Below are 144179 nucleotides of genomic sequence, written 5' to 3' on the forward strand. Positions count from 1 at the left end.
GAAACCCAGCCACTAGTTGCCCAGTGACACGTGCCAAACAAATGAGCTAAAGGCCTTCTATGCTCGATTCGAGGCAAGCAACACTGAACCATGCGTGAGAGGACAACTGTGTGATCACGCTCTCCGTAGCGATGTGAGTAAGACCCTTAAGCAGGTTAATGTTCACAAGGCCAGATGGTAGCCAGATGCAAGTGTCTTCACTGACATTTTCAACCTCTCCCTGACCCAGGCTGTAATACCTACATGTTTCAAACAGACCACCATAGTCCCTGTGCCCAAGAACGCCAATGTAACCTGTCTAAATTAATACCGCCCGTAGTACTCACATCTGTAGCCATGAAATGCTTGGAAGGCTGGCCATGGCTCACATCAACACCACCATCACCCACTCCAATTTGCATACCGCCCCAACAGATCCACAGATGACGGAATCTCTATTGACTCCACACTAGCCTTTCCCACTTGGACAAAAGGAACACCTACGTGAAGATGCTGTTCATTGACTACAGCTCAGCGTTCAACGCCATAGTGCCCTTGAAGCTCCTTACTAAGCTAAGGACCCTGGGACTAAACACCTCCCTCTGTAACTGGATCCAGGACTTCTTGACGGGCTGCCCCCAGGTGGTGAGGGTAGGCAAAAACACATCCGCCATGCTGACCCTCAACACGGGGGCCCCTCAGAGATGCGTGCTTAGTCCAATCCTGTTCTCCTTGTTCACCCATGGCTGAGTGGCCGCGCACAACTCCAACACCATCATTAAGTTTGCCAGTGACGTGACAGTGGTAGGCCTGACGACGATGAGACAACCTATAGGAAGGAGGTCAGAGACTGGGCAGTGTGGTGCCAGGACAACAATCTCTCCCTCAACATCGGTAAGACAAAGGAGCAGATCGTAGACTCCAGGAAACAGAATGCAGAGCATGCCCCCATTCACATCAACAGGGCTGTAGTGGAGTGGGTCGAGAGCTTCAAGTTCCTCATTGTTCACATCACTAAGGAGCTATCATGGTCCAAACATCACAAGGCAGTCGTGAAGAGGGGGGAGAGGCTGAAAAGATTTGGTATGGTCCCTCAGATCCTCAAAAAGTTCTACAGCTACACGATCTACTGCATCACAGCTTGGTATGGCAACTGCTTGGCATCTGACCACAAGGTGCTACAGAGGGTAGTGCGTACACTCCAGTACATCACAGGGCCGGACTCCCAGCCATCCAGGACCTCTATACCAAGCCCCAAAAATTGTCAAAGACGCCATCCACCCAAGCCACAGACTGCTCTCTCTGCTATTGCACGGCAAGCGGTACCAATGCACCAAGTCTGGAAGCAACAAGAACCTGAACAGCTTCTACCCTCACAGCCATAAGACTTCTAAACAAATGGCTACCCGGACTACCTGCATTGACTCTTTTTTGCACTAACTCTCTTGCACTGACTATGCACACACACTGGACTCTACCCACACACTCACACATACTTACACTGACACACACAAACACACACACACACAAGCTGCTGCTACTGTCTATTATCTATCCTGTTACCTAGTCACTTTACCCCTACCTATATGTACAGTACATAATTACCTCAATTACCTCGTACCCCTGCACATTGACTCAGTACTGGTACTCCCTGTATATAGCCACGTTATTTTCTACTCCCTAAATATAGCCATGATATTTTTACTCTTTATTTGTATTCGTAATTCACCCTGTATTTATTCCTCAGGTCACTATTTGGACCTGTAAGTAAGCATTTCACTGTCAGTCTACACCTGTTGTCTACGAAGCATGTGACAAATGAAATGGTGTTTTATTTACTTCTGGCAGTAACTCAAAACCCCACATGACCACAGAACATGACAGCAGCGACTCCCCCTTAAGTCAGTCCTAAGATAAATTATAAGTCGACCTACAAGAGGGACTTCTCATAACTGGTTTTCCTTGACTTCCTTGTTCCTTTGAGTGCGTCTGTAAAATAAGTGGTTTTATTCAGCGTTGTCATGAATGGTTGTTCTGTGAGTGTCACTTTGTCACTCCAGAGACGACAAGGGGGTCTACACACACAAACACACACACAAGAGATGTGAATAACACACACAAACACACATATGCCTGCACATCCACTTATGTGCGCATACACAAACACAAATGTGCACACACACACAGCCACCAACTACTTTGCTAAGTTGTGGTGGTGACAGTGAGGTATGTACTGACTCGTACTGTACGCTCCAAGACAATTGAGCCCCTATCATCACTAACCTTCGGCCCCCATTCAACAACAGGCTGGTGCCGACAACACACCTCCACTGAGACAAAAATACACCCCCCCCACCTCACGCTCCCCCTAGACACTAGGTGTAATTGAAAATCCAGCTGCTTGCCTTCGAACCTCCAGCACCTTCTCTGTGTGTGTGTGTCAGTTACAGCTCTCTGGCCACTCAGAAAACTCCAGGATACGTGGAAGATGTGTTCTATCCTCCCTGAGTGTTTATGTCCGTCTGTTCTTCATATCACTCATTTAACTGTCCATGACGAGTCCACAGTAGTCATGAGAAAATTCTAATTCCCAGTGTCCCACAGGTGATGAGTCCTAGACCAACCTTCCCATAGAACAGTTAAGACGCTCTTTAAAGCCCAACAAGATGTGTGTGCGATGAGTAATGCAGCAGCTCATGTGTGTGTTATTAAATAAATATATATAAATATATATATATATCTACTTAACAGAAAACATGGTGGCGTGCGTGTGTGTTGCTGTGTGAACCCGAGAGAATGAGGATTTACTGGAAGTCAGTGAGTTAATTTCTACACATTCCCGTGTGGTCTATAAATTACTGTTCTCTCACTGAACACACCACAACTAATTTCTTTACCACCTCCCCATGTCCCCCACACTCCATCTCTATCACCTCTGTACGTCCTCTCCTCCACTCCATCACCACCGTCTGTCCTCTTCTTCTCCTCCACTCCTTCTCTTTCACCTCCGTCTGTCCTCTCCTCAACTCCTCTTCTCCTTGCAGCTAAAGCAGTGTTTATCCTCTCCCGTGTGTCATATGGTTAGAAAGGAGGGCAGTGTTCACAGTGGTGCTTTAGAATGGTGGCTGGTGACAGATAAGGAGGATGTGAGACTTGATCAGGGGGGATCATCTTAATTGCATTTCCTAAATTCCTTGCATCCTCTCTCCTTGTCTCCTTCTCAAAACCCATTGGAGGTCAGAGGTTGCGAGGAATCAAGGCAATGCAATTGAGATTCTCCCAGAGAGGTTCCAGCTCTCACTCAGACCCTGCCCAGGGATTACAATAATTTATGAATTCACTAATTTCTTCATTCATTCATTCCAGCCAAGATTCCTGCAATCACCTTTTATAAAAAAGGAAATAACTATTTATACAAACCTATAAAAGACTATTAGGATTTATATAAAACTCTATAAACCTAAAAGTGACTGGACCCTGAATAACCCATGTCAGGCCTATTATACAATAACACACAACTATAACAACATCTGAGGTAGAGAGTGAAGAAGGGAGAGTGTGAGAGAGGGAATGAGGAAGGGACTTAGTGAAGGAGTGAGTGTTGGAGTGAGGTATGGAGTCCTGACAGTGGGAGAGGGAGACATTGCTGCAGGGCTTTCCCCAGTTTCAGGTTTTAAGAAGTGTGTGTGTGTGTGTGGAAACAACGTTGATTCAACCAGTGTGTACTCAGTGGGGTTTCCATGCAGTCACAAAGGCCCATGTGAGACATACTTATTTATCATGTAGTAAACCTGGAGAGAGAATTTACTCTGTACAAGAAAAGGGCTCCATGTAGTCACAGTTAAGGTTCTCTCTCGTTCTTTCTTTTCCGTGTTCTGTCAGTTAGCCCTGTAGGTAGACCTCTCTCCTTTCTCTCTTTTCCATGTTCTGTCAGTTTGTAAATAGTCCTTGTCATATACAATACCTGTGACCTACCAAATGAAGAAAATCTGTTTCTAATCCCGATGCTGTTTCTTACCACGATGTGAAACAAATAAGTATTTGAGAACAGCTTTTATATGACAGTCAGAGGTAATACATAGTGTTCAGACCAAGGTTGCACTGTACTGGTAGTGTATGTTACAGTGAGGTATATTATCATGCTACTGAAACTGCAGCTACAATAGTGATGTTACTGTACAATGATGAGAAATGCTTTCAGAAATACAATATGTTTTTGTGCATTTGACTGCCATTACATTTCAAACGCCTAAGCACTTGTTCAGTGGTTGTAGACAGACTGCAAAATGAAGACAGTTTCACCACTAATTCACATACAGTGAAACCAAGCTGTGGGACAACACAATATGAACAAAAAACTGTGAAAGTATCAGACAGAGATTCCTTACAGAATCACACAGAGCACGTGTTCTCAGGGTCCTGTTCAATCAAATCTGGTTTTCAGGTTTCCGAAGGTGAAACAAAGTCTTTCCAAGGCACTTGATTCTATTCACTTCTGGTTTCAGTCATGGACAAAACTCATACAAGATTTACATGCACTTATTTCACAATATTTAAACACAATATTTCATTAACTCTACATATTAGCTACATATTTAAAGATATTCTAATATACATTTTGGTATAATACACCTCACCCTGTGCATTGCAATGAGCAGTGACATTGTTGATTAGTGATGTGCTGTGGTGCTAGTAAATGTATTTAGGTTATAATTGATTATAGGCAAAATATACACATTAACTTTAAAATAAAATGTGAAATGATTAAATAGAACAATTTAAATAGTAACACCCTTTAAAAGTCACACAACCAAAACACTCCTAACTTAACACAGAAGACAAAGTCACTAAACCCCTAAATGCTGTCAAATAATTGATCTAACTCAAACCAATACTGTAGTCACAGTATCTCTCATTTCAATTAAGTTTTTAATCAGTCACTGCCATCTCAAAAAAAAAACACAAAAGAATCAACAGTAAAAATGTCTACCTCCATCAATAAATTGAGAACCCAAATATCAAAACCGTGCAGAAACATACTGTAGCCTGGTCGTCCCATCTATATGTGCTTTAGCCAGCTCTGAATAGTCATGTTTCGGCATGACATCAAACGAACAGAGGAATTGGCTAAAACACATACATATACAGTGTTCATAACAAAATCAACTAACGGGCGGGGGCAAGTAACTGGTCAAACAAATTGATTATCTTCATGGGGGCTCTCAGGTTGCCATCGGTTACTGTGTGTGCGAGGGCTCGTATTAAGTTTGCGGGGGCTCTCTGGTTGCCATTGTTTACCATGCAGCTGCAGGATGCGATGTAGAACCTCCAACCATACCTTGTAGCAGAACAGGTACTGTTCCTATAACCAGAGACAAAACAGATGTTACTACACACACACACAAACACTCATGCACTGTCACACACACACACACACACAGTGCAGTAAAGAGCTGACTGTAGTCAGATAATTATAGGATGTTATAATGATTTATGATGTGGTACATTAGTGGTTAGGGGGAAACAGCTTCTGGGTGGCAGCCTCTCTCTCTCTCTACCTCTCTGGGGGTCCACTAACTCTATTAACTCCAACTCTCTGGGTGGCAGCTAACATACTTTCTTTCGACCATCCAGACTCGTGCCACTCCAACCGCAAAGTGCTTTATTTTACAAATGATATATGATTCATGCATAGATGATTGACCGTCAAGCATAGATTTTTATAATTGTTACTCTTTCAGGGCTCGGTGGCTGGGTGGCTGAGCGTCAAGATTTTAGCTATGAAGGCTTTGGGTAACCCACCCCAGGACCAAAGAACCACCACTCAAACTGGGTTTGTGGAATATTTCATTTAATATTTGATTATGTAGGAAGCAATAGTGGATAGGATTATGGAAGCCATAGACAAAGAATCAATGGTAGCCTGATTGATGGTAGCCTGTTCAATCAAAAGTTTGACCTGTGACTCCTGACACTAACCTCATACAGGTAGGCCTACTGTACTGACCTTAGTCTGAATCATGCCATATCGCTGCAGTCTCATCTCCCTCACAATGTTACTGACGTTGATCTGAGGACAGAGAAGGACAAGGAGTTAGGTTCATGGAGGTTAGTACAGGTATCGCTCTGATATATATAAGGACTTTTAAGAACACCAAGTGAAGAGCATTGTTTGTATCCTTATTTGAGGTAAGGAGTGTGTGCAAGTGTGTACATGCATGTGTTTGTGGCTGGGTGTGCAACAATTATGTATATAAACACTAGAAAGCCATTGTAAAAAAAGTGTATTAACCTCTACGGGATCGGTGTCCCCCCTGCAGGACTGTTGAGCTAACGTGTGCTAATGTGATTAGCATGACGTTGCAAGTAACAAGAACTTTTCCCAGGACATAGCAGTGTCTTATATGGGCAGAAAGCTTAAATTCTTGTTAATCTAACTGCACTGTCCAATTTACAGTAGCTATTACAGTGAAAAACTACCATGCTTTTGTCTGAGGAGAGTGAAATACAACAAAAAACGTTTATCACGGCAACTGATTTGATACATTCACCTCTGAAGGTAAATATTATTCTTACATTCAGTAATCTTGCTCTGATTTGTTATCCTGAGGGTCCCAGAAATAAAACGTAGCATAGTTTTGTTTGATAAAATTAATTTTGATATTAAAATGTAGGGACTGGGTTCAATAGTTTGAACCCCTGCTGTGCCCCCCCCCCATCTAGATGTGTGAAGGTTAGTAACTTTTCTGCAAGGGAAGCTAATTATCCATAATTTATAACATTCCTGGAAGTGTGTAAACTTACAAAAATGATATGGTAATAAAAAATGTATGTTCTCCATAGTTATGTACTTCAAAATGTATCAATTGACCAATTCGGCACATTTGGGCAGACTTGATACAACATTTTGAACAGTAATGCAATGGTTCATTGGATCAGTCTAAAACTGTGCAGATACACTGCTGCCATCTAGTGGCCAAAAGACAAATTGCACCTAGACTCCTAAGCGACATAATGGCCTTTCTATTGTGTTTCAAAGATGATGATTTTTGGGGCGAAAACGCATGTTTTTTTGTTTGTATTATCTTTTACCAGATCTAATGTGTTATATTCTCCTACATTAATTTCACATTTCCACAAACTTCAAAGTGTTTCCTTTCAAATGGTATCACGAATATGCATATCCTTGCTCCAGGTCCTGAGTTACAGGCAGTTAGATGTGGGTATGCCATTTTAGGAGAAAATTTTAAAAAAAAGGGTCCGATCCTGTGACTACATAAATGTTTGCTAATATATTATATTCTATTATATCTTAATGCATACTTTTAACGTCTCCACTACAACAAAGAAATACTTAAATACATTCAATTAAATTGAAACATTAAATTGAAATACTGTAGAATTCTATTAATTCCTATGGAGGACTGGCTCCTTCTGAGGAGTACCAATATGGTGGCTTCAAAGTCTCTCATTGGCCAATACATAGTATCAGCAATCTAGTGTTTATACATCATTGGTGTGCACCTGTGTGTTCGAACTCACCGGGAGATCGTTCTCTATGAGACTCAGGATGACATCGGTGCAGATCAGTACTCCTGTTCGTCCTATCCCAGCACTACAGTGTACAGTGACAGGTCCTTTATGGTGGACTGCTCGGAGGTAGCGGATAAATCTGACCAGCTGCTCTGAACAGCGCGGCACACCGTGGTCAGGCCAACGGATAAACTTCAGGTGACGGACAAAGTGGGTCTCACCAGACTGGAACAGGAGGAGGGAACATATATCAATCAACTGATCAACCAATCAAATTCCAAATTGTAAAATTTTCCAAATGGGTTTTGTCATAAAGGAGACCAGTGCCTAAATCCGCTAAGAGAGAGCAGAGATGGCTGATGAAAAATGTAATTGATATGAGAGATAGTGTGTCCTTCAAAATGACTTTCGCTGGATTTAGTAGACACAAAAAATAGACACATTGTACTCATGCTAATTCATGCTTTACATTTTTTCCCTTCTTTTTAGTATCCTCTCCGTCACATCTATTTGAGCTGTCTCCTCTTTCTATCGTTCCTCCTTCCCCCTCACCTCTTTCTCCACCATGCGGATGATCTTGATGTGGAAGTATTCCTTGATCTGCTGGTTCTCCAGGCTGAGCTGGAAGCGTCCCGTGTCTAGGGGACAGCTCACCCTCTCTGGCCAGTAGCAGTGACACTTCACCCTGCCTCTCTCCACCTCCTGGGTCATCATGGCTATCACATCAGACCTGGGGAGTGGGGAACGAGGGTTGTTAACAATGTTGTACTATTCATGCCTTAAGACTTTAGTTACAGGTCAGCACTGACACACCAGGGTTGTGTTCATTAGGCACCAAACAGAAGAAAACGGACTGAAACAGGGAGGGACTACATGGGACAATAAGAATTTCTCATTTTCCCCTGCAAAACGTCTTCTGTCGAAACGATGCCTGGCGGAAACGATTGTGTATACACTAATGTCATGCACTGTATGTGAACTTCACAACACAGACCTGTTCTCCCAGACCATCTGCCAGAAGTCGGGCACAGTGGAGGGCAGAGGACCCTGGCAGGAGATATAGATGAACTCCTCACTGCCAACCTCCATACGGATATAACTGGCATTAATATAGTCCTGGTTATCACCCACTGGAACACGCGTCTTATCATCTAGAGAGCAGGAGTAGAGAGAATCAAATCAAATCTTATTGGTCACATATACATGGTTAGCAGATGTTATTGCAAGTGTAGCGAAACGCTTGTGCTTCTGGTTCCGACAGTACAGCAATATCTAACAATTCCACAACAACTACCTAATACACACAAATCTAAGAAATGGAATAAGAATATATACATATAAATATATGGATGAGCAATGACAGAGAGGCAGTTTCCTTCCTGTCCTTCAGCTCAGTTCAGAAGGACGACTGTATCATTGATGTGTTTGGGTGGTTTAATACATCATCCACAGCATAATTATTAACTTGACCATGCTTAAACAGATATTCAATGTCTGATTTGTTATTGTTACCCATCTACCAATCGCTGCCCTTCTTTATACGGTTTTCAAAAATGTTCCTGGTCTTTATAGTTGAATGAATCTGTGCTTGAAATGCAATACTTGACTGCAGGACCTTACATATGTTGTATGTATGGGGGATAGAGGACGGTGTAGTCCTTCAAAAATCATTTCAACCCCTATTATTTCACACAGAGTGTATCCACGTAACTTACTATATGATTTGTTAAAGAACCAGTGCAGTCAAGAATGTGATTTTCTTGTGTTTTATATACAGGACACACTTTTTACCACTTTAAAAGAGTGTTTTCTGTAGATCATTGACCAAAAAAGTACAATGAAATCCATTTTAATCCCACTTTGTAACACAACAATTTTTTGAAGAAATCCAATGAATATTTATGATACCCACTGTATACACTGGATGTATTTGCATCCATTTATAAATAAATATAAAGGGGTGGAGCAGGGCTGCAACCTCCAAAACCTCCTGTCATGGCCTATCTGCACTCACCTGCGCTGTCTAGAGTGCCTAATGAATTACTGTTGTTGAATTATGCAAGAGAACGTGACAACAACTATGTCAAGAGAAGGATGCCCAGATTTAAAATCCAAACACTTGGCTGTAGATTACACGTGTCTATACATACTTTACATTGTTTGTGAGCTCAGACATAATATCACTAGAATCCGAGTGTGGATGCTTTCATTTCCGCACATCTAATTTGTAAACATTTCAACTGTATTAAATGGTTACTTTTTTCAATTGCACAAAAGAATCCACACCCACTAAAATAAAAGTTAACTTTCTTCTCTTTCTTGTGATGCAAGTGTCGAGACACTGAGTTAAATCCACAACGGAGTGTCCTATCTAAGTTTAGCTTTCTCATTGAAACAGAAAATAAAGTTCTTTCTGGTTGTTTATCATATTTAAAGGAAAATTCCACCCCAAAACAATATTTTGGTATTTGTTTCATTAGTCCATTGTTGTTATAGTCCTGAAATGTTTTGCATGTCAGCAATAAAGTTTTCAAGATATAACTTAAAAATACAGAAATACTGGCTAACTCATTGAATCTGCTTTGTAGTATACCCTTTAGGTTGTATACTGGTTGTATAAGGACGTGTTGCTGACGTCTTTCAGCCACCATAAAAATATGTCTATATCTTTATTAACTATTATATGACCAGATAACAAACAAAATATGACATTTAAATTTTTTTAAATTAATATTATATATTTTAATATTATTATTATTTTTTTGTCATTTAGCAGACGCTCTTATCCAGAGCGACTTACAGTAGTGAATGCATACATTTCATACAATTTCATACCTATATATATATTTTTTTTCTGTGCTGGCCCCCCGTGGGAATCAAACCCACAACCCTGGCGTTGCAAACACCATACTATACCAACTGAGCTACAGGGAAGTCTGACATCTTGATATCGTCATGAAAAAGCCATCATTATCTGGTTGCAACAGGGACCATTAGGTTGTAATCTTACAACCAGAAAATGACGTAATTAACACGTCTTGTGTCAATTTTTCCCGCAGCTGTCCTCTCCAGCCCAGATTAGATGGTTCCAGTGCAGACTACACGGAAGCATGAAAGGGACTGTAGTTCAACCGGTTTAACAGGGACTTACAGGGCAGGATGTCACGGTAGCGGTTCTTCTCCCGGTTCTCCGGAGCTTTCCCCACTAGACAGTTATCAGACGGCTTTAGATGCTCCAAGGCCTGAAACAAACAGAAAATGTTTCCTGCTGCTATTGAAAAAGGCAGACCAAGTTACATGACATGGTTAACATACTTCATAAGTGTGTGTGTTTGCATGCATGCGTGTGTGTGTGTGCGCATGTGTATGAATGAGGAACACACAGTGTATGCCCACCATGAACTCTCGGACCAGCTCTTGCTGGTCTAGTTGATGTTGTAGTATATGTATGAGGGCTTTCACTCTGGACCCAGCGTATTGACTGGTCTTAGCTGGACTGATCATGGCTAGGCTGGCCAACTCTTCTTCTGATACTATAGGTGGACCTGGAAAGAGGAGAGGGAATAAGTTCTTCATGATTATAAATATGGGACCTATGCACTGTAGTTAGGTTTTCAAAAATCAACAATTTATCAGTGCTATAAAAATAATAGCCCATGGTGCAGAGCTCTGGAGCAGTTAGGGGTAAGTGCCTTGCTCAAAGGCACAACGGCAACACATTTTCCTGTCAGACTTAGGATTTGAACCGGCCACCCTCCCATGACAACTGTACCTGAGAAAGATGACATGGTCTCCTGACCTTGAGCTTCAAATGTCTCATCATCCTCATCCTCGCTGCTCCAGCCGTCTGATTGGCTGTTCTTGCTGCCCATCATGGTTTCGTCCAATGGCATCACAGGGATTTGGTTCCTGGGAGGGATCAGGGGGTAGGGATGAGACCATTTCTACTTTTCTGTAGGGAGGCAGACCAGACCATTTATAGTGTTTCGTAGGGAGTTGAAATCATGCTATTTTCCGTGCTTTTCTATATTGTATCTGATTTTATCAATAATTATGTTATGATATATCATTACTGATATACTAACTATCAAGTCAACCTCTATTCAACCAGGAGATCCCATTGTGATATGGTTATACAGTATCATCATAGGCAGCACAAGTTTGTGTTTCATCAGTGACTCTTTGCTGCCTCATTGTGGTCAGTCTACACTCCAAAAACATTGAGTAACAGTCTGTAGTTTGACACTAGAGATGTACACAGTGTACTCCGAGGACAACTGAGACACGACTTCAATATGAACACACAGTGCTTGGCATCCGACCGCAAGTCGCTACAGAGGGTAGTGTGCATGGCCCAGTACATCACTGGGTCTGAGCTCCCTGACATCCAGAACCTCTATACCAGGAGGTGTCAGAGGAATGCCCTAAACATTGTCAAAGCCACCCGTGTCATGGACTATTCTCTGTGCTACTACACAGCAAGCCGTACCGATGCACTAAGTCTGGAACATTTTACATTACATTTTAGTCATTTAGCAGACGCACCTATCCAGAGAGATTTACAAGAACAATTAGGATTAAGTGCTTTGCTCAAGGTCACAGACAGATTTTTCACCTAGTCGGCTCAGGGATTTGAATCAGCAACCTTTTGGTTACTGGCCTAACACTCTTAAATGCTAGGCTACCTGCTGCCCCACAGGACCCTGAACATATTCTACCCCAAGCCGTAAGACTGCTAAGTGCACTGAACAAAAAATATAAACACAACATGCAACAATTTCTAGGATTTCACTAAGTTGCAGCTCTTATAAGGAAATCAGTCAATTGAAATATACAGTATTCATTAGGCCCTAATCTATGGATTTCACATGACTGAGAATACTGTTGGTCACAGATACTGTACATTTAGAAAAAAAGTATGGGTGTGCATCAGAAAACCAGTCAGTATCTGGTGTGACCACCGTTTTCCTCGTACAGCGCAACACATTTCAGGCTGTTGATCAGGCTGTTGATTGTGGCGTGTGGAATGTTTCCGACATGTCTTTCGATGGCTGTGCGAAGCTGCTGGATATTGCTGGGAACTGGAAAACACTGTCGCATTCCAAACATGCTCAATGGGTGAGTATGCAGGCCTTGGAAGAGCTGGGACATTTTCAGCTTCCTGGAATTGTGTACAGATCATTGCGAAATGGGGACGTGTATTATTATGCTTTAACATGAGGTGGTAATGGCGAATGAATGGCACGACAATGGGCCTCAGGATCTCGTCACGGTATCTCAAATTGCCATCGATAAAATGCAATTGTGATCATTGTCCATAGCTCATGCGCCCATACCATAACCCCACCGCTACCACGGGGCACTCTGTTCACAACGTTGACATCAGCAAACTGCTCGTCCAAACTACGCCATATACGCTGTCTGCCCGGTACATTTGAAACCGGGATTCATCCGTGAAGAGCATACTTCTCCAGCGTGCCAGTGGCCATCGAAGGTGAGCATTTGCCCACTGAAGTCGGTTACGATGCCGAACTGCAGTCAGCTCAAGACCCTGGTGAGGATGACAAGGACGCAGATGAGCTTCCTTGAGACAGTTTCTGACAGTTTGTGCAAACCCACAGTTTCATCAGCCGTATGGGTGACTGGTTTCAGACAATCCTGCAGGTGAAGAAGCCGGATGTGGAGGTCCTGGGCTGGAGGGGTTAAACGCAGTCTGCAACTGTGAGGCTGTTTGGACGTACTGCCAAATTCTCTAAAACAACGTTGGAGGCGGCTTATGGTAGAGCAATTAACATTCAATTCCCTGGCAACAGCTGAGGTGGGCATTCCTGTAAACAGCATGCCAATTGCACGCTACCTCAAAACTTGAGACATCTGTGGCATTGTGCTGTGTGACAAAACTGCTGATTTTAGAGTGGCCTTTTATTGTCCCCGTCACAAGTTGCACCTGTGTAATGACCATGCACCTGTGTAATGACCATGATTGTTCCAAGATGGCGCCGAGCTGTATTTACTAGCTCATTTTCTGAGAATCGCATCCCCTTTTATCGCTAAGTGTGATTACCCAGTAAAGTTATTTTTAAATCTGGTATGACAGGTGCTTTCAAGAGATATTCATCTATAAATCTTAGAATGACAATATTACATTTTAAAAATGTTTTCGAATAGTAATTCAGTAAATTGTAGCACTGTTTCCCTGGGTGCATTTGACGGGAAAATAGTTAGTCAACGTCAGACGCCGATGTAAAATGCTGTTTTCATATATAAATATGAACTTTATTGAACAAAAGAATGCATGCATTGTGTAACATGATGTCCTAGGTGTGTCATCTGATGAAGTTTGTAAAAGGTTAGTGCTGCATTTAGCTGTTTTTTGGTTATTTGTGATGCATGTGGTTGGTCGGAAAATGGCTATGTTGCTGCTTTTACGATGGACTCCTCTAACATAATCTAATGATTTGCTTTTCCTGTAAAACCTTTTTGAAATCGGACGACGTGGGTTGATTCAGGAGAGGTGTATCTATAAAACGATATGAGACAGTCCTATATTTGAAAAAATATATATATTAAATTTCGTTATGCTAATGTCGCTAGGAGTTTTCCCTGGATTTTGATCCCGCAGACGGGACGGGACGCTGGAGAGGCTAACAGGGATGTAAACACATTTGTGCACAAAATGTGTGAGAAATAAGTTTTGTGAGCATGGAACATTTCTGTGATCTTTTATTTCATCTCATGAAACATGAGACAACACTTTACATGTTGCATTTATATACAGTATTTTATCAATATAGTTAGTCTGTGTAGCTAGCTATTGGTTAAAATCATGGGCATCAATACGGAGTTGGTCCCCTCTTTGCTACTATAACAGCCTCCACTCCTCAGGTACATTTTTCCAATAGATGTAGGAACATGGCTGCGGGGACTTGCTTCCATTCAGCCACAAGAGCATTAGTTAGGTTGGGCACTGATATTTGGCGATTAGGCCTGGCTCGCAGTCGGCGTTCCAATTCATCCCAAAAGTGTTTGATGGGTTTGAGGTCAGGGCTCTGTGCAGGCCAGTCAATTTCTTCCACACCGATCTCAACAAACCATTTCTGTATGGACCTCGCTTTGTGGAGGGGGGCATTGTCATGCTGAAACAGGAAAGGGCCTTCCCCAAAATGTTGCCACAAAGTTGGAGGCACAAAATCGTCTAGAATGTCATTGTATGCTGTACAATGACATTCTGTGTTAACACATTCTGTGTTAAGATTTCCCTTCACTAGGGAGCCTAAACCATGAAAAGCAGCCCCAGACAATTATTCCTCCTCCACCAAACTTTACAATTGTCACGATGCATTTGGGCAGGTAGCGTTCTCCTGGCATCCGCCAAACCCAGTTTCGTTCGTCGGACTGCCACATGGTAAAGTGTGATTCATCACTCCAGAGGGTTGTTTCAACTGCTCCAGAGTCCAAAGGCGCCGAGCTTTACACCACTCCAGCTGATGCTTGGCATTGCGCTTGGTGATCTTAGGCTTGTGTGTGGCTGCTCGGCCATGGAAACCCATTTCATGAAGCTCCCGACGAACAGTTTTTATGCTGACGCTGCTTCCAGATACAGTTTGAACTCGATAGTGAGTGTTGCAACCGAGAACAGATGATTTATAAGCGCTACGTGCTTCAGCAGTTAGCGGTCCCATTCTGTGAGCTTGTGTGGCCTACCTCTTCGCAGCTGAGCTGTTGTTTCCACTTCACAATAACAGCACTTACAGTGGACCGGGGCAGCTATAGCAGGACAGAAATTTGATGAACTGACTATTTGGAAAGGTGTCATCCTATGAGAGTGCACTCGATTTTATACACCTGTCAGCAACGGGTGTGGCTGAAACCTTTTGAGGATCTGAGTACCCATGCCAAATCTTTTCAGTCTCCTGAGGGGGAATAGGCTTTGTTGTGCCCTTTTCACAACTGTCTTAGAGTGTTTGGACCGTGATAGTTTGTTGGTGATGTAGACACCAAGGAATTTGAAGCTCTAAACCTGCTCCACTGTAGCCACGTCGATGAGAATGGGCGCGTGCTCGGTCCTCCTTTTCCTGTAGTCCATATCATCTACTTTGTCTTATTACTCATGTTGAGAGAGAGGTTGTTGTCCTGGCACCAAACAACCAGATCTCTGACCTCCTACCTATAGGTTGTCTCATCGTTGTCGGTGATCAGGCCACCACTATTGTGTCATCGGCAAACTTGATGATGGTGTTGGAGTCGTGCCTGGCCGTGCACTCATGAGTGAACAGGGAGTACAGGAGGGGACTGAGAACGCACCCTGAGGGGCCCCTGTTTTGAGGATCAGCGTGGCAGATGTATTGTTCCCAACCCTTACCACCTGGGAGCAGCCCATCAGGAAGTCCAGGATCCAGTTGCAGAGGGAGGTGTTTAGTCCCAGGGTCCTTAGCTTAGTGATGAGCTTTGAGGGCACTTTGGTGTTAAACGCTGAGCTGTAGTCAATGAATAGCATTCTCACATAGGTGTTCCTTTTGTCCAAGTGAGAAAGGGCAGTGTTGAGTGCAATAGAGATTGCATCATCTGTGGATCTGTTGGGGCGGTATGCAAACTGGAGTGGGTCTAGGGTTTCTGGGGTAATGGTGTTGATGTGAGCCATGACCAGCCTTTCAAAGCACTTCATGGCTATAGACGTTTGGACTGTGATAGTTTGTTGGTGATGTAGACACCAAGGAATTTGAAGCTCTAAACCTGCTCCACTGTAGCCGAGTCGATGAGACCTTTAGGCAGGTTACCTTAGTGTTCTTGGGCACAGGGACTATGGTGGTCTGCTTGAAACATGTTGGTATTACAGACTCAGTCAGGGACAGGTTGAAAATGTCAGTGAAGACACTTGCCAGTTGATCACGTCTTGGTAATCCGTCTGGCCCTGCGGCCTTGTGAATGTTGACCTTATTAAAAGTCACATCGGCTACGTAGACTGTGATTACACAGTCGTCTGGAACAGCTGGTGCTCTCATGCATGTTTCAATGTAATTTCCTCGAAGAGAGCATAGAAGTAATTTAGTTTGGTAGTAGCCGACCAAACTTGCTAACTGCCTGGTACTCAGCACTTTATTGTCCTTCTAATCACTCGGACATCAATGCAAATGTAAAGAAACATTTTATCAAACACTCCATGAGAGACCATGAGCTCATGTTGCGCAACATTTCTATAGGCTATGCAATTGCGTGAGAAAACAGAGTGATGGCCTCTAATAAAAATAGGAGAATCCCATCAGCTTTCTTTAGGCTTACTATATTTATTTCTTAACTTCACTTTCCTAATATTAAGCACATTGCTTCTCTTTACAACAGGAGTATAGTCTACCTGGCTGGCATGAATATGAACCACAGGAAAAGCATCCTACATTCGCTAACCTATTTTTGTTTTGTCATTACGGGGTATTGAGTGTAGATTGATGATGGGAAAAAACAATTTAATCTGTTTAAGAATAAGGCTGTAACGTAACAAAATGTGGAAAAAGTCAAGGCTTCTGAATACTTTCCGAAGGCACTGTATATATATATTTTTATTTTACCTCCACTTACCCCACTCTCCCCTACTGGCAACAATGTGTGATTGTTATTGAGAGACAAATGGAGAGGAGGAAAAGAGGAGAGGAGGATAAGATCAGTCTTACCTGTCCGAGGCTTCATGGAGCAAGTTAGTCATACTCTTGCTGGACAGGCAGCAAGCCGGATGAGAGGGTTTACTGTTACAGCTCTCCTACACACGCACACAAACCAGAGAGAGAATGGGAGAGAAAGAGAGAGAGAGGTGACAGGTGAGTGTGGTGGCTCCTATTTTCATGATAGACTGCAATGCTACAGTGTTGTGTGTATGTGTGTTACCTGTCCAGCCATGTCCTCTTCTGTGAGGGCCCGCAGGCGAAGTGAGGGGTGATAGGAGGGGTCGGGGGGTAAACGGGGGGTAATGTCCTCCTCTACATCAGGTACTGGATCAGAAGTCCCCTCTGTAGTCAAATACACAGGCAAAATTACATACAGTATGACTCAATTATTTAGAAGGCCCAGTGCAGTCAAAAATGTTATTTTCCTGGGTTTTATACATATATTTCCACAGTATGAGGTTGGAATAATACTGTGAAATTGTGCAAATGTAATGCCATTCCTTCTTTTTTTTTTACATGAAAATTCATTTTGTGAAGCCAGCATACAAATACAAAATATAATACACTATAATACATTCAATATGGAAAACACTGGAAAGATAATTATTCCATCTCTGCAGTCTACTGCCCGACCATGTATTGTGCCTACATTTGTCCTATGTCCCAGTGTTCAGCATCCTACATCTGTTCTATGTTCCACTGTTCAGCAGCCTGATGGCCATCGGAATAAAATGTACCCTGCTCCTATTCTTTATTTATTTCAAAAAATGTTATTAACCCATCCACCACCACCCCTCTTCGGAGGACACATATCTTTTTAGTTTTTTAATGCCCTTTTAGTGTAAGAGCCGTTTGAAAAGACCGCCTGTTTTGGTGGGATAGAGTTTTGGCCTGCCTGGTGACATCAGCAGACGGTAAATTTGTTAATATATTAGAGGCTGTTGCCCTATATACATAGACTTGAAATCAATGGCCACTTTAATAATTTGTAACACTAGTCACTTTAATAATGTTTACATATTTTGCACTACTCATACTGTATTTTAGTCTCTGCCGCTCCGACATTGCTCGACCAAATATTTGTATTTTCTTAATTCCATTCCTTTACTTTACATTTTTGTGTATTGTTGTGAAATCGTTAGATATTACTTGTTAGATATTACTGAACTGTTGGAGCTAGAAACACAAGCATTTCGCTACACTTGCAATAATATCTGCTAAACATGTGTATGTGACCAATAAAATTTGATAAGAAAGAGTTACAAACCTATCTGCCAATAACAACTAGTTTCCAGTTTTCCCCTCCCCACTCAGACCACTCCCTGAAAGTCAGAGAAATTTTAGCTTGAGCTATTTAGCTTGAGCTATTTTTGTTTGTTTTTAATTAAAATGGTCAAAAAGAATCATAGTAAGGTACTTAATTGTTACCCAGAAATGATTTGATATTGAGATAAAAATGGCTGCATTGGGCCTTTAAGTACATTTTGTTTAGGATTTAGGCCTGCAGATTGAAATATTTACTTCGCTAAAAATAGCTAAAAGTAACACTTTTTAAGTATGAAACCCCACAACAAATATTACTTTTGGATTAACTATCCCTTAGATCTCACCAGGGGCAAGGTCCTGCTGGACATCAGGTGAGGAGCATGCAGAAGGGTTGTAGTATGGTTCGGCTTTGTTCGACATACGGGCTTCGATGAAGACTGACACATTTGATCCAGTGCAGGATGCCATGTTGGATCCATTGCTGGTAGCCATGTTGACTTCAGGGCAGGAGGCCATATTTGATCCAGGACAAGATGCCATATTTGATGCAGGACAAGAGGCCATATTTGATCCAGGACAGGAAGCCATATTGGATGCTGATCCAGGACAGGAGGCCATATTGGATCCAGGACAGACGGCCATGTTGTCTCCAGGGAAGCCCATAGAGAAGAATGCATCAGTGCAGGGTGCTGTGTTAGCCCGTGGTATGTCTCTACAGATTGTGAGTTGGATGTTTCCCTCAGCCTGACGGAGGATATCCACCACCTTACAGTGGCTCAGACCTGATACTATTATACCATTCACCTAGAACACATTTGAATACAACAATGACACATATTTAGTACAAATATACAGTTGAAGTCGGAAGTTTACATACACTTAGTTTGGAGTCATTAAAACTTGTTTTTCAACCACTCCACAAATGTCTTGTTAAAACAAACTATAGTTTTGGCAAGTCGGTTAGGACATCTACTTTGTGCATGACACAAGTCATTTTACCAATACTGTTTACAGACAGATTATTTCACTTATAATTCACTGTATCACAATTCCAGTGGGTCAGAATCTTGCATACACTAAGTTGACTGTGCCTTTAAACAGCTTGTAAAATTCCAGAAAATGATGTCATGGCTTTAGAAGCTTCTGATAGGCTAATTGACATCATTTGAGTCAATTGGAGGTGTACCTGTGGATGTATTTCAAGGCCTACCTTCAAACTCAGTGCCTCTTTGCTTAACATCATGGGAAAATCAAAAGATATCAGCCAAGACCTCAGAAAAAAATTGTAGACCTCCACAAGTCTGGTTCATCCTTGGGAGCAATTTCCAAACGCCTGAAGGTACCATGTTCATCTGTACAAACAATAGCACGCATGTATAAACACCATGGGACTACACAGCCGTCATACCGCTCAGGAAGGAGACGTGTTCTGTCTCCTAGAGATGAACGTACTTTGGTGCGAAAAGTGCAAATCATTCCCAGAACAACAGTAAAGGACCTTGTGAAGATGCTGGAGGAAACGGGTACAAAAGTATCTATATCCACAGTAAAACGAGTCCTATATCAACATAACCTGAAAGGCCGCTCAGCAAGGAAGAAGCCACTGCTCCAAAACTGCCATAAAAAAGCCAGACTATGGTTTGCAACTGCACATGGGGACAAAGTTCGTACTTTTTGGAGAAATATTCTCTGGTCTGATGAACAAAAATAGAACTGATTGGCCATAATGACCATCGTTATGTTTGGAGGAAAAAGGGGGAGGTTTGCAAGCCGAAGAACACCATCCCAACTGTGAAGCACGGGGGTGGTAGCATCATGGTGTGGGGGTAGACAACGACCCCAAGCATACTTCCAAAATTGTGGCAAAATGGCTTAAGGACAACAAAGTCAAGGTATTGGAGTGGCCATCACAAAGCCCTGACCTCAATCCTATAGAAAATTTGTGGGCAGAACTGAAAAAGCGTGTGCGAGCAAGGCAGCCTACAAACCTGACTCAGTTACACCAGCTCTGTCAGGAGGAATGGGCCAAAATTCACCCAACTTATTGTGGGAAGCTTGTGGAAAACTACCCGGAACATTTGACCCAAGTTAAACAATTTAAAGGCAATGCTACCAAATACTAATTGAGTGTATGTAAACGTCTGACCCACTGGGAGTGTGATGAAAGAAATAAAAGCTGAAATAAATCATTCTCTCTACTATTATTCTGACATTTCACATTCTTAAAATTAAGTGGTGATCCTAACTGACCTAAAACAGGGAATTGTACTAGGATTAAATGTCAGGAATTGTGAAAAACTGAATTTAAATGTATTTGGCTAAAGTGTATGTAAAACTTTCGACTTCAACTGTATTAAAAGTCATGTTTGGACGCATCATCAGTCATCGATGGATCAGTCCTTGATAAGTCACATGTGTGCGTTAGAGCTCTGCTACCCGACCCGAGCCCGACGGGCCCCAACATTATACATCAGGATAGGGTCAGGTAGGGCCTGTTTTCCCATGAATAACTAGGGTACAGGCAGGACTCGTGTATCACTAATATTTTGAAGCTGAACCTTTTGTTTGTGCTCTGCTGCACAGTCATATCTGACTAAGATCATAACGAAGTACTTCAACCTCGTCAAATAAAAGACAGGAGAGATTATTTCACAGAAAATGTTTAGTGACAAAAAATTCCTAACAGCTAAATGCTCTCTTATATCTCTTCATTGAGCAGAGCAGCCCAGGTGGAGCTGCTGCTATGGATACACAGACTCAAAGCAGCCATGAGTAGAGCGCATGCAGAGCGAGCTGTGCGCAGGGAGCGAGTGACAGACAGAGAGGAGCAACTAATGGATTTACTGTTCTAACGGAGGAAGTTATTTCTGATTCCGAGTTTCTGAATGTCGCAGGCATGGGTAGGCCTTGTGCTTAAAATGCATGCCTGTGCAGGGCTTTAGCGTGTGCGTACCTCAAGCAGTATGTCTCCCACTCTGAGCAGTCCATCCTGCTGCGCCACGCCTCCAGCGCAGATCTCCTTCACTCTGAGCGCGCTTCCGTTGCATCCTCCAATCAGAGCAAAGCCCAGACCCCCTCTCTCTGGCTTACACACATATATTTGCAAGATACAGCTCTGAGAGAGGGAGAGGTAGAAGTTACAAATCCAGTCATAGGGGTGAATGCTAACTTCCACTTAAGTCAAATTACTGGGAAAATTCTAGTTAGGAAGCCCTTATCCCGCGATACTTGCAATTACAATTTATCCATTAAGTGGGCACTTTTATCCAGACTGCTATAAGAGCATTCCCAATTCTCTGCCACAGGCTGAGGTAAGCAGTGTTTGAGCAGTAAAATATTAATGCATGAATCAGGTGAGAATGCCCACACAGGCCCCAAGCCGAGAGAACAGATGACTCTAGTTTCAACCTGTGTCATCAGAGAGAGAGAGAGAGAAATAGATAGAGAAAGAAAAGTTGGAGAAAGAGACAGAGACAGAAAAGTTGGAGAAAGATGAGAGATGGAGAAAGAAAAGTTGGAGAAAGAGACAGAGAGGAAAGATAGAGAAAGAGAGTGATAGGTAGATAAAGAGACGGAGAGAGTGAGAGCTAACACTTACGTCTTGATCGGAGGTGACAGAGAGAAGTGGTCTGAATTTCCCAGTGGTCTCGGGCACGGCTTTAGCTACAGAACAAACAGAGAGACAGAACAAAATATTTCATTTCAATGGACCAAAAAAGTTTGCTATATTATGTAAGTCCTATGGTCAACCCAAAGGCCAGTGTGGCAGGTAAGGTAAATGATAGCTCCTGCTCAATGTTCCTGAATCCTGCTCAATGTAACTTAATCTACTGAGAGATAAAAACAACTTGCAAGTATTAGAAACATACATCATCAATAATTCATAAGCAAAGTTACCACAACCAATACAGACGTATGATCAAACAAGATCAATCTAACACATTAATTCCTGTTTGACCTTGGAAAATGTTCTATCCCTCCAGTCACAAAACAAAGCCTCTGCAAAAGCTGTCCACGTCAAACAAAAGTAAAACATTCCCCTGGTGATGATATATTCAGAACAGGACAGAAACTCACGTTGACCTCCCTCCTCTGTGGCCATTTTGGTGCATAGGTGTCCTCTCGACCAGGTAGACAACACTGGCCTTTCAGACTGTCCCTCTCTTGTCCCTCAACAAACAACTAGTGTGTGTGTGTGTGTGTGGTCTAATACCCCAGTGGAGGTTTAGATGCTCTGTAATAATTAATCCTGCAGTGGCAGCACAGGCCCTGTCTGTCAACAAACACACACACACTGTCTGTCAGCACCGGGCTACGGCTACAAACACAGACAAAGTGATGAGAGGAGAGAGACCAATAAAAAAATTTAGCGAGAGAGGGGTCCCACTGAAATACTCCCTTTCCTTCTCCATCTTCCACTCTCTCAGGTCAATGAGACCTGGACACAGACAGACAGGACACAGAATCACACACCGTAATGTTGAAAGACCAAACCATGAAGCTTCTGTCTCAGGTAATATGGTTATCTACCCTGGTAATGATTGATCTGAGAATAGCATCTACTTTGTCAATGAGGCATCAACCTGCCTGGTTACAAACTTCTCATTACATCAACTTAACCCATTGCAACACTTAGCCAACATTCCAGTGTTTCAGTTCGTGTCTGTTTCTATGTGAACCAGCGGTCATATACACCGAGATGAGTCTTGAACTGAACATGGTGGTCACCGGGAGGTTAAAGCATCTCGCTACATGATCTTATACGCACCATTACTCTTGGCTTTGGGAGTCACAGGCTGGTCATCTCTACAACAAGAAAGAAAGGAAACAGACGGATCATTTAACAAAAGAAACGCATGCATGCCTACAAAACACACACACACACTCAGGCAACCCCACACACCTGGTGGCCTTGAGTTTCACTTTGCGTGGAGCGTTCTCGCAGGCCTTGACAGCGTCCTCCAGAGTCATTCCCATGGTGCATCGGCCACAGATGTACAGGATCCTGTCGTTTGGTTGGACGCTGCCTTCCTCACAGGCAGGTGAACCAGGAACCACCTCCAGACAGTAGATCCCCTGCCATTTGCTGCCTATACCACCCGTCAGCTTTATACCTGAGAGATGTGTTCATTAGGAGCAAAACAGAAGAAAAAAGAGTGACACGAGGATATACGATCTAAACAATTGAATGTTTTCCATTGCAAAGTTTTTGCTATGGTGTGCCCTAATGAACACCATCCAGATATTAGAAATATATACAGACAGAATGGTTGAAATTGTAACAGAGCACGTTTTTCCTGCATCTGTTACGCACAGCAGGTGTCTTCTTAAGTACGTGCCTCCTTAATGAGATTGTACAGCACTGACGAAGGCATAGAAGCCGAAACGTATGCTCCTTTTTTTGTTTAGCACTTTTTAGCACTCTGCACGAGGACCTTTTAATATCCCTTTGAGCATGGATTAAATTAAGTATATTTTTGCATCTCAACCTCCTTGGTTTTTCATTTTCATGGTTTGAGTACCTACGTAGTTCTACAAATATTTTTTCTCCCACGCACCGGCCACCATACATTGCAGCCTGAGCGCAGACCCTCACACTGGCTTTCTATAATATAGTTCCCCTATCTGATAAATACTAATAGTCATGCTCCCATTCAGTGTTTTACCAAGCTGTCCAGTCGGTGTCTTGTACAGTATGATGTCTTGCAGGCTGTCTGGAAAAGGTGGAGCTATCAGGTTGGTCACCGCCCTCCCCAGGATCAAACTCAGTCTCCTAGGAGACGACCTCAGGATCGACATGGCAACCTCATCTGTCACATTCGTCATATCCTGGCTGTTGACCTGGGAGTGGGGAATATGGGAGAGACAGGTAAAGACAATGTGTGCCTATGTGTATGTGTGCATTCCCGTGTGTGTGTGCATACCGTGACTAGTCTGTCCCCTGGTCTGAGCCGTCCGTCAGTCTTAGCAGGGTTGTCCAGTATGTCCTGAATGTAGTAGCAGGCATCCAGTTTGCTGCGTGTGATGGTGAACCCAAAACTACCGCTCCACGACTTGGTCAGAACCACACACATCTCAAATTCCTTCATCATGCCCTGGATGGAAAACACAAAGACAGATAAATAGAACAAAGGCCTGGACACTATCTCTGCTGTTTTCTTTAGGGTTTAGGCTTGGGTTTTTGTGAACGAAGTTGTGAAAAGTGCTATAAAACATTTTTTTTGTAATTGTTTTTATAATTTTTTAATTAAAATTAAACTTTATTTAACCAGGCAAGTGAGCTAAGAAAAAATATATTGGCCCAGTGTCGCCTACACCGGCGACACTGGGCCAATTGTGATTCCCTATGGGACTCCCAATCACAACCAGATGTGATACAACCTGGATTAGAACCAGGGGCTGTAGTGACGTCTCTACAGTCCCTGGTTCAAGATTCAGTGCCTTAGACCGCTGAGCCACTCGGGATCCCTATGAATAAAGTTCAATCAAATGTCATTAGAACAAAAAATGTATCTGCACACTGGTATATCCTCCCAAAGTGTTGTTTAATCGGACAACATTTCAACCCCAAACTATGGCTGCGTCAGGAAAATAATACTGACAGATGTATTTTTTGTTCTACATTATCCTCTTTAATCCAGCACCTAGGAAAGTGATTTTATGGATGTAATAAAAATAAATAAAAAATACGTAATGTCATTGACATTAAGTCTCACTTTTCTGGGATCCTCCTCATTCTCATCCTCATCTTCGTCCTCCCCTTCTGTCTCCTGTCTCCAGGTAGGGTGTGTGTGTGGGAGAGGTGCAGCCTGAATTGGGGGAGAGAGTGAGGACAAGGGAGGCTGGGGAGAGGGGTGGAGTGCGGGGGGTTGCGAGGGGGGCAATGTGTCAGGGGGTTGGGGATGGTATTGGATGACTGAACGAGTGATGTTGGAGGCATTGGTAGTCTTGAATGTGATGCTGTGTTTACGATCGGAGGTGATGCTGTGTTTACGATCGGAGGTCCTGGAATTGGGGTTGGAGGTATGGGAGGAGAGGCTGAGAAGAGGAGGTGTAGCATGCTGGGGCTGGAGAGGATGCACCGAGTGGCTGATGTTGAGGTCAGACATCCTAGAGGAAAGGCTGGATGTAGGCTTAGAGGAGGGCTGAGATGGTGTCTGCTGGACAGAGGTGGTTTGCGATGACAAATTGGGGTTTGTTGAGCTTGTGGTTTGCGAGGACAAGCTGTGGGGGATGGAAGTACTTTTGGGGGTGGTGGATCGGACCCTAGTAGGGAGGGTGGATCTGTTCCTGGGGGTATGAGAGGTAGTGTGTGGAGCCACACTGGGGGTACATGAGGTGTTTGAGGTGAGGCTAGAGGGACTCTCCGAAGTCGAACTGATGGTCAAGTACTCTTTATCAGCCAGAATGGTTATTCCATCACCCATAAGGCAGTATGTTAAACTGCCGTCCGCTTCTTCTCTGATGCCACTGGAAGTACATACAGGGTTCATTCACAGTTGTGTGTGTGTGTGTTTGTCTGTGTATTTATTTTCATTTAGTTTATCCTTTAATTACACAGGTAAATCCCATTGAAAATAAACATTTATTTTATAAGAGCGACCTGTTTCTAAAAGGCAGCAATCAGTAATTTGTTCTGTACTTAAAATGTTACATCAACGTTACCTGGTGTACACGGGACTAGTACTAGTCTTGGCCCCGACAGATGCCGAGCTAATTTCTTCGGAAACTTCCTCGTCCACAACCGACAACTCTTCACTGTCTCCTGCATCACTTCTGCTGGCGAGGGAGATGGGGGAAGGGGGTGAGGAAGGGGTGGGAGATGGTGAGGAGGGCTGGTTCTCGGCTGCATCCATCTCACTGTCTTGACTATCCTGACTCTGTTGAGTCTTCGGACCTCCAGAGGGCTCAGGGGATTTGTCTGTTTGGCTGGCCTGCCTGGAGGCTTGGTCCTGGGCTTGTAATGTCTGCATTGGCTCCTTCTGGGCCTGGTTATCCTGGTTGTACTGATGGTTCTGGTATGCCTGTAGCTTGAGCAGCTGGCTATAATCTTCCTCTAGCCTGATGTCTAGAGACTTGGACCTCACCCCACGGGTTGGAGACAAGAAAGGAACCTATTTAAAGAGAGAGATACAACTCAGTGCTCAATTCTCAGTGCTCAGTGTGTGTAGGTGTGTGTGTGTCTATTTATCTGTGTGCCTGTTTTTCTCTGTGTGTGTCAGTGTGTGTGTGTGTGTGTACTCACCAGTGTGTCAGCATCCAGTTGAGACAGTACTCCAAGAGCAGGTCTGCAGAGAGTCAGGTGGACCTCAGACGGAGGCCCACGGAGCAGGAACAACACCCTCTGTGGATGAGAGGTCAAGGGTCAGTACAAGGAATTTTTTGATATGTGTGTGGGTCAGTCTGCTGGGGAGGGCAGGGGCATATTGGTCAGGGGTTCTCTGTATCTGCTGCATTTATTTGTCACTGTACTTTGTCCACTAATGTATGGTTATTTTGGTGGGCCACAGATACATGCAGTACCCCTTTGCCACCAAGCATTCCATGACAACAACTAATTTGCATGTTAACTACATTGCCGTCTCAGTCCGACCGCTGTGTAATCCATAGTTCAGAGCCATAGGTGAGACATACAGAGTTAATTTCTATTAGATCAGATTAGGGGATTAACTGTGATGTGGCACAGAGAGCAAAGGAGGTAGAGAGAGAGTGCTTAATAAAGCACAGAGCTAACATACAGAGAGATGCACTGCATTCTAACACTAAATTAAACCTCTTTTCAGAAACTAGAACCAAATATTGCATGCACTAGGTAGATGACACTAACAGAGCTACCCAAACTTTATGGTTAAAATCTTTGCCTCCTCTTAAGCACCACCTCCATAAAATCATCACTCGTCAAAATAATCTGTGATCTGTGAATCATAATTTGTTAAAAGAACATACAAAAAGACAAAGAACGTCATTAGTGATGCTCTTGCGCCTCATCGGTAGACCACCCCCCTTCCCCCTCTCAGATTCAGCAAGGTACGCCAACATATGAAAATATTTAACACCGAACCCTAACATACACAACCTAATCTTAATACAACGCTAACTCTAACCACCTCATTCACACTGACCAACAGGACACAATTTTTCATATCTGGCTTGAAGGACCATGATAAAGAGATTTGTACAAGAAAGACATCGTGTACCTGGTAGCTGAGGCCTTTAACCCATTGTCCATTAACAGCCAATATGACGTCTCCTTCTCTGATCTGTCCTGACTCCTGGGCTGGTTGACCCTGGAAAAGGGTTTTGATCCGCACCACACTGCTGCCCTGGTCACAACCACTGTTCAACTCACTGATGTAGAAGCTGAAGCCCAAACCACACAGGCTCTTCTTCAACAGCACCTTCAGAGTGTTGTCTGAGAAGAGCGCAAAGAGTCATCATTATTTTAGGAGTGTTTGAGAGAGGGGGAGGGTGCTTCAGCTTCACATCATTATTTACATGCACCAACAAGCATTTTCTGCTGTTAAAAACAAAAACATGACTCATTTCATTGTACCCCTCCACCAGACTGGAATGTGTGTAAACAGTAAAACCAAGACCGAGTTTTGTATGTACGGACGCATGCATACGCACACGCTGACACACACGCACGCGCAGACACACTGAGCTATAAGGCATCAGTGTGTCTGCTCTCAGGGGACTGGGGGTGTGTCGGGGATGTCTGTGACAGCCAACACAATGTAGCTGTCAGATAAGTCACAGCCACCTCGGGGGAGTCTGCGTGTGTGTGTGTTTGCCTGGTTGTGTGCCTGTGTTTGTGTGTGTGAGAGTGTGTGTGTGGTGTGCCCTCTCCTCTCACCATCAGTGACAAAGCTGTAGTCCTTGGTCTTGCCACTCAAGGTCATCACCATGGAGCTGTCTCTCCTGAGACTTCCTGATTGGCTCTGTGAAGCTGAGCGGGGGCGATTCGCTCCCGCCTCCAACACCACCTGGGGCTCCCTCTCTAAAAGCAGACTCACCACCTAACACACACACACACACACACACACACACACACACACACACACAGGCAGGCAGACACACACAGACCCACAGTGAACATACACACAGCGTTCATACACACACACACACAACGATCATGCACACAGAAAAAACAAAACAGCTAAAATCACAGAATTCTGTCCGACAATAGGGATTAAGGGTTAAGACAGTGCTGTTTAAAGACTCGTTATGCTAGTGAAGTCGTGAGAATATAGCTAGATTTGTTATGTTATTTGTTTTTGTCCTGGAATCTGGGAGTTACGTAACCCAGTGATTGGACAGGGGGTGACTGGGCTAAGCTAAGCTGTCTGTTAACACTATGTTAGAGATGTGGCCCGGGTGTCAGTGTAGAGCATGCTAACGTCAGCAAGCCTAAAGGCTGAGGCTAAAGCTCATTAGCAAGGGCTAAAATAACAACAACTGTAAACATATGGTTTGCCCTGCCACTATCAGAGAGAAAGAGAGAGAAGGAAAGAGGCAAGAATAAAGAGCGAGAGAAAGATGGAGTGTGTGTGCATCGTACCTCTCCAGTCTTCTTCAGGCACTCCACGGCCTGTTTGTGTGTTACACTTCGTAGGTTGAACCCATCAACTTCCAGCAGTCGGTCACCTGTCATACATACACACATTATTGATTAGTGATGTCTGGTTACCTATTTGAATGTGTGAAGCTAGTCTGGTATTGGTTGATTAGTGATGTCTGGTTACCTATCTGAATGTCGACTCTAGTCAGGTATTGGTTGATTAGTGATGTTTGGTTACCTATCTGAATGCGCCCGTCCTGCTCAGCAGCGGCCCCTGGCACCAGACTCTTGATGTATATCCCCTCGTAACGAACACAGGTGTTCATGCCACCCTGTAGAGCACAACACATACTGTATCCCATACTGTACTGTATATACTATATCATAGCTTCTACCCCTGGCCCTAGCCTCAGAGTACTGCCTCTAAAACTAACACTGGTTTTGACTCCCCTATAGAGAACATATAACATACTGCATAAGTATAGGAGACTGCGAGTAGGGGCTAGGCAAAGGCACTAGGGATTGTTATGATCATGACCCCTAAACCTAAACCCTAGCCTGACCCCTAACCTCCACCCTATAGAAGAATGTGTACTGTAGAGAGTGGTGTGACTGAGACAGTGGTAGTATTATAGGTGGAAATTAGGAATATAATTACTAGAAGCGACAAAGCAATTTGACTGGAACACTCATGGGTACACATTCTAGTTATTCTGTTTCTATGGTATGGCCAAGGTGTGGTTGGGAAGCACTACTGTAACATATATATATATATATTTACTCACAGCTACACTTATGCCCAGGCTGCCGTTGGCCTTCTTCAGCTCCACCACAAGCTGTTCCCTGGCTCTCAGACTGCAGATAGAGGGAGACCTGGAACGCACCTCCTGGAGGGGGAGGGAGAGAAAGAGGGAGAAAGGAGGGAAAGAGGGGGAGAAAGTGAGAGGGACAGAGAGCGAGATAGGGGAGGTGGTAAGAGGTAGGGGAGTGTGTGAGAGAAAGAGAGAAAATGAACGAATGCCAAGAATGCAATCACGTCGTGAATTCTACAGCACGTTTACAATAACGTCATACAAATAAACGTATTCCAAATTTCCTGAACTCCAGCCTTAATCCATTTATACATTAGCCACGAACATGACCTTGATCGGCTAACCTATTATCCCATTACGTCGCCATCCAAGTCTCTTGAACAAGTAGAATTTTCCAAGAATTTCCCCTCAGGGACAAAAAAAAAAATCACATCCTATCCTATACCACACAACCATTCTGTTAAGGTTGTCAATAGTGTAAAACACACGGAATTCATATGAACAACACAACCCTTCACTTGACCTCTTCACACAAGGGTTTACAGCATACACAGCTTTCGACAGCTGCTATGATATTATAGCTATATCATTGACTTAATGAGCCATTCGCAGTTTCACTGTACCCGGCCGTGTGTACTTATGGGTGTTTCTCATACAACCGTGCTCTACACTTACATGCTCAGAGTTCGTTCTCCATGAGCGTTCTATTGAGTACGTTCTTGTGGGGACGAGAGTGTGGAGAACGCATCAAATATTACATTTGATATTGCACTCGCACTCCGTTGCTACCGTATTCCCTCACGCTGCACATTCCCATTCACTGAACCTGCTTCCAGCCAGGACAATGGCAAAAGAGATGTAACAAGATATACATAAAGCAAACTTTTTACTTCATAATTACCAGCTAGCTATATGTGAATCGTATTAATCTAGCTAGCAACCAATTTTTCATGGCTAGCTAGCTAGTTGGCACTATTGACTTAAACATGCCAAAATTAAACACAGTTCATATTTATTAATAATGTATCAAGATACAACGTTTCAGGCAACATATGAGATGTGAATGGGCAACATTTAATTCTGCGTCAGAGTTTATTTTCTCTCGCTCCAGCTCAAATATTGTCTGCCATTGTTTTTAAGAAATGTTGCGTTGTTTTTTAACCTGTTAGGGCTAGGGGGCAGTATTGACACGGCCGGATAAAAAACGTACCCGATTTAATCTGTTTACTACTCCTGCCCAGTAACTAGAATATGCATATAATTATTGGCTTTGGATAGAAAACACCCTAAAGTTTCTAAAACTGTTTGAATGGTGTCTGTGAGTATAACAGAACTCAAATGGCAGGCCAAAACCTGAGAAGATTCCATGCAGGAAGTGGCCTGTCTGAGAAGTTGTGTTTCATCTTGGCTCTTTTTATTGAAGACTGAGGATCTTTGCTCTAACGTGACACTTCCTACGGCTCCCATAGGCTCTCAGAGCCCGGGAAAAAGCTGAACGATATCGAGGCAGCCTCTGGCTGAAACACATTATCGCTTTTGGCAAGTGGCCGATCAGAGTACTATGGGCTTAGGCGCGTGCCCGAGTCGACCGAATGCTTTATTTTCTTTCGTCTGTTTACCTAAACGCAGATTCCTGGTCGGAATATTATCGCTTTTTTATGAGAAAAATGGCATAAAAATTGATTTTAAACAGCGGTTGACATGCTTCGAAGTACGGTAATGGAATATTTAGAATTTTTTTGTCACGAATTGCGCCATGCTCGTCACCCTTATTTACCCTTTCGTATAGTGTCTTGAACGCACGAACAAAACGCCGCTGTTTGGATATAACTATGGATTATTTTGAACCAAACCAACATTTGTTATTGAAGTAGAAGTCCTGGGAGTGCATTCTGACGAAGAAAGCAAAGGTAATAACATTTTTCTTATAGTAAATCTGACTTTGGTGAGTGCTAAATTTGCTGGGTGTCTAAATAGCTAGCCCTGTGATGCCGGGCTATCTACTGAGAATATTGCAAAATGTGCTTTCACCGAAAAGCTATTTTAAAATTGGACATATCGAGTGCATAGAGGAGTTCTGTATCTATAATTCTTAAAATAATTGTTATGCTTTTTGTGAACGTTTATCGTGAGTAATTTAGTAAATTCACCGGCAGTGTTCGGTGGGAATGCTAGTCACATGCTAGTCACATGCTAATGTAAAAAGCTGGTTTTTGATATAAATATGAACTTGATTGAACAAAACATGCATGTATTGTATAACATAATGTCCTAGGGTTGTCATCTGATGAAGATCATCAAAGGTTAGTGCTGCATTTAGCTGTGGTTTGGGTTTATGTGACATTATATGCTAGCTTGAAAAATGGGTGTCTGATTATTTCTGGCTGGGTACTCTGCTGACATAATCTAATGTTTTGCTTTCGTGGGAAAGCCTTTTTGAAATCGGACAGTGTGGTTAGATTAACGAGAGTCTTGTCTTTAAAATGGTGTAAAATAGTCATATGTTTGAAAAATTGAAGTTTTTGCATTTTTGAGGTTTTTGAATAACGCGCCACGGGATTACACTGGCTGTTACGTAGGTGGGACGATTTGGTGCCACCTACCCTAGAGAGGTTAAGTGGTTGAGTCATATTTCTGTGCATACTTTCCATTGAAGCTTGCATCAATGCATTATTCAAAATGTGTACAAATGGAGTACGCATCCGAGAATTGCCCTCCTTGCTTCGTTTTGAGTGTTCTGATTTGGACTCATGTTCCGACCACATATGCTCAAATTTGAATGATCGGAGCATGGTAGTATACATATTGAGAAACACCCTAAGACTTACGTGGCTTAATCTTTGAGACATTTAATGAGTCATTCACAGTTTCACTGTACCGTCCGTGTGCACGTAGACTTGCATGGCTTAATCTTTGAGACAAGCATATGGCAGGATCCACCAGGTAGGATGTGTTGGACTGTAAATCAGAGACTGTTCCATCATTCATACCCCCTTAACCTTCATTAGTGTTACCGACCATCTGAAATGCTTGTGGGTGAACGTGAGACACCTGAGACTTGCACGGCACCTATCTACTATTACATTGTGTGGTGTACTCACCGCCACAATCACCACATCAGGATGAACTCTTTGAACATCTAATATCCTCATCTGATTTGCTCCGTACTAAGTACGCAGACATCGGACAACTCTTGGGGACTTCAACTGCCTCAGTGTCCATGGAATCTGCCTTGGACAACAAACTGTCAGGTAGTTTAGAACAACACCAGCGGTGAAGCCATCCTGACATGATTGTCACCAACATAAAGACATTGTACTTGAAGCCTGAGATCCTCCCTCTCGTCGGCTCAAGTGACCACAACTGTGTTCTCTGGAGCCCAAATGCACAACCAAGACCTTCCCAATGCACTAAACAGGTTGTACGACCTGTAAAGGGAGCCTGGCTTTAACTTAGGGATAGCCCCCTTTAATAACATTTTTGCCTAAAATGACATACCCAAATCTAACTGCCTGTAGCTCAGGACCTGAAGCAAAGATATGCATATTCTTGATACCATTTGAAAGGAAACACTTTGAAGTTTGTGGAAATGTGAAATTAATGTAAGAGAATATAACACATTAGATCTTATAAAAGATAAATACAAAGAAAAAAAACATGTTTTTTATATATTTTTTCAAATTATCTTTGAAATGCAAGAGAAAGGTCACAATGTGTTATTCCAGGTTAGATTTTGGCCACTAGATTGCAGCAGTGTATGTGCAAAGTTTTAGACTGATCCAACGAACCATTGTATTTCTGTTCAAAATGTTGTATCAAGACTGCCCAAATGTTTTTTAATGGAGAGACAAGCTTAAAGTTCTCTTTACTGACCATAATTTTCACTTGTCTGACCGCTTGCATGATGACGAGTTTCTCACACGACTAGGCTATCTGGGTGATGTTTTTTCTCACCTGAATGATCTGAATCTAGGATTACAGGGACTCGCCGCAACTATATTCAATGTGCGGGACAAAATTGAAGCTATGATTAAGAAGTTGGAGCTCTTCTCTGTCTGCATTTACAAGGACAATACATAGGTCTTTCCATTATTGTATGATTTTTTATGTGCAAATTAACTCAAGCTTACGGAAAATGTCAAATGTGATATAGCGAAGCAACCGAGTTAGTTGGGTGCGCAATTATGCGGGTTTCCCGAAACAGATGACACAAACAACTGGATTCGTTATCCCTTTCGTAACCTGCCTCTAGTCCACTTACCGATATCTGAACAAGAGAGCCTCATCGAAATTGCAACAAGTGGTTCTGTGAAAATGTAATTTAAATCAGAAGCCACTGCCAGATTTCTGGACTGGGCTGCGCTCAGAGTATCGTTCCTTGGTCAATTGCACTGTTAAGAAAGACACTGATGCCCTTTGCAACCACGTACCTATGTGAGAGTGGATTCTGGGACCTCACTAGCATGACAACTAAGTACAATGATTTAAAACTGAGACTCTCTCCAATACAACCCAACATTGCAGAGTTATGTGCAACCTTTCAAGCACACATTTCTCATTAACCTGTGGTGAGATAGTCACCATTTTCGATGAACAAATAAGGTTTTATATGTAAGGTGGTTATATAAAGAGCAAATGTATTGATTATTATTATATTATTTGTGCCCTGGTCCTAAACTCAGCAAAAAAATAAATGTCCCATTTTCAGGACCCTGTCTTTCAAAGATAATTCGTAATAATCCAAATAACTTCACAGATCTTCATTGTAAAGGGTTTAAACACTGTTTACCATGCTTGTTCAATGAACCATAAACAATTAATGAACATGCACCTGTGGAACGGTCATTAAGACACTAACAGCTTACAGATGGTAGGCAACTAAGGTCACAGTTATGAAAACTTAGGACACTAAAAGAGGCCTTTCTACTGACTCTGAAAAACACCAAAAGAAAGATTCCCAGGGTCCCTGCTCAACTGCACGAACGTGCCTTAGGCATGCTGCAAGGAGGCATGAGGACTGCAGATGTGGCCAGGGCAATAAATTGCAATGTCTGTACTGCGAGACGCCTAAGACAGTGCTACAGGGAGACAGGACGGACAGCTGATCGTCCTCACAGTGGCAGACCACGTGTAACAACACCTGCACAGGATCAGTACACTCGAACATCACACCTGTGGGACAGGTACAGGATGGCAACAACAAATGCCCGAGTTACACCAGGACCGCACAATCCCTCCATCAGTGCTCAGACTGTCCGCAATAGGCTGAGAGAGGCTGGACTGAGGGCTTGTAGGCCTGTTGTAAGGCAGGTCCTCACCAGAGATCACCGGCAACAACGTCACCTAAGGGCACAAACCCACCGTCGCTGCACCAGACAGGACTGGCAAAAAGTGCTCTTCACTGATGAGTCACGGTTTTGTCTCACCAGGGGTGATGGTCGGATTTGTGTTTATCGTTGAAGGACTGAGCATTACACCGAGGCCTGTACTCTGGAGCGGAATCGATTTGGAGGTGGAGGGTCCATCATGGTCTGGGGCGGTGTGTCACAGCATCATCGGACTTAGCTTGTTGTCATTGCAGGCAATCTAAACGCTGTGCGTTACAGGGAAGACATCCTCCTCCCTCATGTGATACCCTTCCTGCAGGCTCATCCTGACATGACCCTCCAGCATGACAATGCCACCAGCCATACTGCTCGTTCTGTGCGTGATTTCCTGCAAGACATGAATGTTCTGCCATGGCCAGCGAAGAGCCCGGATCTCAATCCCATTGAGCATGTCTGGGACCTGTTGGATCGGAAGGTGAGGGCTAGGGCCATTCCCCCCAGAAATGTCCGGGAACTTGCAGGTGCTTTGGTGGAAGAGTGGGGTAACATCTCACAACAAGAACTGGCAAATCTGGTGCAATCCATGAGGAGGAGATGCACTGCAGTACTTAATGCAGCTGGTGGCCACACCAGATACTGACTGTTACTTTTGATTTTGACCCCCCTTTGTTCAGCGACACATTATTCCATTGCTGTTAGTCACATGTCTGTGGAACTTGTTCAGTTTATGCCTCAGTTGTTAAATCTTGTTATGTTCATACAAATATTTACACGTTAAGTTTGCTGAAAATAAACAGTTGACAGTGAGAGGATGTTTCTCTTTTTTTGCTGAGTTTATAAGAGCTCTTTGTCACTTCTCACAAGCCGGGTTGTGACAAAAACTCACACTCATTCTTATGTTTCATAAATGTATCGTATAGTGTGATCGTGTCAGGCTTACAATGATGGCAAAAAAACATTTGAGAGTGCGCTGACCCTGGTGCTAGAGGGGGTACTGAATTGCAATTAATTGCAATGGCAAATGAACTGAATCCCCCAAAAATCATTTCCACTGCATTTCAGCCCTGCCACAAAAGGACCAGCTGACATCATGTCAGTGATTCTCTCGTTAACCTGTTATGGCTAGGGGGCAGTATTTTCACGGCTGGATAAAAAACGTACCCGATTTAATCTGGTTACTACTCCTGCCCAGAAACTAGAATATGCATATAATTATTGGCTTTGGATAGAAAACACTCCAAAGTTTCTAAAACTGTTTGAATGGTGTCTGTGAGTATAACAGAACTCAAATGGCAGGTCAAACCTGAGAGATTCCTTTGCAGGAAGTGACCTGTCTGACCATTTCTTGAACTTCTTTGCCATCTCTATCTTTTACAAAGGATCTCTGCTCTAACGTGACACTTCCTACGTCTTCCATGGGCGCTCAGAGCCCTGGAAAAAACAGAATGTCGTCATCCCAGCCCCAGGCTGAAACACATTATCGCCTTTGTCAAGTGGCCGATCAAGGGACTGTGGGCTTAGGCGCGTGCCCTGGCCGCCCCCGTCTTTGTGATTTTTCCTCTGTTTGCCGAAAAGGAGATTCCCGGTCGGAATATTATCGCTTTTTTACGAGATAAATTGCATAAAAATGTATTTTAAACAGCGGTTGACATGCTTCGAAGTACGGTAATGGAATATTTAGAATTTTTTTGTCACGAATTGCGCCATGCGCACGACCCTGATTTACCATTTCAGATAGTGTCTGGGACGCACGAACAAAACGCCGCTATTCGGATATAACGATGGATTATTTTGGACCAAACCAACATTTGTTATTGAAGTAGCAGTCCTGGGAGTGCATTCTGACGAAGACAACAAAAGGTAATCAAACTTTTATAATAGTAAATCTGATATTGGTGAAGGCTAAACTTGCCGGGTGTCTAAATAGCTAGCCCGTGATGGCTGGGCTATGTACTTAGAATATTGCAAAATGTGCTTTCACCAAAAAGCTATTTTAAAATCGGACATATCGAGTGCATAGAGGAGTTCTGTATCTATAATTCTTAAAATAATTGTTATGCTTTTTGTGAACGTTTATCGTGAGTAATTTAGTAAATTGTTAGCAAATTCCCCGGAAGTTTGCGGGGGGTATGCTAGTTCTGAACGTCACATGCTAATGTAAAAAGCTGTTTTTTTATATAAATATGAACTTGATTGAACAAAACATGCATGTATTGTATAACATAATGTCCTAGGTGTGTCATCTGATGAAGATCATCAAAGGTTAGTGCTGCATTTAGCTGTCTTCTGGGTTTTTGTGACATTATATGCTAGCTTGAAAAATGGGTGTCTGATTATTTCTGGCTTGGTACTCTGCTGACATAATCTAATGTTTTGCTTTCGCTGTAAAGCCTTTTTGAAATCGGACAGTGTGGTTAGATAAAGGAGAGTCTTGTCTTTAAAATGCTGTGAAATAGTCATATGTTTGAAAAATTGAAGTTTTTGTATTTTTGAGGAATTTGTAATTCGCGCCACGCCTATCATTGGATATTGGAGCAGGTGTTCCGCTAGCGGAACGTCTAGATTTAAGTTGTATGTGTGCTTGTTTTTTAAAATGGTCGAATTAATAAACTAAACTAAACTCAATTCATCAATGTAGGTCTCCATTGCCTCATTTTCCGGGGATAAATAGGGGTAAACACGGCCCTTCGGTGGGGACACTCCAGGGAGTAAGTCAATAGCACAGTCTCCTGAGCGATGTGGTGGCAGAGTGGAGGCCTTGGTTTTGCTGAAGACATTTCTGTACTGGGCGTATTCAGATGGTATGGTGGGTGGCAATGCCAAGGCAGAGTCCTCAATGGTGGTGGCTCTGCAGGGTAGGCTGAGACAACTGGAGAAGCAGGTAGAAGACCAGGACAGTAGTTCACCTTGTTGCCACGAGATGGCAGGGTCATGACGACAAAGCCTGGGGTGTCAGAGGATGAGTGGCTGTTTTGGGGATGAGAGTTCCATGAGTTGAATGGTTTTGGTGTGGAAGACTCCAATCTGGAGGGTGACGCTCTGTCAGGTGCGTGATGAAGCTTGCGCCTAATGACTGCCCATCCAGGGTGTTAATCCTTAAGGGAAGGGTGACAGGTGTTAGATCAATGTCAAGCTCTTGTACTACCTGGTGATCGATAAAATTACCTGCTGCTCCCGAATCTATCAAGCCTTCTACGTACTTGGTAACCCCCTTCACGGTTATCAATACTGGGACAGAGAATTGTTTCTGGGAGATATTTAGAAATAAGGACATGCCTACCTGCATGACAGCGGGGGGACCCTTCTCATCTCTCCGTGGGGTGCGAACAGGGCAAGGGCTGAGTAGATGATCTTTCCCTCCACAGTATAAGCAGAGCCCTTCTTGGATCCGCTTTTGACGTTCAATACACGGGAGAGGAGCATGGCCCAACTGCATGGGCTCTGGAAGACTGCATGGGATGACGAAATTGTAGAAAGAGAAGGTTTCGGGTTCCTGGGTGGCAGAGTTCTTCAGCGGTCGGCGATGAGGTGGTCGACGGAGATGGACATAAGAAAGTATTGATTTAAATCTTGAAGGTCACATCTACAGGCCAGCTCCACCTGAACTTCTCTGTTGAGCCCTCTTTGGCAGACGGTAAGTAAAGCAGCCTCATTGCATCCACTCCCTGCAGCCATGGTGCGGAACTCAAGGGCATACTCGGCAGCTGAATTGCGTCCTTGTTGAAGTTCTATGAGGAGGTCTCTTATAGGACGACCGGAGGGAGAGTGATCGAATACCTCTTTGAAGAGGGTGTGGAAATGGGTCTTGGATCCGAGTTCTGTGCTGTTGGCAGTCCATATGGTGGCCCAATCCAGGGCTTTGCCTGTGAGTAGAGACACAACAAAATCCACCATGCTCTTGTCGATGGCGAAGTTAGTGGGGTTGTGCTCAATGTATTTGCTGCATTGCATATGAAATCCCTTACATTTCCCAGACGAACCGTCATATTTTCCAGGCATGGGTATGAACGAAGGAGGGCTATGGGTTACGATATCTGGCGTTGGAGGAGTAGGGATAGGCTGGCGGAGAAGATGGCAAATTTCCTCCATAAGCTCCTCTTGCTGGGTTAGGCACCACTGTAGCTCTGCTGAATCCATAACGTTTTTAGGTGAGGTATTCTGTAATGAATACTCAGGGAGAAAAAGGTGTAGGTTCACACGCAGAGCGCAGCAGATGTTTTTTAACCTCACTAGCGACCCACCTGGCCAACATCCAGTGAAATTGCAGAGCGCCAAATTCAAAAACAGAAATACTCATTATAAAAAATACAAGTGTTATACATGGGTTTAAAGATAAACTTCTTGTTAATATACCATCATTACCTGAGCATCCAGGATCCGGACCACAGGGATGTGGAGTCTCTTGCCATGTTTAGGTGTGGCCATGTTAGACAGAGCCAGTGCATCCTCCAGCTCCTCCATGGCTGGTTGGAATTCTGTTCCACCCAGGGTGGTCTGGCACCCAATGCCCCTCTCCAACATCAGACTCAGGGTACTGGGGGCCAGAGAAGTCTTACTGTCTCTCAGAGAATCTGCATGGGAGAGAAGGGACAAAGAGGTGCTTTTTAAACTAATGAGCAGTAACGAGCCATGCCAAACCAAGCCATACTGAGCTGGCCTGGTTTCTGGAAACGTGTGAAAAAGAAGATGTTGTCATGACTCTCTCTCTCGGTGAGGATCACAGGATGACAGATAGCCCAAACCCCCTCTCTCCCAGAGGAGAGGGACAGTTGGGCCGGTTTTATGACTTAACGACTGGTCGTAAACGTTCTCGCTCTTGCACTGCAGTATAGAGAAGTTAAAAATCCCTTTGTTACAACAGAGAGAGACTGTGCTGCCAAAACTCCAACATGGAAAGTCTGAGCCATTACTACAGTAATCAAATAATAAAGTTTACTTGTTTTGAAGAAATTTAAAAGTCTCTCCTTTTAATTACAATAATTCCACAACATTCTCTCAAATCGAGAATTTGTGAACATAAAATTTCAATCAGGAGAAATTACAAGGATTATCCAGTCGCAGTACATTTTAATTACCTGAAACATGACATTTCTACCTTTAGATTTTGTGGCATAGCAAAAGTTAAGATATCAGACAGGGGAGGTGATATAAAAAATACTCTAAGCAAAAGAGAATATTTTGAGATTTTCACCCTCCAGACATTATTTCGTAGAGGTCGTAATGATGAAATGCCCATGTATGTTATGTGGTAAATGTGAATATGAATTATGCCCCCATTTCAGATTACTCTGACGTTTTTCTTGCGCTGTACCCAATGATTTTTGAAAACTTTCTTGGAAGGTTGATGTCCTCATTGTGGTTTTACAGACGTGTTTAATACGTTTTATGTACACAGTTTATTTGAATGTTTATGAAATGCACATTGTTTTATTTGGTAGCACTTACTTGTTTTCCCTCGACACCAACCCCATTCGTATGTGTGGTGATAATATAAAAAACGAACAAAAGCTCTGACGAAAGCCGTGAGGCTGATATATGAAGCTTATTATTAAAGAGCAGTGTTACTACCAAGAGCAGTGTACGGGTTTCTTCTTCTTTCTCATTTTATTCAACTGCTACCATGCACCTGCAAAAAAGATAGCTCAGGTGTGCGAGTGCCATTTGAATTTGACATTCTTCAAAGTAGACACCCTTTGCCTTGATGACAGCTTTGCACACTCTTGGCATTCTCTCAATAAGCTTCATTAGGAATGCTTTTCCAACAGTCTTGAAGGAGTTCCCACATATGCTGAGCACTTGCTTTTCCTTCACTCTGTGGTCCAACTTATCCCAAACCATCTCAATTCGGTTGAGGTCGGGTGATTGTGAAAGCCAGGTCATCTGATGCAGCACTTCATCCCCCTCCTTCTTGGTCAAATAGCCCTTACACAGCCTGGAGGTGTGTTGGGTCATTGTCCTGTTGAAAAACAAATGATAATGCCACTAAGCGCAAACCAGATGGGATGGCATGTCCCTGCAGAATGCTGTGGTAGCCATGCTGGTTAAGTGTGCCTTGAATTCTGACAGTGTCACCAGCAAAGCACCCCCACATTCACACCTCCTCCTCCATGCTTCACGGTCGGAACCACACACGCGGAGATCATCCATTCACCTACTATGCATCTCACAAATACACTGTGGTTAGAACCAAAAATCTCAAATTTGGACTCATCAGACCAAAGGACTAATTTCCACCAGTCTAACATCCATTGCTCATGTTTCTTGGCCCAAGCAAGTCTCTTACTATTATTGGTGTCCTTTAGTAGTGGTTTCTTTGCATCAATTCAACCATGAAGGCCTGATTCACACAGTCTTCTCTGTTGATGTTGAGATGTGTCTGTTACTTAAATTCTGTGAAGGATTTATTTGCTCTGCAAATTCTGAGGCTGGTAACTCTAATGAACTAATCCTCTGCAGCAGAGGTAACTCTGGGTCTTCCTTTCCTGTGGCGGTCCTCATGAGAGTCAGTTTCATCATAGTGCTTGATGGTTTTTGTGACTGCACTTGAAGAAACTTTTCAAAGTTCTTGAAATGTTCTGTATTGAATGACCTTCATGGCTTAAAGTAATGATGGACTGTCGTTTATCTTTGATTATTTGAGCTGTTTGTCACGTCCTGGCCAGTATAAGGGTTGACTGTTATTGTAGTTTGGTCAGGACGTGGCAGAGGGTATTTGTTTTATGTGGTTCGGGGTGGTGTTTTGGTAAAAGGGCGTTTGATTTATTATTTCCGGGTTTTTGGTTTATGGTCTATGTTTATGTATTTCTATGTGTAGTCTGGTTAATGTATTTCTATGTTAGGTTGATTGGGGTTTGGGACTCTCAATTGGAGGCAGGTGTTTCCTCGTTGCCTCTGATTGAGAGTCCTATATATGGGTAATTGTTTGGTGTAGGTTTTTGTGGGAGATTGTTTCTTGTCTAGCGTGTATGAGCATGAGAAGACTGTTCGGTGATCGTGAGTTTGTTTTGTTGTTTTGGTGTTCATTTTGAGTTTAATAAATGTTCAAGATGAACAAACACAGTCCTGCTGCATTTTGGTCCTCCTTCACCAGCAAAAACCGTGACACTGTTCTTGCCATAATATGGACTTAGTCTTTTACCAAATAGGGCTATTTTCTGTATACCACCCCTACCTTGTCACAACACAACTGATTGGCTCAAATGCATTAACCTGTTAGGGACAGACGTTCCGCTAGCGGAACGCCTCACCACTATCCAATAGTATAGCGTGGCGCGAAATACAAACACCTAAAAAATGCTATAACTTAAATTTCTCAAACATATGACTATTTTACACCATTTTAAAGATAAGACTCTCGTTAATCTAACCATACTGTCCGATTTCAAAAAGGCTTCACAGCGAAAGCAAAACCTTAGACTATGTCAGGAGAGTACCATCCCAAAAATAATCACAACCATTTTCAAAGCAAGCATATATGTCACAAAAACCAAAACCACAGCTAAATGCAGCACTAACCTTTGATGATCTTCATCAGATGACACTCCTAGGACATTGTGTTATACAATACATGCATGTTTTGTTCAATCAAGTTCATATTTATATCAAAAACCAGCTTTTTACATTAGCATATGATGCTCAGAACTAGCATACCCACCGAAAACTTCCGGTGAATTTACTAAATTACTCACGATAAAAGTTCACAAAAAACATAATTATTTTAAGAATTATAGATACAGAACTCCTTTATGCAATCGCGGTGTCCGATTTTAAAATAGCTTTTCGGTGAAAGCACATTTTGCAATATTCTGAGTAGATAGCCCGGCCATCACGGCTAGCTATTTTGACACCCACCAAGTTTGGTACTTACCAAACTCAGATTTACTATAAGAAAAATTGGATTACCTTTGCTGTTCTTCGTCAGAATGCACTCCCAGGACTTCTACTTCAACACCCAATGTTGTTTTGGTTCCAAATAATCCATAGTTATATCCAAATAGCTGCGTTTTGTTCTTGCGTTCAAGACACTATCCGAAGGGTGACGCGCCGGTGCGTATCGTGACAAAAAATTTCAAAGTATTCCATTACCGTACTTCGAAGCATGTCAAACGCTGTTTAAAATCAATTTTTATGCGATTTTTCTCGTAAAATAGCGATAATATTCCAACCGGGAGACGATGTATCCGTTCAAACACTGAAATAAGAAAATGGAGTCTTCACATGCACGCGCGCACCAGTGTTATTGTTCTCAGAAGGAGCACTCTCCAAAACCCCTACTGTTTTTCGCTCAGAGACCGGAGAGTTATCATTCCACGTTCTGGCGCCATCTGAGAGCCAATGGGAGCCTTAAAAAATGTCACGTTACAGCAGAGATCCTGTATTTTCGATAAAGAGGCTAAAGAAGGACAAGAAATGGTCAGACAGGGCACTTCCCATATAGAATCTTAGGTTTTGGCCTGCCATATGAGTTCTGTTATACTCACAGACACCATTCAAACAGTTTTAGAAACTTTAGGGTGTTTTCTATCCAAATCTACTAATTATATGCATATTCTAGTTTCTGGGCAGGAGTAATAACCAGATTAAATCGGGTACGTTTTTTATCCGGACGTGAAAATACTGCCCCCTATCCCTAACAGGTTTTAAGAAGGAAATAAATTCCACACATAAACTTTTAATAAGGCACACCTGTTAATTGAAATGCATTCCAGGTGACTACCTCATGAAGCTGGTTGCGAGAATGCCAACAGTGTGCAATGCTGTCATCAAGGCAAAGGGTGGCTACACTGAAGAATCTCAAATATACAATATATTTTGTTTTGTTTAACCTGTTGGGGCTAGGGGGCAGTATTTTCATGGCTGGATAAAAAACGTACCCGATTTAAACTGGTTACTACTCTTGCCCAGAAACGAGAATATGCATATAATTAGTAGATTTGGATAGAAAACACTCTAAAGTTTCTAAAACTGTTTGAATGGTGTCTGTGAGTATGAGCTATGAGCTATGTACTCAGAATATTGCAGAATGTGCTTTCGCCGAAAAGCTATTTTAAAATCTGACATAGCGTTTGCATAAAGGGGTTCTGTATCTATAATTCTTAAAATAATTGTTATGTATTTTGTCAACGTTTATCATGAGTAATTTAGTAAATTCACCGGAAGTTTTCGGTGGGAATGCTAGTTCTGAACATCACATGCTAATGTAAAAAGCTGGTTTTTGATATAAATATGAACTTGATTGAACAAAACATGCATGTATTGTATAACATAATGTCCTATGAGTGTCATCTGATGAAGATCATCAAAGGTTAGTGCTGCATTTAGCTGTGGTTTTGGTTTTTGTGACATATATGCTTGCTTTGAAAATGGCTGTGTGATTATTTTTGGCAGGGTACTCTCCTGACATAATCTAATGTTTTGCTTTCGCTGTAAAGCCTTTTTGAAATCGGACAACGTGGTTGGATTAACGAGTCTTATCTTTCAAATGGTGTAAAATAGTCATATGTTTGAGAAATTGAAGTTATAGCATTTTTGAGGTATTTGTATTTCGTGCCACGCGATTCCACTGGCTGTTGACTAGAGTGGGACGCTAACGTCCCAGAGAGGTTAACACTTTTTTGGTTACTACATGATTCCATATGTGTTATTTCATAGTTTTGATGTTATTCTACAATGTAGAAAATGAGTAGGTGTGTCCAAACTTTCGACTTGTACTGTATACAGTTACTATATAAAGAAAGAAAGAGATAGAAAGAGAAAGAGAGAGAAACAGACAGACACAAACCAGGGGCCTCATTTATCAATCATGCCTAGGCACAAATCTGTGCGTTAACTATACGTGGGATAATTTTAATGTTCGCTTGAGAGTGTGCGTAAATGTACGCACAGCCTTGACCATGTATATGCACAGTGCCAACTGGTGGAGTAAGGGAACTGCTTGTCAAGCATAGAGTGGGGAAAATACACTATATGTTGAAAATGTCAAATTGTGGGAGTAATAATGAAATAATTTCGATTTCATTGTATTTCCATCATGAATTCATGCAGCATATCTTGACAGCCATATCATTTCACCACAGCAGTACATTTGTTATGATAATAATCTATACAAAGTACAATCATTTGTTAAATTATAGGTACTGTGAAATGAAACCATTGGTGAAATATTATAAAAGACTGATAATGGGAAATCGAATGAGAGATGGTTGATCTTGCTCTGTTGGAAGATTTGGCACACGCTGCATTTCGCAGAGAGCGAGTTTTTAGAGAAAGTTGGGATTTTTTGGCAAAAAGTACAGATTGGCTCATCAGATATTGTTTCCCAAAACTCTTATAGGAGTTTGTGAGGATTTAAGTCTTACTTTAAAAAGGCAAACGCATGCCATTCCTGTGCACATCCAAGTGCTATCCACAAAGGGCACTTTTCAAGTGAAGCTTGCCGATCGGCATCACCCAGCCCTTGATGAACCAATATTTTGGATGCAATTATCAGGAAAAAAAACTGTAACATTCCATTTCCATACACCATCGCACAACAGGTTGAAGTCAAGAGGGGTTTCTTTGCCATCAATGGTTTCCCAAATACGAACGGAGCAATAGACGGCACCCACATTGCCATAAAAGCACCATCCCAGGGCGACTCTTTTCTCTGTACATATCAATGATGTCGCTCTTGCTGCGGGTGATTCTTTGATCCACCTCTACGCAAAAGACACCATTCTGTAGACATCTGGCCCTTCTTTGGACACTGTGTTAACAAACCTCCAAACGAGCTTCAATGCCATACAACACTCCTTCCGTGGCCTCCAACTGCTCTTAAACGCTAGTAAAACTAAATGCATGCTCTTCAACCGATCGCTGCCCGCACCCGCCCGCCCGCCTAGCATCACTACTCTGAACGGTTCTGGCTTAGAATATGTGGACAACTATAAACACCTAGGTGTCTGGCTAAACTGTAAACTCTCCTTCCAGACTCATATTAAACACCTCCAAAATGAAATCTAGAATCGGCTTCCTATTTCGCAACAAAGCCTCCTTCACTCATGATGCCAAACATACCCTCGTAAAACTGACTATCCTGCCGATCCTTGACTTTGGCGATGTCATTTACAAAATAGCCTCCAACACTCTACTCAGCAAATTGGATGCAGTCTATCACAGTGCCATCCGTTTTGTCACCAAAGCCCATATATTACCCACCATTGCGACATGTATGCTCTCGTTGGCAGGTCCTCGCTACATATTTGTCGCCAAAGCCACTGGCTCCAGTGCATCTATAAGTCTTTGCTAGGTAAAGCTCTGCCTTATCTCAGCTCACTGGTCACCATTGCAACACCCACCCGTAGCACTCGCTCCAGCAGGTATATTTCACTGGTCACCCCCCAAAGCCAACACCTACTTTGGCCGCCTTTCCTTCCAGTTCTCTGCTGCCAATGACTGGAACGAATTGCAAAAATCACTGAAGTTGGAGACTTATATCTCCTTCACTTACTTCAAGCATTGGCTGTCATAGCAGCTTACCGATCGCTGCAGCTGTACACAGCCCATCTGTAAATAGCCCATCCAACTAACTGATAGGTTATCTGATGCGCAAAGGACGCTGCTGAATGTGTTGGCAAGGTGGCCAGCACGACTCATTCATTCTGCAGAACAGCAATGTTGGCCTATACACCTACAGGAGGGAGCTGTTGAGGATGGACAGCTTATTGGTGAGTGTTGCCTACTCATTTGAAGTATATTTGTCATTGTTAAAGCAACTAGTTGTCTTAATGGTCCGCTTATTTTAGCTATGTATTTATTTTTACTGGTCAAGCAACAACTGAGCAAGCCAAATAAAACATTTTGGTTGTACTCAATCTCTGACACTAGCACCTCTATTTCAGTCTGAATTTATTATATTTTAGCTTTTTTTGGTTGTTTCGTATTTCATGGTAAGGTTTTAGGGGATAATTTTGATTGGTTAATTAGGGGCATTTCAAAATGCAAATAGCCAAGGTCATGCATGAGCACTGAGGCTAAGAACAATTGGTATTTATCAGTGATTATCTCCTACCGGTGTGTGCATGACACTTGTAGGATTGTTGATACATCACACTTTTTCTATGCGTATGAACATTCTAGTTTCTATGCAATATTGATAAATGAGACCACAGGTTTCCATCCAACCTTTTAATGTCAAATAAAAAATGACAGGCCTGATGAAAACAGCAAATGTGTCTGTAAACATTCCAAATGTCTACAAAACAAAATAGGCTAGACAAGATGGGATCTTTTTTACATCAGTAAAATTGAATATGTGAGAAATGACGGTGGAATTGCCTTTATGCACAAATATTAATATAATAACCATCATATCGAAGTAAACTTGAAGTCGTGATGATATGTTCTCTGATTCTCCCACTATGACTCAGGAAAGCATGCAGTTTATTAGGCTACAGATGAAATAAATTATGATGAACTTCATAGGGTGGTGAAAGTGCACGGTGATGAGCTTGACGCTCCTTTCCAATAAATATTGAGGGTCTGTAACGGTTGTCTTCATGAATGGACCAAGGCGCAGCAGGTATGTGAATACTCATGGTTATTTATTACCAAAACAAGAGTAAAGCATCCACTTGAAAAAACAATGACGGTGACAACAGTAGCAGTTTTACAGGCTATACACGCAGTGTAAAAACAACTACCCACAAACCCAAGTGACAAACATACTCCTACATATATGACTCCCAATCAGGAACAACGATCCCCAGCTGTTCCTGATTAGGAGTCACAAGACCAACACAGAACACAAGACTGCCACGTCCTGACCCCAAAACTACAACAACAGCTCCATCTGCTGGTCAGGACGTGACAGACCCCGGAATGCACCTAACAACGAAAAAACACCAACCAACAAAATCCCCAACAAAACCCATAAACAATAACCCCTAAACAATAAGGGAGGGAAGGGAGGGTGGCTGCCGTCACCGACGGCACTGTGCTACACCCTCCCTCCCCAACCCACCTATCCTGGAGGTGGCTCCGGTGCAGGACGTGGACCCTGCTCCACCCTCGGCGTCGCCCACTTTGGTGGAGCCGATAGCTGCACCAGGCAGACGGACCCCTCGAGCCGGGCCGGAGGACAGGAGGGCCCTTCGGGCTGGGCCGGGGAACAGGAGGGCCCCTCGGGCTGGGCCGGGGGACAGGAGGGCCCCTCGGGCTGGGCCGGGGAACAGGAGGGCCCCTCGGGCTGGGCCGGGGAACAGGAGGGCCCCTCGGGCTGGGCCGGGGAGCAGGAGGACCCCTCGGGCTGGGCCGGAGAGCAGGAGGGCCCCTCGGGCTGGGCCGGAGAGCAGGCGGGCCCCTCGGGCTGGGCCGGAAGGCATGCGGGCCACTCGGGCTGGGCCGGAAGGCATGCGGGCCACTCGGGCTGGGCCGGAAGGCATGCGGGCCACTCGGGCTGGGCCGGAAGGCATGCGGGCCCCTCGGGCTGGGCCGGAAGGCATGCGGGCCCCTCGGGCTGGGCCGGAAGGCATGCGGGCCCCTCGGGCTGGGCCGGAAGGCATGCGGGCCACTCGGGCTGGGCCGGAAGGCATGCGGGCCACTCGGGCTGGGCCGGAAGGCATGCGGGCCACTCGGGCTGGGCCGGAAGGCATGCGGGCCACTCGGGCTGGGCCGGAGGGCATGCGGGCCACTCGGGCTGATCCTGACAGGCCGGGCACCCTGGCAGATCAGGGCAGGCGGGCACCTCTGGCAGAACAGGGCAGTCCGGCACCTCTGGCAGAACAGGGCAGTCCGGCCACTCTGGCAGAACAGGGCAGTCCGGCCACTCTGGCAGAACAGGGCAGTCCGGCCACTCTGGCAGAACAGGGCAGTCCGGCCACTCTGGCAGAACAGGGCAGTCCGGCCACTCTGGCAGAACAGGGCAGTCCGGCCACTCTGGCAGAACAGGGCAGTCCGGCCACTCTGGCAGAACAGGGCAGTCCGGCCACTCCGGCAGAACAGGGCAGTCCGGCCACTCCGGCAGAACAGGGCAGTCCGGCCACTCTGGCAGAACAGGGCAGTCCGGCCACTCTGGCAGAACAGGGCAGTCCGGCCACTCTGGCAGAACAGGGCAGTCCGGCCACTCTGGCAGTTCAGGGCAGTCCGGCCACTCCGGCAGTTCAGGGCAGTCCGGCCACTCCGGCAGTTCAGGGCAGTCCGGCCACTCCGGCAGTTCAGGGCAGTCTGACCTCTCTGGCGACTGTTGACTGGCGGGCAGCTCTGACGACTGTTGACTGGCGGGCAGCTCTGACGACTGTTGACTGGCGGGCAGCTCTGACGACTGTTGACTGGCGGGCAGCTCTGACGACTGTTGACTGGCGGGCAGCTCTGACGACTGTTGACTGGCGGGCAACTCTGACGACTGTTGACTGGCGGGCAGCTCTGACGACTGTTGACTGGCGGGCAGCTCTGGTGACTGTTGACTGGCGAGGCTGGGTTGACACACTAGACTCCTGATGCGTGGGGCTGGTATAGGACGTGCCAGCCTGGAGACACGCACCTCCATGCTAGTGCGTCTGGCGGGAAACACCGGACCGAAAGGGCGCACTGGCGGTCTTGAGCGCAGGGTTGGCATCACCCGTTCCGGCTCAATGCTCCTCTTGCCCTGGCACCTGCGGGGCGCTGGTACTGGGCGCACTGGGCTGTGCGTCCGTATAGGCGAGATGGTGCGCACCTCAGCGTAACATGGCGCCCTCCACCTCGTACGCACCTCCCTGTAGTCACGGGTAGCTGGCTTACGGCTCTTCCCTGGCCTGGCCAAACTACCCGTGTGCCCCCCCCCAAAAAAATCTTGGGGCTGCCTCTCGGGTTCCCTTAGCTCCCTTAACTTGTCCGCCCAGAATTTTCTCTCGTCCTGCCAGGTCCATTCTTCCATTTCCTTCTCCTGTGGCTTCCTCCTCTTCTGCTGCTTGGTCCTTTGGTGGTGGGTAGTTCTGTAACGGTTGTCTTCATGAATGGACCAAGGCGCAGCAGGTATGTGAATACTCATGGTTATTTATTACCAAAACAAGAGTAAAGCATCCACTTGAAAAAACAATGACGGTGACAACAGTAGCAGTTTTACAGGCTATACACGCAGTGTAAAAACAACTACCCACAAACCCAAGTGACAAACATACTCCTACATATATGACTCCCAATCAGGAACAACGATCCCCAGCTGTTCCTGATTAGGAGTCACAAGACCAACACAGAACACAAGACTGCCACGTCCTGACCCCAAAACTACAACAACAGCTCCATCTGCTGGTCAGGACGTGACAGGGTCTTATTGTGGTGACATGATGATCGATGCGTGGCTGCCGTTTGACCAATAAAAATTATCTGGTTCTTTTGTCGAAAATAATCTCATCATGTAGGTAGCCTGCCCGTATTGTCTTGTGGGGCTCAGTTGGTAGAGCATGGCGCCTGCAATGCCAGTGTTTTGGGTTCGGTTCCCATCGGGGACCAGGTGAGAAAAAACAAGTATGACAATGTATGCACTCACTACTGTAATAATCTCTGGATAAAAGTGTCTGCTAAATGACAAATATGTTAAAACATTTTAAATGTATCTGCGAGCTATTGGCTACAGTGCACGTGCCAAGACCAGATTGGGCACATTTGCTATATAACACAACATTCTTTTGTGACAAAACAATTAGTACAGTTGAAAATGCGATGGAAACCCATTTAACTTGTATCAATTTGATGGTGGGAAAATGCACTTTGATTTATGCAGATTTTGGAATATTGCAATGAAAATTTGTCGCCAATTGGATGGAAACCTAGCTTTAGGCACATTCAGAGGAGTTAAATGCGGAAGACACATTTCAGTTGAATGCATTCCGTTGTACAACTGACTAGGTATCCCCCTTACCCTTTCCCAGAAATACACACATAGACAAATGGAAGAGGGTGAAAAAAGCTAATCAACCAAATAAAAAAATATATAATTATGCTGAGTACCACAAAAGACGAGTGAGAAAAGCAGCAATCTTCCAGATAAGGTCTAGAAATAAAAATAAATGACGAAGAGAGCTGTGAAGAGGGCACAACAAAAACGAATTCCCCCTCAGGAGACTGAAAAGATTTGGCATGGGTCCTCAGATCCTCAAAAGGTTCTACAGCTGCACCATCGAGAGCATCCTGACTGGTTGCATCACTGCCTGGTATGGCAACTGCTCGGCCTCCGACTGCAAGGCACTACAGAGGGTAGTGCGTACGGCCCAGTACATCACTGAGGCCAAGCTTCCTGCCATCCAAGACCAAGCCATAAGACTCCTGAACATCTTATCAAATGGCTACCCAGACTACTTGCATTGCTGCCCCCCCCCCCTTTTTTTTTACACCGCTGCTACTCTCTGTTGTAATCAACTCACTTTAATAACTCTACCTACATGTACATATTACCTCAACTAACCGGTGCTCCAGCACATTGACTCTGTACCGGTACCCCCTGTGTATAGTCTCGCTATTGTTATTTTACTGCTGCTCTTTAATTACTTGTTACTTTTATTTCTTACTCGTATTTTTTTTAAACTGCATTGTTGATCAGGGTCTCGTAAGTAAGCATTTCACTGTAAGGTCTACACCTGTTGTATTTGGCGCATGTGACTAATCAAATTTGATTTGACAATGACAGAGTATGAAGAGTATATTTGGGTGGGGTTGTATAAGGGTTGTAATAAGTTCTACGTACATTTGGGCTGTGAGACAATGAGCTCCACCTCATCAGGGCTGTTCTGGAGGATGACTGCTGCGTCAGTGAACGTCACGCCCTCCAGACTGATCTTATTTAGAGAAATCAGACGACCACCTGCATAATCAACCAAGCAAAGCACAATATCAGTCTGACCATCAACCAAAGATAAAATAAAATACTAGTATGATATGTACAGTGCCTTCAGAAACTATTCACACCCCAAAGATTCTTTCCATATTTTGTTGTGTTACAGTCTGTATCTGGAGTGTGGCAAAGCAATTCACCTTTTGTCCTGAACACAAAGTGTTACTGTATGTTTGGGGCAAATCCAATACAACACATTACTGAGTACCACTCATATTTTCAAGCATAGTGGTGGCTGCATCATGTTATGGGTATGTTTGTAATTGTTAAGGACTGGGGAGTTTTTCAGGATAAAAAAGAAATGAAATGGAGCTAAGCACAGGCAAAATCCCAGAGGAAAATCTGGTCCAGTCTGCTTTCCACCAGACACTGTGAGTTGTTTACCAAGAAGACAGTGAATGTTACTGAGTGGCCGAATTACAGTATAGACTTAAATCTGCTTGAAAATCTAAGGCAAGACCAGAAAATGGTTGTCTAGCAATGATCAACAACCAATTTGACAGCGCTTGAAGTATTTGGTTAAGAATAATGGGCAAATGTTGCACAATCCAGGTGTGGAAAGCTCATAAGAGAATTACCCTGAAAGACTCACAGCTGTAATCGCAACCAAAGGTGATTCTAACATGTATTGACTCAGGCGGTTGAATACTTATCTAATCAAGATATATTAGTGTTTATTTTTCATGACTTTTCAACAAATGTTCAAATTTTTCTTCCACTTTAACATTACAGAATATTTAGTGTAGATCATTGACCAAAAAATTACAATAAAATACTTTCTGAAGGCAGTGTAGGTGTGTGTGTTTGAACTATGTTCACTTGATACGTAATCTTGTCTGACACCTGAAGACTTGTTTTAGCTCCCTGTTCAGTACCTGGTCTGATTCTGCCGTCTCTGTCTGCTGGTCCGTCAGGTACAATGGAGGCTATGAAGATTCCCAGGTCCAGTTTCCCTGTGCTGTTCTCCCCCACTATCACAAACCCTGAGAAAGAGAGATAGAGATACAAAATAGAGAGAGAGACAGAGGACCAGAGTCATTGTATTTCTATGACAAAAAACAAATCTACAAATTCACCCTTCAATACCTAATCACCCCTAAAACTCTATTACTCACCAAAGCCCAGTTTAGGGTCTTTCCTTAGGACCAGACTGATGATCTCTCTCTCTGGAGAACCCCTGGTTGGAGTGTCTACTGTAAAATAACCCACAGGTCAGGGGTTAAACATAATGCCAAGTGCATTCATAAAAAAGCTAAGATTAGAGTTAAGTTAAGAGTTAAGTTAATGCAGAGAGTTAAGCATATGCAGTGTTATAGTAAATTCCTTAGATAAGAGTATATAGCGTGGTCAGTCCTCACCTTGTATAGAGGAGGTTGTGGAGTCATGTTTCTGTAGCATGGGATTGGACATGATTCTGGGGATGGGCTCTGGAGGACTGGAACACAACAGTCATGGGTTTGCATAGTTTATCATTATACTAACAATCTGTACTGTTGGAAATAATTGTTGAGTACTGGAACACAACGACACAGTTTGTCACCATAAATATTGTCATCATTGTCGAAGGATAAAGTCAACGTAAATTAGCAGAGGGTCTCTCCCTTTGTGGATGAATAAACAGGTTCCCTTGGAGAGTTCATCAATGAGCTTGACGCCTTGATAAGTTCCTTTCCTGAGGATGGCTCACCTCTCACAGTTCTGGGTGACTTTAACCTCCCCACGTCTACCTTTGACTCATTCCTCTCTGCCTCCTTCTTTCCACTCCTCTCCTCTTTCGACCTCACCCTCTCACCTTCCCCCCCTACTCACAAGGCAGGCAATACGCTTGACCTCATCTTTACTAGATGCTGTTCTTCCACTAATCTCATTGCAACTCCCCTCCAAGTCTCCGACCACTACCTTGTATCCTTTTCCCTCTCGCTCTCATCCAACACTTCTCACTCTGCCCCTACTCGGATGGTATTGCGCCGTCCCAACCTTCGCTCTCTCTCTCCCGCTACGCTCTCCTCTTCCATCCTATCATCTCTTCCCTCTGCTCAAACCTTCTCCAACCTATCTCCTGATTCTGCCTCCTCAACCCTCCTCTCCTCCCTCTCTGCATCCTTTGATTTCCTCTGTCCCCTATCCTCCAGGCCGGCTCGGTCCTCCCCTCCTGCTCCGTGGCTCGACGACTCACTGCGAGCTCACAGAACAGGGCTCCGGGCAGCCGAGCGGAAATGGAGGAAAACTCGCCTCCCCTGCGGACCTGGCATCCTTTCACTCCCTCCTCTCTACATTTTCCTCTTCTGTCTCTGCTGCTAAAGCCACTTTCTACCACTCTAAACTCCAAGCATCTGCCTCTAACCCTAGGAAGCTCTTTGCTACCTTCTCCTCCCTCCTGAATCCTCCCCCCCCTCCTCCCTCTCTGCGGATGACTTCGTCAACCATTTTGAAAAGAAGGTTGATGACATCCGATCCTCGTTTGCTAAGTCAAACGACACCGCTGGTCCTGCTCACACTGCCCTACCCTGTGCTTTGACCTCTTTCTCCCCTCTCTCCAGATGAAATCTCGCGTCTTGTGACGGCCGGCCGCCCAACAACCTGCCCACTTGACCCTATCCCCTCCTCTCTTCTCCAGACCATTTCCGGAGACCTTCTCCCCTACCTCACCTCGCTCATCAACTCATCCTTGACCGCTGGCTACGTCCCTTCCGTCTTCAAGAGAGCGAGAGTTGCACCCCTTCTGAAAAAACCTACACTCGATCCCTCCGATGTCAACAACTACAGACCAGTATCCCTTCTTTCCTTTCTCTCCAAAACTCTTGAACGTGCCGTCCTTGGCCAGCTCTCTTGCTATCAGATGACACACAATTAATCTTCTCCTTTCCCCCTTCTGACAACCAGGTGGCGAATCGCATCTCTGCATGTCTGGCAGACATATCAGTGTGGATGACGGATCACCACCTCAAGCTGAACCTCGGCAAGACGGAGCTGCTCTTCCTCCCGGGGAAGGACTGCCCGTTCCATGATCTCGCCATCACGGTTGACAACTCCCTTGTGTCCTCCTCCCAGAGTGCTAAGAGCCTCGGCGTGACTCTGGACAACACCCTGTCGTTCTCCACTAACATCAAGGCGGTGACCCGATCCTGTAGGTTCATGCTCTACAACATTCGCAGAGTACGACCCTGCCTCACACAGGAAGCGGCGCAGGTCCTAATCCAGGCACTTGTCATCTCCCGTCTGGATTACTGCAACTCGTTGTTGGCTAGGCTCCCTGCCTGTGCCATTAAACCCCTACAACTCATCCAGAACGCCGCAGCCCGTCTGGTGTTCAACCTTCCCATGTTCTCTCACGTCACCCCGCTCCTCCGCTCTCTCCACTGGCTTCCAGTCGAAGCTCGCATCCGCTACAAGACCATGGTGCTTGCCTACGGAGCTGTGAGGGGAACGGCACCTCCGTACCTTCAGGCTCTGATCAGGCCCTACACCCAAACAAGGGCACTGCGTTCATCCACCTCTGGCCTGCTCGCCTCCCTACCTCTGAGGAAGCACAGTTCCCGCTCAGCCCAGTCAAAACTGTTCGCTGCTCTGGCACCCCAATGGTGGAACAAGCTCCCTCACGACGCCAGGACAGCGGAGTCATTCACCACCTTTCGGAGACACCTGAAACCCCACCTCTTTAAGGAATACCTGGGATAGGATAAAGTAATCCTTCTAACCCCCCCTTAAAAGATTTAGATGCACTATTGTAAAGTGGTTGTTCCACTGGATATTATAAGGTGAATGCACCAATTTGTAAGTCGCTCTGGATAAGAGCGTCTGCTAAATGACTTAAATGTAAATGTAAACACATTGTAGTGGATGTTATTGATGATGAGGTTCATTGTTATGTAGTTTTGTACATAGAGTATGTAGTGTTTGCAGTGTTATGTAGGGTTACATAGTGTTTTGTACTGTTTTGTAGTGTTACCTCCAGGCCTGCTGTTCCTTCATCTCTGACAGTGGGCATGGCTCGGGTAGATCTCTGTTCATTTCCCTCAACTCTCTCTGTTGCCTTAGACGCGCCTCCACCTTCGCCGTGATGTCATCACACGACTTACTTAATGACTCGCGGTGGCCGAGGTTGGATGGTAACTCTACGCTGTTCAGGACAACCTCAGAACATGAAAGACGCTTCATACGGGAGTCACTGGTCCGACAAATAGACTGGTACTTGTCAATGTTCTCATCTGGAAAGACAACAAATAATCATAATGAATAAGCAATTGTGTGTGTGTGTGTTTGTGTGTGTGCCTGCCTGTGTGTGCTCTAAGAGCCCCGTACCTTGAGCGATGCTGTGGCTGAGTTGCCTGGAACTCATCTCGCTGTGGAACTTGTGCTGCCCGGAGCAGAGACTAAGGAGGTACTGCGCAATCTTAGAACTCTCTGTTACAAAGCTGTGCTTCTTACCACTGGGACCACCACACTCTATGGTCAGCTTACGATGCTGTGGGAGGAGAGACAACTGTCAGGGGGTTGTCTTTTAAATCAAGAGCATTGGAGCTGTTAATGGCAAAACCTTCTGAAAGCACAGTCCACTCTTACAAAAAAAGGTGCTAAGTAGAACCATGTAGGGGTTTTGGGGTTTGTCCCCATGGGGGAACCCTTCTTAATGCTAGGTAGAACCCTTTGCAGAGTGTTCTACATAGAACCCTCTGTTGGTTTCTTCTTAGAACCCCTGTAATTGGTTCTTCCTAGATCCCTCTATGAAGGGTTCTACAGAGAACCCTTTTATCTTGAAAGGGTTCTTCCTTGAACCGTCTATAAAAGGTTCAACCAGGCTTTAAAATTAAACTCTTTATGACAATAGACACATTCACTCAATGTACAAAACATTAAGAACACCTTCCTAATATTGAAAATCCTAGTTTACAGGCCACACCACACCTTCTAGTCACGTTATGCTGGCTTGCAAAATTATGTGTAATTCTTATTGGCATCCAGCCAGAGTGAGGATATCCAACAATTGAACCTTTTAATCACCCGCAACCTGCATTCAGAATGACTGCCAGGGTGGGGAAGAATGAAAAATGAGACTACCTAAACCATCTTAACTGGAACAACCATCTCAGTAATGAGGGCAATAAGTCAACTACTAACAGATTCAATTAGTTTAGAAAAATGTATGCTATTTATCTTTGCATCAGATCAATCCAATGCACATGCAAAAACACAGATATTGAAACAAACTTTAGAGCATGCTTTAGAGCATGCTGGGAAATATGATAATGATGGGTGTGGCTGAGTATTTTACTCTACACAAAGTAAAAATTACACAAATCACACTCACCTCTGGTTTTCACACCAACACTGGGGTCATTTTACACCACCGAGTGTTAATTTACCTCTTTGTTACACTGAAATGTTACACTGAAAAATCAACACTAGGTAATACTGGCCAATTTGCTGTGTACACATTTCCTCATATTAGGTACAGTTTAAAACATTCTCACTCTAGAAGGCTAAAGTTGAACCTTTTACTGCAGTGGGCTAAATCAGGGTCATAAAGAGTGTTCTTGGTAGTCTTAAACAAATCTACGTTGAAACAAAAGTATTCACCTTACACACATGGTTATGGTCCTAAAATGTTTTAAATAAACACCTGTACCATGTCAGATATAGAGTTGAAATGTATTATATTTTGAGTTTGCATTCCAATATTACATCACAGAAGACTGAAAAATAACACTTTTATTTTATTTTAAATAATGTTAATTAATTATGAAATTATGAAAAAACAGTTCTTAGGACGATAAAGGTTCTAAGTAGAACCCTTTGACTTTTCAAAGAACCCTCGTCTTCCAAAAATGGTTCTTCAGATGAAAATGATTCTTGGTAGAACCCAATCCCTCTGTAATGAACCCTTTTGGAACCCTTTTTTCTTAGAGTGTGTGGAAAATCTGCTATCTGGTCTAAAGTGGAACTAGTAAAAGTACTATAGTAGTTGTAGAACAACCCTAGTATTCCAGTAGTACTCACGTTGGCGGAGATGGTATCGGTCTCCCTCCAGAGGAATCGCCGTGTGACAGTGCGGAGGTGGTTCTTCAGCTCATAGACGATGATTCCTGTGGCACAGACTCCCAGCACCAGCTCCCCCACCACCGGCTTCTTCTCCCGGCCTACCCGATGGAACACCATCCCATACTCTGGAAGCTGCTGGGCGATCTGAAGAGGAGATAGAACAAGTATGTTGCAAGGTTGATCGTAGTAAAGGAGAATGTGCTCAACTCAAAATATTCTTGTGTAGACAAGTAAATAGAATGCTTAAAACCAAAATAGATCAAATATAAAAAGGGCCAGCACTCATTTGATTATGATTTGCAATAATAGAAGCTTGATTTTAATTGCCTTTCATTTCCAAACCTTATATTATTGCAAATAATAATCAAGTGTGAGAGCGGGCCATTTTTTCATGTTGCAGGGCTGAACAAGGTTTGAAAGAGGTTAAACAAGGTTAAAATGAAGATTTTCGACACCTATAAGTCAAATAAAAGTTCTATAAAAAAGTGATTATTTCAATTCAGTAAATTTACTGAGTGTGTGTGTGCAAATGCATGCATACAGTACTGTATGCATGTGTGTTGTCTCTCCTCTTGCCTACTTTTAGGTACTCGGTTTCTGCCTCCTCTGGCAGCATCTCGGCATTGTTGGCATGTAACCGTGACAACTCCTCCTTTAGATTGGGCAGAGCCATCTTCTCCAGCATCCTCTTAGACACAAACTGCTCCAGCTGGTAGTAGTTCCTGCCATACAACTGAACAGAGATAATAGGCCTGTCAATGACATATACTGCCACTATTGTAGTAATTCTTACCATAGATATAACAGGATTGCGTTCCATAGGTACCAAACGTAAGAAAAGTAACTGAAACATGAAGGGACTACCTTGACTTGTCCAATAAGAAATGTTCATTTTTGTCATGCGGACAGCAAGGTCTCTTTTACAGATGAGCCCTGTATTAACATCAATATACACTATACACATCACTATTCACATCAATACACGAAAAGCAAAACACTATCATAAAAACAAACACATTCTCCAGTAAAAAGGTCCTCAACCAGCCTTTTGAATTGATCTAGACCAATTAATTCAATTTTAGAGAGCCTAGGAGATTATTCCACAAGTAAGGTGCACGGACCCAGTTCCGCGAGGCTGGAAAAGGGGGCATAGACCCCTCAGTTGAAACTTGTGCCACCTCAGTTTTTATGCCCCTATATAAAATTAACTAAAAAGTTCAAATGATTGAGTGACAGGTTGGCGTGAAATCTGTATCTCCGCTGCGCTGTATCAGCACCACGGACAGAGCGCGCCTCGGAGTGCGGTGTGTGTGTGTGTGTATCAAATCGGTCACATACGCGTGATTAGCAGATGTTATTGCGGGTGTAGCGAAATGCTTGTGCTTATAGCTCCGACAGTGCAGTAATATCTAATAAGTAATATCTAACAAATTACACAACATATACCCAATATACAGAAATTTAAGTAGGAATGAATCAAGACTATATACATATGATCGGAATGGACTAAGATACAGTAGAATAGTATAGAATACAGTATATACATATGAGATGAGTAATGGCAGATATGTAAACATTAAGTGACAAAGATACCGTAGAATATTATAGAATACAGTATATACCATATGAGATGAGTAATGCAAGACATGTAAACATTATTAAGTGACTAAGATACCGTAGAATAGTATAGCATACAGTATATACACATAATTAAAGTGACTAGTGTTCCATTTCTTAAAGTGGCCAGTGATTTCTAGTCTATGCCTATAGGCAGCAGCCTCTAATGTGCTAGTGATGGCTGTTTAACCTGTTAGGGCTAGGGGGCAGTATTTGCACGGCTGGATAAAAAAATGTACCCGATTTAATCTGGTTACTAATCCTACCCAGTAACTAGAATATGCATATACTTATTATATATGGATAGAAAACACCGTAAAGTTTCTAAAACTGTTTGAATGGTGTCTGTGAGTATAACAGAACTCATTTGGCAGGCAAAACCCTGAGACAGATTCTGACAGGAAGTGGATACCTGATGTGTTGTATTACCTTTAAACCTATGCCATTGAAAAACACAGGGGCTGAGGAATATTTTGGCACTTCCTATTGCTTCCACTAGATGTCACCAGCCTTTACAAAGTGTTTTGAGTCTTCTGGAGGGAGATCTGACCGAACAAGAGCCATGGAACGATGATGGCCCATTAGACACCTGGCGCGCGAGTTCATGTTGGGTACCCTCGTTCCAATACGTTATAAAAGAGAATGCATTCGTCCACCTTGAATATTATTCATGTTCTGGTTAAAAAAGGCCCTAATGATTTATGCTATACAACGTTTGACATGTTTGAACGAACGTAAATATATTTTTTTCCCCTCGTTCATGAAGTGAAGTCCGGCGGGCTTAGATCATGTGCTAACAAGACGGAGATTTTGGACATAAATGATGAGCTTTTTTGAACAAAACTACATTCGTTATGGACCTGTGATACCTGGAAGTGACATCTGATGAAGAGAATCAAAGGTAATGGATTATTTACATAGTATTTTCGATTTTAGATCTCCCCAACATGGCGGCTAGTCTGTATCGCAACGCGTATTTTTCTGGGCGCAGTGCTCAGATTATTGCAAAGTGTGATTTCCCAGTAAGGTTATTTTTAAATCTGGCAAGTTGATTGCGTTCAAGAGATGTAAATCTATAATTCTTTAAATGACAATATAATATTTTACCAATGTTTTCTAATTTTAATTATTTAATTTGTGGTGCTGACTTGAATGCCGGTTATTGGAGGGAAACGATTTCCTGAACATCAACGCCACAGTAAAACGCTGTTTTTGGATATAAATATGAACTTGATAGAACTAAAAATGCATGCATTGTCTAACATAATGTCCTAGGAGTGTCATCTGTTGGAGATTTAAAAGGTTAGTGCATAATTTTAGCTGATTTTATGGTTTTGGTGACGCCTGTCTTTGAATTGGCACAACATTACACACAACTCTTGTAAATGTACTGTCCTAACATACTCTAAATTTATGCTTTCGCCGTAAAACCTTTTTGAAATCGTAAAACGTGGTTAGATTAAGGAGATGTTTATCTTTCAAAGGGTGTAAAATAGTTGTATGTTTGAAAAATTTGAATTTTGACATTTATTTGGATTCAAATTTGCCGCTCTTGAAATGCACCTGCTGTTGATGGAGTGCACCACGGGTGGGACGCTTAACAGTCTCTCGGTTCCAGCTTTGCTGCACCTGTACTGACCTTGCCTTCTGGATGATAGCGGGTAGTGGGTAGTTTGCCCCCGGTAATGCCTTGGGCAGACCGCACCACCCTCTGGAGAGCCTTGCAGTTGCGGGTGGTGCAGTTGCCATACCAGGCGGTCAATTGCGCATCTGTAAAAGTTTGTGAGGGTTTTAGGTGACAAGCCAAATTTCTTCAGCCTCCTGAGGTTGAAGAGGCTCTGTTGCGCCTTCTTCACCACACTGTCTGTGTGGGTGGTCCATTTCAGTTTGTCAGTGATGTGTACGCCAAGGAACTTGAAGCTTCTCCACTGCAGTCCTGTCGATGTAGATGGGGGGGTGTACCCTCTGCTGTTTCCTGAAGTCCACGATCATCTCCTTTGTTTTGTTGACGTTGAGTGAGAGGTTGTTTTCCAGGCACCACACTCCCAGAGCCCTCACCTCCTCCCTGTAGGCTGTCTCGTCATCATTGGTAATCAAGCTTATTACTGTTGTGTCGTCTGCAAACTTGATGATTGAGTTGTATCTCACTGTCGTCGGCTGTTTTGGTAGGCGTAGACGTTCACCTTTTGTTTGCTGTGTTTGTTTACTGTCAATATAACTAGCCTAAATATTGATTTTGTCATGCCTTTATCGATATGAAATTTAGCTTATAGGCATATTAGTAGGCCTACCGCTATTTTGTTCTGTTTGCTTTCATTCGTTTGCATTCGTCTGTATTCTAAGCTAAACTGCTATTCCTTATTTTTGTTAGGCATGAATAACTAGGCTACTACTTTCAGCTTTTAGTTTGTATCATTTTGGTAAGACAGCTGTGTGTACGGCTACATTCACATAGGGGTTTGTAATAGGTGAATAATCTTATCTATAGTATCTTGTAGCCTATGTTCATTGCCAAATAGGCCTTGCTTTAGGATGTATGGCACTGTCCATTGTGTTGATACAGCGAAGTGGAGATGGGCTACAGATTTCACGCCAACCTGTCACTTCAAAAGCACTCAATGGTCTCGGCGTCTCGGCATTTTAACTTTATGTTTATTGTTGAACAGAGTTGAATGGCGGGAACCCGGTTACCAAGATTTACCGCCCAAAACTACTCCCTTTTCCAGGGATAAATCACTGCAAGAAACCGATAAATTATAATAAATCATTTATATGAACATCATGGCGTGAAATGGAACTGTTAAATTATATGCGGTGTCTAAATCTGTCTTTTCTACGGTCTCTGCATGATGAATCAACGCTCAGGGTGAGGACAGACAGCCCATCTCAGTATGGAACGCAGTTCACAATACATGTAGACCAATCATCTCTTGCAGTCTTTCTCCCTCTCTATCAACTCCATTCAAATTGCATCCAAAATAGATAATCCTATTATAGATTGATATATACCCTATATGTAGATGTCCTAGCCTACCTCTTTCAGACAATACATTCAATGCAGTATTAGCCTTATATTTAGCAAATTAATGATGGGTTATGCATAATAAGCTTCTAACTTATTGCCTTTGTCTCTTGCGCAATACGCAAGCACCTGTGCTCCGCTGGCCTATCCTTAAAAAATACTCCTTAGGTAGACTAGAATAGCTTGTTGGGCATAATTTTTTTTGCATGTCATATACCAATAGACTATTCGAAGAGGAAAGCAAGCTCTTTTTTGCCGATTGTTAAATACAGCAGCCAATAGAACTCACAGGTAAAAGAGCGTGCAATGGCGGTAGGCTATAGCAATTATTTATTCAGACCCATAACCATTCAATCTTCGTGAAGAGAAGTGAAAGCCTTCTGCATCTAATTCTAGTCATAAAATAGTCAAGGATGCCATTAGAATGACGAAGATAAGGACAATGAAACGTATTTCATTTAACCTGTTAGGGCTAGGGGGCAGCATTTGCACGTCTGGATAAAAAAAATGTACCCGATTTAATCTGGTTACTAATCCTACCCAGTAAGTAGAATATGCATATACTTATTATATATGGATAGAAAACACTCTAAAGTTTCTAAAACTGTTTGAATGGTGTCTGTGAGTATAACAGAACTCATTTGGCAGGCAAAACCCTGAGACATTTTCTGACAGGAAGTGGATACCTGATGTGTTGTATTACCTTTAAACCTATCCCATTGAAAAACACAGGGGCTGAGGAATATTTTGGCACTTCCTATTGCTTCCAATAGATGTCACCAGCCTTTACAAAGTGTTTTGAGTCTTCTGGAGGGAGATCTGACCGAACAAGAGCCATGGAACGATGATGTCCCATTAGACACCTGGCGCGCGAGTTCATGTTGGGTACCCTCGTTCCAATACGTTATAAAAGAGTATGCATTCGTCCACCTTGAATATTATTCATGTTCTGGTTAAAAAAGGCCCTAATGATTTATGCTATACAACGTTTGACATGTTTGAACGAACGTAAATATATTTTTTCCCCTCGTTCATGACGAGAAGTCCGGCTGGCTTAGATCATGTGCTAACAAGACGGAGATTTTTGGACATAAATGATGAGCTTTTTTGAACAAAACTACATTCGTTATGGACCTGTGATACCTGGAAGTGACATCTGATGAAGAGAATCAAAGGTAATGGATTATTTACATAGTATTTTCGATTTTAGATCTCCCCAACATGACGTCTAGTCTGTATCGCAACGCGTATTTTTCTGGGCGCAGTGCTCAGATTATTGCAAAGTGTGATTTCCCAGTAAGGTTATTTTTAAATCTGGCAAGTTGATTGCGTTCAAGAGATGTAAATCTATAATTCTTTAAATGACAATATAATATTTTACCAATGTTTTCTCATTTTAATTATTTAATTTGTGACGCTGACTTGACTGCCGGTTATTGGAGGGAAACGATTTCCTCAACATCAATGCCATAGTAAAACGCTGTTTTTGGATATAAATATGAACTTGATAGAACTAAAAATGCATGCATTGTCTAACATAATGTCCTAGGAGTGTCATCTGATGGAGATTGTAAAAGGTTAGTGCATCATTTTAGCTGGTTTTATGGTTTTGGTTACCCTGTCTTTGAATTGACAAAACATTACACACAACTCTTGTAAATGTACTGTCCTAACATACTCTAAATTTATGCTTTCGCCGTAAAACCTTTTTGAAATCGTAAAACGTGGTTAGATTAAGGAGATGTTTATCTTTCAAAGGGTGTAAAATAGTTGTATGTTTGAAAAATTTGAATTTTGACATTTATTTGGATTCAAATTTGCCGCTCTTGAAATGCACCCGCTGTTGATGGAGTGCACCACGGGTGGCACGCTAGCGTCCCACCTAGCCCATAGAGGTTAACTGTTGAATACGAGGGCGGAATGAAGCAAGAGGTAGGCTAATAACATTAGGGGAAATATTATGAAAGGTATATATGCTTCATCCTACTAATTCGCCTATACAATTAAGCCCTACTATATTTCAAATTCGCAAGCCTATAGCCTACTTGTAACTTTGTAGGATGCATGTGCTGCACCTAGAATCTCATGTTCTCTTCTGCTTTATCATGGTTTGAACAATGTGCATAATTCCAGTCCATATAATACAGTATAGTACAATACAGTACAGTAATACAGTTCACACTCAAAAAGATTAGCCTACTGGAGCTAATTTCATTTTTTATTTACCAATGGGAACATATAGCTAGCTACATCTATGAGCTTTTATGTTTTTCTGTCGTGCGTAATGTGCAGTAGTCTATACGATATAGATAATGGAACAATCGTTTGGGCTTTTTTGGGTTTGGGCTCATTAAATGTCATTCATGTAGGACTCATAAAACGTATTTTATATATAGCTCATCGGGCTCAGGTAGCATCAGGTTTGAATTTTCATGCAGATTAAAGCTCTATTCAAATCCAGACATATTTTTATGCTTTATAATGCTTTTGTAACAAGTGTCGTAGTGGAGAGAAGACCAAGGCGCAGCGGGAATGTGGATACTCATATTCTTTTAATGAAACACGCAAAGCATCCACAGGGAAAACAATAAACAGTACTCACGACAACAGGAACACCCACAACCCACAACCCCAAAGAAAAACACACACTACTATATAGGACTCCCAATCAAAGGCAACTCAACACACCTGCCTTCAATTGGGAGTCCAATCACCAACACAACACTTAACACACAGAAACCCTGCCACGTCCTGACCAAAACGAATACAATTGCTCCCTCTGCTGGTCAGGACGTGACAGTACCCCCCCCCTCAAGGTGCAGACCCCGGAATGCACCTTAAAAAAGAAAACACAAAAAAATCCCCAATACCCCAACAAAAACAATAACCCCTAAACAATAAGGGAGGGAAGGGAGGGTGGCTGCCGTCAACGATGGCACTGTGCTACACCCTCCCTCCCCAACCCACCTATCCTGGAGGTGGCTCAGGTGCGGGACGTGAACCTCGCTCCACCTTCGGCGTCGCCCACTTCGGTGGCGCCGATAGCTGCGCCGGGCCGATGGGCCGCTCGGGCTGGGCCGGAGGACAGGCGGGCCGCTCGGGCTGGGCCGGAGGACAGTCGGGCCGCTCGGGCTTGGCCGGAGGACAGTCGGGCCGCTCGGGCTGATCCGGGCAGTCGGGCCGCTCTGGCTGATCCGGGCAGTCGGGCCGCTCTGGCTGATCCGGGCAGTCGGGCCGCTCTGGCGCCTCCTGACTGGCGGGCCGCTCTGGCGACTCCTGACTGGCGGGCAGCTCTGGCGACTCCTGACTGGCGGGCAGCTCTGGCGACTCCTGACTGGCGGGCAGCTCTGGCGACTCCTGACTGGCGGGCAGCTCTGGCGACTCCTGACTGGCGGGCAGCTCTGGCGACTCCTGACTGGTGGGCAGCTCTGGCGACTCCTGACTGGCGGGCAGCTCTGGCGACTCTTGACTGGCGAGGCTGGGCTGACGCACTAGACGCCTGATGCGTGGGGCTGGTACTGGACGTGCCAGCCTGGAGACACACACCTCCATGCTAGTGCGTATAGCGGGAAACACCGGACCGTAGAGGCGCACTGGCGGTCTCGAGCGCAGGGTTGGCATCACCCTTTCAGGCTCAATGGTCACCTCGCCCTGGCACATGCGGGGCGCTGGTACAGGGTGGACTGGGCTGTGCGTGCGTATAGGCAAGATAGTGCGCACCTCAGCGAAACATGGCGCCCTCCACCTCATACGCTCCTCCATGTAATCACGGGTAGCTGGCTTACGGCTCTTCCTTGGCCTAGCCAAACTACCCGTGTGCCCCCCCCCAAAAAAAATATTGGGGGTGTCTCTCGGGCTTCCTACCCAGCCGTGTTCCCTCATACCGCTGCCGTTGGTTCTTCTGTCCTGCCTCCGCTCTTCTGAGTGCCTCCACCTGTTCCCATGGGAGGCGATCCCTTCCAGCCAGGATCTCCTCCCAAGTGTAGGAACCCTTGCCGTCCAGGATGTCCTCCCATGTCCAGTCCATCACGCTGTTCCCCTGTGGCTCCTTCCTCCTCCGCTGCTTGGTCCTTTTGTGGTGGGTAGTTCTGTAACAAGTGTCGTAGTGGAGAGAAGACCAAGGCGCAGCGGGAATGTGGATACTCATATTCTTTTAATAAAACACGCAAAGCATCCACAGGGAAAACAATAAACAGTACTCACGACAACAGGAACAGTTTTGCAGGCTCACAAAACGCAGTGCAAAAACAACTACCCACAACCCCAAAGAAAAACACACACTACTATATCCTGTTAGGGCTAGGGGGCAGTATTTACACCGCCGGATAAAAAACATACCCGATTTAATCTGGTTACCACTCCTACCCAGTAACTAGAATATGCATATACTTATTACATATGGATAGAAAACACCCTAAAGTTTCTAAAACTGTTTGAATGGTGTCTGTGAGTATAACAGAACTCATTTGGCAGGCAAAAAACTGAGAAGGTTTCATGCAGGAAGTGGCCTGTCTGACAAGGTGTCGTTCTTCTTGTCTCTGTTTATTGAAGAGTGAGGATCTTAGCTGTCCCGTGACACTTCCTACGGCTGCCATAGGGTCTCAGAAGGCGGTAAAAAGCTGAATCGTGGCTTTGCAGGCTCTGGCTGAAAAAAAAGTAGCGCGTTTGGGTAGTGGCTGGTTACAGTACTGTGAGACTCAGGCTCGTGCCCGCGTCGACCGAAAGCTTTGTTTACTTTCCTTTGTTTAGCTAAATGGACATTCCCGGTCGGAATATTATCGCTTTTTTACGAGAAAAATGGCATAAAAATGGATTTTAAACAGCGGTTGACATGCTTCGAAGTACGGTAATGGAATATTTAGATTTTTTTGGTCACGAATTGCGCCACGCGCGCGACCCTAATTTACCATTTCAGATAGTGTCTGGGACGCACGAACAAAACTCCGCTATTCGGATATAACGATGGATTATTTTGGACCAAACCAACATTTGTTATTGAAGTAGCAGTCCTGGGAGTGCATTCTGACGAAGACAACAAAAGGTAATCAAACTTTTATAATAGTAAACCTGATATTGGTGAGTGCTAAACTTGCCGGGTGTCTAAATAGCTAGCCCGTGATGCCTGGGCTATGTACTTAGAATATTGCAAAATGTGCTTTCACCAAAAAGCTATTTTAAAATCGGACATATCGAGTGCATAGAGGAGTTCTGTATCTATAATTCTTAAAATAATTGTTATGCTTTTTGTGAACGTTTATCGTGAGTAATTTAGAAAATTGTTAGTGAATTCGACGGAAGTTTGTGGGGGGTATGCTAGTTCTGAACGTCACATGCTAATGTAAAAAGCTGGTTTTTGATATAAATATGAACTTGATTGAACAAAACATGCATGTATTGTATAACATAATGTCCTAGGGTTGTCATCTGATGAAGATCATCAAAGGTTAGTGCTGCATTTAGCTGTCTTCTGGGTTTTTGTGACATTATATGCTAGCTTGAAAAATGGGTGTCTGATTATTTCTGGCTTGGTACTCTGCTGACATAATCTAATGTTTTGCTTTCGTTGTAAAGCCTTTTTGAAATCGGACAGTGTGGTTAGATTAACGAGAGTCTTGTCTTTAAATAGCTGTAAAATAGTCATATGTTTGAGAAATTGAAGTAATAGCATTTCAAAGGTTTTGAAAATCGCGCCACAGGATTCAACTGGCTGTTACGTAGGTGGGACGAATTCGTCCCGCCTAGCCCAGAGAGGATATAGGACTCCCAATCAAAGGCAACTCAACACACCTGCCTTCAATTGGGAGTCCAATCACCAACAAATCACTTAACACACCTGAAACACTGCCACGTCCTGACCAAAACTAATACAATTGCTCCCTCTGCTGGTCAGGACGTGACAGCTTTTGAATGACACTTCCAGTTTTGTCGGGAAATATCGGGTTACCCGGGAGAAAAGTGTTTTATTCTCGGGATAAGACATTTGTAAAATACCGGAAAATATTTAACCCTAGTATAGCTTGATATAAGCAGAATTCAATATAATTCCAATGGAAGAACCCCCCCAAAATTGTGCCCCCTCACCGATTTCAACTGCCCCCTTAGTCACTGGGTCTAAAGGTGCAAAAAATAACTAAAAGCAGATTTACCTAACTCAGTGGAGATCGAAGGGATCTCCAGAGTTAGCCATCCCTGAGACGGTCTGGTATCTTGTACATCTGTATGAAGTAAGGTACGGCAGAAGTTTATGCAGCAGGGCTTTATAAACAAAAAGAGTGAAATGCATCAATCTACAAGAGGGGCCAACCTACTTTCTGATACAAAATGCAGTGATGTGTACTGAACCTATTGTCAGTAATAAAGCTTAATGCATGATGATAAACTGTGTCCAGTGGCAGTTGCATTCATAAGGACAATATCGCAAAATTCTATAACCAGTATGAATGTCGACCGATTTATATGTTTTCTATCATTTAGCATGGCCTATTCCTATAAAATAAGCCCATTTTACTATTTATAAACGGGGAAAATATCAATGAGGGAACCATCGAATTTACATATGCATATATCATCAGATACACTTTTTACCTGATTTGGAGAATAACATATACTTGATTTTACCTGCATTAAGTACCAAATTCAGTTCAACAAAGGCTTTCTGTAAAGCAATGTAGGCAGATTGAAGCTCTGAAAGAACCTGCTCAACCGCGAGGGTAATAGCATACACAACAGTGTCATCTGCCATACAGGTGTATGTTAAATTTTTGTGTAGATAAACCAACATAGTTCATATAGACAGTAAAAAGTACAGGACCTTAAATGTATCCTAGTAGGACACCTTTCGTAATATCAAGGAAATCTGACGTAACACCATCAGAAAAAAACAGTGTCCTGTGTGTCAAGTAATTGTCGAACCAATTACATGACACCTGAAGAAATATACCAATTGCAGTTAATCTTTGAATAAATAAAGAGTGGTCAACAGTATCGAAAGCCTTCAATAAGTCAATAGAGGAGAGCGTAGTGCTTCATCCTATCAATACCCTTTACCACATAATTTAACACCAAGGTTGCAGGTCTGTCAATGAGATGTACTACTTACTCATAAACCTACTGCTCTGGCTGGAAGACTGATTAAGAGCCATACAATCTCTCAGGGTTTTATGGAGAACGTAATCCATTATGTACATCATAAAATAAAATATTTTAAAATAAAAGTTTCTTAACTGAGACAGTGCTTCACTCAGTTTACCTCAGACATGTAGTCCCCAAACTCAGCTTGTAGAGCAAGAGCCGCCAGGAACATGCCTGTCTCCTCGTTGCAGTACAACCTGTCCTCTAGGATGTCCTTCCGCAGCTGCAAGTAGTACTGGTGAAGCGTCACCTTGTGTCTGGAACACCACAACAATGTACAGTTCTTTAAAGAAAAAACTGATAACTGCATTTCACTAACAGTTCATGACACCAAATCTCCAGATACTTTAAATAAAAAAAGTATTGCAGACTCACAATATGAAGGAGATATCATCGACAAAAAACTTGATCCTTAGAAAAACAAGAAAAGAGGTCGACACTACTTTCTTCCAACTGTCAGGAGCAACTTTAGAGATTTTCGTCTCATGGTCCAAGAAGAAATATTCATCATCTAAAAGAAAGGAAAGATATATGACAATATAAAATCAACTTTACAGATGTAGCATCTTAATTTGCTTGCTACAGCAGGAAAATAATACTGCCGCAACAGGAAATGTGAATTATTATGTGGATTATAATGACTTTTAAAAATTTTGTAGGGGTTGATACATTTTTAGTTATGGAAAATCAAGTCTGACATTTTAAAGTAGAAATTTCAAACTTTAGATGCCTTTTTAAACCTTAAATACACTACAAGTTTGCATTTCCTGCAAAATTCTTAGCAACAAACTAGTGATCAAATGAAGATCCTACATCTGTATGTTTATGAGACACAAAGGTTGTCAGTTTCTTACCGTCGATGTAGGCCAGTCCGAAGTAGAAGTGCTCCACCAGGTTAGCGTGAGCCACCACCATGTCAAACACATCCCTCCCTCTAGACTTTATGTCACATCTGACCAATACAGACTGACCACTGGGCAACACCACAATGACCTCTCTCTGGGACGAACAAGACCTTCCCTTCTTAGACTGGTGGGAAGAGAGGGATGAGGTGCAGGAGTGAGAGAAAAAGAGAGAGAGAGCGTGAGAGAGAGAGGGAGAGAGAGAAACAGACACACACACAGAAAGGAGGGTAAAAAAGATAATCAATCAATCTGTAGTCAACAAAAATATGCACTCAAGAATAAAAATCATGAATATTGTGGTAAATGTTCTTACCACTATGGATCCGGGTAGCTCCAGAACTACCTGGGGTTCGTCAGCCATTCGGATAAACTCGGGACCAAGAGCCTGACAAGACACAACACGATGTAAACACAGCAATGCAGATACACAATCACACCATGATAACATTGCTACACACAGAAACAATACTAACACAATACACAGACACACACACACTCACTCATACACGTCCGTACACTCTCCAGTCTGTGTGTAGGATGCACCAACCCTGGTTGTGACAGTCACTATGCTCCAGCAGCACTGCAGTCTGAAGTCAAGACTGATAAACCAGAACTGAATCGGAGGTGACAGCTACCTCAATCTCACTGGGGCTGTGACGTCACAGGCTACGCTGACTGAACCTAGTTTATTGTATCTTCGTTTCATCCCCACACACACTTTCCTGCTTGTACACATCCTAGTTTTCGAAGAAAAACTATTTTTCCTGTAAAAAACCTTGAATGTACTTTGAGTAACATACAAATCAATCAAATTATCTAAGAAACTGGGATTCTAGCTTAAACTGTGTAGGACAAACTATGAGAATAATAAGAAGTACACAGTATATAGAATCTATGATTTAGAGTCATGAATGCTCTTGTGTATTATCACCCCCACAGCCCAGCAGATAACTCCATGGGTCTCAGCCAACATAACAGGGTGTCATAGATAGATCATAGACCGACGGATGCAGGGACGGATGTAGGTACGGATGGACAGACAGACTTACCTTGGCTTTCCTCTGGGTGAGGCTGGCTGAGGAGTCGCTGAAAGTGATGGAGGGGCTGGGGAGTTGGGGTGCGCCCTTTGAGGGGACGCCAATGTAGGGGCTCTGGCACAGCCAGCTACTACTACTTTCTCTGTGTCTGAGACCCTGTGGCAGTCTTGAAGGACAGGGGAGAAAGAGTCAGGGAGAGATTCAAAGAAAGAGAGATAGTCAGAGAGGGAAGGAGAGTGAGAGAGAGAGCGAGAGAGAGAAGTAAACAAGGACAACATGCAGAAGGGGACAGGGGAGATGAGTGACACACTCAGACAGTGTCATTGTTGCTCAGAGTCAAAGTCAACAAGCAGTGAGAGAGATATATAGAAAGTTCAGAAAGAGCGTGTGAAGGAAATGTTCCTTTGTGAAGAAACAGTCTTCAAATGTTAATCTTGTCTTTGGTGTCATAAACAATCCTTGGTTTCTGCCTGTGTCTGGTAAAGATATGAGGGGTGGTGGGGGGGCGTCATGACCTCCTCCTTAGGACTATCTGGCAGAACGCCCAGAATATGTTTGTTAAGTTATGATAGGAGACGGTGCCAGACACATGCCAGAACCAACCCTATGAACTATGCCTATTTAACGTGTCTGTAACCAGTATATAAGGGGACTAACGGGACTGCCCCATTAGAGCTCCTGATCGTCATGTGTACTTGGTGCGTTGAGTTGGTTGGAACTTCTCCAGCGCGCTGATAATAAACAATGATTCATTTAAGATTGACTTTGTGTCCCTGTGTAAGAAACTCCACTTGGTGCTGCGAGCAGGGGCTCCCTTCTTACCCCATTTGCATCTTTAATGATTCTCTTGTCGTTACTTGCTTTGATTCTGTCTGTGGAGATTTCCAGTGGGGATCTGCGAGGAAAACCGGTGGCGGATTTTATGAAGCGTGACGGAAAGTCAAGATTAATATTTTCAAGACTGTTTCCTCACAAAGTAACATTTCCTTCACAACAGGCTTTAATCTTGTGCCTTATTCCAAAACAATCAGAACACTTTTAAAAAATATTTTCCAATACTTTTACAGCATTAGTTGCTCATTATCAAGTACGTTGTAGACAACATAAAATTATTTATTTCTGTCCATTTTCGTGTATTACTCTTAGCAAAAAGGGTTCTTCAAACATTTCTCCAATGGAGTCAGCAGAAGAACCCTTTTAGGTTCTAGATAGCACTTTTTTTCCAAAGACTGTAGGATGCAGTAATGGATGAGGGTGTGCATATTTCCCAGAGTCTATCTGGTTGTTTAAAGTCTGAGGATACACACAGGTCAGTCCCACAGGTAGGTGTGTTTGTGTGTGTGTGTGCTCATCTGCTTTGTTAGCCATGTACGCAACATTTCCAGGTATATATACCGGTCTATGTTTGGTGGGTATGCAGGGGTGGGCGAACTCCTGGGTTTCTGTCTCCAGGGTTTGTGAAGTAAACTTTCTGTAACACAAACACCAAACGACACTGATAGAACAGATACTTTAGGAATAAATAGGCCTAGTACAAACATTTGTTCAGTTCAAAGATACTTAAATATTTTAAACATGCCACACATTATACTGTTATACCTATTGCAAGCAACGGTTTACACATTTTACACTAAGAAAAGGAACCTTTCCCTCTGGATGCATGTCAGCAGCTTCCACATTCCACAGCAATATTTATCTCATTAACTGTAAAGAGCAAATTAATCATTAGGAGTGCTTAAGATCATCTAGAACATTCTTCAACAAATGAAACACGGAAATCTCCTTTTTTGTACAGTATTAACAAATATCATGTTTGAAAAACACTGAGAGCTGTCTAGCTACTCCTCTGCAAACCCAGAATTAAGTCACACAAATAACATCAGTTTGTTTTCCATGAGTCACTAAACGAGAAAAACCAAAACTGTAGCACTTTAGTTTACAAAGCTGAAATAATGGTAACATCCAGAAAGTAATAGTAAACAGTAAATAGCACTGCAACGTCCAGGTAAGAACGCAGTAATAACCTGTTAAAGATAAACTACATCACCAAAAGTACTCCTGCTCATCGAACATCTCATTCTAAAATTATGGCCATTAATATGGAGTTGGTTCCCACTTTGCTGCTAGAACAGCCTCCACTCTTCTGGGAAGGCTTTACACTAGACGTTGGAACACACTAGATGTTGGAGTGCTCAGGACCTCAGACTGGGGCGAAGGTTCACCTTCCAACAGGACAACGACCCTAAGCACACAGCCAAGACAACAGAGGAGTGGCTTCGGGACAAGTCTCTGAATGTTCTTGAGTTGCCCAGCCAGAGCCCGGACTTGAACCCGATCAAACATCTCTGGAGACCTGAAAATAGCTCTGCAGCAATGCTCCCCATCCAACCTGACAAAGCTTGAGAGGATCTGCAGAGAAGAATGGGAGAAACTCCCCAAATACAGGTGTGCCAAGCTTGTAGCGTCGTACCCAAGAAGTCTCAAGGCTGTAATCGCTTCCAAAGGTGCTTCCACAAAGTACTGAGTAAAGGGTCTGAATACTAATGTCAATAAGGTAATCTTTTCTTTTTGTGCAAACATTTCTATAAACCTGTTTTCACTTTGTTATTATGGGGTATTGTGGGTAGGTTGATGAGGATTCTTTTTTTTAATCCATTTTAGAAATAAGGCTGTAACGTAACAAAATGTGGAAAAAGTCAAGGGGTCTGAATACTTTCTGAATGCACTATATGCGTGAGATTTGTTTGGATTTAGAATGGACCACTATCATGCACCAGTCTCAAAACAGGGACAGGTGGAAAAAAATATACATGTCATCTATGCACTTAAATAGCGAATGAAGGACGCCTTTCCCATGGTTTATTTTCATACCAGCCAGGTAGGCTTTACTCTTGTTGTAAAGAGAAGCAATCTGCGTAATATTAGGAAAGTTGAGAAATAAATACAGTAGGCCTAGCCTATAGAGAGCTGAGGGATCCTTCCCTTTTTTAATACAGGCCATCAAAACTATGTTTTCTCACGCAATTGTATAGACAATAGAAATGTTGCGCAGCATGAGTTCTGGGGCTCTCATGAAGTGTTTGTTTAGATTTTTGATACATTTGCATTGTTGTCGGGTTGATTAGAGGGACAATAGAGTGCTGAGTACCAGGCAGTTAGCAAGTTTGGTAGGCTACTCATGACCATCAGCAGCATCCGAGCACGGAGAAGCCTAATTACTGTGACGGTCACGTGGAATTTGACTGCTGTCATGACTTGTGACCGCCGGTGTGACTGTAATACGGTCACCGTAACAGCCCTAGATGAGACTCCACATACAGAATTAGTACGTCGTTTCTCAAACATTTCTGTTAAATAAACAATCTTTCCACGAAAGTTCCAAGTACATTCTTCCAATTTTTTTAGATTTTTTTAGATGTAAAAAAAAATCTAACAAAACAAACCATACATAGACAAAAGACAACGCATGCTCAGACCCACATGTTTCCACCCATTCAATTTATAATGGTTGTAAGACTATGCCAGTGATCTACAACTGGTCGACAAGGCATTCCTAGTTGAACAACAAACATTTCTGTAAAAAATCCAACGATAAAGCTTTGCATTTCTATTTTTTATTTACTTTTTGCTGTTGGCGGTAGGTGCATTTGATTCAGAAGCCCTAGCCCTGGGAAGGCAGAGTGTTCCCATTTGAACCATTTCATGTGTCTGAAGGTAGAGCTCCGCCTACTCGGCAGGCCCAAAGAGCAAATCAAGTGCACTTATAGGCCTACTGTTGGCCAATCAGATAGCTTGGATCACCGTGTGTGCAGTTTCCTCGCACCATAGACTAAAAATAAGCCTCGAACGCACAGCAAAGTTCTTAATGTGAGACTCAAACTTTTAAAACCATGACTAAAGAGACTCAGCGAATACAGGAAAGAGCTGCTGTTTTTATGAGTAAGTTCATGGGTAAGTTGTTATTCAGCACTGTCAGCACTTTGTTCAACACTTTTATAAGATATAAAATGTGCGTTCTCCCTACTTCCACTCACACTACAACCAGAACTGCAGCTGCTACGAGTGAGTATAGCAAAATGTTTCGTTAAACTTTCGGTATTATTAGCGGTTTGCGTCTTTTTTAATATCGAGGAATATTTCACTTTCTCTGGTCATAGGAGTAACATGAATTGGTGCATGAGGTAGAAATAGTGCAGCTTAAGTTTCGACATCAGCTGGAAGACTGTGTCCCCTTTTCTCAGAGGAGGGAGGGAGAGAGGAGGGTCTGTGAGTTGGGTGAGAGGCAATCTCACCGCTGCTCCCTCCCTCCCCTTAGACTGACCATCAGATGCAGGCCATCAGTCCAGTAAATGTGCCTCACGAGTAATACAACAAACTATATATAACCAGTGTGATCATATACCTAAAATGTTGAAATATAATTTCAGAATGTTCTGGGAAGAACAACATTGGCAGGGTAATTTAAGCACAGCCATTATGCAGTGATAATTTCTTGTGGCTATAGCCTACTGCACAAACCTCATTGCTACAGAACTGGATTTAATTGGTTAATGTTGCAAACAACTTTTTTTTTTAAGTCATGTATATAAATAATCTGAGCGATAGATCCTAGCTTGCATTTTGACTCAGAAAGTGATCTTGACTCAGGAACGGTTGGTGACCACTTCTCAATGCCATATGACATCCAATTGCACTATTCTTTTTCTCTCTGTAGCCCATATTTTTTTAATATTTAAATAATAATGCATTTGATTCATCCACTGTCTTAATGATGGAGGGTCAATTGATTTCTAGTTTTTAAGCAAATGTTTTTTCAAATGATTGATGAGAAAAGTACAGACCAACCCATTGGGTATCTCACCGCACCCTCATTTGACAAGTCTTGAAATATGCAAGTAGATGGATTAAAAGTACATTTATATTGTAAAACTTCTGAGAGCAAACTTTCTAATTCCGCCCATAACTTTTGTACTTTATAGCAATCCCAGAAAGCATGAATCATTGAGTTATGTTAGCTTTACACTTAAGACATTACTCTGCCTTTTGCTGTAGAATTTGTGAATTTTGTCTCCTGTATAATATTCATTAGTTATGTTCCAATAATCCTTCCATCTTGTGCCAATATCAGTTCTTTTTAGGTCTTGGTTAGAATAGTTTATATATTGTTTAAGAGATTGTCAGTTGGATAGGCTTTCTGCATGGTTTTGTATATCTTACCTTCATATGGGTATCCTTTTCTGACTCAAATTCAATTCCCTCAACATTGCTCTGATGTCCAAAAGATATCATGGATTTTTTAACCCAGTATATTGTTGGAGATAAAAATGTAGTCCATTTTAAAGAGCTTTTCTTACTTTGACAAAAAAGGAGCAGTCTTTTGTAGTTGGAAATAGTCAATCTATATGTGTCCTGTAAAATATTTGTAGATTACATTTTTCAGAATTTTTTGGAGGCTCCTTGAATTTGCCTTTTTTTATTGCTATGTCTGTCTAACTTGCAGAATGTGTAATTTAGGTTACCTGCTAAAATATTAGTTCCAGTCTGTGTTTGATCTTAAATAGCTTGAATTCTATCTAAAAACTCTAGAGGATGGGGGGATATACAATGAAATCAATGTGTATTTTTCACCATGTAAAGATACAATAAAAAATTTGAAAAAGTCCTTCTTGGTCCATGTGCTGGGATAAGGGAAAAGTGTGTATTGTTTATCAGACTGCCTACACCTCTACAGTTACAACAGTACTGTAGGTGGCAGCATAGGCCTCTCCAACCAAGCTCCTCTTTAAATATTACATTTCTCCTTTTATGAAGTAACTCTTGCAGGAAAACCACATCTGCTGACAATCTCTTTAAATATTCAATAACCTTATTCCATGTAATGAACTGGATATTGTTGGCCTTTATTATATAGAATCAAAGTTAACCTTGTCTGTTCCGTCTGTCATTGAAGAACCAGATAAAACAGTTAAGCAGACGTCATATGAGGGCGGTGGACATCCGATGTATATGGAAGAGTCATAGTATGAATACATAGTTGTTGTACACATTACATACAATTGAAGTCGGATGTTTACATACACCTTAGCCAAATACATTTAAACTCAGTTTTCACAATTCCTGACATTTAATCCTAGTAAAAAGTCCCTGTCTTAGGTCAGTTAGGATCACCACTTTATTTGAAGAATGTGAAATGTCAGAATAATAGTAGAGAGAATGATTTATTTCAGCTTTAATTTCTTTCATCACATTCCCAGTGGGTCAGAAGTTTACATACACTCAATTAGTATTAGGTAGCATTGCCTTTAAATTGTTTAACTTGGGTCAAACGTTTCAGGTAGCCTTCCACAAGCTTCCCACAATAAGTTGGGTGAATTTTGGCCCATTCCTCCTGACAGAGCTGGTGTAACTGAGTCAAGTTTGTAGGCATCCTTGCTCGCACACGCCTTTTTCAGTTCTGCCAACAAATTTTCTATAGGATTGAGGTCAGAGCTTTGTCAAGGCCACTCCAATACCTTGACTTTGTTGTCCTTAAGCCATTTTGCCACAACTTTGGAAGTATGCTTCGGAAAATTGTCCATTTGGAAGACCCATTTGCGACCAAGCTTTAACTTCCTGACTGATGTCTTTAGATGTTGCTCAATTTATCCACATCATTTTCCTTCTCATGATGCCATCTATTTTGTTTAGTGCACCAGTCCCTCCTGCAGCAAAGCACCCCCCGAACATGATGCTGCCACCCCCATGCTTCACAGTTGGGGTGGTGTTCTTCGGCTTGCAAGCCTCTCCCTTTTTCCTACAAACATAACGATGGTCATTAAGGCCAAACAGTTCTATTTTTGTTTCATCAGACCTGAGGACATTTCTCCAAAAAGTCCTCATGTGCAGTTGCAAACCGTAGTCAGGCTTTTTATGGCGGTTTTGGAGAAGTGGCTTCTTCCTTGCTGAGTGGCCATTCAGGTTATGTCAATATAGGACTCTATAGGACTCCTTGGGAAATTGCTCCCAAGGATGAACGAGACTTGTGGAGGTCTACAATTTTTTTCTGAGGTCTTGGCTGATTTATTTTGAATTCCCCAAGATGTCAAGCAAAGAGGCACTGAGTTTGAAGGTAGGCCTTGAAATACATCCACAGGTAAACCTCCAAATGTCTCGAATGATGTCAATTAGCCTATCAGAAGCTTCTAAAGCCATGACATCATTTTCTGGAATTTTCCAAGCTGTTTAAAGGCACAGTCAACTTAGTTTATGTAAACTTCTGACTCATTGGAATTGTGATACAGTGAATTATAAGTGAAATAATCTCTCTGTAAACAATTGTTGGAAAATGTCCTAACCAACTTCACAAAACTACAGTTTGTTAACAATACATTTGTGGAGTGGTTGAAAAACGAGTTAATGACTCCAACCTAAGTGTATGTAAACTTCCGACTACAAGTTTACAATCAAATAAATATATGTTATTTCAAAACATTAACAGTAAACATTATGCTTTAGAGCTATAATACAGCTAACGTTAGCTAGCTAATGAATAGCTGATCTCTACTGGAAGTTTTCACATTTAGATCGTCTGGGTTTGTTGCTGTTAGCTAGCACATGGACAAGCCGTAGTCGGACATGACATGAATTACCAACATACTTGGATCCATTTACTTTTGCACTACACAAATGTGACCCGATTCAGGAAACTAGTTGTATGTCGCAAGTCACGACTTCACAGGAGATCCTTTTTTTTTTTTAATCAAAATGTGTTTTTTGGCAGAAATGCCTTCTGAAACATCTGAACTTGTGTGTCATCTGTAAATACGAATACAATTGTTAAAATTACGAGCCTAGTTGGTTTAGCCACAGAAAAAGTCAGCAACCTCCCGCTAGCCATGATTGGCTGAGATAAGGAGTGGGCTGGACATGCCGAGAGATGAGTTTGGATTGGTCGGTGTTGCTCCCGTACTCCCGTATGAGCTGCTCCCGTACTGCAGTATCTTTGGTTTAATTCAAATAGTACCAGTCGAAAGTTTGGACACGCCTACTCATTCAAGAGTTTCTTTATTTTTACTATTTTCTACATTGTAGAATAATAGTGAAGACATCAAATCTATGAAATAACACATGGAATCATGTAGTAAGCAACAAAGTGTTAAACAAATCAAAATATATTTTATATTTGAGATTCTTCAAAGTAGCCACCCTTTGCCTTGATGACAGCTTTGCACACTCTTGGCATTCTCTCAACCAGCTTCATGAGGTAGTCACCTGGAATGCATTTCAATTAACAGGTGTGCCTTGTTAAAAGCTCATGTGTGGAATTTACTTTTGAGCCAATCAGTGTTGTGAAAAGGTAGGGGTGGTATACAGAACATATCCCTATTTGGTAAAAGACCAAGTCCATATTATGGCAAGAACAGCTCAAATAATCAAAGATAAACGACAGTCCATCATTACTTTAAAACATGAAGGTCAGTCAATATGGAACATTTCAAGAACCTTGAAAGTTTCTTCAGCTGCAGTCGCAAAAACCATCAAGCGCTATGATGAAACTGACTCTCATGAGGACCGGCACAGGAAAGGAAGACCCAGAGTTACCTCTGCTGCAGTGGATTAGTTCACTAGAGTTACCAGCCTCAGAAATTGTAGCCCAAATAAATGCTTCAGAGTTCAAGTAACAGACACATCTCAACATCAACTGTTCAGAGGAGACTGTTTGAATCAGGTCTTCATGGTCAAATTGCTGCAAAGAAACCACTACTAAAGGACACCAAGAAGAAGAAGAGACTTGCTTGGGACAAGAAACACAGGCAATGGACATTATACTGGTGGAAATCTGTCCTTGGTCTGATAAGTCCAAATTTGAGATTATTAGTTCCAATCGCCGTGTCTTAGTTTTGATGTCTTCACTATTATTGTACAATGTAAAAAATGGTAAAAATAAAGAAAAAGCCTTGAATGAGTAGGTATGTCCAAACCTTTGACTGGCACTGTATAGAATGCGTGAACATGTAGGCTGAGCAAACATTTAACAAATAACACACAAAAAACATAAAGCAAGTACTAGTTTGTACTTTGAAACACTTTTCCTTTTTAGGGCTTTTAAGCGCCAACTCTTCTCCTAATGTACCAACATTTTGTGGATTATGTGATTGTAAATACATGAGAGAAAGACTGCCACTTAAATAGTGCGGTCAGTTTATAATACCGTGTGAATTAAATTAAAGTATAGTGGCTGGTGGGGCTCTACTTAGGGAGAGTGGGTGCACCAAAAAAAACAAAGTGAAATGAGTGGAGGCACCACACATACTTCACGGAAGTGTCTGATGCCCTTCCAGCCCCCCGATCCCTTGGATAAAGCCCATCTCCACTCTCACCAATAACCACCATTGGATCTTAGCTATAATGACACAAGGAATAATAATGACTTGACAACCTCTCCTAATTTGGCCAGAACTTATTAATTTTACAGCAGGTTTGCAAAATAAATAAAATTACATTGTAGTATAGATAAATCCTTCCATCTTTCCCAAGTCAAGCTTGTCCTTCTCCACCTGCCCCTCCGTTTTCCTCCCCCCCTTTACACACCCCCATCCAAGCCAAGCCTGTCCCAACCTCCTCTCTCTTCCCACCCTCCCCTCTTCTCAGAAACATTTACACGCATTCATACATCGACTTACTCGTCCATTCTCATTAATTCACATACAACATTTACCTTATGCATCCACACACCCATTCTCTCCTGCCTTCCTATACATTTTCACCCTCCCTCACACATCCATTCATATACACGAGCACACACGCACATGGGCGCACACACACCCATCCATAGAACAGTTACTGACATGCACTGAGCATACCAAACATTAGGAACACCTATTGACATGCCCTCAGAACAGCCAGACTCTACAAGGTGTCGAAAGCGTTCCACAGGGATGCTGGCCCATGTTGACTCCAATGCTTCCTACAGTTGTTTCAAGTTGGCTGGATGTCCTTTGGGTGGTGGACCATTCTTGATACACACGGGAGACTGTTGAGTGTGAAAATTCCAGCGGCGTTGCAGTTCTTCTTGACAAACCGGTGCACCTGGCACCTACTACCATATCCCGTTCAAAGGCACTTAAATATTTTATCTTGCCCATTCACCCTCTGAATGGCACACATACACAATCTATGTCTCAATTGCCTCAAGACTTATTTAACCTGTCTCCTCCACCTCATCTACACTGATTGAATTGGATTTAACAGGTGACATCAATAAGGGATCATAGCTTTCACCTAAATTCACCTGATCAGTCTATGTTATGCTACATTTCCCCCTTTGAATTTTCTTATCAGTGTCCATGTAGCCTGTTGGCATCGGCTACTTCTATCATTACTTCATAGAGATGAACAGTTACTTGGGGAAAGTAGATTATAGATTGTGTTTGGGGAGGGGACAATAATACTGTCACAATGTACGATAAGCAAGTCTTAAGTATTACTGTATGTAGCCTGCGTGCATCGCTTCTTCCCACTCCATCTTCTCAGTGCAGGGGGCTCCACTCTGTCCATGGAGGTCTCCATTACGCTTAATGTTTGTAGGCTTTCGAGTGGAAAAGTTTCTTGCAGGTAGATTAAGGCTTTATCGGTGCTTGTGAATTCCATCCTTTGCTTTCCCTTCCATACCTACAACACAGCCGGGAAACTGAGTTGAGAATTGATCACATTTTCCTCCAGTGACTGTCTCCTATTTCCTCGTCTTCTCGTAAGGACAATATACATCTCATTCTGTTTTATTGCTGGTCCAATTCCTCTTCTAAAGTTTGCAACTTTGTTTCCAAAAGGATATTTATTTTTTATTGTAAATTCATGCGCACGTTTTTGCTTGTCTGATTTGACAGCCTCTACTGTTTTATCGAGCAAATCTACTTTTTTTGACAACATATTACAAAGCAGCTTGTTGGTTTGCGTCTCCAAGTTGCCCTTTGTCTTTTCCTTTTCTTTTGAAGGAGGCCATGGTCTGTTGGATTCGTGCGGCTGAGGTGTTTTACCAACTGTTTGCTTCACTGCTGCACAAACCTAATCGCTCGCACTCTCCCAGTTGCTTCGGGATATATTGATTGATCACGTTTAGAGGCTTGATTTAGACTTTGTTGTCTAGTTTCTACATATAAACGACAGTTTTGTCGGTACTAAACGGAGCTACTCACACCCTATGCATCCTATCGGTACACGCATGCGCCTCGTAATCGTTTCAAGTACATTCTTAATAAGTATGGGCGGTGCTGGTAAGAGGTGAAATGGCCTCAAAATACATCTGCTTATTAGCCTCTTATTGATAGTTTTCAGTAACAAATAATTGTTTCTGCATAACAAGGAAAATGCATCACACTTTATATCAGTATTTAGCAGCTACATACTAACTATTAATGGGTTATTACTGCATTCTTACCTGGATGTTGCCATCCTATTTCCTTGTTGTTTACTGTTACTTTCCGGACGTTATCCTGTTATTTCAGCACTGTAAACTAAAGTGCTACCAAAAAGCTATTTTGTTCCAACCAAACATGATTCAGCATTTAACACATGCATTTTACCTGACTTGGTGGAGTCGTTAGAGTACCGTCTGCTCTCCGCTCCAGCCGCGCTGCCCTCACTGTAGTCAGGATACCGATCACGCTTACCTGGTACAACACCAGGTGAAAAACCAAGCAAAATACCAGGTGAAACCCGGTAGAACACCAGATGAAGACAGTTCATTAATGCACGCGGTATTAATACATAGCAAAAGGTTTTGCAACAGAAGACAAAAACAAGGGTTTCCGTTGGTGCCATGTGAATCAGAGGATGTGAGTGGAGTAGTGGAGCTGGAGTGGAGCGAGGAGCGGAATGTGCATAATTTGGCTGGAGCGTGGCGCGGATTGAAAAAATGTTGGAACGTCTGCTTTCTCTCGCTCCAAGTCCCGCTCAGCCAAATGCTCTGAGCATGCTCTGCCCAGGATTTTTTCATTTCCTTCATCACTGTTCTTTTAATTAGGCATACAAGTGCATTCGGAAAGCGTTCAGGCCCCTTGACCTTTTCCACATTTAGTTACGTTACAGCCTTATTCTAAAATGTATTAAATACATTGTTTCCCTCATCAGCAACAAATAATACCCCATAATGACGAAGCGAAAACAGGTTTAGATTTTTTTGCAAAATGATGAACTTTATTAAAAAAAATCTGAACTACTTTGATTACATATTTATTCAGACCCTTTGCTATGAGACTTGAAATTGAGCTCAGGTGCATCCTGTTTCCTTGAGCTGCTGTTTTTACAATTTGATTAGAGTCCTCCTGTGGTAAATTCAATTGATTGGACATGATTTGGAAAGGCACACACCTGTCTATATAAAGGTCCCACAGTTGATAGTGCATGTCAGAGGAAAAACCAAGCCATGAGGTCGAAGGAATTGTCCTATAGCCCCGAAACAGGATTGTGTCGAGGCACCGATCTGGGGAAGGGTACCAAAAAATGTCTGCAGCATTGAAGGTACCATAAACACAGGGGCCTCCATCATTCTTAAATGGAAAACGTTTGGATCCTGTCGCGTCCTGACCAGTAAAAGGGGTTATTTGTCATTGTAGTTTGGTCAGGGCGTGGCACGGGGTGTTTGTTTTGTGTGTTTCAATGTTTTTGGTTTAGGTTCTGTTTTCTATTTCTATGTTTAAATCTAGTTTTCTATTTCTATGTTGGAGGCAGCTGGTTGTTGTTGCCTCTAATTGGAGGCCATATTTAGTTGTGTTCGTTTCACTTGTGTTTTGTGGGTGGTTATTTTCTGTATAGCCTGGATGCCTTATGGAACTGTTTTTGGTCATTTGTTTATTTTGTTTAAGTGTTTTCTTTAAATTAAGAAGATGAGCACTTTACTCGCTGCGCCTTGGTCCAATCCTTACGACGCCCATGACAGATCCACTAAACCTCTCCCTAGAGCTGGCCGCCTGGCCAAACTGAGCAATCGGGGGAGAAGGGCCTTGGTCAGGGATGTGACCAAGAACCTGATGGTCACTCGGACAGAGCTCCAGCGTTCCAATGTGGAGATGGGAGAACCTTCCGGAAGGACAACCATCTTTGCAGAACTTCACCAATCAGACCTTTATGGTAGTGGCCAAACGGAAGCCACTCCTCAGTAAAAGGCACATGAAAGCCCGCTTGGAGTTTACCAAAAGGCACCAGACTCTCAGACCATGAGAAACAAGATTCTCTTGGCTGATGCAACCAAGATTGAACTCTTTGGCCTGAATGCCAAGCGTCACGTCTGGAGGAAACCTGGCACAATCTCTACGGTGAAGCATGGTGGTGGCAGCATCATGCTGTGGGGATGTTTTTCATTGGCAGGGATTGGGAGAAGATGAATGGAGCAAAGTACACATCCTTGATGAAAACCTGCTCCAGAGCGCTCAGGACCTCAGACTGGGGCGAAGGTTCACCTTCCAACAGGACAACTTCCCTAAGCACACAACCAAGACAAAGCAGGAGTGGCTTCGGGACAAGTTTTTCAATGTCCTTGAGTGGCCTACCCAGAGCCCGGACTTGAACCCGATCTAATATCTCTGGAGAGATCTGAAAATAGCTGTGCAGCAATGCTCCCCATCCAACCTGACAGAGCTTGAGAGGATCTGTAGAGAATAATGGGAGAAACTCCTCAAATACAGGTGTGCCAAGCTTATAGCATCATACCCAAGAAGACTCAAGGCGGTTAGTACTAAGTAAAGGGTCTGAATACTTATGTAAATGTGATATAAGTTTTTCATTTGCAAAATGTTCAAAAATCCTGTTTTTGCTTCGTCATTATGGGGTATTGTGTGTAGATTGATGAGGGGAAAAAACAATTTAATACATTTTAGAATAAAGCTGTAACATACGTTTTTTGGGAAAGAGTCAAGGGGTCTGAATACTTTCGGAATGCACTGTATTCGGTTGTATTTATTTAGCCTACCCCATCACTGAGGCACAGAGATGCCGACATGAGTCGACCAAGAAATTGGTCACACAACCTGTGTAATTGACAGCAAGACAAAGAATGAGCCCATGCAGCAACACCGGAGACCTTTTGATTTTTATAGGCTAATGTAAAAATTTGAAAAGAGTCCATGTTTGAAAAAGTGGAAAAGTTGTCTATCAACCGTAAAACATGAGCGCAACAGAGCCACAGTTACAACTGAAGTATCTGGTCAATAGATTAGAGAAAAAGCTAGTTGTTTTTCAACACAGTGGCCACATATCATCAGGTAGGTCCTTTTTTAATAGCCTACGACATGTTGTTGGCAATGTTGAAGCTTCTTACAATAGCCTTGCCTGATGACTTAAACTGAATTCTTCCGCTGCTCTATTGTTCGCTACATACTGTACTTAAATCTGAGACTGCCATCATTGAAGTAGTTTGAGGTGATGTCAAAATGAGTGGTGTTGAACAAAACAAAGTAATCAGCAATTGGATAATTTCTAACCAATGGAGTATCAAGGCCCATGACAAATTTTCAAAAAACTGCTTTACCCACATGTGTTCTTACTCAGGCCCAGCCCATCGGTTTCTGGGACAGACCAGAACAGTTAGAATGTCTTTGTATTCTAGAAATCATAGGGGAGGTGCTCAGATCCAGACTCAAAGGCCTATATCTCACAGCGAGGAGGGGGGTGTGGGGGTCTAATTAGGGGGATTTTATGGGATGTACTGTTTCCAGTTTTTCGCTAGTTATTAAAAATCTTTGCTACGAGTGCATCAAAAGTAATTTAAAAGTAATTATCCTGTAAAAAATAAACATCTGTCTTATAAACTAAGCTAGAGCTGTTTTTACCAGGGGCACAACTTTCACTGGCGACGGGGGAACATAACCCCCCCACTTTCTGAAATTGCATGTTTGTCCCCCCTCCAGTTTTATCTTTGCACTGTGATACAAAACATGGCTCAAATGTGCTTTAGGACCATGCAAACGTCTCAGAGCGGTTGGGTAGGATGTTTTCCAGTTTTAGCCAGCTTGATTTAGGAGCACACAGACATCACAGAGCGTGCGAACAGGCTGTGTGAAGGCAACGCTTCTGAAAAGCTGCCGTATAGGACCAGCACGGGAGAGATGAACAGATGCAGCTGCTGACTGTGTTGCGCTTTTTCTCCAAGTTGTAAAAACAAGCAGAGCAGAAACTGGCAATTCTTTAGTTGCACTGATCTGGCTGGCAAGGTAACTGCTGTTTGACAGAAAAAAAGTGCTGAGCTAGTAGTGTAACTGAAATGTTACGTTATCTAATGTTTTATCCCCTCTCGACTGAAATTAATGAACTACTAGCAGCTTCTTAGCAAGCTAGTAGTTACCACAGCCAGTTCAGCTCTAGCTAGCCTCTAGCTACAGTATCTGTCAGGTAGCAATAGCAGCTGTTGTGTGTGTATGGAAATGCTTTGTTTAGTCCAATTTCAACAGAAGTCAATTTGATGATGTACCATTAGCCGTTAGCTAACTTTAGCAATTATTTTTGCCTCAATCACACTAGACCTGAATCAAACGATGAAACTAGCAGCCAAACGATTGAAGACCAATATTCTGACTTTTTTTCAGCACAATGTGAGTTTTATTAGTCAGTATAGCAATGTATCGTTATTGAGCTGTCAGTTTCCCGAGCTAATTTCCTACTTTTCACACTGACATGGTATAAACAGCTCTACAGGCTTCACTGTCATGGTGCACAGTCAGTAAGTACACAACACTATGCTCATCATGTCTTAGCAGGATCAGATGGTGACAGGTGTCCCTGCAGGGTCAGACAGCCAGGGAAGACCAGTCTAGAGAGCTCAGGTGAATTTTGCAGGATATTATAACAATCAGTGACTGGATACAAAGTTCCATCTTGAGTTGATGGGTAGGCTACAGTCTGGGATCTGGGAATAATGGTATTATATTATCCATGAATAGAATCAATGTATAAATGTACACCGATGTAATTGTTTGTCATACCTCATCTGAGCAGGATCAGATGGTGACAAGGGTTTCATCAGGGTCAAGTAGCCAGGGAAGACCAGTCTGTGACGGAGCTGAGGTGAATACTTGCAGATTCAACACTTTATTTTCTTTCTGCAGCAAACACTGGACAAGCAAGAAGCTTCAAAGACTGAAACTATTTCAAGGCAGTCTGACAAACCTCTAAAGTTGATTTTCAAACTGTATCAAGGGTTGATAGAGGCTTTTCCCGGTGACCCAAAATATGTCAAACAAAAATGACCTGGGAGATATTTTTGCATTATTAGATGACGCTTACACGACACACTTCATGTGAAGGAAATGTTATAACCACCCCCCAGCCACATCTAGCTAAGTGGATGGGTCACTATTGTCTAGACATGTACACATGTTCATGAAATACAATAGATGGCCGTAATCTCCACCAGACACACCTGGCTAATTTGATGGGTAATTTCATAATCTGGCCTTTTGTTTAGACATGTAGCTAGCTAGGTAGCTAACTAGCTAAATAATGAACCGGCATAATCCCAACTCATACCAATACAAACATTGTCATAGCTGTAGTATGAATCTGCAGGTAGCTAACACTAACAAATTTAGGTTAAATGTTAGCTAGATAACATTAGTCTATAACTAGCAATGCAAATGGCTTTCTGATTAGAATAATATTACCTCACAAATCATACACGTAACATTAGCTAGTGAGCCAGCAATGGTGTGGAGAAAAGGAGCAAAACTTTTGTTGTTCTCGATGGCTAACGTTAAATCTTTCAAAAATGATGCGGTAGAAAGAACTGTCAACACATACTGAACAGCTCACGTTATAGACAGAATCACGCTACATGGCAGACCATTCCAAACTCATCTCCCAGCATGTCCAGCCCAACCATTATCTCAGCCAATCATGGCTAGTGGGAAGGTTCCTGGCTTTTTCTGTGGCTAAACCAACTAGGCTTGTAATTTAACAATTGGATTTGTATTTATGGATGGAAAACAAGTTTGTTATTAAGTCACATGAAAGTTCACATGTTCCAGAAGGCATTTCAAATACTGCTCCTGTGAAGTAGGGGCGTGCGACATATGCCTAGTTTCCTGAAATGGGTCACATATTTAGTGATGATCTTTTACCTAGCTTGATGACTGGGCATTTTGAAAAGAAGGTTGACGATATTCGATCCTCGTTTGCTAAGTCAAACGACACCGCTGGTCCTGCTCACACTGCCCTACCCTGTGCTTTGACCTCTTTCTCCCCTCTCTCTCCAGATGAAATCTCGCGTCTTGTGACGGCCGGCCGCCCAACAACCTGCCCACTTGACCCTATCCCCTCCTCTCTTCTCCAGACCAATTCCGGAGACCTTCTCCCCTACCTCACCTCGCTCATCAACTCATCCTTGACCGCTGGCTATGTCCCTTCCGTCTTCAAGAGAGCGAGAGTTGCACCCCTTCTGAAAAAACCTACACTTGATTCCCCCGATGTCAACAACTACAGACCAGTATCCCTTCTTTCTTTTCTCTCCAAAACTCTTGAACGTGCCGTCCTTGGCCAGCTCTCCTGCTATCTCTCTCAGAATGACCTTCTTGATCCTAATCAGTCAGGTTTCAAGACTGGGCATTCAACTGAGACTGCTCTTCTCTGTGTCACGGAGGCTCTCCGCACTGCTAAAGCTAACTCTCTCTCCTCTGCTCTCATCCTTCTAGACCTATCTGCTGCCTTTGATACTGTGAACCATCAGATCCTCCTCTCCACCCTCTCCGAGTTGGGCATCTCCGGTGCGGCCCACGCTTGGATTGCGTCCTACCTGACAGGTCGCTCCTACCAGGTGGCGTGGCGAGAATCTGTCTCCGCACCATGCGCTCTCACCACTGGTGTCCCCCAGGGCTCTGTTCTAGGCCCTCTCCTATTCTCGCTATACACCAAGTCACTTGGCTCTGTCATATCCTCACATGGTCTCTCCTATCATTGCTATGCAGACGACACACAATTAATCTTCTCCTTTCCCCCTTCTGATAACCAGGCGGCGAATCGCATCTCTGCATGTCTGTCAGACATATCAGTGTGGATGACGGATCACCACCTCAAGCTGAACCTCGGCAAGACGGAGCTGCTCTTCCTCCCGGGGAAGGACTGCCCGTTCCATGATCTCGCCATCACGGTTGACAACTCCCTTGTGTCCTCCTCCCAGAGTGCTAAGAACCTTGGCGTGATCCTGGACAACACCCTGTCGTTCTCCACTAACATCAAGGCGGTGACCCGATCCTGTAGGTTCATGCTCTACAACATTCGCAGAGTATGACCCTGCCTCACACAGGAAGCGGCGCAGGTCCTAATCCAGGCACTTGTCATCTCCCGTCTGGATTACTGCAACTCGCTGTTGGCTGGGCTCCCTGCCTGTGCCATTAAACCCCTACAACTCATCCAGAACGCCGTAGCCCGTCTGGTGTTCAACCTTCCCAAGTTCTCTCACGTCACCCCGCTCCTCCGCTCTCTCCACTGGCTTCCAGTTGAAGCTCGCATCCGCTACAAGACCATGGTGATTGCCTACGGAGCTGTGAAGGGAACGGCACCTCCATACCTTCAGGCTCTGATCAGGCCCTACACCCAAACAAGGGCACTGCGTTCATCCATCTCTGGCCTGCTGGCCCCCCTACCTCTGAGGAAGCACAGTTCCCGCTCAGCCCAGTCAAAACTGTTCGCTGCTCTGGCACCCCAATGGTGGAACAAGCTCCCTCACGACGCCAGGACAGCAGAGTCAATCACCACCTTCCGGAGACACCTGAAACCCCACCTCTTTAAGGAATACCTAGGATAGGATAAAGTAATCCTTCTAACCCCCCCCCTTAAAAGATTTAGATGCACTATTGTAAAGTGGTTGTTCCACTGGATATCATAAGGTGAATGCACCAATTTGTAAGTCGCTCTGGATAAGAGCGTCTGCTAAATGACTTAAATGTAAATGTAATGTAAATGTAAATTTTTGCTTACCTTATGTTGTTCTTAATAGAGACTGCTAAAAGTGCTATGGGTCATATTATATTGTGTAGAAATGCAGGTAATCAGCTTTAGAAGCCCCCAAATATGGGAGGACCCCCCACCAAGTTATATTTAAAACTAAAGACCCTTTTTCTATCTCCTAAATGTGATGCTAGCTCGCTAGCTAGCTAGGCAAACGTTTGAAAAGCTAGATAGCTAAATATTATAGCTAGAAAAGCTTAGCTTGTACTTGCTAAGACTATGTATAGAATGTACAGTTGAAGTTGGAAGTTTACATACACTTAGGTTGGAGTCATTAAAACTAGTTTTTCAACCACTCCACACATTTCTTGTAAACTAACTATAGTTTTGGCAAGTCGGTTAGGACATCTACTGACATTTAATTTTCCCAACAATTGTTTACAGACAGATTATTTCACTTTCATTCACTGTATCACAATTCCAGTGGGTCAGATGTTTACGTACACTAAGTTGACTGTGCCTTTATACAGCTTGGAAAATTCCAGAAAATGATTTCATGGCTTTAGAAGCTTCTGACAGGCTAATTGACATCATTTGAGTCAATTGGAGGTGTACCTGTGGATGTATTTCAAGGCCTACCTTCAATCTCAGTGCCTCTTTGCTTGACATCATGGGGAAATCAAAATAAATCAGCCATGACCTCAGAAAAGAATTGTAGACCTCCACAAGTCTGGTTCATCCTTGGGAGCAATTTCCAAAGGCCTGAAGGTACCACGTTCATCTGTACATGCAAGTATAAACACCATGAGACCACGCAGCCGTCATACTGCTCAGGAAGGAGCCGCGTTCTGTCTCCTAGAGATGAACGTACTTTGGTGCGAAAAGTGCAAATCAATCCCAGAACAACAGCAAAGGACCTTCTGAAGATGCTTCCCACAATAAGTTGAGTGAATTTTGGCCCATTCCTCCGGCCAGAGCTGGTGTAACTGAGTCAGGTTTGTAGGCCTCGTTGCTCGCACACGCCTTTTCAGTTTCGCCCACAAATGTTCTATAGCATTGAGGTCGGGGCTTTGTGATGGCCACTCCAATACCTTGACTTTATTGTCCTTAAGCCATTTTGCCACAACTTTGGAAGTATGCTTGGGGTCATTGTCCATTTGGAAGACCAATTTGAGACCAAGCCAAGCTTTAACTTCCTGACTGATGTCTTGATGTTGCTTCAATATATATCCACATAATTTTCCTGCCTCATGATGTAATCTATTTTGTGAAGTGCACCAGTCCCTCCTGCAGCAAAGCACCCCCACAACGTTATGCTGCCACCCCCGTGCTTCACAGTTGGGATGGTGTTCTTTGGCTTGCAAGCCTCCCCCTTTTTCCTCCAAACATAATGATGGTCATTAAGGCCAAACCGTTCTATTTTTGTTTCATCAAACCAGAGGACATTTCTCCAAAAAGTACGATCTTTGTCCCCATGTGCAGTTGCAAACCGTAGTCTGGCTTTTTTTATGGCTGTTTTGGAGCAGTGGCTTATTCCTTGCTGAGCGGCCTTTCAGTTTATGTCGATATAGGACTCAATTTACTGTGGCTATAGATACTTTTGTATCTGTTTCCTCCAGCATCTTCCGAAGGTCCTTTGCTGTTGTTCTGGGATTGATTAGCACTTTTCGCACCAAAGTACGTTCATCTCTAGGAGACAGAACGCGTCTCCTTCCTGAGCGGTATGATGGCTGCGTGGTCCCATGGTGTTTATACTTGCGTACTATTGTTTGTACAGATGAACGTGGTACCTTCAGGCATTTGGAAATTGCTCCCAAGGATGAACCAGACTTGTGGAGGTCTACAATTGTTTTCTGAGGTCTTGTCTGATTTCTTTTGATTTTCCATGATGTCAAGCAAAGAGGCACTGAGTTTGAAGGTTGGCCTTGAAATGCATCCACAGGTATACCTCCAATTGACTCAAATGATGTCAATTAGCACAGTCAACATAGTGTATGTAAACTTCTGACCCACTGGAATTGTGATACATTGAAATAATCTGTCTGTAAACAATTTTGGAAAAATTACTTGTGTCTTGCATAAAGTAGATGTTCTAACCGACTTTCCAAAACTATAGTTTGTTAACAATACATTTGTGGAGTGGTTGAAAAATGAGTTTTAATGACTCCAACCTAAGTGTATGTAAACTGCTGACTACAACTGTACAATCAAATAAATATATGTTATTTCAAAACGTAAACATTATGCTTTAGAGCTATAATATAGCTAATTCTAGCTAGCTAATGAGTAGCTGATTTCTACTGGAAGTTTTCACATTTAGCTCGTCTGGGTTTGTTGTTGTTAGCTAGCACATGGACAAGCCGTAGTCGGACATGACATGAATTACCAACATACTTGGATCCATTTATTTTTGCACTACACAAATGTGACCCGATTCAGGAAACTAGGCGTATGTCGCAAGTCACGACTTCACAGGAGATCCTTTTGATTGTGAAAAAAGTATTTTTCATCAAAATGTGTTTTTTGGCAGAAATGCCTTCTTGAACATCTGAACTTTCATGTGCCTTAATATCAAACTTGTATGTCATCTGTAAATACGAATACAATTGTTAAATTACGAGCCTAGTTGGTTTAGCCACAGGAAAACGTCAGCAACCTTCCCGCTAGCCATGATTGGCTGAGATAATGAGTGGGCTGGCCATGCCGAGAGATGAGTTTGGATTGGTTGGTGTTGCATCTTATGTCTATAAAATGAGCTGCTCCCGTACTGCAGTTTTTTTTTCAAAAGATATTATGTTAGCCATGGAGAACTGCAAATATGTTGCTTCTCCTGTGAAGCTTTCATCCATGTATACCGGTAAGAATCTAGCTACAGATTCAGATATTATACGTTTCCAATTCTGTCCGAAAGTTGTTTTCATTGCAAGCTAAAGCTTGCTGTTAGCTAGCCAGCTGGAGTTCAATGGCTGTTTTGCTAACTAACAATGAACTAACTAACAAAGAACGTATGAACTGTGTGTAGTGATGTTCTCAGAATGCCATTTCACATCTATTGTATAATAATGCTAAAATATTTGTATCTGGAATTTGTCTTTAAGCATTAATCAGTAGAACGCGCCTGACTCTAATCCACCAGTCATACAGTCATCAAAAAGAGAGCTGGCCCAAGCAAGCAAAGGCAGCAGCACAGTTATCAACTACATGCACCATTTCTTCAACTATGGAGTTTGGGACACACTTGTGGACCTGAATGGTCATGACTGCAGTGGCCAAAACAAGAACACGTTTATGCTCTGATATTGTGCCTGGTGGACCATGCACAAGCTCCACCACAATCTGGACCTTCACTTCCTGATCACAGGCCACACCAAGTTTGCCCCTGACTTGTGCTTCGGCCTCATCGAGCAACACTTCAGAAAGACCAGAGTGAACACTTTGTCTGAAATTGCTGGTGTTTTGAAGGACAGCACTGTGACAGGGGTCAACATCCCAGAGTTGGTTGGACTGGAGGATGGTACGGGGCTGGTGGAAAGCTATGGCTTGCAAAAACACCTGACTCTGTACTTCAGGCTGCTGCCACAGATCAAAGAGTACCAGCACTTCAGGTACTAAAATGTTTTTCTTTGTATGAGGTTATTCTTACCTCATACATCATGTCTTCAGATTTTTTGTTATTCCCTGTTTTACAGCTTCAATGCTCTGGAGTCTGGTGTTGTCGCCAAGGGGCGTTCGGACTGTCAGGACCAGGTTTCAGCTGCTGCGCAACGCTGACATCCTTACTCCCATAGATGGTCTGCCTGTAAAAGCACCACCTGGACTGGACACAGCTAGACAAACTATCTTTTGACAAGATCAGGGAGTTTTGCGACGAAGAGGTGGACATCACATGCCCTGCACCAAAGTCAAGGGCAGGACAGAAACAGGCTCTCCAAATATAGATTCCCTTATTCATGCGTGGTTCGGACGGCCCAGTCATTAGCACTATCTGCAGTGCCTCTATTCAAATGACTCTCTCCTAACACACACGCCATACGTTGCTGCTACTATAATTTTTTTATCCTGCTTTACCCCTGATTGTATGCATTTAACTACCTCGTCTATCACTGATATCGTTATTGTTCTTGTACACACTGTATATTTTATTTATATTGACATTATTTATATTGATCTATTTCTGAAAGTGCTACTATGCAAGTAACCATTTGGCTGTACCGTTTACACATTTTGTAGAGTCCATCCACTTAGCAAGACAAAATATTGATATAGAAAATTAATATTGATATGTGTGGTCGTAACATGATTTTGTGATATACCATAACAGTATCATGTGACCGCATCAAGTGTCCACCACTTAAATATATGGCGCATGTATCTGTTTATGTACTGTACATGTGCACCTCACTCAGGTTTCAACTCAGGTTGCATGGCCTTAACTTATGTATGGAATACTATGTGATAAGTGCGTGTGTAACAGTATATAAAGTATGCTAATGTACTGGTGTGTCACGGATCCCTCTGGAACTTTCATTATGCACACCTGACCCCTATTCCCAGTGATTAGTAATTGTATAAGTGTGTCCTTGGTTTACCATTGTCCTGTCGATTATTGTTACAATGTCCGTTGGTTCGTGTGAGTACCTGTGCTGTGTGTTTTAGCTTTCGTGTCATTGTGGATTGCGCAGATGATTACGGGTCTCATCCCATGTGGTAATCGTTGTGCGCATATGTTATTTATTCGAGGTACTCCTCGCTCTTTTGTTTGGGGTTCAATCCTGTGTTTTGTATAGTGTTTGTTTGGTCCTCGTCCGCGTGCCTTTACATGGCATGCTGTAATTTGGGTGTAAAAGTCATTTTGGCAGTGGTGTAAAAATACTTTAAACTACTACTTAAGTAGTTTTTTGTGGTGTCTGTGCATTACTTTACTATTTATATTTTTGGTGACTTTTACTTCACTACATTCGTAAAGAAAATAATGTACTTTTTACTCCATACATTTTCCTTGACACCCATTTTGACAGGAAAATTGTCCAATTCAAACACTTATCAAGAGAACATCGCTGGTCATCCATACTGCATCAGATCTGGCAGACTCACTAAACACAAATGCTTTGTTTGTAAATTATGTCTGAGTGTTGGCTTGTGCCCCTGGCTATCCATCAATAGAAAATAATATAATTGTGCCGTCTGGTTTGCTTAATTTAAGGAAGTTGAAATGGTTTATATTTTTACTTTTGATACTTAAATACATTGTGCTGTCTAGTTTAATATAAGGAATTTGTAATTATTTAGACTTTTACTCAAGTATGACAATTTAGTACTTTTTCCACCACTGGATGTGGCTGGGAGTTATAACATTTCTTTCACATGAGCCATCAATTTAGACAAGTGTATCTATTTATCTGGAATTTTTCTTTATTGTAGGCTACTACCACTTTTAGCCTTTAGCACATGACCTCATGTGAATCCTTAAAGAGATGGGTGGGGCTGGTTTAAGAGGGTGTGAACAATGCTGAATGTGTGTAGACAAAAGGAGAGCTCTTTAGTAGGTACCAAAACATTCAATGGCCATTTTCTCAAAAGTGAGGTTACAAGTGTATCAACTTTCAAAGTAGAATTACTTTCCCATTGTTCCTCAAAAATGCCGTGGATGATATATCGTTTTGTAGCTCTGAGTCTCTACTTTTAGCCAATGTGAAAAAAATTATTCAAATGTTGCTACATAAAGACCGAATCCAGGTGATGAGTCACAAATGTTTATGATAAATCAGCCCTCGAATGCTAGCAAATCAGAGTTGAAACAAGCTAGATAGCTAATGTGAGGGAGCAGGGATTGAAAGCTAGCTGCATCCGATCAAACCTATTGTCTGGTTTGTTTGGTTAGCCTGCTAAGTAATAGCAAATACCAAGGCAAGCAAGATTAGGAATCACGCTAGCGACAACGCTAACCATTTAGCTAGCAATCTAAACATTTCGCTAGCTGTGGCCATTGCAAGCAAGGTTAGGAATTAAGATAGCTAGATAGATAGCCTATTATGCTAGCGACAACGCTACCGTTAAGCTAGATAGCAAGCTAAACATTCGGCTAGCTGGCGTCGAGAGTATAGGGTAACAGTTACAGCGTGGGGTGGGTGAATTTAATTGTTTTTTCAACATCTTGCAAACTAGCTAGTTATAGCCAAATTACTTTCTACAATTTCTAGATAGAGATTTCAATTCTGGAGGCAGTGGAAATGCAATTCGAGCTAGCCCACCAAGGCCAGTCCAACCCGGGTTGACTTCAAAGTGCAAGGCTTTAAATACTGGGGGGGTAGATCAGCTTTAATATTGCAGATTGTGGGTTCTATCAATGTAATTGTTTGCATAATTTCTAATCTTCCAAATTTAAAAAATATATATTTTCCCCTAAACATGGATTTCACATGATTGGGATTTATTTTAAAAAAATACAACCTTTATTTAACTAGGCAAGCCAGTTAGGAACAAATTCTTATTTACAATGACGGCCTACACCGGCCAAACCCATACCATGTTGGGCCAATTGTGCGCCGCCCTATGGGACTCCCAATCACGGCCGGTTGTGATACAGCCTGGATAAAGATATGTATCTGTTGGTCAAAGATTCCTTAAAAAAAGAAAGTAGGAGCGTGGATCAGAAAACCAGTCAGTATCTGGTGTGACCACCATTTGCCTCATGCAGCGCTCCTTGGCATAGAGTTGATCAGGCTGTTGATTGTGGCCTGTGGAATATTGTCCCATTCCTCTTCCATTGCTGTGCGAAGTTGCTGGAGATTGGCGCGAACTGGACACGCTGTCGTACACGTCGATCCAGAGTAGAGGTCAACCGATTAATCGGCAAGGTTTCATAACAATCGGTAATCGGCATTTTTGGGCGCCGATTATGGCCGATTACATTGCAATCCATGAGGAGACTGTGGCAGGTTGACCAACTGTTACGGGAGTGCAGCAAGGAGCCAATGAAAGTTGCTAGGTAGCATTAAACTTATCTTATATAAAACAATCAATCTTAACAATCACTAGTTAACTACACATGGTTGATGATATTACTAGTTTAACTAGCTTGTCCAGCGTTGTATATAATCAATGCGGTGCCTGTTAATTTATCATCAAATCACAGCCTACTTCGCCAAACGGGTGACGATTTAATGAAACCGCATTCGCGAAAAAGCACACTCATTGCACCAATGTACCTAACCATAAAGATCAGTGCCTTTCTTAAAATCAATACACAAGTATATATTTTTAAACCTGCATATTTCATTAAAAGAAATTCACGTTAGCGGGCAATATTACAGTTGAAGTCGGAAGTTTACATACACCTTAGCCAAATACATTTAAATACGTTTTTCACAATTCCTGACATTTAATCCTAGTAAAAATTCCCTGTCTTAGGTCAGTTAGGATCACCACTTTATTTTAAGAATGTGAAATGTCAGAATAATAGTGTAGACTACTTGCCTAGAGAGTTTTCAGCTATACTTTTCGTGGCTGTTTATTTACCACCACAGACAGATGCTGGCACTAAGACCGCACTTGTCAGCTATTTAAGGAAATAAGCAAACAGGAAACCACTCACCCAGAGGCGGCGCTCCTAGTGGCCGGAGACTTTAATGCAGGGAAACTTAAATCAGTTCTTCCAAATTTCCATCAACATGTTAAATGTGCAACCAGAGGTAAAGAAATGTATGATCACCTGTACACCGTACAAAGCTCTCCCTCGCCCTCCATTTGGTAAATCCGACCACAACTCTATCCTCCTGATTCCTGCTTACAAGCAACAATTAAAGCAGGAATCACCAGTGACTAGGTCTGTAAAAAAGTGGTCAGATGAAGCAGATGCTAAACTACAGGACTGTTTTGCTATCACAGACTGGAACATGTTCCGGGATTCTTCCGATGGCATTGAGGAGTACACCACATCAGTCACTGGCTTTACCAATAAGTGCATCGAGGACATCGTCCCCACAGTAACTGTACGTACATACCCCAACCAGAAGCCATGGATTACAGGCAACATTCACACTGAGCTAAAGGGTAGAGCTGCTGCTTTCAAGGTGTGGGACTCTAACCCGGAAGCTTACAAGAAATCCTGCTATGACCTGCTATGCCATTGACTACAGCTCAGTGTTCAACACCATAAGGATCCTGGGACTAAACACCTTCCTCTGCAACTGGATCCTGGACTTCCTGACAGGCCGCCCCCAGGTGGTGAGGGTAGGCAGCAACACATCTGCCACGCTGATCCTCAACACTGGAGTTCCCCAGGGGTGCATGCTCAGTCCCCTCCTGTACTCCCTGTTCACCCAGGACTGCATGGCCAGGCACGACTCCAACACCATCATTAAGTTTGCAGACGACACAACAGTGGTAGGGCTGATCACCGACAATCACGACACAGCCTATAGGGAGGAAGTCAGAGACCTGGCCGGGTGGTGCCAGAATAACAAACTATCCCTCAACGCAACCAAGACTAAGGAGATGATTGTGGACTACAGGAAAAGGAAAAGGAGGACCGAGCACGCCCTCATTCTCATTGACGGGGCTGTAGTGGAGCAGGTTGAGAGCTTCAAGTTCCTTGGTGTCCACATCAACAACAAACTAACATGGTCCAAACTAGAGGTCGACCTCAGCAAAACATTTTAGATCTCCACAAGTGGTTCATCTTTGGGAGAAATCTGTACAAACAATAGTACGCTAGTATAAACACCATGGGACCACGCAGCCGTCATACTGCTCAGGAAGGAAACGCATTCTGTCTCCTAGAGATGAACGTACCTTGGTGCGGAAAGTGCAAATCAATCGCAGAACAACCTTGTGAAGATGCTGGAAGAAACAGGTACAAAAGTATCTATATCCACAGTAAAACGAGTCCTATATCGACATAGCCTGAAAGGCCGCTCAGCAAGGAAGAAGCCACTGCTCCAAAACTGCCATTAAAAAAGCCAGACAACGGTTTGCAACTGCACATGGGGACAAAGATCGTACTTAAAAATATAACTGTTTGGCCATAATGACCATCGTTATGTTTGGAGGAAAAAGGGGAGGCTTGCAAGCCAAAGAACACCATCCCAACCATGAAGCATGGGGGTGGCAGCATCATGTTGTGGGGTGCTTTGCTGCAGGAGGGACTGTTGCGCTTCACAAAATAGATGGCATCATGAGGTAGGAAAATTATGTGGATATATATTGAAGCAACATCTCAAGACATCAGTCAGGAAGTTAAAGCTTAGTTGCAAATGGGTCTTCCAAATGTACAATGACCCCAAGCATACTTCCAAAGTTGTGGCAAAATGGCTTAAGGACAACAAAGTCAAGTTATTGGAGTGTCCATCACAAAGCCCTGACCTCAATCCTGTAGAAAATATGTGGGTAGAACTGAGAAAGCATGTGCGAGCAAGGATGCTTACAAACCTGACTCAGTTACACCAGCTCTGTCAGGAGGAATGGGCCAAAATTCACCCAACTTATTGTTGGAAGCTTGTGGAAGGCTACCCGATACATTTTACCCAAGTTAAACAATTTAAAGGCAATGCTACCAAATACTAATTGAGTGCATGTAAACTTCCGGCCCACTGGGAATGTGATGAAAGAAATAAAAAGCTGAAATAAATCATTCTCTCTGCTATTATTCTGACATTTCACATTCTTCAAATAAAGGGGTGATCTATCTGACCTAAGACAGGGAATTTTTACTCAGATTAAATGTCAGGAATTATGAAAAACTGAGTTTAAATGTATTTGGCTAAGGTGTATGTAAACTTCCGACTTCAACTGATATATATAAAAATCGGCTGATTAATCCGTATCGGCTTTTTTTGGTCCTCCAATAATCTGTATCGGCGTTGAAAAATCATAAATCGGTCGACCTCTAATCCAGAGCATTCCAAACATGCTGAATGGGATGACATGTCTGGTGAGTATGCAGGCCATGGAAGAACTGGGACATTTTCATCTACCAGGAATTGTGTACTGGGGCTGTGTATTATCATGCTGGAACATGAGGTGATGGCAGTGGATGAATGGCATGACAATGGGCCTCAGGATCATGTCATGGTAGCTCTGTGTATTCAAATTGCCGTCAATAAAATGCAATTGTGTTCGCTGTCCGTAACTTATGCCTGCCCATACCATAACCCCACCGCCACCATGGGGCACTCTGTTCACAACGTTGACATCAGCAAACAGCTCACCCAAACGATGTCATCTGCCATCTGCCCGGTATAGTTGCAACTGGCATTCATCCATGAAGAGCACACTTCTTCTCCATTGTGCCAGTGGCCATTGAAGGTGAGAATTTGCCAACTGAAGTTGTTTACGACGCTTAACTGCAGTCAGATCAAGACCCTGATGAGGATGATGAGCATGCAGATGAGCTTCCCTGAGACAGTTTGTGCAGAAATTCTTTGGTTGTGGAAACACACAGTTTCATCAGCTCTCAGGGTGGCCGTTCAAATACTATCCAGCAGGTGAATAAGCCGGATGTGAAGGTCCTGGGCTTTTGTGGTTACACACAGTCTGTGGTTGTGAGGCTGGTTGGGAGTATTGCCGAAAGTTCTAGAATGACATTGGAGGTTGGTTATGGTAGAATAAATAAAAATGTAATTCTCTGGCGAAAGCTCTGATTTGACATTCCTGCCGTCAGCATGTCAATTGCACACTCCCTCAAAACATGAGACGTGGCATTCTGTTGTGTGACAAAACTGCACATTTTATTGTCCCCAACATAAGGTGCACCAATGTAATGATCATGCTGTTTAATCGGTTTCTTGATATGCCTCACCTGTCAGGTGAATGGATTATCTTGGCAAAGGAGAAATGCTCACTAACAGGAATGCAAACAAATGTGTACACAACATTTGAGAGAAATAAGCTTTTTGTGCATATGAAACATGGGACCAACACTTAACATGTTGCGTTTAATATTTTTGTTCAGTGTATATCAATTTTACGGCACATTTCACATTTAGTTATCTTTTTTTGTCCAACCCTTCAGCTGCCCTTACCCCTCCCATCTACAGTGACATGGAAAAAGTATTTTTCCCCTTTCTAATTTTCTTTACTTATGCATATTGTTTTATACTGAATGTTATCAGATCTTCAACCAATGGTCTATGTTGCATCGATATTAGTCAAACTTGATTTTAGTGTTAATATTGACTACAAAGTGTAGGGTCATAAAGTCAGTATTTTCCAAAATTGAGATTTGTGAGATTTTGGGGAGCTATTACGTCCCTAGATTCTTGGATATTTGAGGGTTGGGTTGTGCTTTCAATAATGCATCCTTGCCCTCTAACACAAGATGGTAACACCTAGGGAGAACTGTCATGCACAGAGAAAAAAATGTGCTGACAATGAGACAGGCCTGCCCATTAGGCTACGCAGTGCCTTGGACTTGTTAACATTGGTGACGTGTTGTCTTATGTAATGTTGAAAGAACACTTGGCCCCGAAGCCCTTTATGGAGTGGCCACTTGCTGATGTGTTTGATAGTGATCACTCGAATCTCACTGTTTTGGGTAAAATGTGAATTGATACAATCCGCACTTGCATCCCAAGTGCCACTTGTCATTATTCCAAAATTGAAAACCCATTCGCAAGCATCTTGTGTCTCGCCGTGACCTGTTTTGTAACATGATTCACTATGAAACACTGCCAGACAGAACCACACTCCGGTAATAGATAGTGAGAAAGTTGTAAAAACAAAACGGCACTGAAGCACATACGTTGCCACTCGCCAGTGACTTGATAAGCTTATTTAGCTTAAGTGGTTTGCCTGCTCAATGTGCCTGCTAGCTCCTAGCTACCTTAACTGACAAATACAGAGATGGAACTGATGGGTTCTGACTTCTAAATTTGAAAATATGAAATATCCTTATTCATGTCACTGAGGGAGAGAGGGGAATGTAGAATGTTTACATTCTGTCAGAACACATTATTGTTAGACATCAGGTATCCCATGGAAAGGAGAAGGGCCACCTAGAAGTGAATGGTTATCTGTAGGAGGAATGTATATGGTGGAGGCAATTAAGGTTGGATATGAGCCAGGGGCTTGGAATGTTACTGTGTAACGGAAAGGCAATCACATGGTTGCGGTCACTGATAAGGGAGGAGAGCTGTGGATTAGTGAGGAATGGGGGCCGAGGTCAGGTCAGGTCACATTAAGGGAGAAGGAACAGTTTATTACCCAGATCACTGTACTTCCTGCCTAGCAATAAAGATGTAATGTTTAGAGGGAAGGAGGAGACTTCACCTAAATTGGGGTATGTATACACTTGTGCTGGTGGGAACATGTCTTTGTCTGTTGAGGTGTCTGATGCATTGGGTGAATAAACTTGTTTTGAGCTTTAATAATCGATTGTGAGGTTTTACTCATTTAATTTAGATCCTAACAGTTGGCGCTGCGAGCAGGGTTCACCACGATTTACAGTCAAACTAGATATTCAGAATCAGTGAAACAGGAGCCGACACCAAAAACAAGGTAGGCACAGTTCCTACACCTGTTACCACTCATTCTGACATCTTGGGGAGATGAGAGTCGTAGGCTGAACCAATTATAGGATACGGACCTAGAAAGCCTGAGCTTATTCAGTAGTCCCATTGTATTACGACCGATCGCAGCTTTATGGTAAGTCCCGGGAAGGTAAGCCCGAGCAGGCTGGTACCTGCAGAGGGTAAGTCCTAAAGGGTAAATCCAGAGTGGGTTTGGTTCCCTACTAGACCTGTAAAGGGGGGTAAAAGTCCCAGCCGCGGTGGTCGTAAGGCCATAGAGTGTGTGTGTATGTATAAATTGTTATGCTTGTGTACTAGTATATCAGGTTGTAAAGAAGTAGTCCATGGAGAAGGACAACAGGAGGGAATGTGGATGGTGATAAGGTTGTCTATAAATTCTGGAGGAAAGCCACATTCATAGAAAAAAATATATATTTGCGTCACTTGAGTAGGTTGAGTCACTGACGTGATCTTCCTGTCTGGGTTGACGCGCCCCAGTCACAATATCCAGATCATTTTAAATGGCGATGTAAGTGGGGGGGGGTTAATTTAGTGAGACATTTTATATAGTCTTATTATTTACATTTTATGTTGTCTTATTCTGAAATATATTTATAGAATTGACGAAAGGGAGGAGGGGTCACGAAAAATTAGATTAGAGTTAATATGGTAAGTGTTAGTGGACTTTTAAAGAAGCAATTCTGTCAAGCGACAGCATTGGGGTTACCAAACCAAACATTAACTTATAACATTTTTTGTTCATGAACATGATGGGCATTGAGGTGCGTTGGATATGAAAAATCATGGGGAAAAGAGAGACCAGTCATATACGTTAGACTTGGTGGCAAGATAAATGTCGCCTTGTCTAAGGGTAGTACATGCTAAATAAAGGATACATAAATGTTTGCGTGGATTCAAATCAATGATTAATGATTGGAGGGAGGACAGTGGACTTATCATTATCATGTTTTGATTGAAATAAAAAATGTTGGTTTGCTGATTAAGATTAGCATAGTGAATACTAATGAAATGTGTACTTTCTCTTCCAGGAGAGGAGTCATTACTCCTCTCTGAAATGTTTCCCAAGACTGTCTTCGGAGAGCAGTTAGTGAAATTCTGCAGTTTTATTAAGTATAAGGTATCCGGATATGGCTGTAAAGGGAGCTCCCAGATAAGTAAGACCTGGCCCACACACAACTCACCGGTTATAAATATGTGTTAGTGGTGTTTATACCGTGTTTGATTTATTGTGTGTTGGGTCTTATTAATTTGGTTTTAAACTGGGTATGCCGAATTATGGAAATGTTTGAAATGTTGTTAAATGGTTTCTGAAGTACAGGGAAGGAAAGGGAAAGAAAAAACTTAATGGTGTTGAATGACCTTTGTCTTGACTTTCTGGTGAGGCCTGATCAACCTCACTAGAAATGATTGAGATGTTAACTGAGATTTAAGTATAATATGAATGAGGGACACCTGTCTCTAGTCTATTTTACCATTACCTTATGGGATACAATTATTTCCTTATGGAGTTATCAAGAGTTCTAATTCTAATTGGATGTGTTATTCTAATTTGTTTATTTTTGATTCAATAGGCAGTGGTGTTTGTTTTTGAATCACGATGTGAGTCATGTGTTCAAAGGGGAAATTACCAGTTCTCTGGGGCCCTGGCCTTGGTAAATATGCAAAGGGAACATAAAAGGAAAATATATGTGGATAATGTTTGACAGCTACTCCAAATGGATTGAGGGTTTCCCCACCTTGGGTGATATATGTACTCTTGTTGTTTTCGTTCTTGTTTTTGTCTTTGTTTCGATACAAATCTCACCAGATTGGGTTTGCTGTATTGTTAGCGCTCTAACTCCCTGACCTGGTAACTCTGTGGTGAGGTCGCCAGTATGATAAGGGAATATAAGCCAATTTGAAAAATGGTTTCAGCAGTGTGTTGTAATGCCCTTTGATGTTTGTCTGAGAGATTTTGGTATTAAGAATATTGGGAATGTAATAAATTGTCATATGGTGAATAGATGGTCTGGATTTCCAGAATCAGATATGTCTAAAACTGTTGTTTTGCTCTGTCCTCTCTCTCAAGTAATTCAAAGGTGAACACAGATGGTGTCTTGATGCATGGAAGGGATCATTTGACCAAGAACATGGTGGTGGTGGCTCAGGTGAGAGACTTGTGAGCTTGGGAAAGTGATTATTTCCCAGATATTGAAATCAGGACATTATCATGGGCTATCAGCTGTGCCGTTGGGAAGATGAACTGTAACGCTCCCTGAAGAAGAAAATGAAGAGATGAGATGAGTGCTGGGAAGGTGGGGGGGGGGTCAACTGTTCCCGTACATTGATTTTAAGGTTGCCCTAAACTGTTTATTTGGGGTATCAGGTTGATTTTGGAGGTCTACACACTGGGAAATGCATGGTAATTTAGGTAAAAAATGCATTGAGATACAGATCTGTCATTAACATGCCACTCGCGACAGTAAAACAGGGACAAACAAGGGCCGTAATGAGAACATTTAATACCGGTAATATATGGTCCCATTTGTAAATGAACACTCTAGAAGTGGATTAGTGGTAGTGACTAGTGACTAGTGGCAGAAATAGTGTCCACTTTCAGTGATGGGTTTGTCAAAGTAGGCACAATGTTTGAAAGAATAGCCACAGATCCCTGTATAAAGGAGGCCACGTCAATGGAAGGGAAGTCTGCTGTAATAATAGCATCACATCTACTGCAGAGAGTGATTAACCAACATGTGACTCAGAGTGTTATGTTGGATACTCTTTCAACGCCACTAATCTCTCCCCCATTTCTAACAGACAGAAAACACTTGACATATCTCCCAGAAGATTGGGAATAATCGTCCGTGAGATTTTACTCAGTTCATTTAAAACCTAACAGGGACAATACCAGTATCGCAAAAGAATTCTGGTAAAATATGTGCTATAGCTTGGAAAATGAATAAATGCAGCTCTGGATGACAACATAATGATACGGCTGTTTTCCTAAAGAAGTCAATCCGCTTTGTGTTTTTTTTTCCTAGCCACGATACTTATGAGTATCGTAATACTGGTATTGTCCTGGCCTTACGAGCTAGTGAATTTGGGCACTGATAAACAGCGTGTAGCTTGTGCTTTATTTATGATAGCAAAATTATTTTACCCAAACTAGACCACAGCATGTCGTTTGCAATGGGAGCAAATTAAACAAGCAAGGAGGAGGGCAGAGCCAAGCATGAGCTAGGGAGAACCTTTTGGCACTTCTAGCATATATTTGCATATTTCCATTAGGTAATGCCTATTCTGCAATAACAAAATTTGCCCTTGCACAATGTTTTTCTTTTTTTTTACTTTGGCAAAGGGTAAAGTCTACCAACCTTGGTCCACTCAGTTTGTAACTGATTCTAGTTTTGGGAACAGAGAACTGTATTGGGATCAAATGTTTCATAGATGAGAAAATTTGCAGGACATCGGCCAGAATCCATCTCGCTCCGTCTTCTCCCAACGTCGGGCACTGGGCTTCCTCTCATCACCATATTTGGTGGTGAGTGGAAATGCCAACCGGATGCATCCGATTTATACATCCGGTGAAACATCTGGCTCATTTTTCCATCTGTGACGATAGTTTGACAGCTTGCTGATGAAGTAGTAGACATGTTCTCAGAAATAATTCCTGAGCTCAGCAGCAGCTGACTCGACTGTCTGCAGTGCATGGACTAGTTTTCATGCACATTGTTTTTACTTGCGCTATACTGCACAAAACACCTTAATTAGATGTAACATTGCGGACTATGATCTTCTCTGCAAATACTTAAATAGATTTTGAGGGCAAAATGTTGCTATCATGACTCAAGAGGGACAAAGAACAAATATAGCTGCAAGCGGCAATGAATGGGGTTCACAGCATGACAGAAAGGACAAGATCAGTTGGACAACAAAGCAAGTACTATCATGTAGGAACTATCTTCCTTTATGGGCAATCAGTGACAGCGTTACCATGTTTATCTCGCAATACCACAAGGATGGCGCAAGTGAAGTTTAGTCTAGTTCTGTAGGTTGGTTATCTTTGAGTGCAGCAGGTAATCATTCAGTTAATAGTTTCCTTGTTTTTTAAAACCAAATTTAGTGTGGTTCATCCACGTCCATGATAACAATGACAAGTTTCAAGTTGATAGGCCAATGTGGAGTGGATTTACAGTGGTTTAAATGGATACGTAAAATCTGATTTTTGTTAAGACATGTATCATGGGCCAACATATTTTAGCGTATGTGCTAATATGCATCTACTGGTATAGTGTGGCCATCTTCGACTGCATGTTACTTTCTCAAACTCATTAGGGACTATTGTGATGAGTCAAAATAACACATTTGGAGTGAATCGGACTAGTTTGAGAAGATGTGTTATGATTATTTTAAGCAATAGCGTTACATAGTCAACAAAGTGAATTGTTAATAATTTCCTTGTTTTTAAAGATAGATGCCAAACTTAATGTCATTGATGACCCTAAAAAAGTTGCAAGTTGATAGGCTTTTGTGAAGTGGATTTACAAAGGATTTAAATGGACATGTAAAATCCTATTTCCTGATCAATAACTCAGCCATCTCTTATCCAATCCCTTAGTTTTTCTCAAACTAAGTTAAAACATGTACCATGGGTCTACATACCGAAGTGTTATTTGGACTTGTGGTTCACAAGAATATGTTTTTGAAAGGTTTTTGAAAAGGTGTACCTTCTGGGTCCTTTAAAAAATTCATTTAAATTTTTTTAAAATATTCAAGTCTCTAGGGCAAACGGGTGACGGATATGAGGTTTAAGTGAGACTGTTTATAACAGCACCCCCTTTAGGCCATTGGTGCCATTCTTTTTGGCCAAGTTACTTATGCATCTAGTTTGTGTGCCAAATTAGAAAAAAGGTTACCAACGCTTGACTTATTGACCATGTTAAGGAAAGAAGAAATAATCATTCAGAAAATAACAATGGGTGTTCACAGCTTTCTTTTTTTTTAACTGTCAGGGTGCGATATAGCGAACACACCCACATCGAACCACACCCCCAAGATGCAAATCAAATGTTTCTTAATGAGCAGCAGAAAAGCCCAGGCAGAATCGGTGAGTTCAGCCCCTCTAACGAGTTCAGTGTAAAGGGAAATCTACTGGAAACATTAGGATCCTGTTGGCGCTGCACACTAAGCAGCCTAAAGGGCTGGAAGATCTCAGATTGCAGGTTTAAATCTACTTGATTTAACTTTCTTTAAAAAAAAAAAAAAATTTAGACAATAGTGTAAAAATATCATGATGTATGAAGATTGAAATGAAAATTGTTCAAAAGTTTGGCAAGTTCCTATAATAATGTTACATTCAGGGCTCTAAAGTGAGACCATTTTGGTCGCGTATGCTACTAGATATTTTGCTGTGCAACCTGACATTTTATTTTGGGAGCAACCAGTGCGACCAGGAAAAACAATCACCCAGATAATAATTGATGTAATGATAGGCTTCTCTGTGCAGTTGTTTCTGAGTGCCTTAGAGAAAAAATTTAGCGCAGATTGGTTCAATCCAAAGCCTACATGTAAAGAATATTAAAGAATGCATCACTGATTTGAATTTCTTGCAACTTTCTGAAGACGTAACTGCATGGGGAATGCCTGTGTCTACCACTTTGTGTAGCCAGTTGGCGATGTCGAAACAGTCATTTCTAAAGCCTTTCCCATAAAATGTTCCAAATTAAATGTTAATTGCAAAGTAGGCTTAACCTGTTGGGGATAGGGGGCAGTATTTGCACGGCCGGATAAAAAACGTACCCGATTTAATCTGGTTACTACTCCTGCCCAGTAACTAGAATATGCATATAATTGTTTGATTTGGATAGAAATCACCCTAAAGTTTCTTAAACTGTTTGAATGGTGTCTGTGAGTATAACAGAACTCATATGGCAGGCCAAAACCTGAGAAGATTCCAAACAGGAACCGCCCTCTCTGACCATTTCTTGGCCTTTGTCATCTCTTTCCAAAACAGAGGATCTCTGCTGTAACGTGACACTTTCTAAGGCTCCTATAGGCTCTCAGAAGGCGCCAGAACGTTGAATGATGACTCTGCAGTTACTGGCTGAAAAACAGTAGCGCATTTGGTAAGTGGTCGATCTGAGAACAATGAGACGGGCGCACGCATGCACGTGAAGAGTCCATTTACCTTTCTCAGTCTTTGAACGAAAACAACGACTCCCATTCGGAATATTATCGCTATTTTACGGGAAAAATCGCATAAAAATTGATTTTAAACAGCGTTTGACATGCTTCGAGGTACGGTAATGGAATATTTTTAATTTTTTTGTAACGATATGCGCCGGCGCGTCACCCATTGGATAGTGTCTTGAACGCACGAACAAAACGCCGCTATTTTGATATAACTATGGATTATTTGGAACCAAACCAACGTTTGTTGTTGAAGTAGAAGTCCTGGGAGTGCATTCTGACGAAGAACAGCAAAGGTAATCAAATTTTTCTTATAGTAAATCTGAGTTTGGTGAGTGCCAAAGGAGTTCTGTATCTATAATTCTTAAAATAATTGTTATGTTTTTTGTGAACGTTTATCGTGAGTAATTTAGTAAATTCACCGGAAGTGTTCGGTGGGAATGCTAGTTCTGAACGTCACATGCTAATTTTAAAAGCTGGTTTTTGATATAAATATGAACTTGATTGAACAAAACATGCATGTATTGTATAACATAATGTCCTAGGAGTGTCATCTGATGAAGATCATCAAAGGTTAGTGCTGCATTTAGCTGTGGTTTTGGTTTTTGTGACATTATATGCTAGCTTGAAAAATGGGTGTCTGATTATTTCTGGCTGGGTACTCTGCTGACATAATCTAATGTTTTGCTTTCGCTGTAAAGCCTTTTTGAAATCGGACAGTGTGGTTAGATTAACGAGAGTCTTGTCTTTAAAATGGTGTAAAATAGTATGTTTGAGAAATTGAAGTAATAGCATGTCTAAGGTATTTGAATATCGCGCCAATGGATTCAACTGGCTGTTGACTAGGGTGGGACGCAAACGTCCCACCTAGCCCAGAGAGGTTAACTATGGAAAATGTGTCACCTCTGCAACAGAGTCAGGGTATATGCAGCAGTTTGGGCCGCCTGGCTCGTTGGGGTCTGTGAAGACTATTTCTTCCTAACAAAGACAGCCGACTTCGCCAAACGGGGGATGATTTAACCTGTTATGGCTAGGGGGCAGTATTTTCACGGCTGGATAAAAAACGTACCCGATTTAATCTGATTATTACTCCTGCCCAGAAACTAGAATATGCATATAATTATTAGCTTTGGATAGAAAACACTCCAAAGTTTCTAAAACTGTTTGAATGGTGTCTGTGAGTATAACAGAACTCATTTGGCAGGCCAAAACCTGAGAAGATTCTGTACAAGAAGTACCCTGTCTGACCATTTCTTGGCCTTCTTTGTCATCTCTATCCATTACAAAGGATCTCTGCTGTTACGTGACACTTCCTACGGCTTCCATGGGCGCTCAGAGCCCGGGAAAAAGCTGAATGATGTAATTCAAAGCCCTGGCTGAAACACACGAGCACTTTTGCTAAGTGGTCTATCAGAGGACAAAGGGCTTAGGCGCGTGCACTGGCCGCCCCCGTCTTTCTGTTTTTCCCTCTATTTACCAAAAAGCAGATTCCCGTTCGGAATATTATCGCTTTTTTTACGAGATAAATTGCATAAAAATTGATTTTAAACAGCGGTTGACATACTTCGAAGTAAGGTAATGGAATATTTAGATTTTTTTTGTCACGAACTGCGCCATGCGCGCGACCCTGATTTACCATTTCGGATAGTGTCTAGAACGCACGAACAAAACGCCGCTATTTGGATATAACGATGGATTATTTGGGACCAAACCAACATTTGTTATTGAAGTAGAAGTCCTGGGAGTGCATTCTGACGAAGAACAGGAAAGGTAATAACATTTTTCTTATAGTAAATCTGATTTTGGTGAAGGCTAAACTTGCAAGGGTGTCTAAATAGCTAGCCCGTGATGGCTGGGCTATGTACTTAGAATATTGCAAAATGTGCTTTCACCAAAAAGCTATTTTAAAATCGGACATATCGAGTGCATAGAGGAGTTCTGTATCTATAATTCTTAAAATAATTGTTACGCTTTTTGTGAACGTTTATCGTGAGTAATTTAGTAAATTGTTAGTAAATTCCCCGGAAGTTTCCGGGGGGTATGCTAGTTCTGAACGTCACATGCTAATGTAAAAAGCTGTTTTTTGATATAAATATGAACTTGATTGAACAAAACATTAATGTATTGTATAACATAATGTCCTAGGTGTGTCATCTGATGAAGATCATCAAAGGTTAGTGCTGCATTTAGCTGTCTTCTGGGTTTTTGTGACATTATATGCTAGCTTGAAAAATGGGTGTCTGATTATTTCTGGCTGGGTACTCTGCTGACATAATCTAATGTTTTGCTTTCGCTGTAAAGCCTTTTTGAAATCGGACAGTGTGGTTAGATTAACGAGAGTCTTGTCTTTAAAATGCTGTAAAATAGTCATATGTTTGAAAAATGGAAGTTTTCGGATTTTAGAGGAATTTGTATTTCACGCCACGCCCATCATTGGATATTGGAGCAGGTGTTCCGCTAGCGGAACGTCTAGATGTAAGAGGTTAACTGGCAGAATGATAGGATATCATGATGATTTGTATCAATCGAGTTGTATTTTCTTTTGCAAACTGCTATTGTGCATGCAGTACAGAAACACAGCCAGACAAACACCAGTCTCTTGACATGCTCAAATGATGCTCAATTCTCTTCCCCCCTCAAACGTGGTCTCCTAATGTGGTTTAAGCATTGTTGAGGATTTAGAAGATCCAATTTAGTTTTTCTATTACAAAAATCTGAATAATAGTGAAAATCTGAGAAAACAACTGGGGGAAGTGCGAAACCTGGAAAAACAAAAATGATATTTTTTTGAGTGTGTTTCATTATGGCAAATAAATGTATTGGCTGGTAAGAATTCTGAGTGGCTCGTATACTTTTTTCATCTACCTGCTACAGTGGCTGGTGGACCAAAAAGTTAATTTTTAGGAACTGTTCGTAAACCATGTCGTGGGTCGTTCCAAAACCCCTCACAGCTATTTGTTTACACATTGTTCAGGCATGTTACATCATTAGCTAGCTAACAACCTGGTTACTTTACCAGTATATCTAAATATTTTTTTTAGGGGGGGGGGGCAGAAAGAAAGGAAAAGGGATACCTTATTTAGAAAATCAATGATCATAGCGATGAATGAATGACTGATCTCTTGCATGATAGGCTTCACGGTCATCACTCACAAACTTGATGCTCTTAAAGAAACAGTGTAGCACTTTCAATGTAATGCATCTCAAAGGTAGTGCTTTTACACAATGTAGAAACCTATTATTCCACAAATGACTAATTTCAATGACAGATTTTTGTATCAACATTTTAGCTTTTTATAATAAACAAATGTTTTACAGGGTAAAATATTAATTTCTAGAGCACAACATGTACTTAAAAAATGCTATATCTCAGTCAATGTAAAAAAATATATACTGCATCTTCTTGTGCTCCAAGATTTTATGTTGAGCTCCTTACTTAAAGTTGGGCACACCAATGTTACCATAGATTTTTTTTATTTTATTTAGAGCCCTGGTTACACTACGATTAATATTAGCAGAACATAAAGGCTATGTTTTCATAACTAATTCCATTATCTTTAAAGTGAGTTTTTAGAACATAATGTCATGACATTACAAAATAACTATAGAGTCTTGGGGGAATGTTCCATGCATGTTGTTTTGGATGACGTCTCCATGAACATTAGTAGAACGTTCCTGTAATGTTTTCTCAGAACCCATTGAATTGAATCCAGATATATTTGCTGAAGCATGTTCTGGGAAAGTTTTTACATCATCATGTCATAACGTAACACTATAACTTTATGAGACCATTGAAGTAATATTTCCTGCTTGTTGTTATGGGTGTTTCCAATAACATATCCATCAACATTAGCAGAACTTTTGTGTAATGTTTCCTCAGAACCACTTCTATTGCTCCCATATTATGTTGTGGCAGAACATTACCGGAACATTGTGTTATTACATTCCATGGCATCCTAATAAGATTCTTAGGGGAACGTTCTGTGGCAGTTTTTTACTAATGTTGTAAACAACATTAGTGAATGTTACGAGAACATACCAAGGATATTTAATTTCAAACATTTCCTCAAAAAAATATTGGGTGATCAAAGCATTCTTTGAATGTTTGTGGGACGTTATTTAAACTAATGATTTTTTTTCTTCATACTAACTACAACTTAAGGGGAATGTTGCCTAATGTCCTGGGAATGTTCCTGGTTTGCTGTGAGGGATATAGAGGCCGTTTAGATACTGTCCTTACCGTGAAGCCTCTCTCTGATCATCTGACTCCTCCCACTCAGCGGGGCAAAGGGCTCTGGCACAGAGCCATGGTCCACCTGAGAGAAAAGCATTCCACGGGTAAAATTGCAGCATTACACAGACAGACACCCGCATACACTGACACCCCGCCACCCCAACACACACTCACAGCTTTGTGAAAGACATCCTCCACCAGTTGTCCTATGACTCTGTTGGGTGGAGGCAGGAGAGAGGCTTTGTGCTGAGACTCACAGGATTCCAAGATACTGTTCAGATTGACCCTGCGTTGGGCCAGGTCCTCGCACATGCTCAGTAGCAGGCTGTTAAGGTGGTCACTCAACTGGACCGGCTGGGAGAGACAAGAATAAAGATGAAAAACAAGGTATCAATCTCTCTCCAGGTATCAATATCAACGGAGGGAAAAAGAGAAGTGTGATGGGGTGCCCGGAATCACTGAAGGACTGAACATGCTTGAGAGAAAGTCTTGTTGTTCAACAAGTTTTATGTTTCTCAATTTTGAAGTCAATTAATGTTGAGGGCCACGGTAATGTATGGACCCACCTGATTCTGAGGTAGATGATAATCGACAGACCAGTAGAGAGTCATACCAAGTGAATACACCAGCATCTGGTAGAAGACAGAGAGATTAGAGTATGACACTCAATATGAGTCAGACATTAAATCCTTCTGGGGAAAAAATCTGCATGCCAAAACAATTCACATTAACACCGCAGATGGTGTATCCTTGTGTATTGTGTTTTGGTTTACACAGGCAAAGCACTGTCGACACAAGGGCAGCACTTACGAAAATGCATTTCCTCTAGCACCACTGGATGGCAATATGTGTGTGTTATCTTTGCTTCAAGTTACTTGAGGCTCATTGCTGTGTTAGTGCTGCCATCTACTGCATCAGGAGAATCCCCCCCCCACACCCCCCACCCCCCCCACACAGCATAGTGCTGCCCCCTTGTGTATTAGCGTCAGTGCAGGGACTTAGCTTACTGCAGCAGTGTTAATGCTTTTAGTTAGTGGTGCTGGCCCAAGGCCATGTGAGAGATGGATTACATCATAAATCCTCTGTCGGTAGTGAACCAAGATAATCCACACTTACACCGCTCAACAGCAGAACTGCTACTAATGTCAACATCAGAAACCACATTGCGATAGAGGCAAATCTAATGTCAGGTTTACATTTACACCTGATATATATAGATAGGATTTGGTGCAGGTAAGCTGACCTTAGGACTTTGCCTACGAAACGTCTAATTGGAGCTGGGGCTTGTGCACAATGCGTGTATGCTAACCTTCTCTATAGCAGGTTTGGTTGAGGAGGCACGGCCTTGCAGCATCTCTGGCGCGGTGAAGGCCATTGCCTCATCTGATAGGGTGCAGTTCTTAAACGCCAGTGTTCCAGTGGCCGAGAGCAGCAGGGAGGTTGGGGCTTATGATGCAACACATACTGTTATGTCCTGAAAAGTGAATAGAAATATTCTGTGGAAATGACATGCAATACCTGATAAATGTCTCTAAATAAATCATGTTTCTCCACAAATCCATATCTCCTTAGTATAATGTTATTATGTAATATTAAGAAGTAGTATGTATAGTATATTGAGTTACTATATTAGCATTAGTCATTTTAAAGAACAGTACTGTAGTGTGTGCCCAGGAGTAGTATTTAGTATTAGTCAGTGGCAGTGAGTAAGTACATCAGTAGTATTACTGTACCTTTGTATGAGACATCGACCAGGGACTCTGCAGTGCCCAGGAGGAGGGACCACACCTCGTCCTCCAGAAGAGGGCCTCCTCGACACTCCAACACTTCCGCTAGCGTCACAAACGTGCTGCTCATCCTGACACACACACACACACACACACACACACACACACACACACACACACACACACACACACACACACCGGGAGACAGACACATCAATCAAAAAAACAATCAGTCTGTCACACTACAACACACACACACACACACACAACTGAGCAGGTGATCAACTAGGGATCAGTCTAGAAAACTAATGTCATTAAGACTGATTTAATTTGCACTGCTCAACATATTTATTCATCTCTGGCCTCGTGTCTGTTTACTGCATATCCTCCATATAACATTAACATTTTAGCCATTACAGTTAGTTCCCTCTGTCTGGTGATTTTGTCACTGAGGTCTGATGGTGCGAAAGTAAACAAACAAGCCAATAGCAGTGATTCAGTAGCACTGCAGTAGACTTCCGAAGTTTAGCAGCACAGGTCAGGGAATAGCAACTGTTTGAGGTGCAGCCAGCCCATTGAGATAATAAATAAATCCAGGGATGGAGATAAAACAAGGAAGTCCGAACCAGGATATTCAAGATCATTTTTTGTTTTACCATGGTAAATAACAGGGAATAATTTGCAACTAAACAAAAATCGACCTCTCCATTTGTTTCTTCGAAATCTCAGCCACATTCTCTCCTCTGAGCCTTTTACTGTACGGACTGTCCCTGAGCCAATACTCAGAAACAGAGCCCGCTCATCCTAGTGCCAGCTCATCCAAACAGTATTTCCAGTACTCTAGTGTTTAGTGAAGTGTGATTGGATTTCATCAGTTAGATGTTGTTAGCTGTTGAGATCTGTGACAGATCATCCGCTCAGTGGCCCACAATCAGTTTGTTTGGACATAATGAGCTTTCCTTGAGCCACACAGATCAGATGGACTGGACTCTAAAAGACTATAATATGTAGCTTAAAGTTATGTTTGTATTTGTATTTATTTTCGCAACAAAGATGGTGACGAGACTAAGACACATTTACAATATGCCTATATCTAAAAATACATACAGACAAATTATTGATTGATTTACTGTATACAGCACCAGTCAAAAGTTTGGACACACCTCATTGCAGGGTTTTTCTTTATTTGTAATATTTTCTAAATTTTAGAATAATAGTGAAGAATCAAAACTATGAAATAACACATATGGAATAATGTAGTAACCAAAAAAGTTTTAAACAAATCAAAATATATTTTATATTTAATATTCTTCAAAGTAGCCACCTTTTGCCTTGATGACAGCTTTACACACTTTTGGCATTCTCTCAACCAGCTTCACCTGGAATGCTTTTGTTGGAAAGCACTTGTTGGCTGAAAAGCACTTGTTGGCTGCTTTTCCTTCACTCTGCGGTCCAACTCATCCCAATTGAAGTTGGGTGATTGTGGAGGCCAAGTCATCTGATGCAGCACTCCATCACTCTCCTTCTTGGTATGCCAGTCACACAAATTATTGGCATGCAGATTCACTGATAAAACATGAAGAATTATCATTCACGATTGACAGTGATTATGGTCTATTTTGAAATTAGGTATGCCTAACTTGGTGTTTGAGAGTCATTGTTGAGTGTTCCCTGCAGTGTACCATCGCAAATATGTGATTGGAACAATAGCTACAGAACGTATGATGAAACAAACACGTCTAAAACAGCATTGTTGTCTGAAAAGCATCTAAACAATGTTTTGTACTGATAGTAAATAATGGTATTTACAACTTTATTTCTTAATTTGACCTTTTATTGTAAAATATTATCCAAGCATCACACAGAACACATCCACAACAAAAACTCATTCAATAAACTCATTCAAACAATGCGGACGCCAGATAGAAAATGTGCCAGGGGGAAAAAGTTAGTCAAAGACGTGTTCTGACTAGAGATGTGCAAATGTCTGCATACTTGATCAAATCATATCAAAAGTAATTGGTCACATGCGCCGAATACAACAGGTGTAGGTGTCACCTTACAGTGAAATGCTTACTTATGAGCCCCTAACCAACAATTCAGTTAAAAAAATATATGGATAAGAATAAGAAACAAAAGTAATTAAAGAGCAGCAGTAAAATAACAATAGCGAGACTATATACAGGGAGGTACCGGTACAAGATCAATGTAGGGTGGGCACCAGTTGAGGTAATATGTACATGTAGAGTTATTAAAGTGACAATGCATAGATGATAACAGAGTAGCAGCGGTGTAAAAGAGAGGGGGGGGGACAATACAAATAGTCTGGGTAGCCATTTGATTAGCTGTTCAGGAGTCTTATGGCTTGGGGGTAGAAGCTCTTTAGAAGCCTCTTGGACCTAGACTTGGTGCTCCGGTATCGCTTCCTGTGCGGTAGCAGAGAAAACAGTCTATGACTTGGGTGTCTGGAGTCTTTGACAATTTTCAGTGCCTTCCTCTGACACCGCCTTTTATAGAGGTCCTGGGTGGCAAGCCCCAGAGATGTATGGGGCTGTTCGCACTACCCTCTGTAGTGCCTTGCAGTCGGAGGCCGAGCAGGTGCCATACCAGGAAGTGATGCAACCAGTCAGGATGCTCTTGATGGTGCAGCTGTAGAAGCTTTTGAGGATCTGAGTAGCCATGCTAAATCTTTTCAGTCTCCTGAGGGGGAGTAGGTTTTGTCGTGCCCTCTTCACGACTGTCTTGGTGTACTTGGACCATGTTAGTTTGATGGTGATGTGGACACCAAGGAACTTGATGCTCTCAACCTGCTCCAATACAGCCCCGTCGATGAGAATGGGGTTGTGCTCGGTCCTCCTTTTCCTGTAGTCCACAATCATCTCATTTGTCTTGATCACGTTGAGGGAGAGGTGGTTGTCCTGGCACCACACGGCCAGGTCTCTGACCTCCTCCCTATATGCTGTCTCGTCGTTGTTGGTGATCAGGCCTACCACTGTTGTTTCATCTGCAAACTTAATGATGGTGTTGGATTTGTGCCTGACCGTGCGGTCATGAGTACAGGAGAGGGCTGAGCACGCACCCCTGAGAGGTCCCTGTGTTGAGGATCAACGTGGCGGATGTGTTGTTACCTACCCTTACCACCTGGGGGCGGCCCATCAGGAAGTCCAGGATCCAGGTGCAGAGGGAGATGTTTAGTCCCAGGGTCCTTAGCTTATTAATGAGCTTTGAGGGCACTATGGTGTTGAATGCTGAGCTGTAGTCAATGAATAGCATTCTCACATAGGTGTTCCTTTTGTCCAGGTGGGAAAGGGCAGTGTGGAGTGCAATAGAGATTGCATCATCTGTGGATCTTTTGGGGCGGTATGCTAATTGGAGTGTTTCTGGGATAATGGTGTTGATGTGAGCCATGACCAGCCTTTCAAAGCACTTCATGGCTACAGACAGTGCTACAGGTCGGTAGTCATTTAGGCAGGTTACCTTAGTGTTCTTGGGCACAGGCACTATGGTGGTCTGCTTGAAACATGTTGGTATTACAGACTCACAGGGAGAGGTTGAAAATGTCAGTGAAGAGACTTGCCAGTTGGTCAGCGCATGCTCGCAGTACACATCCTGGTAATCTGTCTGGCCCTGCGGCCTTGTGAATGTTGACCTGTTTAAAGGTCTTACATTGGCTGCGGAGAGCGTTATCACAGTCTTCCAGAACAGCTGGTGCTCTCATATGCATGTTTCAGTGCCATTTGCCTCGAAGTGAACATAGAAGTAGTTTAGCTCGTCTGGTAGGTAGGTGTCACTGGGCAGCTCTCGGCTGTGCTTCACTTTGTAGTCTAATGGTTTGCAAGCCCTGCCACATCCGACGAGTGTCAGAGCCGGTGTAGCATGATTCGATCTTAGTCCTGTATTGACACTTTGCCTGTTTGATGGTTCGTTGGAGGGCATAGCAGGATTTCTTATAAGCTTCCGGGTTAGAGTACCGCTCCTTGAAAGCGGGAGCTCTACCCTTTAGCTCAGTTCGGATGTTGCCTGTAATCCATGGCTTCTGGTTGGTGTGTGTACGTACGGTCACTGTGGGGACTACGTCATCAATGCACTTATTGATGAAGCCAGTGACTGATGTGGTGTACTCCTCAATGCCATCGGAAGAATCCCGGAACATATTCCAGTCTTTGCTAGGAAAACAGTCCTGTAGCTTAGCATATGCTTCATCTGACCAATTTCTTATTGACCAAGTCACTGGTGCTTCCTGCTTCATGTTTTTGCTTGTAAGCAGGAAACAGGAGGATAGAATTATGGTCAGATTTTCCAAATGGAGGGCGAGGAAGAGCTTTGTATGAGTCTCTGTGTGTGGAGTAAAGGTGGTCTAGAGTTTTTTTCCCCTTTGGTTGCACATTTAACAATCTGATAGAAATTAGGTAAAACTGATTTGAGTTTCCCTGCATTAAAGTCCCTGGCCACTAGGAGTGCCGCCTCTGGATGGGCGTTTTCCTTTTTGCTTATGCATGTATACAGCTCATTGAGTGCGGTCTTCGTGCCAGTCAATTGAAATCAATTCATTAGGCCCTAATCTATGGATTTCACATAGATGGGACTGGGAGGGCATAGGCTCACCCACTTGGGAGCCAGGCCCACTCCCCGGGGAGCCAAGCCCAGCCAATCAGAATGAGTTTTTCCCTACAAAAGGTCTTTATTACAGACAGTTTTATCAGCTGTCCGGGTGGCTGGTCTAAGATGATCCCGCAGGTAAAAAAGCTTGATGTGGTGGTCCTGGGCTGGCGTGGTTACATAGTGGTTGGCAGTTGTGAGGCCAGTTGGACGAACTGCCAATTTCCGACATCAACTGTATAACTTTATACATTTCGATGGACTGAATGACTGAGAAGGATGGACGAAAGGGAGAGAGAAAATATGAATAGAGAATATGATAATAGAGGGTGACACCTCTGAACCATCTTCCTCCCCATATGTTTATTACACCGAACAAAGAAAACACAACATGTAAAGTATGGTCCCATGTTTCATGAGCTGAAATAAAAGATCCTGGAAATGTTCCATATGCACAAACAGCTTATTTGTGACCCGTTTCAGGAAACTAGGCGTATGTCACAAGTCACGACTTCTTGGCAGAAATGCCTTCTGGAACATGTGAACTCTCATGTGCCTTAATAACAAACTTGTATGCCATCTGTAAATAAGAATACAATTGTTAAATTACGTTAAATTACGAGCCTTGTTGGTTAAGCCAAAGACAGTCAGCAACCTTCCCCCTAGTCATGATTGGCTGAGATTATGAGTGGGCTGGACATGCCGAGAGAGGAGTTCGGATTGGTCTGCCATATACAGTAGAAGGCTTCTGTCTATTTGAGCTGGTAAGTCTGTGTTGGTAATCGTATCGAACACGGCTTTAAAAAAAAATGTATTGTGTAGTGGAGCTGCATAAGTGCTGCTCTCCACTTTGAGGGTTGAGTTTTGGAAGTCAGGTTTGTAGGACTCCTTTACCGCACATGCTTTTTCAGTTCTGCCCACATATTTTCTATAGGATTGAGGTCAGGGCTTTGTGATGGCTGCTCCAATACCTTGACTTTGTTGTCGTTAAGCCATTTTGCCACAATTTTGGAAGTATGCTTGGGGTCATTGTCCATTTGGAAGAGCCATTTGCGACCAAGCTTTAACTTCCTGACTGATGTCTTGAGATGTTGCTTCAATATATACACATTCTTTTCCTTATGATGCTATCGATGTTGTGAAGTGCACCAGTCCCTCCTGCAGCAAAGGACCCCCACAACATGATGCTGCCACCCCCGTGCTTCACAGTTGGGATGGTGTTCTTCGGCTTGCAAGCCTCCCCCTTTTTCCTCCAAACATAACGATGGTCATTATGGCCCAACAGTTCTATTTTTGTTTCATCAAACCAGAGGACATTTCTCCAAAAAGTACAATCTTTGTCCCCATGTGCAGTTGCAAACCGTAGTCTGGCTTTTTTATGGCGGTTTTGGAGCAGTGGCTTCTTCCTTGCTGAGTGGTCTTTCAGCTTATGTTGATATAGGACTCGTTTTACTGTGGATATAGATACTTTTGTACCTGTTTCTTCCAGCATCTTCACAAGGTCCTTTGCTGTTGTTATGGGATTGATTTGCATTTTTTGCACCAAGGTACGTTCATCTCTAGGAGACAGAACGCGTCTCCTTCCTGAGCAGTATGATTGCTGCGTGGTCCCATGGTATTTATACTTGCGTACTATTGTTTGAACAGATGAATGTGGTACCTTCATGCATTTGGAAATTGCTCCCAAGGATAAACCAGACTTGTGAAGGTCTACAATTTTTTTTCAAAGATCTTGGCTGAGATCTTTTGATTTTCCCATGATGTCAAGCAGAGGCACTGAGTTTGAAGATATACCTGTGGATGTATTTCAAGGCCTACTTCCAATTGAGTCAAATGATGTCAATTAGCCTATCAGAAGCTTCTACAGCGATGACAATTTTCTGGAATTTTCCAAGCTGTTTAAAGGCACAGTCAACTTAGTGTTTGTAAACTTCTGACCCACTGGAATTGTGATACAGTGAATTATAAGTAAAATAATCTGTCTGTAAACAATTGCTGGGAAATTACTTGTGTCATGCACAAAGTAGATGTCCTAACAGGCTTGCCAAAACTATAGTTTGTTAACAAGATATTTGTGGAGTGGTTGAAAAACAAGTTTTAATGACTCCAACCTAAGTGTATGTACATTTCCGACTTCAACTGAATCTCCGGATTACATCTTCAAACTAAGGGCAACCGTGCTATGGCACCCATGACAGGGAGACGCTTCCATCATGCATGATGATGTATACGGCTAAGATAGCTAGCTACATTTTGACAGAAAGTGGTTTCATTTCAAGCTAAAGTGTACTGTTAGCTAGCTAGCTAACATTAGCTAGCTAGCTGACGTTAGCTGGCTGGCTCCCTAGCTAACGTTACGTGTATGATGTTATTATTCGTATCCCAGAGCCATTTGCTTTGCTAGTTAGAGCCATGGCTAGCTAACACTGAACCTGGTTAGTTGGCTCCCTGTTACGTGAATTAAGTTATCAATGTTCTTAAACCGAACTTCAATTAAACTACTCAGTCTGCCCCTCCAGAGTGTGTAAGATTCTGGTTGAATGAAGCAGATGGATAGCCAGCCCACAAGTGTCAAAACGTTTATTTATGAGAGCTCTGAAATCCTTACAATGTACAAAGCCTTTTATATTAACACACACACACACACATCAGTAGAGAACTCCACCCCGCTTTAGGCGGCTGTATTTTTCCACAGTACACATACATTCCTTATCAACCTTGCCACCTGTCTTCTAATCTCCTGCCAACTAGCCGTTCCCAGGCCGTTGTTTCTCTCCCTAACTTAGGGAGGCATCTTCTCCTGTTCCTTTCCCAAGGTCGTCTTATAAACTCTGCCCTGCTCATTTTGAAGTGGTAACAGTGTCTTACTCACACACAGTATTGGAATATAGTTTTTAACCCATTATTATAGCCTTATTTCGAATACATTTCAACAGGTTATAGGGTTTCTGAGTGAAATCATTTAGTCAATTTAATGATATAATTTAATCATATAATTTCCATTACACTCCCAGCAGATTCATGTAGGGTAGTCATGTTCATTGTTGTTTAACTAGCTAATGTTAGCTGGCTGGCTCATTAGCTAATGTTACGTGACTTGTGTGATTGTTTACCTAGCTACATGTCTCGTTGAATATGGCCAGTGTCAGTAAACTTCGGCAAAAAAAGCTAATGAAATTTTTGCCAGCAGACCTGGTTAGGCTGTTTATGTTATCCAGTGGTAAATCAATTTTTTAGTTTTCCTTTATTTAACTAGGCAAGTCAGTTAAGAACACATTCTTATTGTCAATGATAGCCTAGGAACAGTGGGTTAACTGCCTTGTTCAGGGCCAGCATGACAGATTTTTTTTTTTTACCTTGTCAGCTCAGGGATTTGATCTTGCAACTTTTCGGTTACAAGTCCAACGCTCTAACCACTAGGCTACCTGCCACCCCTCAAATCATTGGCCAGAGCGTCAAGTGTGCGCTCTGAACGCTGCGAGTGCGAAACGAGATGTGTGGGGCTAAATCTTAAGAGGGTGTGAACAATGCTGAATGGGTTTAGACTTTTGAGAAAATGGCCTTTGAATGTTTTGGTATCTAGTGAAGAGCTCCTTCATTTTCTCAAAAGTGATTTTACAAGTTTATCAACTTTCAAAGCAGAATTACTTTCTCATTGTATCTCAAAAATGCAGGGTACGATATACCATTTTGTAGCCGTGAGTCTCTACTTTTATCCAATGTAAAAAACGCCTTTTCAAATTTTGGTACACAAGACTGAATCCAGGTGATGAGTCACACTTCTCAAATTTAGGGCACAAATTTGTTTACATCCCTGTTAGTGGGCATTTCTCCTTTGCAAAGATAATCCATCCACCTGACAGATGTGGCATATTAAGAAGCTGAATAAACAGCATAGTCATTACACTAAAATGTGTGATTTTGTCACAACACAATGCCACAGATATCTTAAGTTTTAAGGAAGTGTGAAATTGGCATGCAGACTGCAGGAATGTCAACCAGACCAGTTGGCAGCAAATTGAAAGTTCATTTCTCTACCATAAGCAGCCTCCAATGTCGTTTTAGAGAATTTGTCAGTACGTCCAACCGGCCTCAGACCAAGTGTAACCACGCCAGCCCAAGATCTCCACATCCACCTTCTTTACCTACGGGATCGTCTGAGACCAGCCAACCAGACAGCTGATGAAACTGTGGGTTTGCAAAACCAAAGAATTTCTGCACAAACTGTCAGAAACGTTTCAGGGAAGCTCATCTGCGTGCTCGTCATCCTCACCAGGGTCTTGACCTGACTGCAGTACGGCATCGTAACCAACTTCAGTGGGTAAATGCTCACCTTCGATGGCCACTGGCACGCTGGAGAAATGTGCTCTTCACAGATGAATCCCGGTTTCAGATGGCAGACAGCGTGCATGGCATTGTGTGGGCGAGCGGTTTTGCTAATGTCAACGTTGTGAACAGAGTGCCCCATGGTGGCGGTGGGGTTATGGTATGGACAGGCATAAGCTACGAACAACGAACACAATTGCATTTTATCAATGGTAATTTGAATGCAGAGATACAGTGACGAGATCCTGAGGCCCATTGTCATGCCATTCATCCGCCGCCATCACGTTTCAGCATGATAATGCACGGCTCCATGTCACAAGGATCTGTACACAATTCATGGCAGCTGAAAATAACCTGCATAATCACCAGACATGTCATCCATTGAGCATGTTTGGGATGCTCTGGATCAACATGAACAACAGCATGTTCCAGTTCCCAACAATATCCAGCAACTTCGCACAGCCATTGAAGAGTGGGACAACATTCCACAAGCCACAATAAACAGACGGATCAACTCTATGCGAAGGAGATGTGTCGCGCTGCATCAGGCAAATGGTGGTCACACCAGATACTCACTGGTTTTCTGATCCACGCCCCTAAATAGTTTAAGGTATCTGTGACCAACAGATGCATATCTGTATTCACAGTTATGTGAAATCCATAGATTAGGGCCTCATGAATTTATTTAAATTGACTCATTTCCTTATATGAACTGTAACTCAGTAAAATCTTTGAAATTGTTGCAGGTTGCATTTATATATTTGTTCAGTGTAGGGAATACAGTGAAAGACTGGCAGGAAAAGTAGGAGGAGAGGATATGATTGAATATGACACACTACTATTCTAACTCACCGTGCACTGGTGGATATACAGTGCCTTAGGAAAGTATTTTTTCCAAATGTTATTACTGTACAGTCTTATTCTAAAATTGATTACATAATTTTTCCCTTATCAGTTTACACACAATACCACATAATAAGAAAGCAAAAAGACCCTTTACTCAGTACTTTGTTGAAACACCTTTGGCAGTGAGTCTTCTTGGGTATGTCATGACTCTCCTATGAGGATCCGAAGGATCGGGTTACAGTGGGTCAGCTCTACAGTGCCCTCTCTCTCCCGCAGAGGAGGAGTAGGATGAAGTAAATAACTGGATCGTAAATACCTTGCAGAAACTCTGTCTTTGGGCTCTGCAGTATTGAATATGGAATGTCTGAGTGTTACAACAGAGAGACACTTGGCCAAAACTTTAACATCAAAAGGTTGGACATTGAAACAATATTTCTAACGTAAATAATGTGGTAAATGGTTGGTGGGGCGCTAAACAATAATCATGTCAAATAAATTGTTGTTTTGTGATATCATTAAGGATGGTGTAACCAAATAACGGTAACTCTACAAATGTATATGTCTCAGTTATCAGATATACATCTTCATGTTGTGTTACTTATATGATTAAATATGAAACTATTTGTGAGAAGATAAAATGTGATTTTAGACATAGTTTTTCAGGTAAAGTTTTACCAATTCAGTAACAACATGCCCCTGTGAGCACAAAAATTATACCAAAAGGTGGGAACGCCCCAGAGTGTTTATAAAGGACTCTTAAAGAATTAACATACTAGACCAGACAACATGAGGATCATCCACATGTTGAAATGGTTGGAATCTCTAAAGACCAGTATACTGTAACGGTTTTGGCTTGAGGTTATCGTTTATAGGGGTGCCAGGTAGGTTGTCCCTACCAGAGAAAATATTGGTTTCTCCTTTTGGTTTGGGAGGGAATGAGTCCCATCTGGTCCATCAAGTCTACACCAATACAAAGGATTCATGTAAAAGTCAGGATGGAAATACACTTTTCATAAACCCTTAAAACATTGGAAAGAACTTCAAAAACAACTATTCTTTTGCGTGGGTTGTATTACCAACATAAATGATCACACACACACAACAATATAACAAATAATGAGCTCTGGTTCCTCCAGAAATGTCCTTTACCTCGGGCCTAAAAAGAGTCCAGCCCGGTAAAGAAGTTCAGGGAACTCAAGTGACCTTAGTCACGCAATGTTTGTCCGTTCATACCAGTGTAGCGTAAACCCAGTATCAATCAAAATAACAAATATTTTACCACACAACTATAAAGCGTATCACATCTTAATACGTCCTCACTTACACTTACTTCATAAATCACGGTATACATCACACCAAAACAAATGAAATACCGTACACAAAAAGGTTGTAGTCAGTCGGTCAGTCAGACAAGCCAATCCGCCGACAGATCTCCAGCGGAGAAAGGCCACGAAGAACAACGGAGAGGTGTAGTCCACGGACGCAAAGAGTTGATCAAATCCTGGGTAAACTTGCTATTAGGCTACAAAGCACACTTTTAAAGGCAACACAACAAACGGAAGAGAGACGCTTCGGAACTGAGAGTTGAACACATCCTCATTCACGTCTCCATCACAACCCCACTTTTGCACAGCTAATGCTGGCTATTTAATTGGGAATTAAAGGGAAAGCGCCCTATTGGAAGGAGAAGCACAGACGGTTCAGAAAAATTCAGGGCCGTCACAATACGTGCAGCACGAGCTGAATACATTGTGAAATGGTTTAAAGGATACATTTACATTTACATATACAATAGCAGAAAATGACAAGACCCTCTGAAACTCTCTCTCGAAGAAGAAGAAGAAGAAGAAGACTACACAGGAAAATTGAGTCTGCAGCTGTTTATGCACTGTTAGCCTAGGAAACGTGACAGAAGATGAGACAAAGAACAATTTCCTCTCACCACTATAGGTATCTCTTGGGTATCTATTCTAAACAAACAGAGTAAAGGACAAGGCCCGCTGAACACCGCGTGGTACACCTCTTGAAGATCCATTCTAACAGACACTCTGAGACCAAGAAGCTATGACAACAAAGGACATGGTAACCACTGGTGGACAACCAGAGACTTACACAACCAGAGACTTTTACACAGTCAGAGACTTTCCGTCTAAAAACCTGTTTTTGCTTCGTCATTATGGGGTATTGTGTGTAGATTGCAGAGGATTTAAAAAAAAGTAATATATTTTAGATTATTAAGGCTGTAACGTAACAAAATGTGGAAAAAGTCAAGGGGTCTGAATATTTTCAGAAGGCACTGTACATGCCAACAATCTCACATATCATGACAAACAATGACATAAAGTAATGGCTGCTGTATAAACTTCTAGGAGCAGGAGAGATGTCCCACGCTCTTCTCACTGTAGTAGAGTGACACTGACTGTACCTCATGTGCATAACAAAGACATGCTTTGAATTATATTTTCAATTAGTGTGTCAGAAATTAGGAGGAATATCAAATCACAGACTCAGAAATCTACTTTCATGCATACTTTCAACACTTTAGGGTGAGTATCTGGATAACCTACAAAGGCACATACTGGAAGTAAGTATTAGTGATGGGAAGTTTGGCCCTTTTTACTCAGACTCAGATCTTTTCGACTCATTCAGTCAAAAGAACGAGTCTTTCGATTTATTTTGTTCGTTCGAGTTAGTAATGTCCAGGACCACCTTAGAACAATGAACTGAAAACTCGAAAGTCATGATTCTACAAGCCATATTGGCTTATTGGAGCTGTCATTTGTAACTGACTTGTAAAAGTGTGCTTTAAACAATGTACATTTGTTGGTTGCTAGGAATACAAATAAGGTCAAGGTCTAGTTGTAGCCGCAACTGGACTAGATTGTGAACGACATTTGGCAGAATGCATTGCTTGACTGTCGTGAGGGTGGTACGCACAATATAGTTTGCGAATTGCAGTTCGAGTTTGTTGAGCAGAGGCTGTGTATGTTTTGGTTCTATAAAGCTGTCCATCAAAACATTCAATAATCAATTTATTTAATTCATTCTTGCACCATGCGATCAATGATCAGTTCTAAGAATGTCTTTTTCTTCTTTATGCTGCCTGCAGAATTATCTATTTTCCTGCGCTAATGAATATGACAGACTTTTGTTGGTCGGAGCACGTCTCTGGACCGCTGAGCCAGAGGAGCGTGTATCAATACTGCAGTAGGATTCATTGTAGCCAGCAGGTCAGAACAACAAAGTACTGAAATGAACGAGTCACTCAGAAAAACAAATCAGGACTCAAGTCAGTAAAAATAGTTTTTCAAAAAGAACAAATCGTTCCTGAACTGAACATCACTAGTCAGTATGCAGTTGTAGAGTAGCCTACATAAGCCCACAACTATAAGCCTACCTTTTTGCATTTTATTTTGCAAGTAGCCTACATGGACATGACAACATATAGCCTATAATGTTTTGGAGTACTTTCATCTAAAAATGAGATACAATGGGCTTACAACCGGAGATACAGAACAGGCCCTAACTATCCAATTATCTAATTGTATTAGCAGGTGATAGACTAGCCCAGTGTTCCCCAAAGGGGTGCACATTTTGGTTTTTGCCCTAGCACTACACTGTTGATTCAGATAACCAACTCAGCATCAAGTTTTGATTATTTGAATCAGCTGTGTAGTGCTAGGGAAAAATGCTGGACTAGCATTTGGGAAATGCTGGACTAGCCCTTGATCATGACACTCAGTTCCATTACATTACACATAAGAGTCATTGGACGAAGGCATCTTCTGCACAAAGGGTTTTATTAAGAGCCCCGACGCTCGGTCTGAACATCAACACGCAACGATTGTGGTGTGGTTTTGGAAGAATAAGGATCTTCCCACTGGGCACAGACGTAAATTCAATGTCTATTCCAAGTTGGGTCAATGTTTTATTCAAATGATGTGGATTCAACCAGTGTGAGCCCAGTGGGTTAACTTTCATATCAGCGATAAATCATTTTCAAAAAACAAAAGGTTCAATTGACACACCTTTATAGGGTTAGGGTTCCCACACAGACTTATTGCCATGTTATAGTGCTTGTTTACAGAAAACAGATGGAAGACAGAGTGGAATGCCTGTGCTCTATGCGTCTACGAACACCTGTGATTCCATTTTGTATCACAAGGTATAATGGATTTATATTATAGTCCAGTTGGGGGCGGTAATGCAACATATTGGATGCCAACTGTCGTTAAACTCCAAAGAAGAAGAACACCTGCGTGTAAATGGAAGACAGACGCAACAAACGTGTCACTGAAAGTACTGTTGGCTGCAACAGTGTTAAACCCGGTTAAAACATTGTACATTAAGTGTGTATTTTGCTTTTATATTTATGTGATATGGAAGTTGAGGGATTAATATTTCTAGAACAATACCACAATTGAGAATCGATTCACGTTTAGATGGAGTATTTGGCTGTTTTGGCTTCCAGAGCAAGTTCGCCTTTATACAGAACATGTAAGGTCCTTGGACTATAAGGAATAGCGTTAGCTTCCTTTAGTCCATTATTGGGATAGTCAAAGGCCGAATTACACTTCAGGAATTAAAAAGAAAGACAAACATGTTTATGCTGGCAGCGTATTACCTGGTCGCATTCGATATGTGAAGAACTCGAACCTTTAGTAATGTCCTCACCCTCTTCGACAACGCTCCAATATAATCCTTGTGATCATTGAATGTTATATTGGTGTCCTCTCTGTAACTAGGAGCTACAGACACCAAACTGTACTCCCTGCCAGTGCCTCAATCCAGCCTTGGAATGTTACTGTGTTTCGAAGCATTTCTTTCTTTCTGTAAATTACCACTATTATTAGCCCGCCCTGGTGCTAAGAACTCAATTGGATTACACACAGCACAGTTTTACAGGCAACAGTATGGAAGGCCAAAAGGTTCAAATCGTCGTAACCGGAACACGTCTTAACAATTGTAATTATAATTTTTCACTTGCTTTTTTCAAGTGTCAAATGTCATTTTTTGTACACATGTTCTTTACACCTATTCAGTGTGCATTTACAGGGGATTAGAATGCATGTTGTCGTCATTTTTACACACATTCATTACACCTGTTCAATGTGCATTTACAGGTGATTAGAACGCTTGTTATGGTCATTTTTACACACGCTCATTACACTGTTCAGTGTGCATTTACAGGTGATTATAACGCTTGTTATGGTCATTTTTACACGCGTTTATGGCACCTGTCCAGTGTGCATTTACAGGTGATGTTAATGCTCTGACTCAGAGACTCTGTCTAGAGTCTTGATCCAGAGGGGATATGGGGGGGAGGGGCCAGAGAGGGCTGAGGCTGACCCAGGGAGGGGGGCAGGACCCCCGGAGAGGGGTGACGACCTCTACCCACGGCTACCAGTGGGCACCAGTACATCCAGCCAGCTCCCTGCACCAGGGAGGTGAGGGGAGAGGGTTGAGGCCTGTGCCTTTAAACAGCTTGGAAAACTCCAGAAAATTATGTCATGGCTTTAGAAGCTTCTGATAGGCTAATTGACATAATTTGAGTCAATTGGAGGTGTACCTGTGGATGTATTTCAAGGCCTACCTTCAAACTCAGTGCCTCTTTGCTTGATATCATGGAAAAATGTAAAGAAATCAGTCAAGACCTCCACAAAATTGTAGACCTCCACAAGTCTGGATCATCCTTGGGAGCAATTTCCAAACGCCTGAAGGTGCCATGTTCATCTGTACAAATAATAGCACGCAAGTATACAGTGAAGGAAAAAAGTATTTGATCCCCTGCTGATTTTGAACGTTTGCCCACTGACAAAGAAATGATCAGTCTATAATTGTACTGCTAGGTTTATTTTAACAGTGAGATACAGAATAACAAAAACAAAAAATCCAGAAAAAAAACGCATGTCAAAAATGTTAGAAATTGATTTGCATTTTAATGAGGGAAATAAGTATTTGACCCCTCTGCAAAACATGACTTAGTACTTGGTGGCAAAACCCTTGTTGGCAATCACAGAGGTCAGATGTTTCTTGTAGTTGGCCACCAGGTTTGCACACATCTCAGGAGGGATTTTGTCCCACTCCTCTTTGCAGATCTTCTAAGGTTTTGAGACTGACGTTTGGCAACTCGAACCTTCAGCTCCCTCCACAGATTTTCTATGGGATTAAGGTCTGGAGACTGGCTAGGCCATTCCAGGACCTTAATGTGCTTCGTCTTGAGCCACCCCTTGTTGCCTTGGCCATGTGTTTTGGGTTATTGTCATGCTGGAATACCCATCCACAACCCATTTTCAATGCCCTGGCTGAGGGAAGGAGGTTCTCACCCAAGATTTGACGGTACATGGCCCCATCCATCATCCCTTTGATGCGGTGAAGTTGTCCTGTCCCCTTAGCAGAAAAACACCCCCAAAGCATAATGTTTCCACCTCCATGTTTGACGGTGGGGATGGTGTTCTTGGGGTCAAAGGCAGCATTCCTCCTCCTCCATACACGGCAAGTTGAGTTGATGCCAAAGAGCTCCATTTTGGTCTCATCTGACCACAACACTTTCACCCAGTTGTCCTCTGAATCATTCAGATGTTCATTGGCAAACTTCAGACGGGCGTGTATATGTGCTTTCTTGAGCAGGGGGACCTTGCGGGCGCTGCAGGATTTCAGTCCTTCAAGGCGTAGTGTGTTACCAATTGTTTTCTTGGTGACTATGGTCCCAGCTGCCTTGAGATCATTGACAAGATCCTCCCGTGTAGTTCTGGGCTGATTCCTCACCGTTCTCATGATCATTGCAACTCTACGAGGTGAGATCTTGCATGGAGCCCCAGGCCGAGGGAGATTGACAGTTCTTTTGTGTTTCTTCCATTTGCGAATAATCGCAACAACTATTGTCACCTTCTCACCAAGCTGCTTGGCGATGGTCTTGTAGCCTATTCCAGCCTTGTGTAGGTCTACAATCTTGTCCCTGACATTCTTGGAGAGCTCTTTGATCTTGGCCATGGTGGAGAGTTTAGAATCTGATTGATTGATTGCTTCTGTGGACAGGTGTCTTTTATACAGGTAACAAGCTGAGATTAGGAGCACTCCATTTAAGAGTGTGCGCCTAATCTCAGCTCGTTACCTGTAAAAGACACCTGGGAGCCAGAAATCTTTCTGATTGAGAGGGGGTCAAATACTTATTTCCCTCATTAAAATGCAAATCAATTTATGACATGCGTTTTTCTGGACTTTTTTGTTGTTATTCTGTCTCTCACTGTTCAAATAAACCTACCATTAAAATTATAGACTGATCATTTGTTTGTCAGTGGGCAAACGTACAAAATCAGCAGGGGATCAAATACTTTTTTCCCTCACTGTAAACAACATGGGATCATGCAGCCATCATACCGCTCAGGAAGGAGACGCGTTCTGTCTCTTAGAGATGAACGTACTTTGGTGCGAAAAGTACAAATCAATCCCAGAGCAACAGCAAAGGACCTTGTGAAGATGCTGGAGGAAACAGGTACAAAGGTATCTATATCCACAGTAAAACAAGTCCTATATCGACATAAGCTGAAAGGCCGCTCAGCAAGGAAGAAGCCACTGCTCCAAAACCGCCATAAAAAAGCCAGACTACGGTTTGCAACTGCACATGGGGACAAAGATCGTACTTTTTGTAGAAATGTCCTCTGGTCTGATGAAACAAAAATATAACATTTTGGCCATAATGACCGTTGTTGTGTTTGGAGGAAAAAGGGGGAGGCTTGCAAGCTGACGAACACCATCCCAACCATGAAGCACGGGGGTGGCAGCATCATGTTGTGGGGGTGCTTTGCTGTAGGAGGGACTGGTGCACTTCACAAAATAGATGGCATCGTGAGGTAGGAAAATGATGTGGATATATTGGGAAGCTTGTGGAAGGCTACCCAAAACGTTTGATCCAACTTAAACAATTTAAAGGCAATGCTACCAAATACTAATTGAGTGTATGTAAACTTTTGACCCACTGGGAATGTGATGAAAGAAATAAACGCTGAAATAAATCATTCTCTGTACTATTATTCTCACATTTCACATTCTTAAAATAAAGTGGTGATCCTAACTGACCTAAGACAGGGATTTTTTACTAGGATTAAATGTCAGGAATTGTGAAAACTGAGTTTAAATCTATTTGGCTAAGGTGTATGTAAACTTCCGACTTCAACTGTACGTGTATTTATATGGGTATATGTGTTTACCAAAAAAAGATATGGGTGATTGGAAATGATGCAGACAATTACGTTGATGGAAGCAACAATCTTTCCGCAATATTAAGCTGATTCACCCCCCCCCCCCAAAAAAAAGAAATCCTTATTTGGCTCATATTGTGTTTTTTATGCTATTTTTATTATGTTCATTCAGAATGTAATTATTATTATTTTTATTACTGTGAGCAATAAAACTAAATGATGCTGGCATTGATATCAAAAAAAGCTCAGACTGACTGACTGACTGACTATGCTACACAGACTCCCTGTGATGACAAACAAATGACCTTCTAGAGCTCAATGCCACGAATACAGTTGATCTTTTTTAATTTATATACATCAACAATTTTGACTCTGAAGTAACAAGCTATAAGTCCATGTGAAAACAAATCCCTTCCATTGTGTATTCATTATTTTATAGTAACAATATGTTCCTCCAGCCTTCGTCTTGAAAAGTGATTTCCTACTCATTCAAATGACACTATACATCTAGTAGATGGGAGTGTTTTGACTAAAGTACCTACCTTTCCAAAACCCCATCTTTTTGATTGTTAGATTAATGTATTAATAGTCACTACCCTTTCCAAGACACAAAGCCTGGATTAAAATATTGTTTCTACAAAGGAATTAATAAACTGTTGAGGAAGCATTAGTGGAGGAAGGACCAGGGTCATTCCAAAGCCCATTTATTCTGGAACAGAGTAATTATTCAAATCAGGCTTTATTTATATAGCACATTTCAGACATGAATGTGAACACAATGCATGAACACATGAACACAATGCACTTCACAGGAAAAAATGATGAAACTAAAAACATAATTACTTACTACACAGGAACATAAGAGGATAAAAACAACAAAAGAATAACAATTTCAAACTAAAAGACTAAAAAAGCACCCTAAGGTATATGCATTTACAGGTGATTAGAACGCTTGTTATCATCATTTTTACATGCGTTCATTACACCTGTTCAGTGTGCATTTACAGGTGATTAGAATGCTTGTTATCGTCATTTTTACACGCGTTCATTACAACTTGGGTAAGGAATGGCGTTTTTGTAGTTGTTTTTGGATAATTGCCAAAAACAACTTATTTGGTAGCTAACATTTTGCTGTTTTTCTTTAAGCATTTATGTATTGAAAAAAAGCACATAAAGGTATTTTTTTTTTAAATTAGCTATCCATCATTTTTCCTTGTCTGAAGAATCAAGTTCTAAGTCCATGTGAAAACAAAATCTGACACTTTTCATCCACCAGAATAGATTGTTTTTAGAAAAGTACCTACTTTTACAAAACCCCATTTGTTTGATAAATAAAGTAAAGCCATAATAGTCACTATACTTTCCAAACCACAAAAGATGGATTAAAATGTTTTATAAAAAGGAATTTGTAAACTGTTATGGAGGCAGCGGCGGAAGGACCAGGGTGCAACATTTGAGGGAAATACATTTTTTGTACGTATGGAAAATGTCTGGCATCTTTTATTTCAGCTCATGAAACCAACACTTTACATGCTGCATTTATATTTTTGTTCAGTGTATATATACGTCCATGTGAAAATGTCTTGCAAACTGAGACGTCCAAGCTCAAGTTGGTAATGTTTTGAGAATAGCTGGCTAGCCGTCTGCCCAGTACATAACATGCAAATATTTAATGTTATCTTAACCTCTTTGGGCTAGGTAGGGGGCAGTATTTTGACGTCTGGATGAAAAGCGTGCCCAAAGTAAACTGCCTGTTACTCAGGTCCAGAAGCTAGGATATGCATATAATTAGATTTGGATAGAAAACACTCTAAAGTTTCTAAAACTGTTAAAATAATGTCTGTGAGTATAACACATGGCAGGCGAAAACTCGAGGACAAACCATAAAAAAAATAAAAATTCAGCCTACCACTGTTTCCAATGGCTGTCATGTTTAATATGAGGCGAAAACCTCCCAGATTGCAGTTCCTAGGGCTTCCACTAGATGTCAACAGTCTTTAGAAAGAGTTTCAGGCTTGTTTTTGGAAAAAATGAGCTAGAATTTGTAGTTTTTCTAAGTGGCTCCCATTTTGGCTGTAGTGTTTTCATGCGCGTGGATGAGAGCGTGTTCTTTGTTGTTTATCTCCGGTAAAGACAATAACGATTCTCCGTCTTAAATGTATTATTTATTTATGTATTAGGATACCTGAGGTTTGATTATAAACATTGTTTTACTTGTTTGGAGAAGTTTATTGGTAACGTTTGGGATTCCTTTGTATGCATTTTGAAGGAGGGAAACCGGTGGATTATTGAATGAAGCGTGCTAGCTAAACTTAGTTTTTAGGGATATAAAAAAGGACTTTATCAAACAAAAGGACCATTTGTGATGTAGCTGGGACCTTTTGGAGTGCCAACAGAAGAAGATCTTCAAAGGTAAGGTGTTTATTTTATCGCTATTTCTGACTTTCGTGGCGCACCTGCCTGGTTGAAAAATGTTTTTAATTGGTCATATACCACAAACCCCTGAGGTGCCTTATTGCTTAAATATAACACAGATACAGATTATGCACATGTGAGGTTTCAAATAATAATGTGGCAGCAGTATAAAAACAAAGTAATTTGGTGTGATGCCTTTTGAATGTACAGTACAAGTTTGGTCAAACGTTTGGACACCTACTCATTCCATTTTTTTAAACTATTTTCTATATTGTAGAATAATAGTGAAGAAATCAGAACTATGAAATAACACATTTGGAATCGTGTAGTAAACCAAAAAGGGTTAAACAAATCAACATGTATTTTAGATTATTCAAAGTAGCCACCCTTTGCCTTGATGACAGCTTTGCACACTCTTGGCATTCTCACAGCCAGCTTCACCTGGAATGCTTTTCCAACAGTCCTGAAGGAGTTCCCGCATATGCTGAGCACTTGTTGACTGCTTTTCCTTCACTCTGCGGTCCAACTCATACCAAACCATCTCAATTGGATTGAGGTCGAGTGATTGTGGAGGCCAGGTCATCTGATGCAGCAATCCATCACTCTTCTTCTTGGTCAAATAGCCCTTATGCAGCCTGGAGGTGTGTTGGGTCATTGTCCTGTTGAAAGACAAATGATAGTCCCACTAAGTGCAAACCAGATGGGATGGCGTATCGCTGCAGAATGCTGTGGTAGCCATGCTGGTTAAGTGTGCTTAGAATTCTAAATAAATCACTGACAGTGTCACCAGCAAAGCACCCCCACACCATCAGACCTCCTCCATGCTTCACGGTGGGAACCACACATGCGGAGATCATCCGTTCACCTACTCTGCATCTCATAAAGACACTGCGGTTGGAACCAAAAATCTCAAATTTGGACTCACCAGAACAAAGGACAGATTTCCACGGGTGTAATGTCCATTGCTCGTGTTTCTTTGCAGCAATTCGACCATGAAGGCCTGATTCACGCAGTCTCTTCTGAACAGTTGATGTTGAGATGTGTCTGTTACTTGAACTCTGGGAAGCATTTATGTAGGTTGCAATTTCTGAAGCTTGTAACTGTAATGAACTTATCCTCTGCAACAGAGGCACCTCTGCGTCTTCCTTTCCTGTGGCGGTCCTCAGGAAAGCCAGTTTCATCATAGCGCTTGATGGAATTTGCGACTGCACATGAAGAAACTTAACCTGTTATGGCTAGGGGGCAGTATTTTCATGGCTGGATAAAAAAACGTACCCGATTTAATCTGGTTACTACTCCTGCCCAGTAACTAGAATATGCATATAATTATTGGCTTTGGATAGAAAACACTCCAAAGTTTCTAAAACTGTTTGAATTGTGTCTGTGAGTATAACAGAACTCATATGGCAGGCAAAAACCTGAGAAGATTTCATGCAGGAAGTGGCCTGTCTGACAAGGTGTCGTTCTTCTTGTCTCTGTTTATTGAAGAGTGAGAATCTTAGCTTTCCCGTGACTGCCATAGGCTCTCAGAAGGCGTCAAAATGCAGAATCGTGGCTTTGCAGGCTCTGGCTGAAAAAAAGTAGCGCGTTTGGGTAGTGGCTGGTTACAGTACTGTGAGACTCAGGCTCGTGCCCGCGTCGACCGAAAGCTTTGTTTACTTTCCTCTGTTTAGCTAAATGGACATTCCCGGTCGGAATATTATCGCTTTTTTACGAGAAAAATGGCATAAAAATGGATTTTAAACAGCGGTTGACATGCTTCGAAGTACGGTAATGGAATATTTAGATATTTTTTGTCACGAATTGCGCCATGCGCGCGATCCTGATTTACCATTTCGGATAGTGTCTGGGACACACGAACAAAACGCCACTATTCGGATATAACGATGGATTATTTTGGACCAAACCAACATTTGTTATTGAAGTAGAAGGAACACCTGCTCCAATATCCAATGATAGGCGTGGCGCGAATTACAAATTCCTCAAAAATACAAAAACTTCAATTTTTCAAACATATGACTATTTCACTGCATTTTAAAGACAAGACTCTCCTTTATCTAACCACACTGTCCGATTTCAAAAAGGCTTTACAGCGAAAGCAAAACATTAGATTATGTCAGCAGAGTACCAAGCCAGAAATAATCAGACACCCATTTTTCAAGCTAGCATATAATGTCACAAAAACCCAGAAGACAGCTAAATGCAGCACTAACCTTTGATGATCTTCATCAGATGACACACCTAGGACATTATGTTATACAATACATGCATGTTTTGTTCAATCAAGTTCATATTTATATCAAAAAACAGCTTTTTACATTAGCATGTGACGTTCAGAACTAGCAAACTTCCGGGGAATTTACTAACAATTTACTAAATTACTCACGATAAACGTTCACAAAAAGCATAACAATTATTTTAAGAATTATTGATACAGAACTCCTCTATGCACTCGATATGTCCGATTTTAAAATAGCTTTTTGGTGAAAGCACATTTTGCAATATTCTAAGTACATAGCCCAGCCATCACGGGCTAGCTATTTAGACACCCGGCAAGTTTAGCCTTCACCAAAATCAGATTTACTATTATAAAAGTTTGATTACCTTTTGTTGTCTTCTTCAGAATGCACTCCCAGGACTGCTACTTCAATAACAAATGTTGGTTTGGTCCCAAATAATCCATCGATATATCCGAATAGCGGCGTTTTGTTCGTGCATTCCAGAAACTATCCGAAATGGTAAATCAGGGTCGCCCGCATGGCGCAATTCGTGACAAAAAAATTCTAAATATTCCATTACCGTACTTCGAAGCATGTCAACCTCTGTTTAAAATCAATTTTTTGCAATTTATCTCGTAAAAAAAGCGATAATATTCCGACCGGGAATCTCCTTTTCGGCAAACAGAGGAAAAATCACAAAGACGGGGGCGGCCAGGGCACGCGCCTAAGCCCACAGTCCCTTGATCGGCCACTTGAGAAAGGCGATAATGTGTTTCAGCCTGGGGCTGGGATGACGACATTCAGGTTTTTCCCGGGCTCTGAGCGCCCATGGAAGACGTAGGAAGTGTCACGTTAGAGCAGAGATCCTTTGTAAAAGATAGAGATGGCAAAGAAGTTCAAGAAATGGTCAGACAGGCCACTTCCTGTAAAGGAATCTCTCAGGTTTTGACCTGCCATTTGAGTTCTGTTATACTCACAGACACCATTCAAACAGTTTTAGAAACTTTGGAGTGTTTTCTATCCAAAGCCAATAATTATATGCATATTCTAGTTACTGGGCAGGAGTAGTAACCAGATTAAATCGGGTACGTTTTTTATCCAGCCGTGAAAATACTGCCCCCTAGCCATAACAGGTTAAACATAAAACAATTTGTGAAAGATGTAATCTGATAGTAACCTTCGAATTGAGAGTATGGATATTCATATATAACGATGAACTTGTCAGTGGCCACGCCCATGTGAGCATAGACATTACGTCAGCATCATCTACCACCCTTTTCTACTGAAACTCATAAAACCCACTTCTGATGAAAGTCACACAAGGCCACGCAAACTCCGGTGTAAGCTAAGGTGGCAAATTATGGAATTTCTAAGACCAAAACATGCCGGGTGACGCTGGTGAGTGAAGTGGTTTAAACTACAACTCTACCAAAGGACAAGACTATACCACATGGAGCATTGGCAACACGTCTGGAAATGGTTAAACTCTGAGACTATATATCCCTACAGAATAAGACGTATAATTACTAGTCTGCAGCTAGAAATTACGTAAACCTAGGACGAGAATTCAGACAACCGCCCAAGCATCTATCTATGAGAGCATTTCTGAATGGTACTCTGAAGTATCCATTCTAACAACCACAAAATACTTTGATCTTCAGGGAAACGCAACCAGAGAGACTCTGTCAACTCTCTCCAGCAGACGGATCGGATTCCAACAGAGAAGATAACAACGACATACGGGCATAAATATAAATTGCAATTTCTTTTCGAATGAGTGGTCGTTCATGTAAAGTATTATCAATTTCTATGAGTGTAGTAATCCTCTATGAGTTTCCTGCTCTTGAACTGCACACCCCTTTTCTTTTGTCTACCAGGCCGTCATATCGGCTTTGCCCGCAAGGGAGTTTTTCTTTGTATCATTTTTAGCAACTCATTGTATAATATCTACTGTTTGTTTGTTATGTATTTCAGTGATTAATTAGTTAGTTAGTAAATAAATAATTAAGCAAATTTGAGTATTGCTGACTCATAATTTATGCTAGGGTTTGTGAGATAACTAGGAATTTTACAACATTCAAATGAGACTGATAGAAGGTAAAGAATAATTAATGATTGACTGCTATTGATATAAAATATCTTCAGATCTTTAGGAGTGGATTCGGGAGATTGCCGCTCTATATAACTAATGAGTTAGTTGTTGCCTGAATCATTTAATCAATTAATTAAACGTTAGATAATCGATTTGAAAATAGCATGTCATCTCATTTAATCATAGTAAAGACACAACAACCCCTACCTTGTCACAACACAACTGATTGGCTCAAACTCATTAAGAAGGAAAGAAATTCCAAAAATTAACTTTTAACAAATTGAAATGCATTCCAGGTGACTGACTACCTCATGAAGCTGGTTGAGAGAATGCAAAGAGTGTGCAAAGCTGTCATCAAGGCTAAGGGTGGCTAAGGGTGGCTAATCGCAAATATATTTTTATTTGTTTAACACTTTTTTTGTTACTACATTATTCCATGTGTTATTCCATAGTTTCGATGTCTTCACTATTATTCTACAATTTAGAAAATAGTAAAAAATAAAGAAAAACCCTTGATTGAGTAGGAGTGTCCAAACTTTTGACTGGTACTGTATATATGTAAATAATTATACTTTTTTGACAGTTGAAGTATAAAATGCAATGAAAACATGCTGGCTCAATGGGCGATCCCTAGGGTGGCCTGCCCGCCCTACTGTACCTCCTTGCCCATCCAAATAAAATATTGAAATATTATTCAGTGTATCAATGAGTCCATATGGCTGAGTCTGGTGCTCTCACCATAGTTGAATTTGAACTTTTCGATTTTTCAAGTTTTACTCATTTAGTAACATAGTTTTCTCATAATGGTGTTATTATTGAAATTAAACTGTTCCACGAAAATGCACATGTAATGCACAAATAATCACGAAATTTGGTAGAAATGATAGGATAAATGATAAGCTTCCCCAAACTTGAAACTCACAAGCTGCCTATGGTCTTTGCTATTACACCCGTTAAAAAATGTGTGAACGTGGAAGCACATGCACATAAAGGAGGTCCCGTGAAAAATCAAAAGGCCAATACAACTGATTCCTTCTGGTGACAGCCCTGCTTTTCCCCCCTTTTGTCCTATGTAGACGACACTACCTGCATTGTGGCTCATGTTGCAACTGGTCTGTCAAACTATACTACTGGTAGCAACATTAACTCTCTCTGCTCTCACTCGCGCCCTGCTCCCAATCTATCACCTTGTATGGTAAACCATGACTGCCTACCACTTCAACCTACCACTATCCATAAAGTCACCTCTCAGCCTCACAATATTAACCTGTCTGGGATAGGGGGCAGTATTTGCACGGCCGGATAAAAAACGTACCCGATTTAAACTGGTTACTACTCTTGCCCAGAAACGAGAATATGCATATTATTAGTGGATTTGGATAGAAAACACTCTAAAGTTTCTAAAACTGTTTGAATGGTGTCTGTGAGTATAACAGAACTCATATGGCAGGCAAAGGCCTGAGAAAATTACAAGCAGGAAGTGGCTTGTCTGACAATTTGTGGTCCTTCTGTTGCATCTCTATCAAAATTACAGTATCTGTGCTGTTACGTGACACTTTCTAAGGTTTCCATTGGCTCTCTAAAGCCTCAGAAAGCGGAATGACACGTCTCCTGTCTCTGGCAGATAACAGGAGCAGACTTTGTAAGTGGTCTGCCTGGGGACAGTGAGACTGGAGATGCGCGTTCACGAGACCTCGCCATTTTTTTCTTTCCCTCTTTGAATGAATACAACGTTGTCCGGTTGGAATATTATCGCTATTTTACGAGAAAAATAGCATAAAAATAGATTTTAAACAGCGTTTGACACGCTTCTAAGTACGGTAAAGGAAAATGTTGCATTTTTTTGTCACGAAATGCGCTCGCGCGTTACCCTTTGGGTAGTTACCTGAACGCACGAACAAAACTGAGATATTTGGATATAACTATGGATTATTTGGAACCAAAACAACATTGGGTGATGAAGTAGAAGTCCTGGGAGTGCATTCTGATGAAGAACAGCAAAGGTAATCCAATTTTTCTTATAGTAAATCTGTGCCAAACTTGGTGGGTGTCAAAATAGCTAGCCATGATGGCTGGGCTATCTACTCAGAATATTGCAAAATGTGCTTTCACCGAAAAGCTATTTTAAAATCAGACACCGCGATTGCGTAAAGGATTTCGGTATCTATAATTCTTAAAACAATTGTTATGTTTTTTGTGAATGTTTATCGTGAGTAATTTAGTAAATTCACCGGAAGTGTTCGGTGGGAATGCTAGTTCTGAACGTCACATGCTAATGTAAAAATCTGGTTTTTGATATAAATATGAACTTGATTGAACAAAACATGCATGTATTGTATAACATAATGTCCTAGGAGTGTCATCTGATGAAGATCATCAAAGGTTAGTGCTGCATTTAGCTGTGGTTTTGTTTTTTGTGACATTATATGCTAGCTTGAAAAATGGGTGTCTTATTATTTCTGGCTGGGTACTCTCCTGACATAATCTAATGTTTTGCTTTCGTTGTAAAGCCTTTTTGAAATCGGACAGTGTGGTTAGATAAAGGAGAGTCTTGTCTTTAAAATGGTGTAAAATAGTCATATGTTTGAAAAATTGAAGTTTTCGGATTTTCCAGGAGTTTGTATTTCGCGCCACGCCCATCATTGGATATTGGAGCAGGTGTTCCGCTAGCGGAACATCTAGATGTAAGAGGTTAATAAATATGATGTTGAGCACGCAACCCGCTGCGCCTTGGTCTTTACATTACGACACCCGTGACAGAACTACCCACCACAAAAAGACCAAGCAGCGGAGTAAGGAGCAAAGGGATTTTGATATGGACTATTGGGAGAAATGGACATGGGAGGAAATTCTGGATGGGGCTGGACCTTGGCACCAGGCTAGGGAATACCGTCGCCCACGGGAAGAAATCGAGGCAGCCAAGGCGGAGAGGCGGAGGTACGAGGCCTTGTACGCGCTGAGGGAGAAGCACGAGAGGCACCCCCAATAATTTTTTTGGGGGGGCACACGGGTAGTTTGGCTGGGCCAAGGATGAGCCATAAGCCAGCTACCGTGTTTATATGGAGGACCGTATGGAGTGGAGGGTGCCGAGTTTTGAAGAAGTGCGCACGATCTCGCCCATACGCACGCACAGTCCAGTGCGAGTTATTCCAGCCCCTCGCAGATGGCGTGCTAGAGTGGGCATCGAGCCTGGTAGGAGGATGCCTGCGCAGCGTGTCTGGTCACCGGTGCGCCTCCTAGGACCAGGCTACCCTACGCCCGCTCTACGCACGGCAACCATCAGGCCACTGCACAGCCCAGTTCGCCCTGTACCAGCACCCCGCTCATACAGGGCTACTAGTTCCATCCAGCCAGGACGGGTTGTGGAGGAGGTGCGATCAAGATGGCCTGTGTGCCTCCATGGCCCAGTATTTCCAGTTCCTGCCTCTCGTGCTGACCCGGAAGTGCGAACCCCTACCAGCACCACGCATCAAGCTTCCAGAGAGTCAGCCTAGTCCTACTCAGCCTGTTCCTGCTCCTCGCACTAGCCATGAGGAGCGTGTTCCCAAACTGGCACTTCCATGACCAGCACCACGCATCAGGCTTCTAGTGCGTAATACCAGTTCCACTCGGCCAGTTCCTGCTTCCCGCACTAGCCCTGAGGTGCGTGTCCCCAGGCTGGTACCTCCACTACCAGTCCCACGCATCAGGCTTCCAGTGCGTCAGCCCAGCCTCGAGTGTCCGGAAACAGTGCCCTGTCCAGAGTGTCCGGAAACAGTGCCCCGTCCAGAGTATCCGACGACAGTGCCCCGTCCAGAGTATCCGACGACAGTGCCCCGTCCAGAGTATCCGACGACAGTGCCCCGTCCAGAGTATTCGGCAACAGTACCCCGTCCAGAGTATCCGACAACAGTACCCCGTCATGAGTATCCGGTAAGAGTGTAAAGCCCGGAACCGAGTGAGACGGCCTACAGTTCGGAACCAAGGGAGACGGCCCACTGTGCAGAACCGAGTGAGACGGCCTACAGTTCGGAACCAAGGGAGACGGCCCACTGTGCAGAACCGAGTGAGACGGCCCACAGTTCGGAGAGGGGTGAATAGGTCTGCAGTCCGGAACCGAGTGAGTCTGCCTGCGATCCGGAACCGAGTGAGTCTGCCTGCGGTCCGGAACCGAGTGAGTCTGCCTGCAGTCCGGAACCG

The 144179-nt window shown here is 42.4% G+C and overlaps 1 protein-coding gene across 4 annotated transcripts; it reads right to left on the reverse strand.

Moving 5' to 3' along the window:
• Positions 1–4017: 4017 nt before the first annotated feature.
• LOC106576846 (tyrosine-protein phosphatase non-receptor type 13) lies at positions 4018–83605 on the reverse strand. Of its 4 annotated transcripts, none has more exons than XM_045700685.1 (41): positions 83293–83605; positions 73127–73202; positions 71744–71897; positions 71008–71079; positions 70644–70818; positions 70165–70300; positions 69908–70046; positions 58600–58752; positions 57978–58163; positions 56283–56445; positions 55930–56188; positions 53339–53415; positions 53096–53170; positions 52856–52963; positions 51834–51950; positions 39497–39705; positions 29781–29882; positions 29234–29327; positions 28996–29081; positions 28291–28453; positions 27632–27846; positions 26680–26778; positions 26100–26548; positions 25151–25904; positions 24359–24529; positions 24101–24275; positions 23338–23548; positions 23203–23240; positions 22033–22097; positions 21388–21549; positions 18779–19238; positions 17389–17510; positions 17178–17263; positions 11285–11421; positions 10909–11057; positions 10664–10754; positions 8507–8663; positions 8065–8242; positions 7522–7737; positions 5987–6049; positions 4018–5341 (listed from the first exon to the last, which is right to left on the reverse strand). In XM_045700685.1, exons 1-41 carry the CDS (start codon positions 83528–83530, stop codon positions 5171–5173), a joined length of 6951 nt encoding a protein of 2316 aa, XP_045556641.1. In that variant the 5' UTR covers positions 83531–83605; the 3' UTR covers positions 4018–5170. The 4 variants fall into 4 exon arrangements, with proteins under 4 accessions (XP_045556641.1, XP_045556640.1, XP_045556642.1 ...); XM_045700684.1 differs by having other exon boundaries at positions 53096–53173; XM_045700686.1 differs by lacking the exon at positions 83293–83605 and adding an exon at positions 72554–72626 and having other exon boundaries at positions 53096–53173; positions 73127–73241.
• Positions 83606–144179: the final 60574 nt, after the last annotated feature.

Source organism: Salmo salar, chromosome ssa18 (genome assembly GCF_905237065.1).
Source record: "Salmo salar chromosome ssa18, Ssal_v3.1, whole genome shotgun sequence".
NCBI lineage: Eukaryota > Metazoa > Chordata > Actinopteri > Salmoniformes > Salmonidae > Salmo > Salmo salar.

What these genes read in the sequence shown, in the direction of transcription:
- LOC106576846 (XM_045700684.1), bottom strand. Translation starts at nt 83,530, where the DNA reads ATGGCACCAACGGAAACCCTTGTTTTTGTCTTCTGTTGCAAAACCTTT. An exon ending in AGCTACCCGGATCCATAGTG is followed by an intron (nt 70,819 to 71,007) that starts GTAAGAACATTT and finishes TCTTCCCACCAG; the next exon opens with TCTAAGAAGGGAAGGTCTTG. An exon ending in CAGATGGTCTGGGAGAACAG is followed by an intron (nt 8,243 to 8,506) that starts GTCTGTGTTGTG and finishes CCCACTCCCCAG; the next exon opens with GTCTGATGTGATAGCCATGA.